The sequence below is a fragment of the Echeneis naucrates genome, chromosome 17 (genome assembly GCF_900963305.1).
Source record: "Echeneis naucrates chromosome 17, fEcheNa1.1, whole genome shotgun sequence".
Classification (NCBI taxonomy): Eukaryota; Metazoa; Chordata; class Actinopteri; order Carangiformes; family Echeneidae; genus Echeneis; species Echeneis naucrates.
The window spans coordinates 1,191,576-1,303,382 of record NC_042527.1 but is presented as its reverse complement, the minus strand read 5'-3'; the positions used below and the strand labels follow the sequence as shown (position 1 = coordinate 1,303,382).

General features: G+C 40.3%; 8 protein-coding genes across 14 annotated transcripts; 4 read left to right on the top strand and 4 right to left on the bottom strand.

Moving 5' to 3' along the window:
• Nucleotides 1-7,559: 7,559 nt before the first annotated feature.
• Nucleotides 7,560-12,094, top strand: fitm1l (fat storage inducing transmembrane protein 1, like). The gene is made up of 3 exons (XM_029525399.1): nucleotides 7,560-7,783; nucleotides 8,010-8,241; nucleotides 10,109-12,094. Exons 2-3 carry the CDS (start codon nucleotides 8,063-8,065, stop codon nucleotides 10,788-10,790), a joined length of 861 nt encoding a protein of 286 aa, XP_029381259.1. The 5' UTR covers nucleotides 7,560-7,783; nucleotides 8,010-8,062; the 3' UTR covers nucleotides 10,791-12,094.
• On the bottom strand, nucleotides 11,581-18,679 carry trnau1apb (tRNA selenocysteine 1 associated protein 1b). 2 transcript variants are annotated; one of them, XM_029525397.1, is made up of 9 exons: nucleotides 18,520-18,679; nucleotides 17,677-17,774; nucleotides 16,800-16,899; nucleotides 15,896-15,948; nucleotides 15,123-15,251; nucleotides 14,520-14,636; nucleotides 13,582-13,906; nucleotides 12,981-13,026; nucleotides 11,581-12,652 (listed from the first exon to the last, which is right to left on the bottom strand). In XM_029525397.1, exons 1-9 carry the CDS (start codon nucleotides 18,553-18,555, stop codon nucleotides 12,516-12,518), a joined length of 1,041 nt encoding a protein of 346 aa, XP_029381257.1. In that variant the 5' UTR covers nucleotides 18,556-18,679; the 3' UTR covers nucleotides 11,581-12,515. The 2 variants fall into 2 exon arrangements, with proteins under 2 accessions (XP_029381257.1, XP_029381258.1); XM_029525398.1 differs by having other exon boundaries at nucleotides 12,981-13,023.
• A 3,194-nt stretch (nucleotides 18,680-21,873) lies between these two features.
• On the bottom strand, nucleotides 21,874-40,701 carry LOC115057492 (potassium voltage-gated channel subfamily H member 7-like). Its single transcript, XM_029524642.1, is given in 18 exon segments — nucleotides 21,874-22,154; nucleotides 23,160-23,259; nucleotides 24,263-24,438; nucleotides 24,546-24,710; nucleotides 25,181-25,272; nucleotides 26,043-26,241; nucleotides 27,645-27,886; nucleotides 28,060-28,214; nucleotides 28,401-28,514; nucleotides 30,762-30,900; nucleotides 31,217-31,389; nucleotides 32,908-32,962; nucleotides 33,592-33,619; nucleotides 34,282-34,457; nucleotides 35,147-35,363; nucleotides 35,667-35,831; nucleotides 39,391-39,621; nucleotides 40,626-40,701. Coding segments are annotated over 18 exon segments (2,784 nt in total).
• A 3,397-nt stretch (nucleotides 40,702-44,098) lies between these two features.
• pdca (phosducin a) lies at nucleotides 44,099-46,219 on the top strand. Its single transcript, XM_029525489.1, has 5 exons — nucleotides 44,099-44,141; nucleotides 44,431-44,567; nucleotides 44,761-44,980; nucleotides 45,530-45,642; nucleotides 46,031-46,219. The coding sequence occupies exons 1-5, from the start codon at nucleotides 44,099-44,101 to the stop codon at nucleotides 46,217-46,219; spliced, it is 702 nt and encodes a 233-aa protein (XP_029381349.1).
• Nucleotides 46,220-48,436: 2,217 nt separating this feature from the next.
• LOC115057243 (kinesin-associated protein 3-like) lies at nucleotides 48,437-60,188 on the top strand. 2 transcript variants are annotated; one of them, XM_029524188.1, is made up of 20 exons: nucleotides 48,437-48,574; nucleotides 50,032-50,163; nucleotides 50,711-50,868; nucleotides 50,990-51,051; nucleotides 51,890-52,031; nucleotides 52,221-52,320; nucleotides 52,414-52,538; nucleotides 52,972-53,070; nucleotides 53,342-53,520; nucleotides 54,003-54,165; nucleotides 54,259-54,359; nucleotides 54,488-54,596; nucleotides 54,973-55,085; nucleotides 55,209-55,374; nucleotides 55,678-55,803; nucleotides 56,168-56,266; nucleotides 56,378-56,463; nucleotides 56,562-56,718; nucleotides 57,213-57,297; nucleotides 58,326-60,188. In XM_029524188.1, the coding sequence occupies exons 1-20, from the start codon at nucleotides 48,546-48,548 to the stop codon at nucleotides 58,423-58,425; spliced, it is 2,331 nt and encodes a 776-aa protein (XP_029380048.1). In that variant the 5' UTR covers nucleotides 48,437-48,545; the 3' UTR covers nucleotides 58,426-60,188. The 2 variants fall into 2 exon arrangements, with proteins under 2 accessions (XP_029380048.1, XP_029380047.1); XM_029524187.1 differs by having other exon boundaries at nucleotides 54,970-55,085.
• Nucleotides 59,639-81,435, bottom strand: LOC115057242 (protein Niban-like). The gene is made up of 14 exons (XM_029524186.1): nucleotides 81,246-81,435; nucleotides 73,984-74,114; nucleotides 73,703-73,840; nucleotides 73,279-73,396; nucleotides 71,551-71,712; nucleotides 68,143-68,258; nucleotides 67,945-68,049; nucleotides 64,023-64,185; nucleotides 63,686-63,867; nucleotides 63,401-63,547; nucleotides 63,139-63,249; nucleotides 62,223-62,330; nucleotides 62,022-62,133; nucleotides 59,639-61,683 (listed from the first exon to the last, which is right to left on the bottom strand). Exons 1-14 carry the CDS (start codon nucleotides 81,298-81,300, stop codon nucleotides 60,608-60,610), a joined length of 2,724 nt encoding a protein of 907 aa, XP_029380046.1. The 5' UTR covers nucleotides 81,301-81,435; the 3' UTR covers nucleotides 59,639-60,607.
• A 1,004-nt stretch (nucleotides 81,436-82,439) lies between these two features.
• On the top strand, nucleotides 82,440-92,723 carry olfml2bb (olfactomedin-like 2Bb). Its single transcript, XM_029525088.1, has 9 exons — nucleotides 82,440-82,712; nucleotides 83,610-83,882; nucleotides 83,993-84,100; nucleotides 86,481-86,627; nucleotides 86,761-86,980; nucleotides 87,087-87,506; nucleotides 87,626-87,802; nucleotides 88,619-88,815; nucleotides 90,547-92,723. The coding sequence occupies exons 1-9, from the start codon at nucleotides 82,452-82,454 to the stop codon at nucleotides 90,934-90,936; spliced, it is 2,193 nt and encodes a 730-aa protein (XP_029380948.1). The 5' UTR covers nucleotides 82,440-82,451; the 3' UTR covers nucleotides 90,937-92,723.
• A 13,176-nt stretch (nucleotides 92,724-105,899) lies between these two features.
• On the bottom strand, nucleotides 105,900-110,234 carry dusp12 (dual specificity phosphatase 12). Of its 5 annotated transcripts, none has more exons than XM_029525010.1 (8): nucleotides 110,101-110,234; nucleotides 109,172-109,470; nucleotides 108,482-108,591; nucleotides 108,145-108,263; nucleotides 107,922-108,009; nucleotides 107,607-107,698; nucleotides 107,115-107,194; nucleotides 105,900-106,362 (listed from the first exon to the last, which is right to left on the bottom strand). In XM_029525010.1, the coding sequence occupies exons 2-8, from the start codon at nucleotides 109,466-109,468 to the stop codon at nucleotides 106,219-106,221; spliced, it is 930 nt and encodes a 309-aa protein (XP_029380870.1). In that variant the 5' UTR covers nucleotides 109,469-109,470; nucleotides 110,101-110,234; the 3' UTR covers nucleotides 105,900-106,218. The 5 variants fall into 5 exon arrangements, with proteins under 5 accessions (XP_029380870.1, XP_029380871.1, XP_029380872.1 ...); XM_029525011.1 differs by having other exon boundaries at nucleotides 107,115-107,191; XM_029525012.1 differs by having other exon boundaries at nucleotides 108,482-108,595; nucleotides 109,206-109,470.
• Nucleotides 110,235-111,807: the final 1,573 nt, after the last annotated feature.

The window sequence follows — 111,807 nt, the reverse complement described above, 5'->3', positions numbered from 1 at the left end:
CAAATCAAATTTATTCATATAATGCAAAATCATAACATCATGGCAAGTATCAAGTTATATCAAGGCACTTTACACATAGAGCAGGTCTAGACCAAATCTGTATGGAGTTGTTAAAGAGACCCAACAAATCCCTCCAAAAGTAAGCACTTGTTGACAGTGGCAAGGAAAAACTTCATTTCGGAGGCAGAAACCTCAGGCAGAACCAGCTTGTGGGGGTGGGGCATCTACCTCAACCAATTGGGTTAAAAGTGAGAGAGCATGAAGGAGACGAAAGAGTTTGGGTGTTGAATGCAATCAAAATATACTGATGTAAGTAGTGATTGAGGCTTGGTAACAGTAAGGACCTGATCTACTAAAGGTTTGCTCATATAAAAATGTGTGTAAACTTGATGTCACTCGCAAAAAAACGTGCAAGCTGATCTACTAAGGGTGCGCACTGAGGACTGCGTCTTTGAAGTGAGCAAAATGACACGCGCTGTCCATTTATCACCTTGGCCTTAATCAATATGGAATATAGGGCCTTTCTGCCCAGGTGAGCAAAATACTGGGAGGAGAAAATGCAGACAAGAAATATTAGCACACGCACTACAATTACCTTAAAGTAATTGCGGGAATTATGATTACGTCTGGGTTAGTGTTAGGGTTAAGGGTTAGGCTGGTGAAAATCATCCCGGCTTTACACATAATGGCTGCTGTCAATGTCGCCAGGAGGAGAAACAGGAACAATGAACGCAGTCGCAGAGAACAGATTTTTCTCGTTTGCGTCAGTATATTTGGGATGACAGAAGAAAACATTATTCAGACATATCACTGAGCTTGTGTGCTGCCACTCATGAAACATGCAGGTGACTCCAGAGGAGTCATAACTAACGTTGTGACAAAATAGTAGAGTAAAAGAGTATGGTGATGGCAGGCTGTTGGGTGAGTAGTTTCTATATACTCTGCACTATATCATTGAACAAAATTAAACCTTGTATTTTCATATGTTTCAGAGGTGACAGTGCATATCCCCTCCATCCCTTCCTCCTGACTCTGATACTCAACCCTACCGCTCCAGGAGAGAATGGATACAATGTGGCCCACATACGCACACAGAACATAATGGAGCGCACGTTTGGGGTGCTGAAAAGCCGGTTCAGATGTTTATTTGCCTCTTCTACAAGCACTTCCAATTCAGCTGAATCAACTTTCAATTTGAGCTTTCGCTCTTCCTCCATACTCGCCATGATGGAAAAGGTGGCAGCATGCAAACTCTGCTGTTTGCACCTGTGGTCACTTTGGCGATTTCTCGAAGTAGATCACCCGCAAAACGCACGTAAACCAAGCGTGCAAAATCTTAACAGTATTACCAGGACAATTTAGCGCCCCTTATCTAGGATCTTAGTAGGTCAGGCCCTAAATGTGCATAAGAAAATAGAAAATAGCTTTTTAGCAGGAGAAGTTACAATGAGAGTTGCTTAGTAGTGTCTAATGATAACTATTAGTAACTCTTGCAGCAGCAGGTACTGAGCAGGAACATTTAGGAATAATGAATCAGCACCCATAGGATGGAGACAGGACAAAAACACAGACTACAGAAAGAGACAAAGTTAGTGAGTTGTAGTCCAATGGAGAAATGAAAAAAGACATACACCAGTTTTCCTGCATCCGCTTGAGAAAGGATGTTTTTGCTCTTCACAAAATTCCATAGATGAAAGAAGGCAGTCCTGCAGACTTATTTTATGTGAGGGATGAATGATATGTCCTGGTCACAAATGACTCCAAAATTCCTAACAGTGGAACTTTTTGAGGAGAGGTTTAATAAGTGCACTCTTGAAAGGCTGTGGTATATAACCAAGAGATAAGGTAACATCAAGAGGGTCAATTAATTTTAAGTATTATTTCAGAAAGAGAGGTGTTGGAAGGAAGAAAGTCAAGTGGAAAAAACAAAACAAAAGCAAAAGACAAAAAAAATAAAGAATCAGAGACAACCACAACAAACCAGGTGCCTGTTAGGAAGGATACCTGTGCTCAGAGAAGTACGTAAAAATTTGAAATCTGCACAGGAGACTCCTCCTTGAGAGCCACAACTGAAAGAGTTCATATTCTTTGTTCTTCCGTTTGCGACCCTTCTGGGTAGTCCAGCCATCCTTTGCAGACAGGCAGATCTGCCTTCGCAAGGTACATAAAAATGTATCTTTTCTTGAGGAGACGTTGCATACTGTGACTCATTGGGATGACTGATTTGGAGGAAATGGCACACTCAATATGCTGTGACTCAAATTCAAAGGATTGCATAATAATTCTCCCAACTGTGAAACCGAGACTTCCAAAATGTAATGGGAGGGATTTGCAAGAAAATGTCTATTTCACAAAGCGGACACTAGAGACTGTCATCAGAGAGAAGAACAAGAAAGGTGAAAAAAAATAAAACTGTCAAAATCACAGTAAAAAAGAGAACATTGAAAATGCTGCACAACCCGCTCAAGTTCTTCCAATGCCTGCTTCCAAGATTCAAAACGTCTCTTTAACATAAAACAGCAGCACACCTAGTAAAGAGAGCTAAAGAGGAGCATGACCGATCATGAATATTTAATTAATGTAGATTTTTCAGAGAATTACAGCTTCAGCTCTGACATCCAAGTTGTGCACTTTGCATCAAAGCAGCAGCAGGGGAACACTGCACATGGAGGTTCTTCATTTAACATGTGTGTGTTTGCACAATCTGCCCATCAAAGGAAAAAGGCTTTGCAGCCATATGGACCCATCTATCCCTGATACTTACCTGGTCAAGGCTTCCTATACCGATGTGAATGTGGTGCACATTCAGTGTGGGCTCCAGTCAGGCACCTGGGACTTCTTAGAGTCAAGCCCCAGCAAGGGGGCTCCAGAAGGACTGCTGACAGGTTTGTTAGCCAGGGAAAAACTTTCCAAATACTGAGCTGCTAGGTGGACTGGTGGATGCATAGACCTCAGTAAACCTTTTCTACATCAGTAAGGATAACACATTCACCAAGTTGTAACTGTTAGCCTGGGACAAACCAACTACTGTGATGAGAGCTGCCTTTGCTCCACAAGAGAGACCCTGGAGTGGGACAACATCTAAACCTTTACCTCTGAGGTTCAGGCAACAGCACTCACACAGGAGGAAAGCAGTCAGAATGAGTCTGAAATTCCTTGGCAAACTCAGACATCATCGGCCAGTGGTGAACCCTGAAATATGATGATGACATTATTCAAGATGTGAATGTGAATTCATGTCAAGGTAAAATATATGCACTGGGTTGGAGTCAACTGCTTTTTCTGGCCAGCATGGGATGATGCTCTGTGGTATCTGCATGAGGTTGTCATTAGAATGATTCCTCCTCCAACTTTTGTGACATACGGCCTAAAATCTCAGACATGTGAACATAAGACATCATTCCAACAACAATAAAGTGAACAACATACTAACATACTCCCTTAGACTGTTGGTGTGAGGTTGTTTCTGCACATTTAAAAACAGCCAGAGTTGACCAAAGTGCCTTACAAGCATAAAAGAGACTAACACAATACAGAAACATAGGACAAACACACTAGGCAAAAACAACAACAAAAAAAAATTTGGAGTCAAGACATCAAAGATCTACTCATGTAGAAAGCCAAAGAAAAAAGTTATGTCTTTTGTTGAGTTTTGAAAGATTCAATGGTCTGAGCAGTTCTCATATGCATAGGTTAACTATTCCAAAGGTTAGGAACAGCCACAGAATAAGCTCAGTCACCTCTATTTTTTAGTAGTTTTAGATCAAGGGATATCCAGCAACATCTGAGTGGATGACCTCAAAACTCTGACAGGTGTGTGGGTGTGCAAAGGCTCACATAAATAAGGAGGTGCTGTGCCTTTTAAAACCTCAAAAACAGACAATAACATATTAAAATCAATCCTGAAGCCAGTGAGAACAAGACTGGAGTGATGCAAAGCTAAGCTTGGAAAAATAATGAATTTAGCAAATTAAAAAGATATATTATATATTTCTCAAAAAAGATAACAGATTTCCTCACTTTTTGGTTGGCATGAAAACTAGCTTCTATTGGAACTGTTCAGGTCGGTCCTCACCGACAATAAATTGGACTAGCCGCACCTCCAACTCACTACGTCTCATCTCCATATCTATCAACAAACTACATTTATGACGCGTAGCATTATTTACCACCATTAATAACCCAAAGAGCCTGATTCATCCCACGGCAGTTAATGGAGATTTTTTTCACAATTTAGTTGTAAGTCATTTTGTTTTGTTTTTATAAATCAGTCAAAACCAAGGCAACATGACGGCATAACAGTTAGCGCTGTTAAGAAGAAGATGTTCGCAGGTTCGGTTCCAAGCCTGGGGCCTTTCTGTGCGGGTTTGCATGTTCTCCCCGTGCTCCCCATGCTTGTTTGTCTCTGTCTGTGTGTTGGCCCTGTGACAGGCAGGTGATCTGTCCAGGGTGTACCCTGCCTCACCCAGTGTGAGCTGCGATTGGCTCCAGCACCCTCGCGACCATTAAATGGATAAGCAGTAGAAGATGAGTGAGTGAGAGCCAAAACCATATTTGGACGAGAAGGTGGAACTGAGGAGGATCAGTCTGTAATTCTCACACAGCCACGCCTAAATGCATACATTTTTCTTTATAGTCTATTTTTCTCTAAATGGTACCATCATTTAAACTCATCAGGAAAACACTTACTGAGCTAATACATCAAGTGAAGAGTAGGGCCATTTTCCCATAGACTTCAATGTTTTCTGCCTTCTTTTCACAGCCAGTGGAGTCACCCCCTGATGGTCTTAAATAGAACAGAGGTTCTTCAATATTGGCTTAATTTTTCTGTCCCAGTGTATGTATATGTGCGTGTCCATTTTTACAGTCTATCTGCTAAACACACTGATACAGAAGAAGGTCTGAGGCATTTCAGTGAGGAGTTTCATAATCTCCCTGTTAGGTCCCTCTAGGTACCCCAGCCTCCTCATTCAGGCCAGGGACATGACTCTGAGTCCACTGTAGATGTAAATATGAATGTGCATGGTGCATCACTGCATGCATTACTATTATGATGTACTGAAAATTTGAAACTGGAGACTGTGACCGTCAACTCATTATGGAAGCATTCACTGATCTGATCATTCAAGTTAGAAGTGGAGATATTTTCACCAATTCAGTCAGACTTCTTTCTGCAAGCAGTATAGCCACCTCCTGATGGCCATTAGGTAAAAGAAGGTTTAAGGCTCTTCAGTTATGTCCTGTCTATGGTTTCTAGCAAGTTCTCTGCTGATGGTTTCTGCTGAGCTATGTGATGAACAATAAAAAAACTCAGAAAGCAGCCACAGTGACCGCAATAAAGGATCATCATTCCTTCCAAATGTACGTCAGCTTATCAGTGTTGACAGTCTGTATTTGGCCGTAGCATGTTTTTCTATTTGCTGTGTTGTTACTGGCTTTTCTGTGGACAGCTGACACCAGAAGCTTTATGTTTCCATGCTGTCCATCCATTTCCATTTCCATTTACTTTGCTGTAAATGACAAATGTGAGCTCTGTCCTGACTTCTGACTTCTCCAAACTCATTATAGTTTCTGTTCCTTTGTTGAATCTACCTCTCTCTCTCTCTCTCTCATTTTCTAACGCTTATCTGTAAGGGTCACGGTGGTGCTGGAACCAATCCCAGTCAACGTTCCTGTTCCAGGTACACCCTGGCAGGTCACCAGTTCATGACAGGGCCAAAACATAGAGACATATAACCACTCACACTCACCCTCATGCCTAAGGGCAATTTAGAGTCTCCAATCCATGTGTGTCTAAATCTTTGGACATATCGGTGTGGATTGGAAAACATTTTCCCAGTGTAGGTGCTAACTGCTATGCGATGCATACCTGTGAACTCACTGCAGTTCATTCCCAGGAGTTGTTGGCTGCTTTCAAACCCTGAAATCTATCTTCCCTCTGCTGCCTACAGATGTCAACAGAACCATAACTGATTCGTGACTGTCATTCAGCAAAATTTTGAAGCACCCTTACTACTCTTACTCTTTTATGTTGAATTAATAATCATGACTTTAAGATTTATCTCACAACTGTTATCAGTGGAACTGTTTTTGTGCTACGGTAGAAGTTTAGCTGGAGGAATGGGCTATGGAAAAGGTATGTAACAATAAAAGATCAGCACTAGCTGCCTGTCATCTGGGTGGAAGTCAAGATGATGTACAGGGTCACATGTTTTGAAACTATGTCACTTTTGTGTATATTTATACCAGTATAACCAGTGTACCAGAGTTACCAGTGTAACTCCTATCCAGCACCTGCAGAGGTCAGCAGCTGAGCAGAAGTGTAACTGTGGTAGCATATAAAACAGTATGCAGCTGTCTGCATGTGTTGAGACTGCGGATATTTACAGTATACAGACAGTCAAGAGTCAGTGTTGCATGGAGCTGTAGGAATGTCCCCTGTCTTCTGACTGCCACAGGGAGGAGACAAAGGTGCAAGTTTAACATTTGTTTCATTGAATATTATTCATGTTATAATAGCCAATATATAGATATGATATACAATTTCTCTCTCTCAATATGTATATATATATATATATATATATATATCTTCTCTCTCTCCTTCACAGCTGATCAGTGTTTCATTCAGTGGTCTGTCAGCTGTTTGTCTATCCCAAGTCTCTGGGATCAATCCTATATTTTTCTGATCTCAGAGTGAGGAGAACTTGGTCTGACTTTATTGTAGTGACAGATTAAAGACAGAGAGAGACTGACAATAAGAGTAGTGCATTAGTGCATTATATTATATTATATATGAGCTGAATTGTTGTTCAGATAAAATTAGAAACTTCAATAGTCTATTTTTGTTTCTTATATTTGAGTTACTATCCCCTTTTACAGTCAACAAAGGCTTTATTAAGTGACAGATATAATTAGCTGAGGTTGTTCTGATTCTGAAATTGTGGAGGCTTGGTGGCAAACAGAAAAGGCTCTTTAAGGATGGTATCTGAGGAACAGAGGGAGGGATGGGACAGTAACTGTATGTATGTCCCCATTCATTGATTGACAGAGACAGACTGGAGACAGCTGAGCGTTAGCCCATATTCAGTAGAAAGGTTAGAGCTATTAATACACATGAACAGGCATAAAAACACACAGTGTGACTCACTGCAGCAACTGTCACACTTTAATTCGTGACTTTTCTGTAATGTCAGCACTGTCCTAGCTCAGCCTCTGTTTCTGACAGAAATTCAGATGAGTTCCACGGCCTGTAATGTAACATGAACACATATACGTGCATATACAGCAAGGAATCAATGTCATTGATTCAACCTTCAGTCAGCTCAGTAGAAGAAATGTGACAGCTTCAAGGTTCAGGAGACATTTGACAGGACGAGAACATAAATAGTATTTGTGTGTGTGTGTGTGTGTGTGTGTGTGTGTGTGTGTGTGAGTGTGTTTCAGAGGAGGGTGTCAATGCAGAGCAGAGAAGCTATAGTTACTGCAGGATAGTTTGAATTCCTGAAGTTTGGCCTGAGAGGCAATAGAGAGGTGACCAATGATCACTGCTGCACCAAAGAAGAAGAGCTTGCAGCTGAACTCCTGCAGCATTGATGATACCAGCAGACACTGGAAATTCAGAGTCAGCACAAGATGCTGCAGGACTGGAGAATTTCATGGTTGGAATTTACAGAGTGCAGATTTTGAGTGTGCAGAAGGTGGGATTCCAGCTGTCATTTCATTCATGCTGCTCAGAAAAGGCCTGCAGCTGTGACACACTGCGGGACCTGGATTAACCTTCTCCGTAAGTCTGCAGTAATGGATCCATTCCTTAGTCTTTGAGGTTTCGATTGGTTTGCAGAGATTGATTTAAATACCACGCTGGATTAGTCCAGTCTGCAACAGTAGCAGTTGTCATAGTGCTGGTGTTTAAGTGCATTCTAGTCGGGATTTGCAGCATTGTCACATGAAAGAGCGCACACTGTTTGGTCTGAGGTGGATAATCTACACAAACACATTTCTGCCCTCAGAGCCAGCGGCGGAGGATTTCCCATCCAGCTCAGAGTTTCCTTTGGCAGTCGAGATGTTCCTCAACACGGTGCTGGTGGTCCTGACGGACCTAGCGGCCCAGCTCCTGGGTAACACTGTGTTCCGGCAGCACTTCCACCTGCTGCTGTCTGCGGTGGTGCTCTTCAGTCCAGCACTGAGCTTTGGGGTCTCCCAGCACAGCATCTTCGCCAGGAAGAGCCACTTTCTCTACAGGTAAGACTGCTTCCTGTTTACATGCTGTTCAATGGTCCACTTTGGTCAAATGGCATTGTTATGTCTGATCTCTGTGTCCACGTCTTATTTCTGTTGTGCTAATTGTACCTTAAATCTGTAATATACACTAATACCATATTTTTAGTATGTGCTGTGCACTGATCTTCATAAAGGAGAGGGCTGGAGCCCTCAACTTCAGGCAAGGGTGAGGAACAGCCTGAACAGGTCACAGTCCATCCATCACATACCAACAACCACTCACATTCATATTTACACCTACAGGGGATTCAGAGTCATGTCCCTGGCCTGAAGGAGGAGGCTGGGGTACCTAGAGTGAACTAACACAACTAACTCCTCACAGAAATGCCTCAGATCTTCTTCTGCATGGTGACAATAATGTCAGTGACGGACATTACTCAAGTTGGTTTTTGATCCTTTTCACTGAAAAAGTGAAAACTGAACTTCTGAATATAAATGAATAGGAGTGAGGAACAGTGACACATTGGATAATCAGTACGATGCTGAGAGTATTGTTGTGTCTAGCAGATAAACTCTGAAAACTGCTGGAGAGACTTAAACCTTCATCCTATGTAATGACCATCAGGGGGTGACTAATGGCTGTAAAAAGAAGTCAGTCTCAGGGAAACTGTCTCTCCTTTTTTCTTGATTTATTAGCTCAGTAGACATTTTCCTAATGTTCAAGTTTCAAGTGTGCAATAGCAAATTATGTAAATTTTTTTCAGTTATGGTGCCCTTCAGGGCAAACTAGGCCATAAAGCAGGGGATAGATTAGGGGGCATGGCCACTGTGTGATTGACAGAAAGAATCAGGAAAGAGTCCAGAGTGAGTCAGATCCAGCCCTCAAACAGACCTTCTCCTCTTATTTTTTTTCTTCTGGTTTCAATGAACCAAGATGGCGGATGGCCTTCAAAAGACCACCTCACAAACTGAGTAATTTTACAGTGAGTTGCTGCTTTAGTTCACCAGCTGCTCTCTGCGTCTGTCAGCTGTTTGGTCCTGAACAGACACTGATCAGAGGGTTTGTTAAAGTGCTACCTGCTACTGCCAGTCAACCAAAAGACAACTCAAAGTGCTTCATGTCAAAATAGATTAGGAAACAAAAAAGAACAGTGCATAGAAAAAAATAGATTCATAATTTATCATCATAACTTCTTTGCAAGTCAGCTGCAACTTTTAGCAACAATTAATGAGCTAAATGATGCTAAAGAGAATAATGACTGACCTTTTCATCTCAGAAAACATTTTAATAAAGTCGAAAACTGATTTGCTCACTGCTGATCATTAATTCACTGAGTACCCTCATATAGATTTATTATATGTCTGGGTTATTAAATAGCCTGTAAACAGTTTGCAATGCCATAACAAATTAGATAAAGAGGGCAGCAGGGACCTGTTGATTTTCAACATTTCTCTGTACTGTTCTGCCTCCCATCTCATTAGTGACTTTCTTTTTGCTTTGTCCATCATCAGCATCAGTCACTGTCTGCTCCATCAGATATTTGTTAAATCACTAATTCTGAGGCCTTGGTTCTGTTGATGACCTTGAATTGTTGTTCTCAGGCATTCCTCATGATAACTGGGGTTTGCTGTCATGTTGTTCTCCACAGCAGACAATAAGATAGAGCTTTTTTCTGGTTGTTATCTTCTTTGGAACTAACATTCCAGCTACATTCCAGACTTGGGTAATAAAGCATGGTCAGTACAGTAAGGATTGAATTCGATTCTCTATGTATCTATGTATAAAGAAACTTTGGGCTCATTTGTCAGTTTATGTGTCTGTGATGCTTCACTCCAGCATTAAAAATTAAATTTCTCTCTCATTACCTTCTCAATCTTCCTCCTCCAGGATCTTCCTCCGCTCTGGCTGGGGCTGGACCTGCATCTTTGTTGGTTCCTTTGTTTTCCTGCTCTCATTCTCCATCCGGCGTTCCTTCATGCTCTCCATCCGTCACTTGTCCAGGCTCGGGGTAGCAGGTGGACTGTGGCTCACTTTCTGTAAACTACTGGACCAACTAGAGAATGCCACAGGAAGCTGCTACGAATCTTTGATCAATGACTCTGGGGATGCCAGTGGCCAACTGCTGCTGGTGTTACGAGAAGGAGAGAGCAAGTCTGAGTGCCTTAAAGCTGGGATGCTCTGGAGAGGATATGAAGTGTCAGAGGACGTCTTTCTCCTCTGTCTGTGCTGCCTGCTATTGGCTGAGGAGATGGCCGTGTTTGGGCCTTATCTTAGTCTGGGAGGGATCTCAGATGCTCCTCTGAGGATCCTCTTCCTGTTCTGTGTTCTGCTGCTCACGCTTTGGATCTTTCTTCTCTTCTGTCTCTTAGCTTACTTCCCTCAGTTCCCCACCCAGCTCCTGGGGGGTGCCCTGGGCTGCCTGAGCTGGAGGGGATTGTATCAGGGTTGGTTTCGCCTGGGGCCCAGCTGGTACTGTCCCGGGAGGCCTGGGGTGGGACTGCTCAACAGCAAGATCAGCAGCACCAAAGCTGCAGATGCTCAACTGAACCACCATGATCAGTATAATTAAGTGAAGCTGAACATCAGTGACACAAAGAAAGATTATCTTATTAGATCAGCCTCTGGCTGAGCATCCTGCCCCATCATCCTAAACATCCAACTGGACTACAAGTGTGCTGCAACAAACCAGAGCTGCATTTGTCAGCCTTTAGAGTCAGACTGGAAATCTTCTATCATATTCTGCTGAGCCAGAATATATGGTTTTCTGCACTGCAGAGAAAAACTGAGCCCCTAAAATTCTCTAGTGGAAATCTGATATCTGTAGTTTCCTCCTCGTCCTGTTATGTAACCAGAGTAAATTTCTAAATCAAAGTCCATTAACAAAAGAGCTTAGTAGTGTGGCTGACTGAGGTGCTTCTTTATTGTCTTTCTTTGGATAAAAACTTCACATGTTCCAGTTGAAAAGCTTTCAGGGCCTATTTGCCGTCATGCTGAGACCCTGCATTCCTGTTGAGAGGAAACGAAGCCAGAAAGGAAAGTAGTTGTGGACATAATGTAGGTGTGCGTATAGTAGTGTGTATGATGGTGTTTCAGTATCTATCTACAATTAAATGGTTGCAGAACTGCTGTTTTGTGAAGGTCTACAGAGTTGGTGGTTTGGTGTGTCCTGACATGCAGTGTGACTGTGGGACCTATTTTGCACAGGTCTCTGTCTTTCTAAGCTTTATTCTCGCACTCCGATTAAACAAAAGTTGTTCTCTGGATGAACGGACCGTAGCAGTTTAGACCTCACAATGTGAAGCTACAGTTTCTATTAAAACAATTCAATCCATCTCGAAGGAAAGAAGACAGAAGACAAATTTCATCCTAAATGTTTTTCTTGATAGAAGTTTCCAGAAAGAAAACATAAAAAGCATTAGCCACCACACAGCAGGGATGAAAAGCTGCCGCATCTGCAAAAACCAATCTGCTGTCTGCCTCAGAATCATTCACTTTACAGAGTTTGTACCATTCGTCTATTATACAGAAATAAAACAAAACAACAATGAATTACAGAGCTGGCTGACTGTTGTTGGGCAAATCAATATCACCATCTTTCGAGATAATGTCCATGAAATCTTTCAGGGGAAAAAAAACAAACAAACAAACAGGGAAAGTCCTTCATTAAAATGAAACTGAAAAGACTGATATCTTGTTACACATTAAAAAAGTCTCTCTTAAAGTACATGAGGAAGAACAAAGGCAATTTTTTATTTTTGTCATGAGATGACAAGCTTTTACTAAGAAATTGGCCATATTCAAAGAGCAAAGTTAGTTTTTGCTGGTGTCCAGTTTGACATGGATAAATGACAGTGGGGTTGGTTTTTCTGTGACATCATCAATCGAGAGAAAAGACACAGCAATCAGATGTGTGTTTCTGAATTCATTCAGTTTGCTGCGCTAGACTGAATGTGCCAGTCCACATCAGATAAATTAATGTCAGCACGTCCTCCCCAACATGTAGCTCTGGTGTATGTGGGGGGTTCATACTTAACAGTATGGACCATACAATGACTTCACCCATCACTGATCAGCGTTCTGTACATTACCAACATGGTAAACATTAAAATCAAGTGAATCTTTATATGCACTTAAGTATTTGAAGAGGTACGAGTACTGTCAGCCTTCAGTCAGACTTAGATAAAGAACTGAAGTGGTCTTTAAAAGGCATCAACTTAGATTTAAAACATTAAGGGAGTACACAATCATTTAAAAAAAATAATCAAGTATTCAGGGGGCAAACAAAAAAAAGTTATCAAGGAAGGGAAGGGATGGGCGAATCGACAGTGTTCAGAGTTTCCCAATGGCAGTTCATCATGGCGTCATAGAGTTCCTCGCTTCGCTGCATGAAGTCTTTGTTCCACTGTTCCACATCACATTCAGGGATGGGCTCTGAAAAACCCAGAGACACAAATTTGAACAACATCTAAAAGCATGTGCTAGGGAAAACTTGACAACAAATATACTGACCAATGGAAGACCAAACTGAATTCAGTTTATATTTATATTTATATAAATTTATATTTATGAGCTATTCATTATAACTGCTATCAAAAAGCCGAACCAGGTATTTGATATTCTGACAAGAATTCTGCCTAAAATGTAAATTTTGAAGCTGTTCCAAAATAAGTCAGTTCAGGGGTCAGCTGCACATTTAAGTGACATAGGAAGGGCTCCTCTTGTGACTAACCAGCATACAAACTTATTGAGATGCTCTTACCTTCTACATTTTCTTCCTCTATGTCTTCAGTCTCCTCATGACTCTGCTGGAGACATGAGAACATTAGACACCGATGTGCAAAAATCATGCTACAAGTTCATGAAGACATAATTGCTTTTATTGCTCAGCAAACTAATGGAAATTCACATTATACCAGTTTGGAATTTTATAATCATCAACAACGACAAAAATGAGTGTGGATGAGAGTAAAGGGACCAGTAGATGATAACTATTGGCTTTCCAGACAGCCATTGTCTTTAAATAGAAACCATGCCAGAGAAGAGGAGGGCAGATATGCATGGATTTATAACCAGAAAATCTGCTGTTTGGTTTCCTAATCTTTGTGTAAACATAAACACAGCATGTGATATTATCCAGTAAAAAAAAAAAATCATTGTTTAGAGCTAGCTCTGACTGTTTAGCCTGCTTTAGCACAAAGGAAATGATCAGATGTCCATTACAATCACTACTTATTAGCACTTAGCAGAGGAAAGCTCTTTTTACCGAGTATACATGAAACTGATATTGATCTTCAGCTATTCACACAACAGACAAGCAATTCCCCCAAAGTGTGTCGTGGCTACAGATGGATTTCCCTCACCTCGACAGCTCCTGTCATGTCAGTGGTCATGGGGGGCATCCCCATGGGTGGAGGGGGCATCATGTGGCCGGGTGGGGGGTATCCATAGGGCCCATAGTTATAGTTGTAGCCACTGTTGTAGCCACTGTTGTAGCCAGTGCTGTTGTAGCCAGTGCTGTTGTAGCCAGTGCTGTTGTAACCACCATACTGGTCATAGCTCCCCCACTGAGAGTAGTATCCTCCCTGGCCACCACTGTTTTGGCTGCCATAGTAACTGGACTGAGACTGGTTGTAGTTACTATGGTAATTCTGGCCTTGGCCACCATGATAGCTGCTCATCTTTTGGCTGAGAAAATAAATAGAACAAAATGTGACATTAAATTGAGAAGTTTGTTACTCAAGTATTATGCATATAAATGTCATGTTAGGAAATGACATTGACAAGTCCCTCAGGTTTGAGTCATGGTCCAGTTTTATATACAGTCTATGGTTGTCAGGCACCTGAGCGTGCAATGTTGTAATAATTGTATTTATACGAAGAAGGGTGTCCACATGAAACTACAAGAGGGAAATCAAATATTTATAATATTTATTATAAATATTTATATAACCCTAACCCTAACACCAAATCATAACAAAATTACATTAAGGCACTTTACAAATAGAGCAGGTCTAGACCAAACTCTTTATAAAATTATTTAAAGAGACCCAACAGATCCCCCCATGAACAAGCACTTGGTGACAGCAGCAAGGAAAAACTTATGTTAAGAGGCAGAAACCTCGGGCAGAACCAGGCTCAGGGGTCTACAGGTCTACATTAAAGTTAGCGACCACAGATTCATTGTTATATATCACTGGGCATATTTTGCTCAGTGGTTTCCACATCTACACATTCATGTTCTAAATTTGGAGTTATTGACATTTTGGATGAAGATGTGCATTTGCTGCTAGTGTGTCACCTCTTTGCGACAGCTATGCTGAGTCTGAGGGGCTTTCCACCAAGCATGGTCCCCTGGCACTCCTCGATTGCCTTCTTCTGCTCTGTCTCCTCCCCAAACTTGACAAAGCCGTAGCCTCTGCAAGTCAAACAGCTCTTACACCCCCACTCCAAACCAGCACACGCTACATACTTGGCATTACATAGCCACTTATGATGAGAAGAGAATATAATGGGTATTATTATGGTAGAACTGAAACTTGTTGTTTTACTTTTAACATGAAGTAGCATCACTTGAATTGTGAGTTGCTCTTGCTTAGCCTATATGGGGAAAACAATAGTTTTAGCATAAGACGGAAAGAAAACATGTCTTCAGCCTTTTTTTGAAAATAGATTAAGATGAAATTGATGGTCAACGTCCACAGCACTGCCATCTAGCCCATCATGATACTATCAAAACTAATAAATATTTTATATTACAGCAGATTTATCTGAAAAATTTTCAAACTGACTGTCATACACAACCCAAAGGACAATACACAAACAGTTCAATGAATCATCTGATGTCTCACAGTTCATTTCTCAGGCAACATTGCTATCAGTCCACCTCAGTAAGCGGACTTACCTGGAATATCCATATTGGTCAGTGACAACTTTAGCTCCTTTGCAGGACGGGTACTTCTTGAAAACTTGGTGCAGCTGGAAGTCATCTACCTCAGAGGCCAAGTCGCCTACAAACACTGAAAATTCAGGCCTGAGAGAAAGTAAAATATCAATCAAATATTGCATATTAAGAATTGAAGGCACATATGGCTTTCTATTAATTAGAAGTATTATTTTTTTGCTACCCCCATAGCAAACAAGGCAGACTCCCTGGCTAATGTTTCAAAGTGTGGGTCTATGAATGTTTTGTGGTGAGCTCGAGACAACCTAACCCAATCTACAGATGAGCCAATCTATAGAGGAAAGTAGCAGATCTCTAAAGTGAACTAAACTTTTACCTGTCTCTAAAGCATGATGATTTCCCCCAAAACCTTCACTATCCTTTTCAATGTATATGTTTCTAAAGATGCAGGTCACAATCAGGAACTTTCTAACACAAATTAAGTAATAATTTTCAATATTTTTAATATGTTGGAATCTGCAGGGCACAGTGTTGAAACATGAAAGACTCCACACTTGTAAAGAATGACCCCCCCAACTGACACTAAAAGCTTGTGACATATGTGACTGATGTCATCATTTATTTTCACCTGTTCACATCACACATTTTGAGGGTTGCCTTTTAAGATCAAACACAATAATGTTCATTGCAATAAAAACTTAATAGAAGAAACTTAGGTTCATGAAAACAATCCTGCTTCTTTTAAGAGAAGTTGAGCATAAATCCTGTCTTACCCTGCCTCTGGTCGCTTGCCGTAGGTCGCATAGTTTAGCTTAAACTTCCGGGGCTGCACATGGGGAGAGAGAACACACACGCACGCACTAAGCCAACCTTGAACACCAGAGATGTGTACTATAGCACTGATATTGCTGAAAATAGAGAGTGGCGTTATTAATGGTTGTTATTTGGGTTTACATACCTCCACCACCCAGACCAGCCTTTAGCCCATTCCTCAGTTAGTTCCTACCAGAGACTCTATTCACCAGCTTCAAACAAAGTACATTCATGTACAAGCAGCCACTTAGCCACCTTCAGCAGCAGGTAAAGGCCAGTGGACAGGGGAGTCCAGTAGCTTGGCCAGCTCACAGGACTAACAGCATTTCAAATTCAGTGGCAAGCAACTACAGCCTACAACGTCACTGTTCAAAAAATTTCAAGCTGGCATGATTTCCTTGTATTTCCCATCACCCTGATATCAACTTGTCACAGGAGCTTACACAGACTAGTTTCACTCATCATCTGTAACTGGTAGCTTTGCTTTTGTTGTTTAATGGTAAGTTTGAACTGACTGGGAAAGCAAAATAGTGGTAGCAAAAGCAATGCAAATAGCAAATTAAATAGATTTGGTTAGTTTACCCAATTATTACAAGTTACACAATTTTAGCATTTTATCAATCAAATCCTGTTGTGTTTCAGTTGTAACAAAGGAGGACCAAGACTAGTTGAGCTCCACTATCCACAGTCAAATCAACAATTGAATACTGCTTGATAACATCAGTTTATCACTGGAAAAAAAGGAAGGCGGCATTAAATCGTCAATTATATTAATATATATATTATAATATATATAATGATATAATGCAGTAAAGATTGAAAGGTAAATAAAGAAGTATTTTGAGATTAAACTATAGAACTTACAGGGTTTGATCCAGGAACCAGTTTTCCATTGAGCCTTTGAACACAGCGGTCAACGCTTGCTTCATCTGCCAGCTCAACGAAGCAATACCCTGCAGAACCACTGCACAGAGTAGAGACGCACATACTGATAAAGGGTATTCCACACAGACATTGCAATAAGAATTTCATTGACATTAGTGCTGACTGATAAATATTTTTTTCACTGTAATCCTGACTTGACCATGTACAAGAAATATGTGGAAAGGACTGACTAGAATCTAAAGATTTTGTATTTGTCATTTCTTTTAACCTAATTGCTTGAGAAAAAAAACTTCATAACCACATAATTTTGTGCTGGTGATTCGGTTGCAGCTTCTCCTTTATGAAACACAGATAGATTTGCTGTCCGCTCCAGTAAAATGCTCTTTTTCACTACAGCTGGCAACAACAAGTTTTAAGCACATAAAAAAACCTACATTTTAAACTCCTCACCACATTCACTATGGTTTGTTTTGGTGATCAGCTGTATTCCGTGAATAGAACTTTTTTACAGTTTCCTAATGTTGCACAGCTGTAAGTAACAATATAAAAGGTGCACATGAATAAATAATAACGTCTGGGCTTTTATTTAGACCTGGAGGAGGCCAGAAACCTCAGAGGAAACACTGACAGACAAAGAGATCATTGGGTTTCTGAGCCTTAATGGTTAAGACTGAGTTATGTGCTTGAAAAACCAAAAAACCAAACATAGTGCTCACACTGCACCAAACTTTCCTGTTTCCCAAGGAACAGGGAACTCTCCATAGGAAAAACCAAGCAACGCAACTGTCTATGTAATGCTATTCTCCAAACACCTAACAGCGGTTGGTGTCCAGATGAGGTGCTCTGTATAACCTACCCTGTTATCCTGTGAGTGATGATCTTGACTCCGAATGGAGATTCTCCCATAGCACTAAAGGCCTGCTTGATGAAGTTTTCATCCATGTATGGGTCCAACTAAACACAAGCACAGTAACGTTACTCACTCACACACTGAATACAGGCTGAATCCAAATTTTAATAGTAGCACAGGAGCATGTATTCAGCTTAAAGATGTAAAATCTGTAAGAAACAACTGGAAAGTTCTGACATTTATACTGTGGATATTTCGTTTTCACTTCTAAGCTACATAGCCAAAATTATGGTAAAATGTTTGGAAGACAATTGAGTTTTTCGGATGTGTCACCGATTTAAGTAGTAGAGCTATGTTATATTATTCATAGATGGTTTAATGTATTACTTCACCAATAAGTAACGTGCGTTATTCAGGAACTCTGTTATTTTCGTGCCGTTGATTCAATCTAAACACACCTTCGAGACATTACCAACACTGGACCAAAGCACGTTTATGAAATATTTACTTGACGCCAGTTGGTACAGCTTACTGTAGTCCCATCTGGTGCACTCGCGCACAGCAAGTTCATCTGAAGTTGGGTGGTTAATGCTCGCAACAAGAGGAAGAGCTATGTGGCGACATTTCAAAAGAAAAAAAAGTGTTTTAGTAGCAAACTTGACTACTAGATTTACTACTGAGTGTTGTTGAACAGTGTCAAAGCAGGATATACAGGTGCAATCCCCGAGGAGAGAACTGAATGTAACCTGAACACACTATGGTTGCGCAGCCCGGCTTTGTGTCACACGGCTAACGACTAGCATGCGCAGCTAGGCTAACGTTTCCACCCAGGAAGAAAGTCCAACGTACATCACCCATCCACAGGCTGGTCTGTCTGTTAAACATCTTGAACGGTGGGGACGGAGCAGGGTAGTTTGTTGGCGTCTGCTGGTCTTAAAAATTTAAGAAATTCTGTAGCATTAAAAGTTTACGTCTCGTTGACGCCAGACACATCGATTCGCAGTATTTCTTCCGTATCAAGCAAATGCTTAACTTCCGGTTCCTGCATCATTTCCTGCCTAGCACGGTGTGACTTGAGAGAGCACAGAGAGGCGCAGCACCATCCTGTGACTTCAGTGTGAACATCTTATTTTCCACATTTAACTGGCAGGGTTGGTAGCCTTAGTTGAAAGATAAGTTCTGCCCTGGTGACGGTCTCACTCATATTTAGGGAATGCCCACTTACATGTGTGGTCTCTCTTGCCAACTCGTGTTGAGTCACATCATGAAGAACTGAAATGTCTAAAATGGGCAAAGCTGCTCTTTCATTCCATCACTATGTACCCTGTCTTTGACTCGGCTCCTCTTTTGGGACACCTTCACCTACCTGGACTCCCATCTCTCCCATCAGTTTCTACCAGCACCACCTGCTTCCCTTCCCCTGTCCATCCTTCCAGATCTTCTCAGTGCTTTATTCCCCCCTATATTCACTGAGGTGTAGCACTGCCCTCCCTGCCTCACAAAGTCATTTCACTCAAAGAGCCACAAACTAGCTTCCAGGGAGGGCTGGTGATGGTCACATACACGCACTAAAATAATATTTAGCTGCAAGACTGTACTTGCATCTATCTCATACAATGTTGACACCCTGTGGTGTTAAACTATGACGACAAAAGCAGACCAAAAAAGAAAGATCATTTCTGCACCATCAACATGCTTAGAACATTTCAGTCAACTTGATTTGAAATTAAATATTGCTGCCCATGTTTGTTGTGTAATCATGCAAAAGTCGTCAAATCTCCTTGAAGAAGAGACTGCAATGTGATCAATGTACAACATGACTCCAGATTTTCTCCTTACTTGATCTCCCCTCATTCTTCCAGCCAACTGTGATTTCCACTGATTTGTTGTCAACCCTGAGGTACCTCATGGTACTGCAGAAAATTACATTGACCTTTTGGCACAATATGCAGTCTTACCTGTTAAAAGGTTGATGCCGGAATAAGACCAGCACCAGGTCTACCTGCATATGTGCAGCTTCTCCTCTGTGATTTCACAGGAAGCAGAACAGCAGCAGTTCTAGTTCTGATATTTTGTTCTCAGAGAGTTCTATCATACATAACACACTTCTGTATACCCAGGTCCACAACACTGACTCCCAATAGTACAACAGCCCTAAAAACAGGCAGCTTCACAAAGTTCCATCGTAATTTTCTTGTCTTTATTGTTTGTGTACACCGTATATATGCTATTTAACAAAATCCATGATTCCATCACATTCCATCATTTATTGAGTGAAAGATTGAAATAACTCCAAGACCAATGCAGCAGTTGTTCTTGGTTAGCCAAGTAATTAAAAAATAGTGATAAACATGTAAATGAGTCCAGTTTTACGATTTTGTAAACATGAGAAAGAAATTAACAGAGGATTGAAACTGGTCTTAGCCATAATATGATGGGATGGGGTGTGGGGGAAATGTTGACGGAGAGAAATGACCTGGAGTATCTATCAGCCATGATAAGAGCTGTTCAAATTATCTAAATGATAGGAAAAGGGACATCAGTCTTTCCAAGCTATTTAATTTCTGTTATAGGAAACACTGGAGCTTTTCACTGCTTGTGTATTCTTGCCAATTTTTTTAATAAATAGTCACTTTTTCTGTTCAGAAGTCTGATGTTTTTGTTTTGTTTTTTTTATATTGAAATCCCCATGGAAGTTCAGACTTATTTTTATTTAATGTGCTACTCAAAGGACTACAGTAACTATGAGACAGAGGGCTGACGTCTGAGGGTACTGTAGGATAGTTGGGGATCACAAACAGTAACTAACAAGTGTGAAGAGATGCGGCATGAATTAGAGGGGGCGAGGCAGTGCGATGGAGGACAGAGGAATTACAACTAAGGGAAGTGGAATCTGAATATTCTTGCAGGACCTGATCTTGATTTGCATTCTGCAGTTGGGGCTTGCTGGTTGGTGACCTGTCTGTAGGGATGGCAGGGCTTGCACAGCCATATGGGGAGGTCATAGTGGGGGACATGATGGGGCTGGAGCTTGTGTTAGGTGTTGAGGTTAGAGTGCTATGGGAAGGTGGTATTACTAGCATCTGTCCCTGCAGCAGCTGCAAGATGGTCCCAATGTGTACTGACATGTAAGACTCCAACCTGGAAGAAAATAAACACTTCCAAAGTGAGACACATGGCTGTGTTAGAGTTCAGTGTAACACCAACTGTTCACTATCTAGTTTGTTCTACAGCCAGGCTGCTGTATTACTTTTAAGCTTCAATTAAATGTTCATGACCACACCAGAAGCAGAACACAAATATTGCTGTATATTATCCTCATACAGCATTTACCTCAAGTTTAATGTATAGAAATAATTGTTACTGTAATGAATCTTTCCTCTGCTGTGTCATTTTGCAACTGTAAAGGTACTACAAAAAAATCTTTACAGATTCATAAGGTTGTCACTTCCATGAAAGGCATTTTAGTTGCAGCCATTAAATTGATTCAAACTGTCTGCAATTTATAATCGAAAACCTTTATAAATGTTAAAATGATCCAGACTTTCTATATTGTGAGGATCAAATACAACTTTGACATAGTGTATTTAAAAAAAAAAAAAAAAAAAAACTTTTTTTGCGATGAAGAATGATCTGCACGTCAGTGTAACCTCCACTGTGTATGCAATGATATAGTGTTTGGATATCCTCCATACAGCGGACGTCCAAGGTCTTACAGATAATGTAATGTAGAAAGAAAGAACAAACTGAGAAGATATGGTTCAACATCTATTGGGGTCAGAGTCATGTGATAGTAATTACTTAAGAACATGCAATAGTGCAGATTTTAATTTCTAATAGCCTTTTGAGTAGAATAGTATGGCAGCAAAAACGCCATCAGGGAGCCAGAGGATTACGCTGTTATATGTAACATTTGGGCTTCAGCACAGTCCTCCAGCCAACCATTAAAGCCGAGAAGCCTTGCTGCCATATTAGCTCACCTGTAAACTCTGCACAGCCATGTCTTGCAGTTAGCACACTATTTTCTCACCAAATTTTTAACTTTACAATTTGAAGAGTGCCAAAACGTTAGCACATTTCAATTCTGATTTTCCTAGCAGTGCTATAGATATTGATCTAACCTTTCTTTAAGCCGCTACAATCATACTTCTGATATTGTGATCATTTGACTTGATGTCTGACATTGATGTGAAATTATCACTGCTACTGAGAAAGAGTGTGAGAGAAGTAACCCACCTGGTGATCTGTCTGCAGTGCCTCCAGCCTTTTCTCCAATGCCACCTCCTGCCTCCGAGACAGGCTGGCAGTCATAGGAGGAGAACAGAAAGGAGGAAGGCTGGAGGGACAGTGGGAGGAGGCCAGGTAAGGAAGCTGAGGAGGTGGTGAAGCGTCACTGTTAGGACAGGGCACCTCCTGGCAGTTGTATTTGTCTTGACTCCCGGAGCCACAGAATGTAAAGATGTTAGACGCTCCTGAAAACAGGTCTGGCCCAAAAACAGATGAAAAATGAGACATGAGCTAAGCAGTGCTGCCTCATTTAATCTCTATGTGCTCTATCTTTACACCTGCCTGTTACAGGGCTCCTCTTGAGAATTAATGATGACTGAGTAGGGCTGGTCATGTCTGGATCCTCCTCTACATCCTCACGGGAGAACACATGGCCATATCTACAGGAGAAGTTCAGGTTCACTTTGTAAAGAGGAACAGTAGTCTGCACATGTTGTATATAAACTAGAGAAATTGGACAATTTGTTTTTATATTGCACACAGCATTTAGTTAATATAATTCTTGGTACTTCATATATTTATTTGATCTGATTTATTTTAAAACTTTTTATTATCTTATCTTATGGGTCTGGAAAGAACTCATTAAAGTGGTATTGTTATCTTACAGTGCATCTTTAAGATTGTCCCAGTTATTGTATCTTCTCCAACTGTCTTCAGCTTTTTGACTCTTTTGCTGACCCTAACCCTTAAAGGAAGTTTTTCCTTGCTACTGTTGCCAAGTGCTTGCTCATTGGGGGATCTGTTGGGTCTCTTTAAATACATTTATAAAGAGTTTGGTCTAGACCTGCTCTATATGTAAAGTGCCTTGATGTAACTTTGTTATGATTTGGCGCTATACAAATAAATCTGATTTGATTTGATTTGATGGTGTCACCTTACAAATACACACAAGAGCCCCATGAAATCACAACTTGAAGACATTTAAAGAATCTGAGAAAATTGAGCACAGTGAATCTTCACACACCTTTTGCCTTTAGAACAGTGGTAAATCTCCCAGGCTGTCTCAACAATCTTGAAGGACTTGCACATCATTTGTGTCTCAGTGTCTTATGTCTCTATGCAATCCTGACTGACTACCTGATGTTAAGGTGAGGGCTGCAGGACTTGTTTTTGAGTTTCAGATTGTTTTCAATTGATAGAATGATTTCCATCCGTGCATCTGTGCAGGACCTGTTAGCTCTTTTGTCTTTATCAAGTGTTACCTGTGTGGGTGGAAGAGAGTCTGACTTTCGTCTTTGGTCTGATCCATTCTTTGCCATTAGAGTCTTCACCATTCAGAAGATCCATGATGTCCGAATTCACCTAAAGACAGACAAACGAATAGGGAAAAAAATGAATGCACAGTAAGTTACTGTTGATACAGGAAGAGTTCAACATGTTTGTGAAAAAAATCTATGTAATAATTCCTTTAATGGTATTTTAAAGAGTTGTTTTTATATAAAATATCTTTAAATACATTCTGACAGTAAGGTGAAAGTTACTTTTGTCTTTACATGATTTTAAACTTAATTTTATGTTGAGAAATCTAAAAATCGGGATATCACCAGACTATGAATCATATTACTTCTCTGAAATTGTGTCATGACTGTTGTTTCTGAAGATTTTTTTTTTTTTTTTGTTCTTTCCAGATTTTCCTGGATGTTCTTACAGCTATTCCCTTTCAGGCTGCCACAGCAAAACAGCTTCCCGTGACTTACATGATTGATTTGGCTACAGTTTTACACCGGATGTCTTTCCTGACGCAGCCCTCCCCGTTTATCAATGACAAGTGGGCGCCTTGTGGCTTGGACTCCTCATCAGAGAATCGAACCCTGCTCTCCCACATAGAAAGTGGGTAAACTCACCATTCTAACAAGGCTGTTTCTGAGCAAACAAAAATTATAAACAATTTATATATATATATGCGTCCTATATATATGCGACTATCTAGACTATTTAGATAAACATTTTATCCATTTGAATGTGCATATTTTAATCAATCAAGTAGGCAGGAGAAGTGGGGGTTACTTTACTTATTTTCAATATTTCTATATTCTCTTCTGTCTTCTCTTGTGACTGGAAATTATGTATTTACCAGCTAATACATCCTTCTTATATTTTTCCTCAGAATGATCTGAAATTTTCCCTACTTGTTAGACTTTCACAATTTAATTTTTTTCAAATTTTTGTTGAAATTCCTCCGAGACATAACACATGACATAAAATGTGACTGTGAGAAGCGATGTGATGACATCTCCATGGAGTCTTTGCAGAATAAATGGCAAGAACAGCTGAGGTTATTTGAGACCAAAGAAAGGCTCCACACAGTATCGGCATGTTGTCCCAAATAAAGTGAGTTGAGTGGGTGTACATAAGTTACCTCCAGTATATCCTTTCTGTGTATCTTGTGCAGATCACAGTAGGTCAGAGCTCTAACATCAGCCATAGACTTTCCTGGCAGAGCATGAAAATCGATGGGTTCTCCAAATATATAATTTTTACCTGGAGGGAAAAACAAAGAAATCTTGGCAGTTGTAAGACAAGCAATCCTGATTCTTGGGACTTTAGATGCTCATACTACCACATACCTGAATCATATGAGAACCTACCCAGTATAGCCACCACCATGTCCCCTTTGAGGATCTCTATTGACCCTCTAGTGACAAAGTACAGGTCTGATATCAGGTCTCCAGCATGAACAAGGGTGTCACCTGGAGGGGCATGCGTGGTCTTAAACTTCATGGCAAGGGCCCTCAGACAGCCCTTAGTGGATCCTAGACACCATAACAAATGCAATATGTTGACCAAATGCCACAGTAGGCATGTTTTCTGTACCTGAAGAAGGTGTCTAATACCATATAATATATAACATGAAACAGTCTATAGACCAAGATGTGACAAACGACAGCTCCATTTTTGGTTATATTACCGACCTATCTGGCCAAACTGTCCTGGGTGTATTCTGCCCTGACTTGACCCTGACGGAGAAGCAGTATAGATAGTAGATGGACTATATTATAGAGGTACAGCAGAAACAAATTCATACTTCATACATAGGTGCATACATTTTTTGTCTTTTTTAATGGCTGTCAAACAACTGTTGTGGAAAAAAAAAACTGTTGGTTGTGTAGTATAGAGAACAACTACCCCAATCTATATTCAGTAATTGCAATGTTTACTTTTCTTCACTGTAAATGTGTGAAATCCAATCAGTTTTAAAGCATTCTTATAGTAATAGTTTTACCTTTAAAAGCCTTACAGTTCTGCAGTAGTGACCTGTTGAGATGGAGACAAATATCTGCCTGGAGACACTGTGGAAAACCCTTTAAAACCGGGTGGAATGTTTTTAGGAAGGCAGACACACAGAGAGAGGATGCAATAGGGTTATTATCTTAGCTACAAGTAAGAGATAAATGGATTTGCTGTAAACACGATCCCTGATTAAAAAACTTATGGGTGTGTTGTCAACGTTGTATGGAATCAAAATAAAGTCTTAGACCTGCTGACCTGCGGCCAACAAACACTGTAAAAAAGTGTTAGTTGCTTTAACCATTTGCAATTTGCAAATGGTTAACAGAGCACTTGAATACAGTGAGCATCTCATAGAAACTAGCTGGTAAATGCATTTTAAGTAACACTGGCCACGTTTAAGTGTCAAATCTGCTGCTTGTTATAGCCAACAATAGACTTAATGAAATTCAGTTCATTTCATTTGTCCAGGTGCAGATGACATTTATCTAAATTCCCTTTACAGGGTGATGCTGAGACCTTCCTTTATGACAAAAAGAAACCAAGCAGATCCCCCAATGAGCAAGCACTTGGAGTCACTGGGGACGGTGAGTAAAAACTCCTTTTTATTATGACATTGTTCAACCACACAAATGGAATTGAGACTGCATATGGCTTGATTTATTGATCAGTTGGCCAAGATTCATTGAGCTCACAGGCCACTGATTTCTGACCAATACAGTCGGCTGCTTCTTTAGCTGCTGCTGCAATGTTGGGTGTTAGCACGAAGAAAAGGATTATTCACCTCTTGGAAAAATTGGAAATGAAGTTTTCTGTAACTTGGTTTCAGCAAGGGGACTCAGTCTCCCAAACTCACAGCATTCATATCTATCCCATTTGTGTAGGACCATGCATGTTGGAAGTATTCCTCGAGCCGCTGCTTCAGTGGGTTGGGGATCTGGTGGAAACGGATGAACTCTCGAACCTTCATCATCTGGGCATGGTAGCGAGCTGTGCCAGAGTAAAGCCGCTGGATAATGGCAGACACATTTCCAAAAATACTGGCATACATCAAAGCTGGTGAAGATGCAGACTTTAAGTCATTTACATTTTAAATAGCTGATCAAACAAAAGAATAGTCATAGAAATGGAGTAAATAGGTTTGTAAATAACATAACAAGGAAGGTAAGGTTAGGTTAGCATTTGGAATAAAGCCACTCTTCTAGCCGGCTTGCTTTCCAAGAAATCAACCTAACATTACGTCCTCCCTCAGTTTGCACTGAATAACATGCTAAGTTTGCTAAGTCACTTTCTATTTGATTAGTTTCTACTAGCTGTTTTTCAATCTGTACAAGCCCAGATTGAATTCACATTTCCCTGGAAAGTATCCATCCATGTGGCTTGTGTAAGTGCTCTCTGCTCACTTTTTCTTTGCTCAACAAAACCCAGCCTTTATGCCACTGTCATCACCACCAACAGTGGTTCCTATTGAAACAGTCATGCTTTAGAAATATCTGGGCTTCTTATCAAAGCATCTGAACTAAAGTTTCCTTTAAGGATCAGATATAAAACTAAGTAAATTAAGGCAGAATAATAAATCCAGCTTCCCAATGCAATGTAGACAGACACTTTATTTTATCAGATTATCAGGTCATTTGTACAGACATGCTTCAGCTCCAACTCTTTAACCGCATGATGTTATCAGTCACTTTGCTCTTCATCATCCAGGATCATTATTGGTGATATTCTTCATGCTCATTCCATCCCATATAAACAGATTGGATGGTCATCTCTGAGAGGCCAAATATGCATGTTTATTTACATGTTTCACCTACATGTCAGTGTGAACAACTGGACCACTTTAGACCAGGACTAATGAGGCCTCATGTCTAACCTGTTCATGCTGAGCTATTTGCACCTTCCATCTGGACTCACTGCACTTTAAAAACAAATTTTCTTGGCAGCACGGTTGTTTGACTGTTGGCCTACATGACACTTTGTCTGATCCTGACTGAGGTTGCACTATGACCAGGGGGCCTATTCTGTATGTTATTCCCCCCTCTCTCTCCCTACTTCCTGTTGGCATCTCTGCCATTTTACTGTCAGAATAAAGGCATAAAACCTCCAAAAATAATAATAATATAAAAAAATCAATTCTTAATCTGTGAACTTCTTTCCTTCACCTCTCTGAACTGATCATTGTCTTTAGTGCCTCTATTAATCATATTTCATGTTGTTCATTCATTCATTCAAGTATTTAGATTTCTATGTTATTTTTGGCATTTTCAATCTACTTTATGTCAATGTAAATTAATCCTTAACCCTCTAAGATTTTTCTAATATGTATTTATAATTTGTTAAAGACAATATTATTAATCAGTTACTTAACTATGCCACCTGTGACACATGGTTGTTTCCTTTGACCAACCTAATGTTAGTCAAATACACAAACAGCCAGACAGGTTGGGGATTGAACTTACCGCCAATAAGCATGACACAGATGGAGAAGATCTTCTCAGAGTTGGTGTTTGGAGAGACATTCCCAAAGCCCACGCTGGTCAGACTGCTGAAGGTGAAATACAGAGCAGTGATGTATTTATCTCTAGTGGAGGGGCCCGACTCCACGATGGATTCATTGTATGGCTTCCCCAGCTGAATGCCCAGAGTGTCCAGCCAGCCAATTCCAGCTGAGGCTGAGCGCTCAACATAACCTATGGCGTACCTGTGGTGAGAAGACAAGCATCCTGCACTGAAAACAACGCAAATTTCCATCACAGAGAACAGAAAAAAATCTACAGTCATTTAATATGTAGTTGTAAACTTTAGGCCAACTAAGGGTACAACTGTTTTCTGTTGCTCAAGAGTAATACTGCAGGTTAAAGCAGAGTAATGCACCAGATGCAGGCCAGCCAGTGGGCGATGAGGGCAAAGGTGCACATGAGGAGGAAGAGGACAGCGGCTCCATACTCTGAGTAACGGTCCAGCTTCTGGGCTACACGGACCAATTGCAGTACCCGAGCTGTCTTCAGTAAACCAATCAGTGTGGTGGTCTTTGAGGAGGAAAAATGGGAGTGACAGTGAAATATCCATGTGACTGAAATAATGGAGCAAAACTGAACCAATTATTAAGAAGGTATGGAAAAAAATAAGGACTTTCTACTATAGCTCTCGTTCTCAGACTCCTGACAGTGTCGTCTCCCTCTTACTCTGCCGCTACCCCCATACCTCTCCCTCACCACCTACTCTCCTGAGCGGTAGATGAGGAGATCGAAAGGAATGGCCGCCACCATGTCAATGAGAAACCAGCCTTTGAAGGTGTGGACAGCAATCCGAGAAGACTAGCTCACCACCTCAGGAGGCAAAACACAAGCAATATCATCAGCGACTCCAAATCCCACAGATTTGTCAATATACAATGGATGTATTAAACTGAGCAAAAGTTTTTTACGTTGTTGTATTTACAGGGAAACTAAGGTTTTAATGATCTCTTTAACCATCCAAACTAAGCCAAAGTTCATACAACAGCCCCTGGTAAACGTCATCAATAAGAAACATCTTCAAACTGTTTTGTTTTTTTTTCTCATTTTAGGATTTTCAAAGTAAAGTTATAGCTAATTTCATAATCAGTGCAGAAGCGAGTACTCTAGAAGTTTTCTAGAAGGTTTTCATTCAGTTGAGTTAAGTGTCCTACATCTGAATTAATGAATTTAGCTCTCCGCTCTGGGTCTGTTCCATCTTCATTTAAACATGCTGTGGTGCAGTCAATCAGAAAAAAGAAAAACTTGCAATCAGTTCTTGCCAATATCAGATCAATCTCAAAACTCCCTTTATGTCCAAGGTACTGGATAAAATAGTTTAGTTCAATTTTAAAATTTTTTGGTCATATTAAAATGTGAAAAGTTTCAATCTGCCTCCAAACCTTGCCATATGCAGAATCTGCTGTATTTAACCATTTTCTGTTACATATTGTGGAAACTGTGCTATTTTAGTTCTCCTGGGTCTGACAGAATCATTCCAAACCGCAGATCATCATATTCTTATACCTAGATTAAAGAAATGTGTAGGCTTTAAACATACTTCCCTGAAATGGTTATTGTCAAATTTGGGCCCCTTACTTTTATCATATACACTAACCCAGGGGTCAATCTTTAGGAAGCATAACACTCTCTTCCCCTGTTTTGCTGATACTATACTGGTGTGCTTACCCTTAAAAATAAGTAGTAAGGAGTCTTTATTTAACTGCAAAGTAGACATAAAAACCTCAACTTTCTCGGCTTAAATGAAAGCAAAATAGAGCTGATTACGTGTGGATGCCCTGATCAGGTTCAGGATATGGCTGGATATGGCCCCTTGCATCTTAAAAGGGTTCCCAGTCTAAAAGAACATGGCGTGTTTTGAATAGGTCTTTTAAATGAAGAAAGTTCAACAGTTCAATTCTGTTGATAAAACCAAATATTTTAAGCTGAGAGTCCTGGTTAAGGTCAAGCCGTACTTATGTCAGCAAGACCTTGAGAGAGTGAGCCATGTTTGAGCAGCTCACATTTAGTCTATTGTAATTCTCTTTAGGTGGTTATAGAACGGTCAGCTCTAAACTGTGTCCAAGTAGTCCAAAATGCAGCTTTAACCTCTTACCTGGTACAAAGAAGCATGAACAAAACTCCCATACACTGTACTCTTCAGTGGCTTCCTTAGAGGTGAGCGAGCCTTTGGAGTCGCTCCTCTAAATCTGTAGAATGCACTAACTTTAAATATACACACTGCTTGGAACCTTGAAACCTTCAAATTTTGAAAGGTGAAAACTTAGCTCCTCTCAGTGGTGTTTAACTGAGCAAATACCCCCCAATTTACTGCTTACTGTTTCTATTTAGGTCTGTTTTAGTAACTTTTTTTTAACCCCCTAGATGTAATGACTTGTCCTCTATTGTGTGTATGTTAGTGTGCCCCTTCCTCAGTTATTTTGATAATCAAGTTCTGTCTTGTTTCAGATCAGCTTACTCCCTTTTCCCTCATGTTTCCCACTCCTGGGATAGCAGTAATGTGCCTCACCTGTCTGTCTGATCACCTCCCCCTGTATATATATCCCTCCCTTCATCCTTTTGTCTTTTCCAGATCATTGTAGCATGCCATACGTTCCAGCACTCTTTGTTGTGTTCTTGGTTTTGTCTTTTGCCTCCTCCCTTTGTGCTTCTGCTCTGTGGACTGATTTTTATGTACCAACCCACTGCTGCCATGTTGAACTCTGCCTTTGTCTCATCCCTTTTGGTTGCGTTGATTGAGATTTGGATGGACTATTCATGCACCAAACCCAGATAGTCAGTTGAACTGATCCCTGTGTCTGAGAGTCGCGCTTTCAGCTCCTTTACCAAAGCCTGCGGAGAGCTAAAAAAGAATCAAAATCTTGGGTCGTGTGTGTATAAAACAATAAATCATCGATCAATCCCATTCAGACCTGGTATTAACATCTGCGTCAGGTGATCTGATCAAGGGGGGACAGCTTAAAGTTCAGGAGTGAACACATTCAGGATACAAGATGGATGTGTTCTGATAAGTAAGTGGAGCTGTTGGTGACTCAGTCATTCACAATCACATCATTTCACCTCATCATTACAGTTAACATATGTCGTCCTGAAGTTGATAATTATATCAACAATGAACATGATGTCCACTATGAGATCCACCACGGTGAGGGGGGAACAGGAGTAACCACACGTCTGCATGGCAGCTTCCTCCTGGTCACTAAAGGAAATTACACCAACGTACATTCATGAGAACATGTAATTTCCTCTAAATGATTTAGACTGCAAGATTAATGTATATAAGATAGAGTCATTTGATGATTGAGCCATGATCAAATTAATCTGCAAAGTTGATGAGTTGCATGTTGTCAGGAAAATTCAGATTCCAAATTCCAGGATGGCATAAGAGGAAAGGTCAGGAATTCACCAAAACCATCACTTATTGTTGCTGATTTTAGCAGAGTAAACCAATAATCCTCACAATTATACCTCATGTGGGTCAGGTAACCATCACTGCTGTGAGAGCTTCCACCTACCTCAGGAGAAATGTTGCAGAATAAGGGGTGAAAATGGCAGTATAAATCACCAAGAGGAGGATAACCCAGTCCCACACAGCTTTGAAAGGACTGTAGTGAAGGATGGTCCACTTCTGGATCCTTGGAGTCTGCAGCTTATACTCTGGTAACACATCAGCTCCGAGAGACAGAACCTACAGGGGAGAGATCTGTCTGTCCTTTCATTCTAATCAGCGTTAACAGATGTGTGATGTGAAAATGCAGCCCGACAAACAAATGGCAACATGCAGTGTGTTTGTAAACAGCTGTTCCAAAAAAAAATCCCCACAAATGCTAGCGCTTCTTGTCATATTCTCCAAACAGGATAGATGATCTTCAAACTATCAGTCATTATACACGGGGAAAATGAACACCACACTTTTAGGTTTGGGAAACAGAAATATGTTTATGATAGCTGCAAGCCATCTTCAAAAACCGGATTAAACATACCTTGCCAATTAGGGCAGATTTTTAATGATGAAGAGTAAATGCATGACCCCCTGGTTAATAGCTACAGGCTGTTTTAAATGTTCATTGTTAACACATGGACCAAAAAAAGGGGAAGGGCATAACATTAAAATGAAATAAATAAATAAATAAATAAATACTCAGTGTAACTATGATTCTGTTTATGTGTAATATACATAGTTTTTTATTATAATGTGTTGATTGTTAATATACTTCACTTTTTTGTTGTTTTGCAAAGTTTTGATATTTGAATATTGTGCTCAATAAGAAAAGATTTAAAAATGTATGAAAATGTATGACTCCTTAGCAGGATGATGAACAACATCCCCTTGTGATGTTGATGGCAACCTCTGGCTAACACATTGCTCTCAAATACATAGGTAGGTTTCAATCTTTTGTTGGTCATGTTTATGCCAAATCTCAATGTGTGTCCATCTCACACACATCTGGCACAATGTCTTACACTATCTAACACAAAAAAAACTTTTCAGTGTTCCCCTTCTAGTTTGTTAACTCAGAGTTCATGCCTCATTTCAGGAGTATCCTTCCAGAATAGCTGTGTAACCCTAACCCTTGATGCTGTGGGCAAGACTGATTATTCATCCAGCTCCAACTGACAATTTCCAATCTGCTTTGGGCCTTCTTCATGCCATCACATAAAGGCGTGATAGTGATAGCAACTGTATTGCAATGGAAATGTATCACATCGTACAAGCAGCGGACACAATGCCCTCTTTTTATTATGTGCCCATAGCAGATAATAAAATGACTCCTAGGACAAAATCTGACAAATATATTCTAAACAGTTAACTACATGTTAAATCATGTAATGTAGTTCTCACAGCTGGATTCTCCTCTCACCATCATTTGGCTTATTAGGTGAGCAGATGAGGAGCTGGTCCATGAGGTTTGACAGGATGTGCAGGATGATTAATGAATGCAGGACCATACCTTAAACAGCAATCCATGAACATTAAGCAAACCGCCTCACCACACCACATCTAAAATATCAACAACCCAATCACATCTTCCATCAATGTTCTCCAGTAATTCATTCAAATGTAAGTCACAGAGAAAGTGGAAAGTGTTGTTCCTGTACTTGTTCCTGCTAATTTAACTCAGACTGAATGAAAAAAAAAAACAGAAATGGATGGACGGATGAACTGCTAGTTTAGGAAAGAAACATTAAAAACATCTTCACTCACCTGGGTGACCTTCTCAGTGACATGGTGCGTTCTGTCAATCAGTTTACTAGGAGGCCTGATTTCACCTGGAGGTAATGTCACAAAGGCTTCCTTCATGTCCAGTGAACTCTGGGCAACTAGCTGCAGGTGCACAAACCAAACATACACACTTTCATACATACAAAGATTGGGCAATGATTCAATTTCAAGTTTGTTTTTTTATGAATTTGTTTTAAGCTTCATTCAATAATAAAAATGTGATGGTGGAACTGCACAGGCCAAAGAAAACAGCTCAAAAGAAACAAGCCCCCAAAAAATTGTCAAACAATCAAGTTTGCTAAATTTAAGGTTTTGGTCTTTGATGTAATGATACTAAAGTAACCATTAGAAATGTGATATAATTGCATGTAGTCGAGAAGACTGTCACAAAACAGTAATTCACATATTTATGTCGCTGTCATTTGATGCATTGGTGGTTCACTCTTTGTTCACTCACATGTTGGAACTTCTAGGTCTTGTTTCTGCATGAGTTGTACACTGACTGTTGTGTGTGTGTGTGTGTTACCTGGCTGTTGGTTCGGAAACACAAATCATTATCTGGCATTCCAACTGGCACACTGGACTTTCTAAAGGTTAATATACCTGCTAAAGGACAAATTAGCAGAGAACATCATCTCATACACTTCAAAGTAATGGAACAGCTACAAGACAGTTTTCTGACTTGTTGAGCATCCTTAAATTTAATTGTGTTGGTAAAAGATCAGATTTAAATAGGTTTTAATAACAAAATACACAAACAACACAAAGCAGTAGAATTATCCAGACAAGGTAGTGGGATTAGGGCACAGAATGGTTTCCCAGACTGACAGGGCAAAGTGCACACCCAGAGACATTTGATTACAGTTTGTATAATTTTCAGAGCTTGCAGTTGCTATAGTTGCCTCACTATTTCTTCTTCCTGCTTCACGCTGTAATTTAGCAAGAGAGGATTTGGTCCTCCGCTGATTGTAAAAGGTACAAGGTCAAAGGTTTTTCATCCCGTCATTTTCCTTTCTTATAGATGCTATGCTTATTGAGACAGCATAGATTCTTAAGTTTAGCATTTTCAGAGTATATTAATGGAGCAGTTATGTCTTTGGGACAGGCAGGGCTCTACAATTGTTCCATTTCAGAAAATGATAAGACAGTCCAGGGCAGGGGTTATCTGGTTAATGATTTTGACCCAAAATAATTTGGTAATTGTTCTTTTTGGCAAATCTAAAATTCTGCTGTACTTTGAGGAAGGAAAGTTGGATGTAGGTTTGGATGGGTCTGTTGCAGTGTCCCTTGGATTGATTGGGGCACTTTATGATTTTCAGAGGTTATAAATAAAATATGCTGAATTGAAATGCTCACCAGTACAGCTGTGTCTCAACTGCAGTCTCTTTTCCCAATAACTGTGTCCCTTCTTTAAGTCATCCACTGAAGAGGAATGCTTTAAAGTGGCACAGCCATCACCAAAACTGCTGAAAGAAAGTTTGACATGCAGAGGAGTGTCACCTTCGTCCGGGCCTCTTCTGTTCGCCTCCATCCTACAGACAGCACGCACAATTTTACGCACAGTGATACTGCCCACAGAGCAGTGTCACTGTTTTTCAAGCACCTATTATTGTTGGACCACCCTATGTTTGATTTCCTTTTCCTCTTCTCATACAAACCATGTATATCCCACCAAAACACACCTATATTTAAGAAGAAAATGCTTCAGAATCCATTAAAGGAGGGAATAAAATAAAAATTAAAAAAAATGGTACTGTAGTGATGTTAGATCACAAAACTGAACTTTTTGAAGTTGAATTATTATTATTAATATTATGTATATCACCTAATTCTGTTGTCTGTGAGTCTATCTTTCTCAAAAAGTGAAGAAATGTGATGGGAATAATTTTAAACTTAATAATTATCTTGTATTTTTTGATAGTGTGAGAACAGAGAAGCAAATTATTATTCCTTCATAGGTGAAGGTATTATTAGTTTCATTATAGTTTATTTTATGGTATATTCCTTGTAATAATTACAATAGTATTATCTGAAAGAGGAAATGAAAATACCTTGGTGGGGCATGTGAGGAGGTGAGGGGCAGGGCCACAGATGGGGGGCTGAGGTTGGAGCTGTTGGCAGATCTGCATGAAGTCCCCAACCTCTTCTCCCTCCTGTTCTTGTAGCCATCAGAGAACTATCAGCATCCCCTCCTTCTCTTCTCTCTCTGTCTCGATCAGACCTTTCCTTTGGCACCACCAGGTCTTCCAACTCTCCTTCTCCTCTTGTTTGTTCCTCCTCCTCCTCTTCTTTGTCCGAGAGCAGCAGTCCAGTTCCCATCTCCTCCAGATGTTGTCTCTCGTGGAGGGAAAACAATTTGTCCAGGGCCAGAGACTCATGACCGAGGGGAAGGAAATCAGCATGAGGGGATGCCAGCTCTGTGTCACCTGATGGGACTCCTGAGCCAGGGCACAGGGAGTGAAGAAAAAGCTGCAGATGCTGTGGCCAAGCTGGGTGGAGAACAAGAATAAGACTAAGTCTAACTGAAGAAACTGGGACAAAACAGCCTTTGATACTTTGCACTGATGGCAGCACAAAGCACAGGAGTTAGTAGTTTTTACTGCTAAATGCATTTTGCCAAAGATACTAATATTCTGTTCATTTCATTATCCTAGTGTATTAATGTGTAGTGTAATGCTGATTGTCAGGCTCCATACCTCATTGTTTACCAACTGATAGCTGAGGGTGCTAATGAAACATACCCATGTTGGTCCAGGGGATACGCAGCACACTACTGAGTTCTCTGTCTGCTGAGCTGCTAGCTGGTCTGGGATCAGTGGGAAGCTCAACGTTAAGAATAAACATGATGACCAGGCCATCTTCATTCTTTACTGGGACCACATCTATTTCACAGTTGAAACACACTCCTGAAATGACAATGAGACACAGAAAAGAGAACAACAGAGGAAGGAATTAATTTCCCTTGTGATATATCACATAATACTGTAATGTAAATGTCATTCTGGAGATTTCCTTGAGATTATACACAGTGTCCATGCAGTGTAGTGCTACTCATTGGTTGAAGCCTCCTGTTTGTAATTGTTGTCATTTTGGTTTTGTGGAACCAGAGGAAGGTGGAGCTGATGAGGACTGAGGGCTGGAGTTGACCTGCTCTGTACTCTATCCTGACTGTGTGGCACAGTCGGTCATCACATAGTAGCTACACCTAATACAGCTTATGTTTTGTGGCCTCTTCTCCTCTAAATGGGACCATTATATCACAAAAATAATCAGAATTTTAAACTGAAGAAAACTAGTGACTGAGAACATAAACTCACAAGGAATTACTATACTTACTTCATATTTAACCTTTTGATGTCTTGCTCAACCGTTTGGTAGAGACCTATACTTTAAAAACTTAAAAAAAAAATATTTTAGTGTTATTATTGCCCCAAGGCAATAAAAAATGCAAAAAAATTATTTTTCCATTGCTTTTTTCTTTGTGAGGACATTAAAGGGTTAGTCTTATCTCATCAAAATTCCTAACAATGTATTAGTCTTAAAAACCACATGCCAGTCTGCTTCCTTACCTAAATCTGCAACTAATGTTATTTGGGTAATCACTGATTCAAACCTAAACTTATTGTTTAACTTAAATGTTTACATATTTTGCAGCGAAAAATTGGCCATGCCCATAATATTGACTCACTAGCGAAATAAGCCTCTTACTTTTGGCAGCTCAGTGCTTTCACTGTCATGGTGCATTGTTAACACAGCACATGACAGTGAAGGAGAGAGGATAGCAAACTGGATCATGGGATCATTAATTTGACACAGTGACCAGTTCAAGAACAGTTCAAGAACACAGAGAACACCTGTCACTCATGACAGAGGCACTTAGACTTTGCCTGAATTTAATTGAGTGTGGCCTTTGGACCTTAAGAATTTCAAATGTACATACAGAAAAGTTGTGATTGATTCAGTTCACTCTATTGCAGCCATGAAGTCCATAGAAACAAGATAAAAGGTGAAAGAGAACCATTTGATCCAATGCAGTACCTGCCAGGATAGTAGAGAGTGAAATCTAGGATAAAAATATCACAATCAGTAGCATCGGAGCATAGTAACACATAGTAACACACACTGCCCTGTTAAATATCAATGAGTACAACTCCACTCTTCAGGGGTGGATATAGCACAATACTTGAAAAATCCTACAACCGAAACTTGTATTGAGACAAACAATTTGCTTCATGAGCCATTTTATTCAGACAATACTTTAACCAATCTTTCCACTCAACAGCTGCGTCGATTAAATCTTCTAAATCAATATCTAAGGACTCTAGACTCTTACACCTTTGCCTTTATTTGGCAGTTTAGTCAAGGGAGATGAGAAAAGCGAAGTCAGAGAGAAGAGCAATGGCATGCAGGAAATAAATACACTGCCTGGGGACACAGGCTCAGAGAGGTAGAGGTGTGTCCTCAGCATCTAGCCATCAGGTTGTCTCAAAAAAGCTTTGTATTTGTTATTTTTGTTGTTTGTTATTATTGTTAAAGATTGTTCAATTGTCTGAATAGTCATCACTAGTACATAACACTAGTGAGTATAACAGATCAAATACTCCTTGATTATTTTTTTCTCTCTGCACTAAATTTACACTATAGCCACATTCACAAAATAAGGCTGCTATCATTAACCACGCTAATGCAAACTTTAATGCTTTTCTATTTTAAGTATACCACCATAAATAAACATGATATTTTGTGCAAATGTCTTAGAATTAGATGTTTTTCTTCATAATTAATCAACACTCTAAACTGGAGTCAAAAGCAGCTTTCGAGTTACTTAGTAATCCATTTAATATTCAAAAAGGTCAGTACAGCTCATGATTTAGTCACAATATCACTTCATTGTTTGGGGGTTATCATATTGGAAACAGGCCGAATAATTTTGTGCTTGTGTGTATGTGGGGGTGTGATAATTTTAGTGTGGAGGGCAGAGTGAAAGTCAATGTCATTCTTTAGAGACAATGAGGAAATGGAATCATACTTTTCATGAGAGCATAAGCACCATATCAGCTAAGAGATGATAAAATAAAGGATTAGAGATTAACAGAAAGAGCTGAAACATTTTTCAATCCTCTCTCTCCCTCTCGCACTTTCTCTCTCACACACACACTCTCTCACTTCATCTGTCCATCTTTTTCTCTGACATTGAACTGCTAACTCCCTTCTCCTCTATTATTTTTTTCCTCTTAAGTTTTATATTTACATAAAATATAAATTAGGTGTCAGATGACATATTCTTCTGTTTTTCATAGTTCCTTACAAGTGAAAATTTAAGTCAGAACAGCAAAACCTTAAAGTAGCAGGTCCTCTGTAACTCTGCAATTGTTCAGTGAGATGATATTAAGGACAATAAAATGTCAGGTTTAAAAAATAAGACTTTTTAGAAAATACATAGAGTGTTCAGAAGTCATTTTCATCATGCCTAAATATTTAGTTTTCACTGGAGAAACTGTGATCTAGTCATCACCCCCGTAACTGCTTTGGCTGTGTGGATTTGCTACGATGTATTTTAGAAAAACATGTTGATAACAAAACAAATTTCAAAACTGGCAAGAGTTTTACTGCAGATATATAAAAACATCTGTGTTGCAAGCTTTCATGTTTTTCCATTGTGATTCATCCACCAATAATTGATATGCTAAGTTTTGTTAATGTCTTTGAATTAGAGGTTCTTCCCCAGAATCCTCATAATTGGTATATAATCGAAAACAAAACCTGGAGTCTGTGCGTGGTCGCTCTCTCTATAGTCCACCAGGATTATATGCTACACTATACCCTCGGGTGATGATTACCACTATCCCTCCATCATCTATAACACTTATCCCTCAGGGTCCCAGGGGGCTGGAGCCAATCCCAGCTGACTTTGTGCGTACAGGGAACATTCTGGAGAGGTTGCCCTTCTATCACAAAGCTGACATATGGATACAATACAGCCACTCGCATTCAGTTCAACCACTAATAAATCTAAACGTACATGTTCACTAATGGACTGTGGGGGCAAGCTTGAGAGCCTGAAGGGACACTGAGAGAGAGTACAAATCCCACACAGAACTGCCACTGCACCATGGTTTCTCAGTGGCGTTATCACAGTGGAAAAAGCTTGCAGGCAGGACTCTTTGTTCAGTTGGCCAGCTACCAAACTTAATTCAGTTAGAGTGAGACGTGACACGATGTCGCAGAGTACGTCATGTAATCTAGATATTTTGCTTTGTGGTGCTTAGTGTCATTTGTATGTGACACATCCTGACACCTTTAACTGTAGTTTGATTGTCTTAGCTGAATCTGAATAGGTCACACAGGTAGTGGTCATAGCAGAAATCATAGCGCTTCGGTGGTCCACGTGTTTTATTTTAGTTTAGCTGAATGGTCTTTTGTCTGAACAAGAGTCTGTGTCAGTCAGAACCAACAGAATCATACCATCTTTAGTGTAGAGGGAAATCTCCACCTTTCTCTCTTCTACTCCCAGTCGAGCCTTAGCCATCTGGGCAACCGCCGGCCTCCGGGTGTGGGGTCTGTAGAGAAAACTGCAGGTGCAGGGTTTCTGCATCACCTCTGCCCGGGTATAACCACACATCCCACAGAAGGCGTCATTGCAGAAGATAATGGCACAGTTCTCAACCTGTGCATTGGCAATGATAAACTTTCGATCTGTGGGGGAGGACGAAAAAAACAAAACAAAAATGAGGGATGAGGAGAACCCCCCCCTCCCATTCTGCAACATTAGAAAAAGGTTAGAATGTCCCAAAACCTAAAAATATCGCAAATTTACACACAACACAAACCATAAACTTACAAAGCACGCACACATACAGATCCAGTTATCATCACATGTATGTAGTTTTCCAAATCAAACAGGGCTTTTATGAATAACAATATATTTCAAAACTGTCGAATTAAATTGTGACATCAGGCTCTTTTTCAAGAAGATAACGAATGCACTGTGATCACCGGTGGATGGTGCTATTATTGATCACTATAATATATACTATCATGGGTCATATTTCAGAGGGCAAGCGTTTTTGAGTTCAGAAGCATCATTGCTATAAAACACGTGGTTCAGTCCTGAATGTGCGTTATGAAATCTCTACAGGTGTTTTGGTCACAACAATGACAAAACATGACATTGGGTGATGCCATTTGAGGAATTTTTAACAGGAGCTAAATTCACGGCCCGGAGGTCTCCTCTGTGCACAGAAAAACAAATGTAATTCCCTGTCAGGTTCAAAGAAGAAGGAATAAATATTAGTGCTCACTTAAAACCAAAGGTAGTAAAATCTACAAATGAAACCCAAAATCTTCTGTGATATCAGTTTCAGCAGGGATTAAAAGCCATAAGGAGATTTCTAAATAGCTACAGGTTAGACTGTTGTCATGATGATGACGGCATCTCTGATATACTTAAACATTAAAGGATTAGGGTTACAGAGTGGTCCGAGTGGTCCCGGTGGTCCTCTGCTTTACCCGAGTACTGATAACGTTTAACATTACTCTTAACTTCTTTTTAATATTTCAACATTTATTTAAGTACTTTTTGTATGTAAAAATTCCTGTTTGGTAAAACAAGAATTTATTTATTTCTGTATTTTTAGCAGTTCCCATGAATTGTGCAATTAATTCCTATAGATAAGTATGGATACTGCTGAGGTACTTACTCTGTCCCTCGAACTTGCGTATTATAGTGTCCAGGAAAGTGTTCTGAGGGGCCACATGGCCTCGTCTCACTGGCATGGCTCGATCCGGTCCTCTGGTTCTAACTGGTTAAAGTTGGTGCTCTTCTAATTTGTCCTTTAATTTGGTGAAGTTGTTACACAAATCACAGTGCTGGAGTTTATTTAGTTTGTCTGCCCTGAGTATGTGCTGAGACTTCTCTGTATCCTCTCCTCCCATCATGCCTGCTGCTCTCTCCTCTCTGTCACAGACCCATCCACATATGACTACAGCTATTAAAGCAATGACGAGCAATGAGCTTCTGCTATAACAGAGGTCTTTATTGGTGCCATAGTTATCTAATATAGACTGTATCTAACAGTGGATATGGCTGTTAACTGAAATCAGTGCTGATGAGAGATTTAAGCCTGCATTCTATATAATGACCATCTGGGAGTGACCCCACAGGTTGTAAACAAAAAAAGTAAAGTCTATGGGAAATGACCCTTATTCTGACTTGATTTATTAGCTCAGTAAACATTTTCCTAATGGGCGTATGGTGTCAGTCTCAAATTTCAAGTCTATAATAGATAATGATAATGTTAATTTTTTGAATAATGGTGCTTTAAAGAGAAAAATAGGCCATGAAGCAAAGTTTAAATTGGGGGTGTGGTTACTGTGTGACTGACAGACTGTATAGAGCACAAACAGGTCAGATCCAGCACTCAGTCCTACTCTCCTCATTCTTCCCCTCCAATAAGGTTTTTACTAGTTTAAAAAAAAAAAAAAAAAAAGATGGCAATGACCAAATTGCAAAGAGGAGGCAGTAAGAAAAGCAGCTCATAAACCAATGAGTGGCATTACACTGCGTGGACACTGTGTATACACTCACAGCAGAGTAATCTCGATAATTGCATTTACATTACAGTATTATGTGATATGTCATCACAAGGGAAATGAATTCCTGTCTGTTGTTCTCACTCCTAAACAAAGAAAGGAAATACCTGTGTTTTATTCGGTTAACAATATGTAAGAATGGAATTCATACTGTGGGTTAACAATACATATATTCTCAATGAAGAGTTGACTTACTTAGTCACAAAGTGACATCTACTGGATACATTTATAACAGCCTGACTGCTTTAAAGATAACTACTCTTTTGCAGCACTTCCTACACTCTACCTCATATTCAGTTTCATGCAGCACCCATTCGTTGGTTTTAAAGACACCTCACTGTACAGTCAGTGTTAGTCACCTGTATTCAGATTACCTTTCCACAGAGAATATGGCCTTTGCTCCAATTTCAAAACAAATAAATATTTTACTTCTTTGTTTCATCTACATTTAAATCATCAAAATATACATTATTAGAGTAATCAAAGTACCTAGTCTCTATAGCCAATTACAAAATAAGTCACTTAATGAAAGATTCTTGCAGTTGGTAAAGATGGAGTTTTAACTGAAATGAGTTGCTGTGTAGTTTGTTCATTTCATTCCATCGATTAATAAAATCTAGTAAAGTCTGGTTCTTACTGGACATGTATAAACAGAGAAGGCTGCAGAATAAGCGGAAGTAAAGACATGTTTTTGTACTTGGGTATTATAACCCTAACCCTGGGTATTATAACTAATCACATTATGGTGACAGTGATGGTGAGGATGACAGTAAAGATAAAGCTGACAACCTCATTCCCCTCCCCAACCTTTTCTAATCTTGTGTTTCCCTCTTACCTCTGGGATGTCACTGTGCATCCAACACTGCCCAACAACTGTCCAGTCAGACAGAAGACAACAGTAACGCAACAGACAAGGCTTGAAGAAGATAAATAAGGTAAATAACCAGCCAAATTCAGAGTTTCCAGCTAACAGATCTCATCCAAGACAAAGTGGTGACCATTTCTAGATTTCTCTTTTAGGTAGGTACCATTCAGAGGTGTGTAGTTTGTCTTCTATCATGTTGTTACTTTTATTTCTTATTCTTCTTCTTCATTCAAAGTGAATTGTGACGCTTTATTTATATCAACTGTTTTTGGAGAACGATGTCTTTATTAATACTTCAGTCAAACAGTCATGGTCACTTTTTCTGCAGTAAATTCACATTTTACATAGATGTGTATTTTTTGCAGAAGCGCTTTCTTCTGTCTGCAATTTACAGACATTTATATTTACTGACATCCATTTCTTTAGTCAAATCCTTTGTTGATATCATGTTAATCAGTGAATTTACTGTTTATACTGTATGCTTTTTGTATTCAATTGCATTCAAGGATTACATTCTACTCTTAACTGTAAATAATTTAATTGCACAAATTAATGCATGATGCATATCAATGCAATAACAGGAAGGAATTAGCTGCCTGTGACTGACGTAGTGTTGATTAGGACAGCTCAGCTGTATCAGCATAACAGCCCTGAATACTGCATCTATCTGTGCACCCAGCACAAATTTCTTCAGTCTGGTCACTGATGCCCAGCGGCACCAGTGTCTGTCCTCTGATTTAAAATTGAATTGAATTAATCAATACCAAATTGTGAACTCTGACAAAAGAAAAAGAAAAGTTTTTGTGTTGAAAGGAGCGCAACTATGATGATTTAACATCATCATAGCTATAATAACGCTGTAATAAAAAACGCTGCTATAATAATGATGTGTTAGTTATTTTGTTAGTGATCTGTGAAAAGTGAAATCACGGAGAAACATTTTAATTAAACTCTTTTTCAAAAAAATTTGTCTATCACCACAGGATTCCTAAGTGGCAAATTCAATGCACATCACACACATGCATACACTCACAATATTCAGGGCATGTGTGCATGTCAGACTGCTTGTAATCTCCATGTAAGATGATAAGTAAACGTCAGCATGGCTCACAGTAAGTGGCTATGACAGCTGCAGGGAGCCTACCATATGTGCACTCACAAAATGCTGCAAGTAGTAGTGTTTAGATGTTTCATACTGTTTGCACTAAGAGAAGAGTCAGAAATAATCAGTTCCACTTTACTTCTGTCGTCCATCCACCCTGGAACAGGATTTCCAATTGATCTGAGGCAAGCCCAGTCCAGGAATGCATTCCTGACTATATTTTAATTTGTTTGGAGGTTTTTGTTTGTTTTGTTTGGTGTGAAACTTAGTAACTGTGTAACTGGTGAGCATTATCCAGATCTAACAGATCAAACGTAAATGACACTACATTAGGATTTGGTCTTGATCCATTTTTGTTTTCCACAGTTATATAGAATGAAAAATAAATGATACATGTACCATGCAGCTGAAATGAATTGAGATCAAATGCACAATTGTACTGCAGACAGGAATCTAGTCTGCCCAATCTCAGCACACACTGCAAGAAAGAAGAAACATCCAGAGAAGGACTTAAGATGGATTTTATACATGGATTTCACCAACTGTCCCATGAATTTGCCATGTCAGATTTCTCGTCAGTTTTTGTGTTCTATGTACTGCAGACTACTTATAAGATGTCTGGCCAAGAGGAAGAGGACTTACCTGCCAATCACACAGGTCAGAGACATTTATTGTAGAAATTAGTCTGATTCTTTCAGATATTTTTGTATTTGTATATCTATACAGCAGAATTTTGACACAAAAACAATGGCTGTTGTGAGGAGAATATTTTTGAGACCAGCGGGCATTCAATGGTCTTTCTACCTGCAGTGCTGTTTCAAATACAACTTTCCCTATATCTTGATGGGTTATTGAATTCATTCATCTTCAATGGCTTATTTGTTTCCGGGTCACGGGGATCTTAAAGGGTTAATGTATTTGTGGTTATTTCCATGTGTGCATACAGGTCCAAAGGGTGTGATCAATGACTGGAGAAGGTTTAAGTTGGACAGCGTGGATCAGACTGTCCCTCAAAACAAAAGACAGCTGCTGAGGCAGATGTCCAGTCCCCGGGACGATGACAAAGAGAGACTCAACAGGAAGGTGGATTGAAACACTCATAGTGTAAAACTCAAAAATACGCAACCATAAATGTCCAGATATGTGCACCAAAAAAAAAAAAAAAAATAGCACAGCTTACTGTGGGTTCGACAAAAACATAAATATATCTCACACACATTTAGAGCACCTACTGTATCTTGGAGTGTAAGCACTAACAGGTTTCAAATATCTCTAGATGAACGTTCAGGAGTATGAACTGATCCAAGATGAGGATGAGCGTTGCCTGAAACGCTACAGGAAACAGTGTATGCAGGAAATGCACGAGCGGCTAAGCTTCGGCCCGAGGTTTGAAGCCGTGCACGAGCTTGAAAGTGGAGAAGCCTTCCTGGAAGTCATAGAGAAGGAGCATCGGCTGACCCTCGTGGTGGTGCACATCTACCAACATGGTGTTAAAGGTTAAGTTTGTTTATATGTGTTTTGGTTCAATAACTACTACAACTACAGTGAAGTCTTATTCATCGGGTAGGTGCTGTAATATATGCACATATACCCATGGGATGGTTCACTGCAGTGCTGTTTTCCTTGGACAACTTACCCATCCATTCAATATGCATACCACCTATTCTTGGGTGTTGTGTAGGGGCTGGGGGGGGTGTGGTATAGCCTTCACAGTTCACCCGTCCATCAGAGGGCCAAAATACAGAGACAAACAACCAGTCAGGGCAAATTTTAGATTCACCAGTGAGCCTGCATGTCTTTGGAAGAGGTTAGAGAAAGTGCCACACAGGGCTACCATGCAAACGCAAAAAGAAAGCCCCCCCATGTTTGGGGCATTAAACCCAGAACCTTTTTGTTGAGAGATGACAGTCCTAATCACTTCACTGGACAAGCAGTGTGTGCATGGGAGGGATGCATGAATGTGAGTATAAATGTACAAGTAGTTTAATGGCACTACAAAGACAGCCCATTATTCATGTATTCATGTGTTATTTGTCTATCATCAGGCTGTGACCAGCTGAACTCATGTCTGGACTGTCTGGCCTCTGAGTACTCCAGTGTTAAATTTTGTCGAATTGATGCTGTGGCAACAGGTGCTGCTGAGCGTTTTTCCTCTGAGGTAAGTCAACTGTTCCAACCAGCACTGGGTTTGATTAAGGTCATATTGTTAATCACATCACTGATTAATAATCAATCATCATCATCAAAAAGCTGTAATTGAACACAAACCCCAAAGTTTCTCTAGTAGATCATCAGTGTGTGGGGGAAAAGAACTGCATGTTTAGAGAAGAGTACGCTTGTGAATGTGCTTGTGTCTAGTGTAAAGATCTTTGGGTGATTTACCATTTGTTAACGTAATCATAATTTAATCAATTGTGTCACAGGGTTATAAATGAAGCATTGTGGTCCTATGGAGATGTTACTAGACATTAATATCAAAAGATATTAATGTCACAAGTCAGGGCCCCTATGAAATGATCGAAATCTTGATTCCTTTATCCCTCCAGGTCCTTCCTACCCTGCTGGTGTACAAGGCAGGTGAGTTACTGGGCAACTTCCTGGCTGTTACCAAACATTTCCATGAAGACTTCTTTGCAACTGATGTGGAGGCGTTTCTCAACGAATACAGTCTCTTGCCAGAGAAGGACTTCACAGGATGTGCTGATGATGTGGATGAGGGAGGGGATGTAGAATAGAGAGATAGAAAGAGAAGGATGATAACTGAGAAAAAGGCGTTACATGCAGAAAAAGAGGGGCAAAAGGGGAAAAGAAAGAGAAAGAAATTAATTAGTCAAGACACTGGGACATTGCTTCATTCAGGCCACTCACATATGCAAGTAAAGAAAGTATACTGCATGGCAAACAGGCTAACACACAATTGCAAACATACTGAACATGGACTGTAGCAGCAGTTAGTTGTGAATCACATTGTGGTTTGCAATAGTTCTATAATTAAACATGACTTGACTAAAGTGCTTCCTTTGTCAGCTTGTGTTACAGCTACACAATTAATAGGTCTTTATCAAATATTTTGTGAATGGCATTGTGGTTTTAGAGAAGGCTCCAGCCTACAAATCATATCATTAAAGGCTGCTTTATACTTGTATGAACAATTTTTTTGGGACAAGACCTACCTTAATTTTTCTATTCCAGTGAAACAGAAACAGAAAATTATTATCAAGTAAAACTATGAGTCATAATAGTGGATGTAGCTCTAGTCTAGAATACCTAAAACCCCCCAAAATACCTTCCTGATCTTGTGATGACATCAATAATGATATTTTTGCCTTTTCAGTTCACTCAAACATGGTCATTAACTGCTACTTCTCCATGAATTTGTGATGAACTTCCAGCAAAACCTGTCCTAGTCTAAAGTCCCCCACAGCGCCTGGGGGACAAGACTTAGTTTTACTCCTATCTACTCCCATCAGGCCTACATGCCACAAAGCCTGAAAGCTGCATAAGGATGCATTCATTGTGGAAATGAAACTCAGATCACAAACCTTGATCAGATATGAGTGCCCACTGAAAAACTGCAGAAAAGCATTTTTTACTTTTTACTCAGATCACTGAAACCTGTAAGATTAAGTGAAAGATAAGGGAAAGGGATTATTAGAAAGTCTTATAAAGCAGAGCCAAGACAGTGATTAAGACCAATGAGTATAACACTATAGGCTAAGTCCTCTTTCATGCAGGGAAAATCTACAATGAAAGTTTAAGTGTCATCTAACATCAACCGAAACCTCACTTTATTACCAACCCTAAACCTGCTGAACCTGAATTCAACCGTCTCCAAATCTGAGAATCAAATGTTTACACAGGAACATAATTCAGGGATGGTCCAGTTGGACTCCTGAGATAAGCAACCGCAGCTTGGATGTTGGTCGGCCAATAAATTCTCCCCGGCAGCTGGTGCTTCACTCTGCTGCACAGGTCTTACACTGTAGATTTTTAGATGGCCTAGTGTCAAAGTTAACCATGGTTAAGATTATGGCTACAGTGTAAGGCAAAGTAGTGTAAACTAATACAGTACTGGTACCCAGCAGATGACAAAATGAGGCTGTGTTCATGGCAGAATCCTGGGGAATAGCTCAGTTAGAGGAAGGACAGCAAATGGGTCAGAGATTGACTGATTTCACACTAATCCTACCTGAAAGTGTAGAAGACCAAGTGCAGTTGAAGATGAACCAGAGCCTAGCTGATCCGTATTCCAGAGCAGGATGTGGTGATAAGGCAATAATAAGTCTGCAGCTCATTGCCATACAGCAAAACAAAGAAGAAGAAGAAAAAGAAAGACTGACTCATCCCATAATCATCAGGATCTGGTGTTCAAAGTAATGGAAATACACTCAAATGTTGTAAGAGAAGGCACTGAGGTCGTATTCATTTGGGTCCCTGCACACACATTTTTGGAAATGAAAGAATGGAAACTGGCTAAGCAAGCTTTTAAAAAAGATACAATAGACAACACAATAAAACTTTCTAAATCAGAGGGAAAGAATATTATATAGAAGAAAATCAATATTGAGTGGCAGCATTACTGGGATCAGGAAACAAAAGGTAGACATAGAGTGGGTATTGAGAGACAGAGGAGGAAATAGAAGACAAACAGTAACAATGAGTAGAATCAGAATCAGCTTATATAAATATAAAAGTATTATTGAGTGTGGTGAGAGAGGGCAAGGCCAGATATATTTATCTGGATTTCTCAATAGAGCAGGATTGATCAGAATTTAAATAACAGAGATGAATTAGTTAGAGAAGGAAAATCTAATCTAATCTAATCTAATCTAGATCCAGTAGGTGACAGTAATGCGACTAAGAGGATGTCAACTCCCTGAAAACCTCGAAGAAGAAGAAGAAGAAGAAGAAGAAGAAACGAACGACTCCATGTTTGTAGTTTCATGTTAACAGTGGTGCAAACGAGCCTTACGGATTTAGCTGGTCGTGATTTAGGAGATTCTTTACATGTGATTGATTTTTTTAATTCATTCCTACACGGACACGTTGAATCTGAGGAAGATGCAGGATGACGCACGCTACCTGAAACGGTGAGACAACTCTAATGTGACGGTAATGTTCATGTAGTTCTATTTGTGTGTGGCGGGGGGGAGGTTAGCCTTGGCTAGCTAATGTTAACCTGCCTGTACATCCTGCACGTCAACATTGGTCAAACAGTTATTATAAGAAGTACTTGGATGAGACCAAAACCTTTTGGTTGTAGAGTATGCTTCAACCCCGGATCCCTCGCGTGGAGAGACGCTCCCACCAATTAACGCCTGAGCTTCTATCAATTTCATATTAATGTCTTGCCAACCAGGAAACCTGTAAGAAACGAAGACAATTAAAAACCTTTCGGGAAACACCGCGATCCAGCAGTCAAATCGGCTTATATGTGAGCCAGCAGTTTGGGAAAAAGCTCACTTTCCCAACCGGTGCGGCCGCTGCTTCGGCTAAAGAAACGAGAGGAGCTTGAGTTAAAAAAAATAAGTGAAAGGAATCATCCCGTTAGTTTGGTGAATTAAACACCATGCCGAATTCACCACAATACGAAAAAAATTATGAGCAAATTTTCTATAAACAGTCCACATTTCCCCCGGTAAAAACTGTAGAATTAAATTGTCTTTACTGTTCCTCAGTGGTGGTGGGTGGGATAAAGCTAACCTGGCTAACAGGACACCGGGAAACAGTAACTGATAAATGCTTCTTAATTACCCATTTTATGATGGTTTTTTCTATATATATTCTGATCAGTTTACAGTGTGAGCTGAGGTACTCTGGTTTTAATAACCGCCGGCCTTCAGCAGAAACGTTTGCCCGCTGAGCCATGTCTCTGTCTGGGCGTGTCTCTGCTCACTTATTGTTTGGATGGATGGATGGACGGACGCATATATATATATATATATATATATATATATATATATTGCAATATCTTGCAATAGGTGAGGATGCCAATAGGCATGCCAATAGAGGATGTTCCAGATCTACTGCTGTCGAGCAAGTTTGTGCTGTCATTAAAGATTAGCGGTCCAAATTTCAACCTGTCAACTGCACACACATAAACACATGAATAAATAAAGTGCACATCTGTAGTCATGAAAAATCCACAGACCGGAGTCTTTTTTGTGTTCCTGAGATCCTGAACAAATAAGCTGTATGCATAATGGATGAATGGGTTTTACTGTGAGAGCCTGAGTCACAGCTGTGCAGTATGCATCCTGTGTAATCAACAAGTGAAAATGCTACTGAAATCAAATACATTTGTTGATCAAATAAAGGTGAGCGATCCTTTTTTTTTTTTGTATTTAAACAAAGGTTTTCTTTCAAATCATGACTAATGGGAACAAAGGTCTTGTTGTCTTTTATATTGTTGTTCAGTGTATGACGTGGGCACTGATCTGTTCACATTACTGGGTCATTATACTGTATTTGTATCTAGCATTAGGTTAGTTAGACTTATGGAAAAAAGAGTGAATCTTTGAACTAAACTGTTTATTGTCATCCAAAGCAAAGTGACTGCAGGCAGTCTAGATGTTCACCCCACTGAGAAGGCCCTTGTGGTCCACTATGAAGTGGAAGCATCTATACTGGGAGAGGGTGGCGGTCACATGCTGGGTGAACGTAAGGAAGGACAAAAGATGTGAGTGTGCTCTTTTTCATGTTGTTCCATCTCTTCCTCTGAAATTCTCATACATTTGAAACTGAACTGAGTTAGATTTTTATCCCCTTTTTCCTTTTTCTCATTAATTTTATTCATGTTTGTGTTTGCTCAAGTAGAATCACTTCTAATCAGTGACCCCTGAGTCACCATTGTGTTACTCCTATTCATCTACTTATTAGTATGTTTTGTGGTTGTTATGCTAACACAGTAAGAAATCATGTCAAATCAACTGACTACACTAATATGTTTCTAACTGATCTTAAAACCCCTTGTGCTGTTTATAGAGGACTTGTTTTTCATGGTGTGGCACCATATCTATATGAATATAGATAATTGTTGTGTTTGCAGTAAAGTATATATTTTTTTTTCTACTCCAATTTGTACTGTTTAAACAAATCAAGTGTTTTATTAGTTAGAGATTACTTCTAGGTTTGATTTATATTTACATATGGTCTTTGATATAATTTCTCTGCATTCTTTTTAAACCCCTCTCCATTCTCTTTGTCCTCTCTGTTTCGCCCACCAGCATACGTGTAAAAAGTCTTTCTCCGAGTACAGATGTAGCAGCTTTGGCCCAGAAAGTGGTCGAGGAGTGTAAGCTCATACCTCCTTCCCGTTTGCCCCAGGTGGAGCAGCTTCTTTACTACTTGCAAAATAGGAAATCTTCCCCAGTGGAGGGTAAAGGTAAATTGGGTTATCAGGAAAACATGCTTACTGTATAATGTAAGCACACCCAAATTTGTACAATATATCCTTTAATAAATGAGTCTAAGCTTTTTGTGTCTTTGTGCTTTTGTGTCCACAGTGGAGAAGAAAGAGAAGAGAACAGCGAAACCCAGAGAGCTGACACCATTTGAAGGAATGGAGGTAAAAGATTCTATCACTGCTTCCTTCTGATGCTACTAAGTTCATGTTTCTTGTTACTTAATAGCAATTTATTTTGACCTCAGTTCTCAGGGTCTGAAAATGTTCTGCAGCTATTTAACTCCTGTAAAAAGCTTTTATTTGTATAATTGTATAATAATTGTATAATTTTCTGAATGCTAATTCAGGTTTGTCTCCAGACACTTTTTGATTGATGTAAGATACTGTGCTATGATTATTACTTTTTTAACATAATTTAACTGCCTGGGAATGCAAATCACTGTTAGAGTGCATGCTCTGGCCCCGGGTTCAAACCCAAGCAACAACGCAAACCAGTGGTAGGCATTTGCTGGTCCCAAGCCCGAATAAATGGGGAGGGTTACAGAATATTTTTTAGATTCATTACACATAAGTATTTTATTTATTTATTTTATTTTATTTTGTGTTTTTCATATTGATGATTACGATTTACAGCTCTTGGCTCATTTCTGTCATGGCCTATTATATAAAACATTTTTGATCATGTTGGCTCGGTCAAAGACAGGGTTTTCATCGGCAGAGGAAGTGGCCTGACTTCATGCTGCTGTGCTGCCTTATTTATTTATTTATTTGTTTATTGATTGATTGATTGATTGTGCAGATTAATTGTTGTCATGACTTACACTAGGTTTTACCCAGAGCCACAGTGTCATAGAGCAATCTATTCATTTCTATTTCTTCTAATTGGCGTTCTGGCTGATGACACGCTGAAACCACAAAGCTGCATGCTGCATTTTCTTACAGTAATGGTGTCCAGTTCCTTGTTATTGTTCAGTAACAGTGTGTGTATGTGCCTGTGCAGTTGGATGAGGAAGCCAGTATAACCAGAGTAGATGAGTATGTGGAGCTGCTGTATGAAGGTGTCCCAGAGAAGATCAGAGGCTCTGCTCTCATTCTGCAGCTCGCCCGCAACCCTGACAACTTGGAGGAGCTGCTTCACAATGGTGAGGTCATTAACCCTCATATCTTGTGTTTCAGCCAATCAAACTTTGTTAAGACGCTTATCAGTAGATTTTTCTCTTGATGAAAATCTGTTTATGTGTAAGCTTTGTATTTTTACACATCGCTGGTGTCTCAACATGCTTCATCCAAACTCATCGAAAATTGCTCTGTCTGTGTGTACATGCATGCAGAGGCAGCTCTTGGTGCTCTGGCCAGAGTACTGAGGGAGGACTGGAAACAGAGTGTAGAGCTGGCTACCATCATCATATACATCTTCTTCTGTTTCTCAAGGTAAGACAGACAGACACACACACACGCAAGTACACACACCCCTCTGTTTGTTTGAATTTACTGCAGTTCTTACTGACTCCTTATTTGTTCCAGTTTCTCCCAGTTCCATGGAGTTGTGAGTCATTATAAAATAGGTGCATTGTGTATGAGTGTGGTGGAACACGAGCTGAAAAGACATGATGTGTGGTGCGAAGAGCTACGCAAGAAAAATAAGGCTTATATCCTTTTTTTCTATTGTCATCCACCTTACCCACTATTTATTTCAATGTGAAATTTAAATTTCATGTCACACATAAAAATATGACAAAGATGTGTGTGACATTTCAATACATTTTTATATGTATACATTATTTCAAGGCCCTTCAATGAAGGTATTTTATAATAGAACGAACCCAGTTCAGAGACCAGTAAAAGCTGCATATACTGTTAATTTCTTAATTATAACAATGAAAGTAGTAATAGAAATGAAGTAATACCTATGGTTAACTATGTAACATATATTCTTAATTGTGAATAATACCCATAGGTAACCATGTTATCAATGATGTTAATGATAATACTAATACTGAGTGTTGTCTGCTCTCAACATGTAATTTGCACATTGACTTGTTTTGAGTTTTTTGCAATATTCCTTAACACTTGTTTGTGTACGTGAGTCAGCACCAGAGAATGGCTCCCTAAGGAGAGACCAAGACAAAGCTTTGAGGAAATACCAAGGCCTCCGGGCTAAACAAGAACAGCTGCTCAGAGGTAGGCTTGCCTGTCACACTCTGATCAGGCCACACAGTTAGTCAAAATATAATGCAAATCACAGTATGAAGTGTAATATCCAAATCAAAAGAACATGGTCACTGTTAATAGCATAATTTGTAAGACTACAGATTGTTCATTCTAGACTCAAAGTAACATATTTGTTTGGAGAAAAATTTTAGACGCTGCATGAAATAATATTTATCAAATTGTCTCAAGATTCCTGTTGCATCTTCTTTTCCTCATTTCTTTCCCTCTCTCTTTCTCTCAGTGTCTCTTTACCTCCTATTGAACCTTGCTGAGGACACAAGGACAGAGCTGAAGATGAGGAACAAAAATATTGTTAGTCTCCTGGTCAAAGTCCTGGACCGGGATGATGAGGAGCTTCTGGTCCTGGTGGTCTCATTTCTCAAAAAACTCTCCATCTTCTTGGAGAACAAGAATGACATGGTGAGTAGATGAACAGAACTCATCCTGGTCAAAGATAGGGTGATAGGTGACATGCAGCAGAACCCTCCAACCACCTCACGGCTGAAGTGTGATTGAGTTAGTTTCATTCATAGTTTGGTGCTTGTGCTACCTGATTCCATTTGGTTTATCTGTCAGTTTTTCATTGCCTTATAGTCTCATTCAAGCCACCAGCCAACAGAAATGCATGGATGCACCATATGTTCCTAGTTCATTCATTCATTCATGTTCTACTGCTCCGTTTCCGGTTCGCTCGTGGTGCTGTAACCAATCCCAGCTCACATTGGGTGAGGGTTGGTTACACCCTGGACAGGTCGCCAGTCCATCGCAGGGCCAACATACAGAGACAGACAGAAACCACTATGCCACCATGCCGCTGTTCCTTGATGTAATTGTAACCCCACAAATGTCATGTCACAGGCTCCTCAAACAATCATATGTATGACTCTGTGTGCAATTTGTAGGCTGAAGTGGACACAATAGAACAACTTGCTCACCTGGTTCCCTGTGAACATGAGGATCTGTTGAACCTGACTCTGCGTCTGCTGCTCAATCTCTCCTTTGACTCTGGACTCAGAGCCAAGATGGTTGAAGTTGGACTGTTGCCTAAATTGGCTGGCTTGTTGGGTAAATATATGCACTTACACAACTGCCAACATAGCCTTTTATTTAACGTTATCAATCTACAATGGCCACAAAACTATTGTTGTTGTCATGCAGGTGATGAAAACAACCGTCAGGTGGTCATGCGCATCCTGTACCACATCAGCATTGACGACCGATTCAAGGGCATGTTCGTTTACACTGACTGTATACCCCAGGTAGATCGACAGCCTCTGTGGAGCATCTCAAACAAACCAACAGGATGTGAACTGTTCACACTGACTTTGCCAGTTGAAAAAATGTTTAATGTGTGTGTGCGTATGTGTATGTGCGTGCGTGTGCATAGCTCATGCAAATGCTATTCGAGTGCAGTGAGGAGGAAATAGAAGCTGAGCTCATCTCCATTTGCATCAACCTGGCTGCAAATAAGAGGAATGCACAACTTGTGTGTGAAGGTATTTTCTATCTTTAATGACTTTATGACTGTTTTTACTTCTTTCTTTTTTTTTCCTTTTTTCCTGTTATTAGGTAATTTGAGGACACTGTAGTAGGTGTGAGTATGAGTGGGCGGTGGTTGCTGTGTGTTAGACTTGTGACCTGTATGGTTGGACCCCACCCTCACCCACCAATAAGCAGTACATATAATTGATTATTAATGTTTGTTCCAGTACAAAGCAAACATTTGACATAACAAGTGGGATGACCTCAGATGGGTTAGGGTTAGGGTAACCCATTGGCAGCTGACATGAGTTAGACATTGGTCCACTTTATGAAATCTTGCATACATTCTTGATTAAACCACAATATGCTGATGACTGTTTGTCTCAGTAGGAAAGGGTTTGAAGAAGCTTATGAAGAAAGCTCTGAAGACAAAGGACTGCCTACTGATGAAGATGATCAGAAACATCTCACAGCACGATGGCCCAACCAAACCTCTGTTTATAGTAAGTTACAGATAAAAACAGTCCATGATTCAGTTTCCCAAAAGTATTAGTTTCACTGTCAGTTAGTTAAAGTATCAGTAGAAAAGGCTTTAGTTTCAATGGAGGGTTTTAATCTGGGGTCAGGACTATGTTGGTGACCTGGCAGCAGAGATCCGGGCAGAGGAAGAGGAGGAGTGGGTTCTGGAGTGTCTGGGCACTCTGGCCAACCTCACCATCCCTGACCTGGACTGGGAGTTGGTGCTGAAGGAGTACAACCTGGTACCTTACCTCAAAGACAGACTCAAACCAGGTACCTTGTAACACAGAGTGACAAGAGTTTGTCCGCAACTTTGTTTTGATGATTTGTCATGTGAACAGAACAGAATACACCCACGCAGCTTTCATCACTGTTCATGTACTGTGACTTTTAATTGCATGGACCTAAGAAACATAAAACAACTTAACAACTTAACAATAATTTAGGTTAGAGGTTTTGACTACTTTGTCCCTGAAAAACGCATAAACCAATTTGGCCTTACTTGTTTCTATGAAAACTGCCCTTATCACCCATATTTACAGAAGGCTTCCCTCCCTGATTTTGTCTGTGTTTCAGGCTTAGCAGAAGATGACCTTATTCTGGAGGTGGTGATAATGATAGGAACAGTTTCCATGGATGACGCCTGTGCTGCCATGTTGGCTAAATCTGGCATTATTCCCGCCCTCATTGAGCTACTAAATGGTAAAACACCTGACACAAGCACCAGAGCACTCTCTTCTGCGAAGGTTGGGAGGTGACTTATGATAAATACCTTATAATAACCCATGGACTATATATATGTACACGCACAAACGCCTTGTAAATAATGTTTTATATACAAGTTGCTTTATTACCTCATTAAGTTTATAGTTTATTATACAACACAAATGGGTTAGGGTAAACGAATGTCACCTGCTGTAAAAGTCTCTATTATAATATTCTAATGAATTTTACCTGTTGGTGGTTTTAGGTTCACAGCGACCCGTGGAGGTTCTTGTGTTAAATCTGAAACCACTGTAAGACCAATACTTTAACTTTCTTTCAATCTGGTCTTGTTCTAACGCAGCTCAACAGGAGGATGATGAATTTGTGTGTCAGATTGTCTATGTCTTCTATCAAATGGTTTTCCACCAAGCCACACGAGATGTCATCATCAAAGACACCCGTATCCTTCCCACAGTACACTCAGTTTACCTGAAACCTGATGAATGAGAACTGTGAAATTGGTCTTCCACCTCCCAAAATTTCTATTGTTTTTCCTTAACCTCTTTTCAAGAGGCCCCCGCCTACCTGATAGATCTGATGCATGACAAGAATACTGAGATCAGAAAAGTGTGTGACAACACCTTGGATATTATTGCTGTAAGTGATGAACACTGGTGACACAAGCACAGGTTAGAGTGACTTGGACAAGATGTCTGTGGGTTGTTTTCTTATTTACATGTTTCTTCATCTTCCAGGAATATGATGAGGAGTGGGGTAGGAAGATTCAGTCAGAGAAGTTTCGTTTCCACAACAACCAGTGGTTGGAGATGGTCGAGAGTCGTCAGGCTGATGAGTCCGAAACATATCTCTATGAAAATGACAATGACAGGACTGATCTATTCTACAGTGCAGGTACCGTACACAGAAAACCCTTGGGCTTTATCTGTTTTCCTAAATAGGACAATCATTTAAAAAATTAATGTTGTATTGAAGACTTAAACATAAACTCATCAGAAAAATGTTTACTGAGCTAACAAATCAGGTGAGAAGTAGAGACATTTGAGGCTACATCAGCCAAGTGACCAATTCTGGACAGTGGACAGTAATATTTTTAAAGTAGATCACATATGTATAAAGGAAAGAGACACACTTTAGTTTTTTGTTGCTGTTGGTTTTTTTTTTTACTCATTTATTACCAGAACAGAAGCTGTAGGTTTGTCACTGAGGGTCTTTTACACTCATGAGACCACTGAAATGAAGCAGCAATGTTGATATAATGTAGTTCAGCTGGTCACTGAGTGGTGAAGGAAGGACCTGTATTTTATACAGTTTAGGAAAGAAACTATTTGTGGAGGCATACATGAGCTTGTCATGAAACAGTCCTCTGTGTATTTGTGTGTGTTTAGATGGAATAACACCAGCAGATGGCTCAGTCAGCCCTGATTTCTTCAGCGACCTGCAGGCTCAAAATGGAGACTCACACATTACAGGGTGAGTGAATATCCTTCACAAATATGATGCTGTTGACACTTGGATCAACTGTCTCTTGACATTTGCCTTGAGTGACATTTGATTGGGTCTTGCTTCCACAATGAAAGAGAGAGGGAGAGATGTGTGAGTAGCCATGAAGTGTATGCATCCTCTGGCCAGCTTTACGCTTAAACAATAGAACATTACCAGTTCAGGACAGACAGTCTGACGTCAGCAGAGGACAAGGTATTTCACTCTGCCCCAGGACAAATTTGACTTCACACTGCTAGATTATATTGGCCACATGTGGTCCAGACAACTTCTGGAGGTGGTCAGAGCAACCAGATTTCAAATACATCCTGAGTGTGTCTCGGGCCCATTCTCACTGGTAGAGCTGTCCACTTGTGATCAGAGTAAAAGACATTGATTATGTAGTTATCTTTGCATTTTAAAACAACAGTGCAAAATTGTTCCTATGCACACAAGGCACACATATGCAGACTCCAGTGGAAGATGACACTTGGGTCATTGATGGGGGAACAAGCTGAAGGTTATCCCTCTCTAGCTTCAAGAAACTCATCTCTCTTAAAACCCTGACATGTTTAACTGGCACCTACAAAGCACTTATTACAGTGCTATACCTCTTACTGATTAATTGAGCGCAGGGTCCATCCTGAACAGGACACCAGGGTAACACTGATACTAATCACTGGCACTCACACTCATGCCTACAAGCAATTTAGAGTCACCAGTAAACTGAAATCTGCATGTTCCTGGCCTGTTGGAGGAAGCTGGAGAACGTGGAGGGAACTCACACCAACAAAGAGAACACGCAAACTCAGCTGTGGTAGTGCTGCATTTATTTCTGCACTCTTCCCCTCCCTCTCTTCCTGCTGTTGGAATCAGTGTCTGTCAATGTCTGACTCTGTCTATGGATCCATTCAGTATTATGCTGTTTGATTGGGTTTGGAAACTAATATTTTTCCTGTTCAATCACAATCTCACAATAATTGTCAGTCCGGATAAATTTTGCTGGCTTTGTTTTCCAGAGATGATAATGTCTTCGACCAGACCAGCTCATCACCTGGACGCCCAACCACAGCGTACGGCTTCAGACCTGATGAACAGCCTTTGTATCAGTACTCATAGACTCATAAACACACACTTCAGGACTTCCTGTAATCTTAGGTTGAATCCCAAAACCCCCTTTGGCCAGACCCCTTAACCCTACCTCTTAGTCCTTCCACTTAGCCCAACCCCTACAATTTGCATCTACCTGAGAGGTGTATGCAGTCCCATTTAATTTTTGCATCGACGGCTGGTCATAGTGAGGAATTTCAGATGCTGACTTGTTGGTGAGGGGTAGATAAAAATTTCCAGAATGCTTTGCAAACTGAAGAGATTACCCAAGCAAACAATACTAATGTAATCTAAATAATACATTTATCTTGGCAAATAACCATGAAAGAATTGTAAAACTGTAGGAACTGCAATTGTCATATTTATAATCTTATGAGACAGCCGTAACAGCTAGCTAGTATGGCTGTTCTGTTTAATAGCTCTAAAGTACCACTGATGAGCTGATGAATGCACAAGCAATGAGTAGAATCTCTTCTGATGTCGCCCTTGCCCAAAATTCAGTGTTACCGGTAAATGGCTGTTGTGGTGAAAGTAATGTATTCAGTGGCGTAATGAAGGGTGTCCCAGTTCCTGGGGAAAAATTTCAACCCCTTGACCTTGAGGATTGATGCTAAGGGCCAGAGGGTGTTATTGGGATTGGGCCTCAGACTCATTCCACACCCACACTCTGCATGTCTATGGCCTCATCTTTAGATTGACTCGCATCGGTAAAATTACCTATTTCACTCATTCGTTCACCATTAGGTTCAACAAATAAGTAGTGAAGTCTTCCATACTGTGCAAAGATTTCTATGTTTGCTTCCTTATGGGTCAACAAATAAATGGGGAATGTGAACAGATTTAATACTTCTAAATATATATCTTCAGATATGTTTTTTTTTTTTTTTTCATGTTTTATTTTTTGTTTTTTTTCTTTTTATGTAATGACCAGTATTTTTGCCTCCCTAAATTCACTGACACTGTTTTCTTTCATTCTATTGTTAAATGCTTTCACATCAACCCTTCTGAATTTCCATCAGTTTGAAACCTTTAAAGGTTACTCATCAATTAATACACACTACAATGTAAATATATATATTTTTTTTTCTACACTGTGAATCGGTCGCAGTGTCGCTACTGATCCTGACAACATAGGTGCTTTCATAGTGGGCCAAACCGCCATGAATGCATATATGTATGTGTGTGGAATTATGGAATTATTTTCATCTTAAATCATTGAACTGAAACTTTGTTATTTCAGCATTGCAGCTGCAGAACAGGGCAATGAGTTTATTCACATGATGTGTTTACTGTACATATTTATTATGAGCAGTGACAGCAGGAATTATGGACCACAGGAAATAAATGTCAGTATTATTATGTTTCATGTTGATTGCTGTCGCAAGTCCTGGAGTTCCTGTTTTCACTGTGTGACTATTACCTGTACATTTCTTGATTTTACTCATTGGTTTATTTACTCATGTTCTTGTCAACAAGCCCTGTGGCTGTAATGATGACAACTGGATGCTATCAATGACGCCTGGTTCAGGGTCCAAATCAAGCTACATTGAACCTGAAACTGACTTTCAGCCATTAACTTTCCATGTTCATGGCTGGATGTTAATTTGTTACATGATTATGTTAACTTATTGTTAATCTTTTTTTTTTTTTTCCCCCTTCGTCTATCGTTGATTTTATTGATACGTTGTGGGACACTGTAAACAAGCAAATATGGGACTTTCTCCATCTCTCTGTCTTTCATCTTCAGATTCTTTAATAAAAGTATGACATGTGACTGTTAATATCTGCGTTCATTACATCCTCAGCATCGTGGGAACCCAGTAAAGTTTTCTTCTATGCAAATGCAGTTTTATTTATGTTCATATTTTAAATTCATTGAATGAACTTTTTAGCATATCCGACTCTTTATATATTAGTTTTCTATGGTTCATTGACAGTATAATATCTTTATTGAGTCGATTAGGGAGAAAAAAGGAAGTATAACATGCCATTGAAAAATGCTAATCACAGATAAAAAAAAAATTATAATAATTCATAGTTATTAAATACTTTTTTATCCAGTAGTAACAAAGTAACAATGTGATGCATGGGTCCAACTTTGACTTTGTCCCTTCCTGCCTGACCAATGTATTTGTTCCATTCAATATGGTCCTGACTGAGGATATCTCCAGTTGTCGTGGCAATATGAGTGTTAAAGTGTATCGCTGCTGTTGGAGCTGACAACTGTCTCCACTTCAATGATCTCTGTCACCAGATCTCTGATGATGTTCACACTGTCAAATGGCAGCTCAGAACTGTCTTGGGATTCCTGTGGCTCAGGCTTTTGAAGAGGCACTTCTTCTTCCTTATGCTCCTCTTCTCCTTTTCTTGCATCATCTCCAATCTCCTCTGCTTTCTCCTCATCTTCATTTTGTCTCTCAAGCCTGTTCCCTTTCTCTTCATTCTCTCCTGCCTCTTTCTGTTGCTCCTCTTTCGCCTTCTCCACCTCCCAGTTGTCTTTAAGGCTTCCTACCAGGTAGACAGCTCTGTCAGTACTCTGCTGTGTTCTCTGCGGTACAGAAACTGCTGCCTCGTTGAGTAGCGTAAGGCTGATTATGACTGGACTGTCTGTCAATGGGTGTGATGGTGACGCACAGGAGGGCGGGTTGGAATGAATGTCTGCTGGTATTTGAACTGGGGCTGCAGAGTTTTCAAGCATGGCAGATTGATCCCCTTGCGCAGGTTCTGTGACAAAAGCTGTGAATGGCGACGAGGACAAAGCAGATGCTGCAGGCTCGGGAGAGTCAGGGGATGGATTCATGGATTCTGGGACAGTAGTCGTGTCAGTTATTTCAGCTTCATTTGCAGCAGCTTTATTAGAGTCAGAAGTGGCTAAGCTGTGAAGTTCAACTGTTGCTGACTGTGCTGTCGGGGTTGTGTCACAGATTTCCTCAACATCAGAATCATCCTGTCTTGCAGATTCATCAAATTCTTGCGTGATGATAATCAGAGGAGAAAGAAGCACAGGGGCGGTTGGAGTGGTACTTGGATCAGTCTGGAGTTCTGGGTCACTTTGACACTGAGCTGCAACTGTCAGATCTCCCTCCTCTGGGACAGGAGCAGTTTCGTGACCGGGCCCAGCCGAAGAGGAGTCTCGAGCCTGGATGGCCGGGCTGTCTGGTACAGAGTGAGGAGGTGTCTGACCCAACAGACTGTACTGACTAATAGCCAAATCTGAAATGTCCAGTAAGAGATTGTTGCTCTTCTGACTTGCAGCATCCTGGACCACTAAGGAGAAGGAGAAGAGGTAAAAATGAGCTCTGGAAAGCCGGAAAAGATCTAATGTGTGTTATGGTTAGTCAGTAATTAAGGTGAGAAGTTCCTTGGAAACCAGTGCCATGTGCACAGCACTGTGTAATGAATATTTTTCATACAAATATACACATTTAACCAGATTTTTCCTTTGATTCCTCTGATTAGATTCCTTTGATTAGAATCATATTTTGAACCTGAATTCTAAGCTAAATGTTTATGAATTGATATAAATTCTATACATTTCTATTCAATAATGAATACATATATGTACTCTGGGATTTATGGGGGGGATGTGTTTGTGTTTGTTTTACCTGTTTCTATCTCCTTACTGAGGATGTCTCTGAGCACATCATCAAAGACATTATGAACAAGGATGAAGCTGCTGTAGTCAGAGAAGATGTATTGCTCAAACTGTTGCAGCTCCTGGACAGACAAAACGCACTGAATGTTTGGCAGTGGCACAATACTGACATGAGACAGGGAAGTAGACAGGAGCAGGACATTTGACCTACATTTTGCCTCTTGCTTTCCATCCTTCTGGTGAGACCCGGCAGCGTGATCTCCAGCAGAGCTTCCTGATAGAGCCTCCTCTGGACAAGCCTGCTGTCATAGTCCAGCTGCTACTCACAGACAATTTCAGATCATAACATCATCACTTTTCCCCATTTATTATATTTCTTTATTATTATTATTATTATTATTATTTGAAGCACTATATTAAAACAATGCCAATTCCAATACTATGAAATGAGAGAAAAGAGCCCTGTGTTGTTACATGTATGTGTTATTAAAACTTAGCAATGAGGGCAAATTTCAACAATTATGTACAGCCAATAATATAATAATATTTAGAATTATAATTAAACATATGGACCAGGTATCAGCCCTCTATCATCAGTTGGTTTGAAGCCTTTGGTTTCATTTGGCCATCAGTATCTTGTTTTGTTTAGTTAGTTTTTTTTTTAAACCATCATCATTAGAAAAAATAAATTGAAGAAGGTGGATGACTTGCTTTGTATTCAGTTATGAATGTGTGGCACAGTCTGTCAATCACACAGCTGTCACACTGTGATACATATTCTACTTTATGGTCTTTAAAATTTTAAACATAAACTGGGACCACAAAACTCATTAACTCCTTACATTTACTGAGCTAATAAATCAAGTGCCAAGTAGGGACATTTTCCAATAGACCTCAATCTTTTTACAATAATTGGAATTGCCTCCTGATGGACATTGAAAATAATGAAGGTTTAAGAGTCATCAGCATTGCCTTCACTTTTCAGACAGACAGTCTGAAAATTGAATTTCCCTCTGGGATCAATAAGATAACTATCTACCTACCTACCTATCTACCTGTGTCTGGTCTGTAGTTAGCACATTTAAAAACCCATTTTATCCCTAATTCTTTCCTAACTTCTTGTTTACCTTCAGAACTCTTTCTTTTGCACGCTCCATCTTGACAGGAATTTGAGATGGCTCTAGTTTAACTGATGACTGGAGGAACAGCTCCAAGGTGTAAACAGCACTGTCCAACAGCTGGAAGACACACCACAAGCATCACAACCTCTATCACACGGCTGCGTTGCGGAACTGTCTCAGGTGTAATTATTGTTAAACATTTGGCTGACATCCATGATGTTGGCAGAGTGCTGATGCCCATGACTGAAAGTCCAGCACTAGTTCCTACCTGCTCCATCTCCAGATGTGCAGAGTGAACCAGTCTGTCAACGCTGTTCAATCCAAACCTCTCTTTTAGGTTTACAAGTATCTCTGCCTGGTTGGTCACCTGTGTGTAACAGTGATCCAGACTGATGGAGCGCAGAGTGAGCAAGGCCTGGGGAGCACACACAGACACACACAAACACAATAACCATGATTCCAACTATGCATGTCTGTATTCATGCAATTTAAGTTAACTTTCTTAAAAAATAAAATCTCTTGGTAAACACCTTACACATATGTACTCTGTCACCTTTTTTGTCTCCTCTGAGCATCCTGTTGTGGCTTTGAAGGCTGAGTCCATCTGTGTGTGCAGTGTTTGTCGCATTCCCTGAATCCCTGCACTTATGTTTTCTGTCAATACTTCAAGGATGGATGACATGTAGGGAGCAATGGCCTCACTGTACACCTTCTCTGCTTCTTCACATATACACGCTGGAACATACGCATGCACAATCCCATGTTCACTTCAAATTAGATTTTATACAAGCTACTGGCTGACTCTTACAGTAAACATAGTTTGAAAGGTTTAAATTCATTCCTTTGTAGCTACTTGGAGAGTTCAGGGTCTAAAGCTCAGTGGGCTTTACCTCTGACTTTCTGCTCCAGGAAGCAGTGAGATGACATTATCTGGTCCAGGTTGGATCTGATGAGCGCCTGATTGGCTGAAGCTGTCTGACGACACTTCTCCCTTAAAGCCTCTAGATTTGCAGTCAGCAGGTCCAGGACCAACATGTAGGTTGCCTGCACCGTCTGAACACAGAATAACAGCATGACATACACTGGGTCAAATAAAGTCTGTTGCTCTCAGTGTGTCACACTCAGGCTTGTATGGAAAATGTGTGTTAAGGTTTGATGAATATGACAACCAACAGGGTTTTACTTTAACCATGCAATACTTTTAGCCTAATATCCTAAAATGCAATGCCTCACATTTGAGACAGAAGTGACAGTTATGTAACACCTGTCAGTGATGACACACAATGGCAATGACTGACGCATCTAAAATCTCATCTTACTGAGAAATAATGGGAATTTTAAGAATAAAGTTTGATCTCTGTAGCATTGCGCTGATTCATTTTAGCCACTGGGGGGCCACAGTGTAACCAGCTGAACAACATTGCCTGCCCACTGCAGTTACATGTCAGTTAACCTGTAACCCTGTCTTCAGTGGACAGTGTTGTATATCAAATGCCATTCTTTAATAAGGATGCAGCCTTTTCCTTTAGCAGTTAAGGCTGATCAACATGTCAAAGAGTGTTTATACTTTTTTCTTCTTTTTTTTTTTATGAATTTTCACTTTGCATATTGGCTTAACTGAATGGAAACACTTGAAATTTGTGAGAAAAAAAACATAACATTGCATAATCCTATCAGAGTTTTCTGAGTTTATATCAGAGTTAGTACTTAGTACAGATAAAATCATTATTCTGGGAGATTTCAATATACATGTTGATGTAGAAAGCGACAGCCTTAGTTCTGGGGTTCTTTCCCTACTAGACCCGATTGGCTTTTCCCAGCATGTGAATGAACCCACTCACTTCTACAATCATATCCTTGACCTTGTTCTAACATATTGCATTGAAATTGACAAGCTAACAGTTCTTCCCCAAATCCGTGCCTTGAAGCAGACATCAAGGAAATTAGAAAGAAACTGGCGTTCCAGTAAGTCAGAAGAGTCTCACAGAGCCTGGAAAGACAGCCTAAAAATATATAAAAAAGCTCTCTGCAGTGCTAGAAGTTCATATTACTCAGCACTCATAGAAGAAAACAAGAACAACCCCAGGTTTCTCTTCAGCACTGTAGCCAGGCTGACAGAGAGCCATAGCTCAGTTGAACCAGTGATCCCCTTAGCTCTAAGCAGTAATGATTTTATTAGTTTTTTTTCAGACAAAATTCTCATGATCAGAGAAAGAATTTATCAGCTCTTGCCTACGTTAGATAAAAATCTGAAAAAGCTGAATCAGCTGCGACGCCTCTTTTACATCTGGAATCATTCTCACCTCTAAATCTCTCAGAGCTAGCTTCTATAGTTTCATCATCCAGACCGTCAACCTGTCTATTAGACCCAGTACCAACTAGCCTCTTTAAAGAGATCTTTTATGTAATTGAGCCGTTTATTCTAGATTTGGTTAATCTGCCTTTATTTCTGGGTTATGTACCTCAGGCACTTAAGACTGCGGTCATCAAACCCCAGCTTAAAAAGCCTAATCTTGATCCAGATGTTTTGGCAAACTATAGACCCACATCGAACCTTCCATTTATTTCTAAAATCATTGAGAAAGCTGTAGCAAAACTACACGAGCATCTGGATGGGAACAGTTTGTTTGAAGAGTTTCAGTCAGGATTTAGAGCCCATCATAGCACAGAAACAGTGCTGGTTAAAGTCTCCAATGACATTCTAATGGCCTCAGACAATGGATCAGCCTCCATACTTCTCCTTCTAGATCTTAGTGCTGCATTCGACACCATAGATCATAATATTTTACTACAGAGACTGCAACATGAAATTGGAATTAAAGGAACTGCACTAAGGTGGTTCAAATCCTACTTATCAGATAGACATCAGTTTGTTCATGTAAACAACAGCTCCTCCTCATGTACTGTAGTCAGTCATGGAGTCCCGCAGGGTTCGGTACTTGGACCAATCCTCTTTACGCTTTATCTGCTTCCTCTAGGCAACATTATCAGGAAACACAGCATCAATTTCCACTGCTACGCAGACGATACTCAGCTGTACCTATCAATGAAGCCAAATGAAGTCAGTCAGATAGTCAGACTGCAGGCATGTCTTGAAGACATAAAAGTCTGGATGACCCAAAATTTTTTACTTCTCAACTCTGACAAAACAGAAGTCACTGTAAGAAACCTTGGAGTAATTTTTGACCAGGACATGTCCTTTGTCCTTCACATAAAACAAGTTAGTCGGGCAGCTTTCTTCCACCTGAGAAACATTTGGAAAATCAGAAACATCCTTTCTCAGGATGATGCAGAAAAACTAGTCCATGCATTTGTAACTTCTAGGCTGGACTACTGTAACTCATTACTATCTGGATGTCCAAACAAATCTCTAAAAGGCCTTCAGTTAATTCAGAACGCTGCTGCACGAATATTAACAGGAACTAGGAAAAGAGATCACATCTCTCCCGTGTTAGCTGCTCTTCATTGGCTGCCAGTAAAATATAGAGTAGAATTCAAAATCCTTCTTTTAACGTATAAAGCTCTTAATGGCCAAGCTCCATCATATCTCAGAGAGCTCATAGTTCCTTACTGTCCTAGCAGGCCACTCCGCTCTCTAGATGGAGGTTTACTTGTGGTTCCTAGAGTCTCCAAGAGTAAATCTGGAGGCAGATCGTTCAGTTATCAGGCTCCTCTCCTATGGAAGTATCGGTCCGTGGGGCGGACTCTTTAGTCATTTTCAAGACCAGGCTTAAAACTTTCCTGTATGACAGAGCGTACAGTTAAAAAGTCCTCTACTCTTTAGGTATGCTGCTATAGGCCTAGGCTGCTGGGGGAAGGACTGAGCTTCTCTCTCTCTCTCTCTCTCTCTCTCTCTCTCTCTCTCTCTCTCTCTCTCTCTCTGTGTCTCTGTCTCTCTCTCTCTCCCTGTCACCCTCTCTCCCCCTCTCCCTCTTTCTCTCTCCCTCCCTCTCGTTCACTCTCCCTTCCTCCCCCCTTGCATGCTCTGATAAGAACCATCCTTCTTAAAAAACACAGTTTCACCCAGTTCTAAGCATTTATACTGCATTTACTAACCATGTTCTGCCAAAGTCTCTGTCTCTCCCAGTTCCTCTCCTCTCTCTCCCTGTCCTCATCCTGCAGGTGGTGACTCATCTCCATCCCATGTTCCTGCAACACCTGCTGGTCCCATATTTCATGAATTCTGTACTACAGCTCAACTCCATGAACTTCATGCAGCAACCCAACCGGTCGAGGCAGATGACCGCCCCCCCTGAGCCTGGTTCTGCTCGAGGTTTCTGCCTCTTAAAGGAAGTTTTTCTTTGCCACTGTCGCCAAGTGCTTGCTCATCGGGGGATCTGTTGGGTCTCTTTAAATAAATTTATAAAGAGTTTGGTCTAGACCTGCTCTATATGTCAAGTGCCTTGATGTAACTTTGTTATGATTTGGCACTATACAAATAAATCTGATTTGATTTGATTTGATTTGATTTGATCTGTCCTATAACAGTAAGAGATGGAAACCTTTTCCTTTGGAGATTTACTTTAAGTGTGGTCACATTTCCACAAATTTTGGATTGACACTGAGATTGGCATTAGGATGGGGGCTGTTCCCTACCTGAAAATTGGTCGTAAAAGCCTTGGCTGAGACCTAGACCACTTCTGGAGACTGATTATCACTTTGCAGATTGATCTAAATTGTTTCACGAAACGGAATCAGTATATCATGAGGTGCTGCCTGCTGACTGCGAGGACAGTCAGATGGCCCATCAACAGAAAAAACAACAAACTGTTGTGTGATTGATAGTTTGTCAGCATCAGAGCTGCAGCTCACCGTAAACCACTGTCGTATCCTTTCAGACTTCTTGCCCTTTACTCTGGACTGAAGCTGACTCTGTAACCATGGTAACACTTCATTCATCACCTGTGAGGCCAGCACCTAGGCATGCAAACACACAATAAGTATACAAATCACCGAAAACAGATATGATGCTCAAGTGCCTGTGTGTGGGGGGGGGGTTTGTTTGCTGACTTCCTCCTCAGTGCCCAGCAGAATTTCCCAGGTGTTATAGCTTCCTTTGTCCTGTTGGTAGATTTGGAGGGCTCGGACGTACGCCTGGTTCTCATAGGAAAACTCACACCAAGGGTCTGCAGGAATTGAGAAGTTGTTTTATGATTCTGGAGGAGGAGTGTGCTTAAATCATATTCAGGTTTTTCTGTATATTCTGTGAAATTCAGATATGAATACATTATCTTTATTTTTTACAACACGAGTGACAAGACTGGACCTCTGGGGTCTGCAGGGGAGCATTTAGGTTGGATCAGAAATCACTACCTCACTTCTTCCTAATCACTAAATGCTGGGATCATCAATAAACCAGCCAACATAAAAAATCAACCTCACTCGTACAGCCGTTCACACACACACACATTCAGCTAGTGTGAAAAATTGTGTCTTTCAATCTAAAAGTTAAGAGTGGATTACAGTGATTATAGTGGGTTAATAAATGAAAATGTCATATTGCTAATCTAGGTTGTCTCTCAGTACAATCGCTGCTTACCTCATGCAACACAAATGAATAAAGATGACTGAAGAAACGAAAGCATACATCTCATAAAGGCCCTGCAGCTAATGTGGTAGATTTGGCTAACCTTTGTTTATATGAAAAATATTGCCCTTAGTTACAACTTTAAGAAATCCTCTCTTTAGAAAAATTAAATGTGATATTTCTTTTTTATTATTATTTCAGGCCTTACTTGGAAATCTTATCAGATAAAAGAAAATATATTTCCTGCAGGGGTGTTGTGTGGACACCAGAGGGAGCCTTCATCACTTCATTAGATAAGTTATTTTCAAGGAAATAATGGAAGTATAATGAGAATATAATATATATTAAAAAAAAATTATATATGAATAGAATTAATAAGCTCAACCCTGTTTGGCAGCACGCTTCCTCAGAGGGAAAACTGTTGCTGCTGGCCAGCAGTCTCATTTCCTGTTAATCTGGTGCCTGTGTAGATATGGCATACCATGTCGCAACCTTGTCACTTAAGGGGTTGTTATGGGTTTGTATTCATGCTAACCACACAGGAAGTCAACAGACATTAATACTTTTATTGGTTGTCAGAGCAACTGCCGAAACAAGTGACACAGTAAAATCCAACTGACAAGAGCGTGCTATTAGAAAAGGCAAAGTATAAATGCATATATGAATCAGTGTTGGCAGAATGATGGTTCTTACTTAAATATAATTGTAGACAGTGGAGTAGACAGACATGGAGCTAGCTTTAAAAAAAAGAAATTTAGAAATGAACTATTTTTTTATTTAAAAAATACATTTTATGGCAGCATTTAAAATACTCTGATATTTCAGTTATTACTAGATCATCATCTCACTTCTTTTACATGTCAGGACTGTTTCGTTGTTGATAAATCTATTACAGAACTTTCAGTAGATTTTCATACAAATTTGTCACTATTTTTGAACCATGTTCTTAAGAAACAAAAACACCACATTAATTAATTATTTAATTAATTAGTTGATTTGCACAGTACTTTACCTGGTCTATGTCAGTGAGAGGAGAAGATCTGCTGATAAATGTCAGGTCAATATTAAAATGGCCAATGACTCCATGACCTCTTGCCTAAAACTAAAACTCTGGAGGTGAGAAACTGGTCTCCTGGGCATGGGAAAGATTTTTGATTTTATGTCTTTTTTCCACGTCTCATGTCTACAAAGTCCTTGTTAAATCCAAACCTTACTAAGTGATAAAACTTATACAACATGAACACATTTTCCCCTCAAATGCGAATAAGGCTGTATTAGCTCACCTTGGTAATTGACATGTTTCACCACTGATACTGCTGACTTTAATGCACTAATTACTGATCTAAATTTAATATTTATAGATTATTTATGTCTCATGAATTCACACATCTTTTTTGTTCCTTTCTTTCTAATCTCACTTCTTTCAAGCAGTTGTTTTTCTGTTCCAGCCAATCACAAAGCTACATTCGAATGAGCTGCAGTTTTCATATCCATGCATAACCAGGAAAAATATAACAGACTCCAGCTGCAGCATTCTCTGGAGAATAGAATCACACATCATACTCAGACATCAGTCTTGCTGTAAGAATTAAAATTAAACTATATGCACTCACCAGCACCATCAGGTACTCTCGGCTAGTACAGAGCTGAACCATCTTTTGCTTCCAGAGCTTGCTTAATTCTTTTCTGGCATATATTCAACACAGTGCTGGAAACATTCCCCAAAAATCTGACTCCATATTGGATAATTGCAGAACAGGAGATTGACATCACTGATGTGAAATCGCTTTCCTTTCCCATTCTGATGCTCATTTTGAACTGGCCCATCACTGCATGCTTAAAATGTAGTAGTTCGAGTAGTATAGCTGCTGACATGTGATTGGCTGATTAGGTATTTGTGTTAATGAGCAGTTGAGTGTGATCATGATATCTGACTGTAATCTTCCAAACAGTATGTCATCTGGCTCACACCCCTAACAGGAAAATGGAGTCCCCCAGCTGAAGAACTTGTTTATAAATAAGTTCACACGGCCCATACAGAGCTGTCTGAAAAGCCAAAATGGATCTCAGTTGCTGACAGCTCATTTTGTTATGATTGTAATCGTAACTCCTTTGAGAAGGTTGAATGGTACAAAACTAGAGTCAGATTATGTGTTAAAGGAAAGATATGCAATGTAACTACACCCCAAGAAACTGTGTATAAAATGTCTAAAAAATTTTCCTTTAGGTTGCAGTCTGAATAAGCTAGTGACTTTAGAGGTTATTTTCAGGGTTTTGATTGGTTGTTTTAAACAAATTGATTGTTTTTTTATTTTTCTGGGCTTCATGCTGCTAAACCTGTAACACTTTGAGCTTCCATTTATTATTTTCAAGACTTCCATTACTCAGTTTTAATGAAGATGTCATCATTTCACAACTTGACCATCTGTGAGTAGAGACCGCAAGAAGGAAAAACAAGCATGTGTCGTTATGAGTTTTGGTTTCTTTACTTCTTGTTTCACCTTCCATCACATTCTAAAATGTAGGATAATTATAGCATAAAGTCAGTGATATCACTGAGTAATTGTGAAATCCTTGAGTGCATTGAATAGAGCAATTAAACATATTCCCCTGCCTTTGCAAAGACATTTGAGAAGGTCTTTGACATAGAAACATGAGTCTGGAGCCAATCTTCTCTCTATCTTGGGATGGAAATAAAACAATAATGGAACTGTTCCTTTAGGACTCCAGGTACTTGCTCTTGTGGATAAGGATTAGGGTTTTTTTGTTTGTTTGCCTGTTTTCTTTGTTAGTTTGTTTTTTTCATGTGGTAGTATGGGCTTTTCGTTGACTATGAGGTATATATATGATATATATTCATTATTTTTGCAATGTGCGCGTAGGTGTTTTACCAAGATTGCGGTGTCTAATGCAGGTCCTGAGGGCAGACAGGAAGTGACCACGTTCCTCTTCCTGTTGGAACAGGAAGCAAGTATGGCCTGTGTACGGCAGATGCAAATACACAGCAAACTCATCTGGAGATGGCACCACTGAAGAAGAATCATCCTTCACACCTGAACATAAATAAAAAAGACATGCACAGACCGTTACAGACGTGGGTTTACTGTGAACCATGATCTAGTTTATTAAGTCAATATTAACTGCTGACAGCAGCTGTTGGCTTGTAGAAACCTACCTACAGCTACCTACACATCAAAAAAACAAAAAGACAACAAGGGTTATTTGTCCTCCAGTTCCCTGAAGAAACTATTTGATAAAGAAAAAAATGATTATGGTAAAAGAAAAAAGCAGGGACTTCCCTGGTGTCACAGCCACAGCTATCTCAATGACTTTGCACAGTTAAGTAAAAAGCTTTGCATTAATGTTGGGGAAACTGCTACTGAAAATCACAAAATTAGTCTTTAGATACAACGGGACCATGAAGTTGAATACGAAGGTGACCACGTCTGTTGGGACTAGAAGCACATGGTGATTGAGAACAAGAGTCTTGGGTTTCGGGGACAGTTCTGTATCAACCTAAAACTCCTGTTTTCCTTAATATAATTTAAAACCTGGGGCCTTTTGCACAAAACAGCTTTCCTACTGAAGTATGACACTTCTCTCTCTATATATATATAATATATATATAATATCTCCTTAGCTGAGGACGTTACTTAAAATTTTTGTTGTGAAGGTTTTAAAACTTTGTCTAACAATGTTATGAGTTGGATTGTAGAAGGAAATGGCATCTGAAAAGAAAGTTCAGGTCAGTGGAAAAGAAGTTGGAAATGTCTGATGCGGCACAGAGTTGATCTAGTCAAGTTTGGACACTTTTGCTGCAGCTAGTTTTGTTGATTTGGGTCTGGATTACGTAAACTCAAGGCTAGTTTGGGCCTTGTCAAAAAAAAGACAAGGCCCAGAGCTTGATAAGAACTGAAAGTACATGTCGATTTCCCCTGGTCCTGAAGATGCCGACACATCTTGGGGGCACATATTGAAATAAAGGACTGACTCATAACACCACACCCGAGTCAGGTATATGTTGAACCTACTGGTCAATCTGAGAACCCTCAAACAAGGCTCATGAGACAGTTAAGGCTGGGTATTGTCAAAATATTTTCATATTAATACCGATGCTGATACTTTGACTAGATATTGATTATTAAAAATACAGTTCAATACAAACATGATCAATTCTAAAAAAAAAAAAAAAAAAAAACTAGAATACACATTATAGGTTTTCTCCTTAGATATGGCTGGTATTGCCTGGTCTATAAAAGCATGGAGTTTTGATTCCCAACCCCAGAGATGACAGGTGTGGAATTTCAGTTTGTGTAAAAATTCATATGAAAAAATTGTCTAAAATCATTCACATTGATGACATGACTGGGTGATATACACTATTGCTACATACGATAGGAATAACTTAATACTACCCTTGGGTGTACTCTAAATTGCTCATAGGTCTGAGAGTGAGTGTGAGTCTCTGTCTGTCTCTGTGTGTTGGCCCTGTGATGGACTGGTGACCTGTCCAAGGTGACCCTGCCCTCCCTCAAATATAGATATATATAGATATACATTTTTTATCCCAGGCTGGGAAATTGCTAAGTGAGCTGGGATTGGTGGTAGCAGAATGATACCATTGAGGATTCCAGCACATTTTTTTTCCAGGTGTGCTCGGGACTCCTCCTCTTCAGTCAGGACAACCCCTCCAGCTGGCTGAAGAACCAATTTAGCGACATATCCACGATTGAAAGTCTACAGATGGAAACACAGACATGAGTGGTGCTAAATCTAAATATCTGTAGGCCATTAAAGGCCTTTTAAGGTCACATATTCAACCTATTGCCATTAAAATTGAAGCTTCCAGTTTGGAATTCATTGATTGCCCATTTGGAATTATTATTATAAAGACATAGTCAATAGCATTTAATTTTCATTCATTTGTTTTTAAAGCAAATTCAATTAGAACAAACTAAATGATGCACCAAGAGAGAAAACATTCAGCATGTCAACATCAGCAACAGACACAGTCAGGATTCAGCTCTGCTGCGACATAATTACCTCCTTATTTTCATGTATCTCCACTGTGTAGTCTCTTCTCAGGACAGCATACCTTTCTCTGCATTTCTTCCCCTGCTCATCCCAGCAGGAGAACTTAACACTGCCCTGGTACAGCACCTCCTCTGGACCGTACTGAGGCTGATCACACACACACACACACACACACACATTGGAACTATTAGAAACAATTGCACTACATTTCCAGCAGCATCAAAAATGAATATGCCCCTGGAATAAACCAGTGTTGATGGATTAAGCTGATTGGCATGTTCAGCTCCTACCCTGTGTGTGAGCAACAGGCCCCTCCCCTCTTTCTTAGGCTCCACCTCCTGGTGTATATGTCCAAGGTAGGCTGAAGAATACTGCTGACGGTACAGCTCACTGAAGCTGTGGAATATGCTGTCAACAAGTCCTGGACACACACAAAAACACAACCATTTTAATCAAGACCATTTAAATGTATCCAAAAGTAAATCTATCGACATGAATTAACATTATTATTATTTCAGCAAAAGCAAAAGCATTATGGGATCAAATCAAATCAGATTTATTTATATAGCACCAAATCATAACAAATTTACATCAAATCAAATCAAATCAGATTTATTTGTATAGCGCCAAATCATAACAAAGTTACATCAAGGCACTTTACATATAGAGCAGGTCTAGACCAAACTCTTTATAAATTTATTTAAAGAGACCCAACAGATCCCCCGATGAGCAAGCACTTGGCAACAGTGGCAAGGAAAAACTTCCTTTAAGAGGCAGAAACCTCGAGCAGAACCAGGCTCAGGGGGGGCGGCCATCTGCCTCGACCGGTTGGGTTGAGAGAGAGAGAGAGAGAGAGACAGGCAGGCAGGCATTGGAGGGGGGGGGGTGTAGGCAGGAACATGTTGTTGCATGAAGTTCATGGAGTTGAGCTGTAATACAGAATTCATGCTATATGGGACCAGCAGGTGTTGCAGGAACATGGGATGGAGATGAGTCACCACCTGCAGGATGAGGACAGGGAGAGAGAGGAGAGGAACTGGGAGAGACAGAGGCTTTGGCAGAACATGGTTAATAAATGCAGTATAAATGCTTAGAACTGGGTGAAACTGTTTTGTTTTTTTTTTTTTGTTTTGTTTTTTTTTTTTTAAGAAGGATGGTTTTTATCAGCGCATGCAAGGAGGGAGTTAGAGAGAAAGAGGGAGAGAGGGTGACAGGGAGAGACAGAGAGCGAGAGAGAGAGAGAGAGAGAGAGAGAGAAGCTCAGTCCTTCCCCCAGCAGCCTAGGCCTATAGCAGCATACCTAAAGAGTAGAGGACTTTTTAACTGTACGCTCTGTCATACAGGAAAGTTTTAAGCCTGGTCTTGAAAGTTACTAAAGAGTCCGCCCCCCGGACCGATGCTGGGAGTTGGTTCCATAGAAGAGGAGCCTGATAACTGAACGATCTGCCTCCAGATTTACTCTTGGAGACTCTAGGAACCACAAGTAAACCTCCATCTAGAGAGCGGAGTGGCCTGCTAGGACAGTAAGGAACTATGAGCTCTCTGAGATACGATGGAGCTTGGCCATTAAGAGCTTTATACGTTAAAAGAAGGATTTTGAATTCTACTCTATATTTTACTGGCAGCCAATGAAGAGCAGCTAACACGGGAGAGATGTGATCTCTTTTCCTAGTTCCTGTTAATATTCGTGCAGCAGCGTTCTGAATTAACTGAAGGCCTTTTAGAGATTTGTTTGGACATGCAGATAGTAATGAGTTATAGTAGTCCAGCCTAGAAGTTACAAATGCATGGACTAGTTTTTCTGCATCATCCTGAGAGAGGATGTTTCTGATTTTCTTAATGTTTCTCAGGTGGAAGAAAGCTGCCCGACTAACTTGTTTTATGTGAGGGACAAAGGACATGTCCTGGTCAAAAATTACTCCAAGGTTTCTTACAGTGGAGCTGGAAGCCAAAGTAATGCCGTCCAGACTGGTGAGATGATTAGATAGTATTTTTCTGAGGTGCTTAGGACCGAGTACAATAACTTCTGTTTTGTCAGAGTTGAGAAGTAAAACATTTCCAGTCATCCAGACTTTTATGTCTTCAAGACATGCCTGCAGTCTGACTATCTGAGTGACTTCATTTGGCTTCATTGATAGGTACAGCTGAGTATCGTCTGCGTAGCAGTGGAAATTGATGCTGTGTTTCCTGATAATGTTGCCTAGAGGAAGCAGATAAAGCGTAAAGAGGATTGGTCCAAGTACCGAACCCTGCGGGACTCCATGACTGACTACAGTACATGAGGAGGAGCTGTTGTTTACATGAACAAACTGATGTCTATCTGATAAGTAGGATTTGAACCACTTTAGTGCAGTTCCTTTAATTCCAATTTCATGTTACAGTCTCTGTAGTACAATATTATGATCTATGGTGTCGAATGCAGCAATAAGATCTAGAAGGAGAAGTATGGAGGCTGATCCATTGTCTGAGGCCATTAGAATGTCATTGGAGACTTTAACCAGTGCTGTTTCTGTGCTATGATGGGCTCTAAATCCTGACTGAAACTCTTCAAACAAACTGTTCCCATCCAGATGCTCGTGTAGTTGTTTTGCTACAGCTTTCTCAATGATTTTAGAAATAAATTGAAGGTTCGATATGGGTCTATAGTTTGCCAAAACATCTGGATCAAGATTAGGCTTTTTAAGCTGGGGTTTGATGACCGCAGTCTTAAGTGCCTTAGGTACATAACCCAGAAATAAAGTCAGATTAACCAAATCTAGAATAAACGGCTCAATTACATAAAAGATCTCTTTAAAGAGGCTAGTTGGTACTGGGTCTAATAGACAGGTTGACGGTCTGGATGATGAAACTATAGAAGCTAGCTCTGAGAGATTTAGAGGTGAGAATGATTCCAGATGTAAAGGAGGCGCCGCAGCTGATTCAGCAGTTGCCGTCTTCAGAAGGGGATTTTTATCTAACGTAGGCAAGAGCTGATAAATTCTTTCTCTGATCATGAGAATTTTGTTTGAAAAAAAACTAATAAAATCATTACTGCTTAGAGCTAAGGGGATCACTGGTTCAACTGAGCTATGGCTCTCTGTCAGCCTGGCTACAGTGCTGAAGAGAAACCTGGGGTTGTTCTTGTTTTCTTCTATGAGTGCTGAGTAATATGAACTTCTAGCACTGCGGAGAGCTTTTTTATACGTTTTTAGGCTGTCTTTCCAGGCTCTGTGAGACTCTTCTGACTTACTGGAACGCCAGTTTCTTTCTAATTTCCTTGATGTCTGCTTCAAGGTACGGATTTGGTAACTATACCAGGGAGCCATCCTCCTCAGATTGAATACTTTCTTTTTGAGAGGGGCAGCATTATCAAGATTCGAACGCATTGTGGCCATAGTGCTAGTCACAAGGTCATCAACCTGCGTATGGGAGAAATCCTCATTTAAATTTAGATTTAGATATGGCATTGTTGGGAATGATGACCAAATTTTCTCTTTAAATTTAGCCATAGCAGCTTCAGATAAACATCTTCTATAGCTGAATTTATTCCTCAATGCTGTGGAGCCCATTAAAGTAAACTCAAATGTAATAAGGTAATGGTCAGACAGGAGAGAATTTTGGGGAAGAGTTGTTAGCTTGTCAATTTCAATGCCATAAGTTAGAACAAGATCAAGGATATGATTGTAAAAGTGAGTGGGTTCATTCACATGCTGGGAAAAGCCAATTGAGTCTAGTAGGGAAAAAACCCAGAACTAAGGCTGTCGCTTTCTACATCAACATGTATATTGAAATCTCCCAGAATAATGATTTTATCTGTACTAAGTACTAACTCTGATATAAACTCAGAAAACTCTGATAGGAATTCTGAGTACGGACCAGGTGGACGGTATACTGTAACTAACAGAACTGGTTTTTCACCTTTCCAGTCCGAGTGGGAGAGACTAAGAGTGAGGCTTTCAAAAGACCTGCAGCCAGATTTTGGTCTGGGGTTGATTAATAGGCCTGACTGAAATATTGCAGCCACCCCACCTCCTCGACCTGTGGTACAGGGATATGAAAGTTAACATGGGGGGGTGTAGCTTCATTAATGCTAACATACTGATCCTGCTGCAGCCACGTTTCAGTTATACAAAATAAATCAATATGATGATCAGCTATGAGATCGTTAACTAGTAGAGATTTTGATGATAATGATCGAATGTTCAACAGTCCACATTTGATCGCAGTGTTATTTGAGACTAAGTTTGTGGCTGTTTTAATTACAATTAGGTTTTTGTTTTTAGCTCCTCTTTTGTTTAATTTGAGTTTATTAACTTTTCTAAATTTAGGTCGTCGGGGGACAGACACAGTTTCTATAGACCTAAACATAGACATAGGCTCTATTCTATTCTCGGCAGGTGACCGCTCTGACTGAGGCGCAGAGGAGCGTGTTAAACTGCGGCTCTGCCTCCTGGTCTCAACCCGGGATTGTCAGGGTTTTGGATTTCTAATAAAATCGGCCATATTTCTAGAAATGAGAGCGGCCCCGTCCACGGTGGGATGGACACCATCTCTCCTAATTAGACCAGGTCTCCCCCAGAAAGACCTCCAGTTATCTATGTAGCCCACGTTGTTTTCGGGACACCACCTCGACAGCCAGCGGTTAAATGACGACATGCGGCTGTACATGTCATCACTGGTCCGATTGGGGAGGGGGCCGGAGAAAACTACAGTGTCCGACATCGTTTTAGCAAAAGTACACACCGATTCCACATTAATTTTTGTGACTTCCGACTGGCGAAGTCGGGTGTCGTTACTGCCGACGTGAATAACAATATTAGCATATTTACGTTTACCCTTAGCCAGCAGTTTCAGATAAGACTGGATGTCGCCTGCTTTGGCCCCCGGGATACACTTCATTATGGCCGCCGGTGTCGCTAACTTCACGTTCCTCAGAATAGAATCACCAATCACTAGAGTCGGCTTTTCAGCGGGTGTGTCGCTGAGAGGGGAGAACCTGTTGGAAACGTGAACTGGTCGATGGTGAACCGGGGGCTGCTGCCTACGACTATGCCTCTTGTCTCGGACAGTCACCCAGCCGCCCTGACTAGATCCCGGCTGCTCGGGAGCCACTGGGGGGGAGGAAACTATCTTAGCTGGCGTATGAGCTCGTCTAGGTTGGTCCGCACCGGATACAGAGGGGGGGCTAACTACACTAGCATAAGTTGGGCTAGCTAAAGTGCGGAGCCGGGATTCTAACTCATTAATCTTCGCCTCCATTTCTACCATCATCCTACATCTATGACAAGAGGAGCTATCATAAAAGGAGGCAGAAGAATAACTACACATGAGGCACACAGAACAGGAGAGGAGAGGAGGAGGAGAAGGAGGAACAGAGAGTGGAGACAGAGAGCTAGAGGACATTGCTAATCGGGTAGTTTGATTAGCGGAGAAGCAGAAACGGTTATAACCTTTGGAGAAAGGGGAGATATTGACTTCTAAAACCTAGTGTTGGTGTGAAAATAATTTTCTGCCTGATTACTTGAGTGAATTAGGAAATAATAGAAGAACAGTGGAAACAACACAAGCACAATAGAGAGCACAACCGCCAGTGACCGGAAGTGACGCAACACGCTTACCGCACACGCTGACGTCAGACATCACTGACTGCTCTTCAATTGCTCAGGAGTGAATTTGTTCATCAGGCACTTTACATATAGAGCATGGGTATGGGATGAAATCTACAACAATGTCCAATGCCTGCCATTTTTGGGACTCCAGATGGACAATGTTGATTAAATTCAGTCCTGATAAATGTATTATCCAGGTGTTGGATTCTTCAACAATGGAACTTACTCTGTCTCACTGTAACTGAAAGACACTTGTTCTTAACTTGAGAAGTTTGAGGGCATTGGCTTTGAAAATGGCATCTATTTGTCAACCAAGGACCAAGGCTTGGCACATCTCACTCTCTCTGTTTGATCTTGTTTTTTCATCATTTAAATATAGGAGGATAATTGATAACTTTTCACTAAAACAAGACATTAGCCAGAAAAAGATGCTCATATCCAAAATGAAATTACCTAATACCTAAGTGTTTGGGTGTGTATATTTTTTGTTTATTTATTTTTTATGGCAATTATTTGTGGATTTAATAATTGTGGATTGCAATTAGATATCATATCTAGCCTGGATGATATAATGTGAGAGACATTTGACTCAGTCTGGCTCATGTGAGTATAGTAGTGACCTGACACACTGATTCCATAATGAGCCCTCCAATCTCACAACAAGAATCAATGTTGTGATTATGGTGAGTGTATAAGTCCATAACTACATTACTCCTGTATAATAACACTCCTGTTTATCATGTCATTCAATGTGTCTGAATTTGTCAAACTAGAATGAGTTTCTATTAGAAGATCACAGAGACACATGATAACATATTTAATGATCTCATGTAATGTACATTATGACTTGTTTGTGGTTGTTGATGGCAAAGTTAATGTGTGTTGTTATAATAACAGCAGTCACTTAATTCTGTACGTTGGCAGCAGGACATAGAAAATTATTTTCCGCTTCTCTAATGATGTATTTGAATCAATGGATCAGTCTTAATCGGTTGTCTATCATTTGTTTACAGCACATAGCCATTATCATGATACTCTGTCATCTGACTTCCATCTTACATACACACAAAGGGAGATTAGGCAACCCATAATAATGTAATAGTTGGAAATAGCTGTAATTACATTCTAGTTTGCAATGGAGCTTAGTGACAGGATGTGACTGTGCTGATAACATGTATGGGAATGCACACAGAACTGAGAACACAGCACATCATTCCTGCTTTGTTACTTTTGCTCCAAAGTAAAACGTTCATTTCATGTTTAAATTTTAATTCCTGACAATGTCAAAGGTTTTTATGATACTGAAAAATAAAATATGCTTTTTTCATCCAATTTAGAAGGAACTGAGCGAACACCTAAGTCATCCCGATAAATAAGGCCTATATCATATAATTGCATTGTCCTCAGTTATATTTCTTGTGTACTCCTTTACTGAAAGCTAAATGATAATGACCACATCTCCTTTCATTAAGCAGTTCTTTGCAGTAGAAATGTTGGCACATACACAACCCCCAGCTGTCGTTAGCCTCCAAAGTGAATGTAGATTTGAATAAGCTCAGTGTCTGCACTTGATCAGAAAGGGCTTGGATAGTTATCCAGTACAAAGTGTAAGAAAAAATGTGGCCTTGAAGAACAGAAACTTCATACAAAGTAGAGGAGGAACCAAACTAAACATCAAAACAGCAACACTTCTGGCATGAGAGAAATTCAGAATCAAAATATTCTTGAACTATGTTGGGGAAATTATAAGGATAAATTGAAGGGGAAACAGCTACCTGGCTTCTACCAGCCAATGCACTGCCTTCCACTTATGACTAATCTATGTTTGACGCTGTTGCTGTTTTTCTGTGTGGTTCTGTTAACCCACTTTTCCCTCTGCAAAAAAACTCGCATTCAAATAGAGCTGAGATACTAAGGCCTTGTGAACAGTTTGAACCAAGAAAAAAGAAGTCTCTCAGTTTTACCTTTAACATGGTTGATTTTGGCCTCATCCAACAAGCCAGAAGAAGATGCTCCCATACTGTCAGTGAACCCCTTCTCCTCAGATGTCTGCAGAAAAGCTTAGGGCAGGTATTTGGATTTGTGAACACAGGAAACCTAAATGAAAACTGAATGAGTTGCTGTCATGTGTCAGGAGGTTTATGCTCAGCTCATTTCCTCTGTTCTCTGCACGTTAGAGTGTGGCGAGCTGCTGCTGTCTCACAAACTGCAACATCACACACAAGCAGCACCACATCACCATCTGCTGGTGGAAAATCAGATGCAGTGGTGCCTTAAACCTGCTTTGTCAGGATCTCCCAACTATATACATGCTGAGGTGAAATGAATGCCGAACAGGAGACCAGGGACTGTTGCAACACTAGGCTAAATGTAACTATCAGTGTGACCAATCAGTAAAGAGCTGATGAAAAGTTGTTGTTCCTAAGATCATTCCTCAAGCTATGTTATAGTGAGGCAGGGAGGTTTATCTTGCTGAAAGAGGCCACAACCATCATGGAATACTGTTTCCATTGAGGACCTGGATTTGCTCTCAACAATGTTTAGGTCTGTGCAACGTGTCAAATTAACATCCACGTGAATGAAAGATCCAAGCTTTTCCAGCAGAACACTGTCCAAAGGATCACACTGTCTCCATCAGCTTGTCTTTTTCCCATAAAACATCTTGGTGTCATACCTTCCCCAGGCACCAATGCAACAATTAACTTTTTCAGCTGTTTGAACCATAGTTCTGTTGGATCAGGACACACGAGGCAGCTTTCACTCCCCTAAACCATCAATGAGCCATGGTTGTGGGCAACCCTGTGGATCACTGTACTCCATGAATGCCGCACAGAGCTGCAGTGTTGGAGATGCTCTGTCACTCCTTTCATGAGTTCAGGTCAAAACCTCCATGCCTGTCCATTCCAGATGGGCTATTCAGTGGGGGATCCCAGTTGATCCCCTGGCACTGCCCACTCCACGAGTCGGACCGCATCTGGAAATCGCAGTGAAACAAACGTGCCTGGGTGGGCCGGTCCGGAGGCGGATCCAGTGGGAAGTCATTCAATGATCACGTTTGGGGCCAATGCACTTTTGTTTTCAGGCGTTTTGAATGCCAATGAAGCATTAGTGTAGAGACTGGAGACCCAGACCAGATCAGCCCCTGAGGACGCTGATCCGCTGCAGGAGACATGTCGCACATGGCCGCACTGCTGCTCTTATGTTGGACTGTAAACGGATTTGCAGGTCTGAAGGCGGACGGGGACTCGGACTCCCCTCCACAGAAGATGCCGGTGACCGAGGTGGCGGCGCCAGCTGAACCGGACCAGGATGCGCCCTCTGCGGCTGAGAGGCGGCGAGACGCTTCTGAATGGGGAGCGGAGAGACTCCAGCAGCCCCTGGCCGAGCCTCTGGAGGACGAACTGGACAACCAGGAGAACATCATTAGTCAGGTCAGTGGGTGAAATGTGCATAAAAAAAAACTCTTCTGTTCCATTGTCAAAGTCCAGGTTGAATGACACTAAAGTTTCACAGAGTTAAAAGAAGTCAGTCCTGGACATCAACACACTACAACACGCTGAGTTTTTTTTATTATTATTTTTATTCTAAAATGGCAAGAAAATTCCTCTCTTACTGTCAGGATTTTCCTCCATGTGTTGTAACAACGGACATAGTTGAAATGGAGTCCTATATGAGCCATGCTTGATAAAAAATTAATAAAATAAATAAATTAAAAAAAGGGGGACGGGGTGGAACCATCGACCTCATGATGAATGGCCAGTGTTAATTTCCCCCATTCCATCTCAAGTCTTTTGTGTCAGTTCATGTCCCAGTGGTTAGTCTGTGCAAAGGATTCCACCCACTTCACAACGCAAAAACCACACAGGAATATAAAAAGAGCTTTTTTCTGGACACATGCCGCAGGAGTTACTTTTACTTTTACGTTTACATTTAAACACAACCTAAACCCCCACAGTTTGTCAGTTGAGCGTAAATGACCGAGTAAATCAGAACCAGACTTGTGCTTGTGTGTGTGTGATTGAGAGAGAGAGTACCATGGTAACAGTTTGCATCCCTTTGGTGGTTGATTGTGTAATATCCCTTAAACTGTCGGCTCTCCAAACCAAAATGTGCCTGTTTGTAAATGTCAAGCTGTATTCATCTCACCACTGCTGCAACTACAAGTCAGCACAGCTTCACTCCAGCTCCTTATTCTCATTCATGTGACAGAACATCAAATATATAGAGGAAATCTAAGTTTTGGCTGTTGGTTATGTAAAGATTCTCTCTAACTAGGTTAAAATGTCAAAGATGCAGAGAGGACTATAAAAGCTGTCACTCTCTTTCAGTTGCTGGACGATTACGACAAAGTAAAGACTGTGTCATCAGGGTCTGACTGTGTTTGTCGCTGCATTGTTCAGCCAATCAAACGCTCGGACTGCAGCCGTAGCCATGATACCGATGCTCCAACACCGTCCCAAGAATTTTACACCGTGGAGACAGTTACCAAGGGAACAGATTGTAAGAAGTGTGAGTGCATGGCTCCACCTTCAGCTGTAAACCCTTATGAAGGAGAGTACAGGTTTAAAAAACTACAGGAGGCCAGCAAGGATGACATCAAGGTAGAAAGATGCAGACTCATCTCTGTCAGCTAGTATTGGCTGAATTGGAATGCTATTTAGAAACGTTTTGTTTTTTGTCATGAATCTCTCTCATGAGTCTCTCTGTTAAGCTGGCGACAATCATGGACTTGTTGGAGGGCTCTTTGTATGGAGTGGACTTATTAAAGCTACACTCTGTCACCACCAAACTGCTGGCAAGGATGGACAACATGGAAAAAGTGAGGATGCTTGCAGACAGACAGACACACACACACACAGCATGCAATATCTGTCAAGGCTGCAGCCTGGATATATGGGTGCCATGCTGCTTTCTGTTTTCATGCTATTAGCAATTTTTGACTGCTTGCATGTGAATAAATTAGATGCATGCACAGATTTAGTTTGTTTTGCTTTTCACATATTATGTATTTCAATAGAGTCCAGTTCACTGTGCGGTGTTAGAAAATAACAACCTGATATAGTTTCTTATAAACAAACTCATGATGACAGAGTACTTCCTCATTATTCATCCCATAAACTATTGGTTTACTGTTAATATGATGGTGAAACCTCCCACCCAGTTTTTTGCTTCATTAATGTTGTGGTATCCCTGATGGACTCATGCTTGTGTTTCCCTTTGCATAATGTGCAGGGTGACACATTTTATTTCACATTATAAATCAGGTCAGAGATGTGTGCTCAATCAAATTAGAAACACAAGAATTATAATGTAACAGAATCCATCACAACTGAATTACCACAGTAGATTCAGAGTGAGAATAAAATTACATAAATTAAAATATCTGCCAAAATAACAGCATAATGATGTTTTTTGCATATTACACGGCCCTATTGTATGTGATATAATATAAATATTTCTATTTCAGACTTAAAATTCCAAAAAGATATTTAGAATAGTCTACTCATAGTCTGCTCTCTATAATTACGTGCAGATGGCGTATGTTTAACATTCTCATAGTTTGATGTGGCTTGGATTGGACTGCACTTTTAGAGGGAAATTGAAACTGAATGCAACATACATGGAGCGGCATCTCTGCAGTAAATACATAATCCCTGTGGAATAGATTCAGTTCGGAAACTGTTCATATGTTCACTTTTCAAATCAGGAAATCCTGAGGCAGAAATTCACAAAACAGCGCTGAATTTTAAAATTTTTTTATGTGTCATGGATTCCACACGATTCTTTCTTTTGAGACTTGGCTCCGTGCTGAAATGACAGCATCACATTTCTGTAGATTTGTGAGATGCAGAGTCATGCTGTCAAGCTGCTTTTCTACCAAATCCCAACTGCTGCTGATCACTGGATGTTTACAGTTTGAGTTCAAGCTAGAGACTTGTCCAACGTCAACAATCATGATGGAGTCAGAGTCATTGAGGACATATTTTTCTCCACTCTGATATTGAAAGTGAACTTTGTTTTAAGGTCCTGACAGGTAGGTTATTATACACTGAAATGTTGCCATGTGATGGCGAACATAAGATATACCATTAGTAATCCCCCATAGAGGAAATTTCATTTTGAGACAGCAGCGCAAGTTGGAAGGTGCAGTTTGCATGTTCTCCCTGTGCCTGTGTGAGTTTCCTCCCACCGTCCAAAGACATGCATGTTTGGGTTAATTTGTGACTCTAAATTGTCCGCAGATCTGAGTATGAGTGGTCGTCTGTGGTGGTTTGGTCTCTGTCTCTGTGTGTTTGCTCTGTGATGGACTGGCGACCTGTCCAGGGTGTATCCCACTGTCACCCATTGTGAACTGGCATTGGCTCCAGCACCCCCAAGACCCAGAAATGGATAAGGCCTAGAAGATGAATGAATGAATGAAGAAAAAATAGAAATAGTATGCACAGTAAAAATAACGATACCATTCCTAATGAAGTGCTTAGTGAGTTGGCTTTTATAACGGAATGAAAATAGGCTGGCTAGTGTCTCATACCTAATGTGGTGGCATCAGTTCCTTCAACATTGTCATCATCCATCCATCAGCTTCATGCTTCCAGTCAGGAGGATTACAAACAGCTGTTTGTTCAGTTTGATATCGGAAAACAACTTCTACCTGTTTGTGACGCTCAATCAAATCAGTTTTACTTTGTATCAAGAATTTTTTGTTTATTAGTAAGAACTATGTTTTGTCAATTGTTAAAATTTTGACACTTTGAGGCAGAATAATAATGTTGACCATTTCCCCTCCTCTGCCGTCCATTGCAGGAGGACCAGGTGAAGTGGTAATAGTGAGGCTTTGTCTTTGTGGTGACACTTGTTGGCAAATGTCTTCCATCCAATTCATAAAAATAAAATTTAAACTGCATAAACAACTTAAACATTTTGGCAAGATCTTGTGTGAGACTTTTTAAATCTTATGTCCGCCCTCGCTCACTTAAGATCCTCAACTATTTTAAACAAGTTTACAGTAGATCATTGTAGATAATGGCTCTGAACATGTTTTCAGGTATATTACTCCCAGAGTTCATTTTGGTTTACAGCATGGAAGTGTATGACATTACTAAAATAGAATTCTGTTCAAATTTCACTGCAAATTTGCATTAAAAGTTGGAGTGTAAGTTTAATGCTTGTCTTCATGTCATCCTGTCTGTGCACCCCAGGCTTTCATCAGTATTTATAGTGAGAAACAACATGTGAAGGAAAGAGCTAAAGACAAGGAAAAAGAGAAGAAGACCCAGCAGAAAAAAAAGAAAGCAAATGATATGCCGAATTTGGGACAGAAAGGCCATTCCTACAATAATAAGCAGGTATTCACAATTTGGCAATGTGTGTCATTCAGTTTAGAAGCAAAGACAGACTGTATCATCTTTTCTGGTTTCCAAATGAAATGAAAAGCCTGCACTATATAAACTGGACATAATGTTGCTTTTACCATTGCAGAAGAATTATGAAGGTCATGGGAAGAGGAACCAACAGCAAGATGGTCTGGAACAACAGCAGCCAACCAAGAATAAGACTGGAACTCAAAAGTCAGTGAAAGACAAAACAGAGCCACGGCAGCCTGTCAAAGACAAGAGCAGTGTGGTTATCAGGGGTGTGACCTATTACAAGGCAGAAGAAGAGAGCTTTAAGGAAGATGAACGCGGGAACGGAAAGAACAGTAAGGCTGATGTACTGTCATATATGATACGATACTTTGATCTACTTTGAATGCTTTGTGGGAACAGCTGTTACAATTACTCTTGTCTGCTTTCCTTCTCTTACAGCTACTCTAACTGAAAAGGCCTCTGTGGATTTACTGATTTCTCACCTGCTCCCACTGACTAGGACTTCCCCAAAACAGAACCCAGGACCTGCACTTACCGCTCGCACAGATAAAGAGTCCTTGGTCCCAGAGTTTACTCCTGGGCCAACCCAACAACCATCAGATTGCTCCACTACCACAAAAGCAGCACCCACAACTATAGATTCAACAACTAAAATGACCACAACAACCAAACTAATAACTACTTCCCTACAAACTGCAACTCTGAGAGCCCAGCCCACCACACCAGCTGCTCACCACAGCACTTCAGTTCCAGACACAACTGAAACATCTCCCACAGCAGCACCAGGGCAAGCACCTAAAAGTCGACTCAGCTGGACAGAAAGTCCTGCTGACCAACCAAAGACCACCAAAAAGCCTGGTAGATATACATATAGGACAGTCAGTGTCCTACTGCGTGCAACACTCAGTGCGTGTTGTAGGACAAACACTACTCGTGGTTTACATTCATTCCATCGCTTTATGCATGTGTTCTCACAGGGGTGTGTAAGGACACAGTTGCCAGCCTTTCTGATCCGGTCCAGCACAACTCCTACGGCCTCACTGAGGGAGCTTGGATGAAAGATGCACGTGGTCATGGCAATGTCATCTACCTTACAAGTGGTCACTATGGCAACAACCTCCTTGAGTTTCGGGATATGGACACCTTCAAATCAGGTTTAAGAGATGTGTGTGTGTTAGTGTGTGTGTAGAAGGAAATTGAACTCACAGCCTATTTAGGGCAACCCAGAAAGCCATGTCCAGTATCAAGAGTAGAACCTCTCTCACCTCTCTCTGACCTGATCACTGGATGTTGTTCACAAAGCATTTGATGCACTGCCAGTCGCTTGGCATGGGTGCACACACGGACTTGGGTGTTTTGCTATTCTGGCAATGTGAAGGGCATCAAACGGAAGTATTGCTATGAAGCTAACAAAGGCACATGCATTACACTTTGTACCAGGTGCAAGTCATACTCATGACCTTTTATTAGAGCTGTTAGGCCCCTGCAGAGTGAACAAATATGTGCAGTTTGTGTATTTTGTATTGAGGCAAATTAAGCTTCATAAGTATGTCAACACTTCAGTTTTGGACACCAGTGGCAACTGGAAATTACCTGTTAAATAGGAAAATTAAACAGCTGCATATTTATGCATGAATCCAAAAATGAGAGGGAAGGAAGGAAAAGGTTTTCAATCATTGTCATTTGTTTAAAAAACCTTATTGGGCTGATTTTAGAATAAGCATATATATATATATATATATATATATATAAATATAAAACCCAGATGCAGCTGTGCCAATGTATAGTCTTTCCATATTCCACCACTGCACCAATCCCTCGTCACTTGTTTGTCAATCTGTTATTTTAGTTATTAAATAGACGATAATGCATTAACACAAGGTCTCGTGTTTATGAAGGTCATATTGTGTGTTGTGAGTCGGACCAGCTGCATACTAACTCTCTCTGCGTTCTGTGCTCCTCATGGCCAGGTCAGGTTAGTAATACCTACAAGCTGCCCTACAGTTTCACTGGGACGGGCCATGTGGTGTTTAACGGGGCTTTCTACTACAACCGTGCATTCAGCAGGGACGTCATCAAGTACGACCTGAGACACAGATATGTAGCTGCCTGGACCACGCTGCATGACGCTATACTGGAGGAGCAGGCTCAAAGAACACAAACTGAAGTAAGACTCCTGGTTTACATAGCAGTTATACTCAAACAAAAGGGCCATCCCATAACACATAAAACATAAATTATTTACATTTGACAGTTACAATATTCATTCAACATCTCGCTCCAGCTATCTCTCGCTCTGGTTCTTGACTCTTACTTCACTCTCCTCTAAGGACCATTACTTTCATTCATAGCATCCAGCCATCTCCCCACCATGGGTCCAAAGTCTTCAGCTGTACTATCCCTGGACTCTGGAAGTCACTCCATCTACACATCTGGAACATTTTTCCCTTCCAATTTTCCAATCCTATCACACCTCTGCAACTTTTCACATTTAGTTGAGCCCATTTTTGTTCATTCACATTTATTGTGTGCTATTATGTGCTATTATATTTTACCCTGTGTTATAAGGTGTCCTACTAAAACAAAATTGATTATCATTATTATTATTATTAGCATTATTAATATGATAGAAATGGCATTAGTATGTCCGTCTGTGGTGCAAACATCTGCTACGTGTCTGAGCCAAAGTCAAACTATGGCAAGGTTAATTCATATTTTCAACACAGTCCTGAAGTACATGATTCACTTTGGAGGTGGTTTGCTCATCTTGTATAAAAGCTAGGCTGACTGTCCAACAGCCATTAAAACAAAAAACATCTCAAAAGCCCAATCACGTTTTAGTTTTTGTTGTCTTTCTTCATCAGTACAGCTACAGAAATCTTATTTTACGATATCAGTTGATAAACTAAACTAAAATCCATTTATCTGCACAGCCCCTCTGGCAAGTGTTTGTGGCTACAGCACAGGCTGCCAGATCATCCGAACAATACAAACCTGAGTGACCAGGCATTCCTTTATAATGCAGTAATAAGATGCTTTAACAGAGTGTAATATGGTGAGGCACTGAAGCTAAAACCAGCTTCACCATATTTGGTTCTGGCCATAGAATGAAATGGATGTACACTCCAGAGCTGTAAAGTGGAGACAATGCTGTAGAGCCCTAAACCCTTATTCTCTTTTATGGTCATTAGGGGGTATCTCCATTGTCTGTAAAATGAAGGCAGGTTGCATTGAAGTCTATGTGAAAATGGCCCTACTTCACATATGATTTATTAGCTCAGCAAATGTTTTCTTAAAAAGTTTCTGGTCTATGTCTTTAGTTTCAAGTCTTCAATGAAACATGATGTTATTTTTTTAAATAATGATTCTATTTAGAAGAAAATAAACCATAAAAAAACAGGGTATGTATTTGGGTGTGGCAATGTGTGAATGACTGTGCCACACAATCAAGATAGAGTACAAAGCAGATCAGAACCACCTTTTCCTCCTAATATAGTTTCAACTAGATGATGACAAAAATGAGGAATTCAAAAGAGCAGCCAAGAAACTGCTTAGCCTGTTTTTCCTCATTCTGTATCCAGTTATTTTTGTTTTCTCTCAGCTTTTGCACTGTGCATCTATGGGGGCATTGGTAGGAGAGAAAATAAATCTTGATGTTCTCTATCTGATGTTGTGGAACTGAGATGGAGGAGAAACATTATAGCTGTTTGGTTTCCATCTTAGAAATAATCATGCTAACCTTTTCTTTTGTTCAATTAAGTTATACTAATTAAATCTGGACTCAAGCTCTCTTAAACAAAAGTATAAATTTACCATGCTGAGGTCGTAGTCTGCATATATTAATGTTAAATGTGACCATATTTCTCTAAGTTATGATAATGTCTTTGTTTGGGATCAGGTAGAGTTTGCTGTTGATGAGTCTGGCTTGTGGTTGCTCTACCCTGCTGTGGACACTGAGGGCTTTCACCAGGAAGTAATCCTGCTCACCCATCTGCGCTCCCGTGACCTGATGCCTGTGCGGAGTTTTCGCACGGGTCTCCGGCGTGGTCACTTTGGAAACAGTTTCCTGGTTTGCGGTGTGCTTTATGGCGTTGACAGCATGGCGCGTCACTACGCGAATGTGACATACGCCTTTGACACACACACACTCACACACACTGTGCCAAGTCTTGCCTTCACAAACATGTATTCGCACACCTCCCAGCTGGCTTACTTCCCACTGGACAAGAAACTCTATGCATGGGACAACGGACATCAGATGACGTATGACGTTATATTCGCTTACTAGCCAATGACGATGGAGGAGTTTGGTAGTCAGAAAGGCAGCATCCAGCTAGAATTCAAATCAAAGCTGAGGACAGACGATATAAAAACAAATATTTGCTCAATGTTTTGCATCTCAGTGACTATGGATCTATTGAACTGAGTGTATTTTAGTAAGAAGCTGAGCTGCTGCTGTGCCACACACGCCAAAGTCAGTATTACACGGCAGGAGCCTTGTGTCTCATGACTTAACATCAAAGTTAGCTATTAAGAGTATTTCCACTGACACTTTTTTGAATTACTGCACATTTTTAGAAGTGGTACTTGAGGTAATTGGGATTATTTGACACAGGGTTGTCATGCCCAGTCAGGGTTTCACCTGCAACAAATTCACATCACTTTATAAAAGCAGCCAGTTATAGTAGACTCTAGCCGTTTTGGATACTTCATTAGCTTTCTTTAGAATATGTTCAGCTCTTTTTCAGAAATGAAGGAACGATTAATAGCTGAAAATGGTTGAAATAGTTGTTGCGTTGTTTCAGTGAGCATCCCTAACACGTCAAATAATCAAATATTATTTCAGCTTTTGAAGAGCACTTAAAGTCTTATTATTGTTAGCTGAAGATGATGCTAAACACATTTAAGACAACTGTCCTAATTTATATTTTTATAAGCTGTGCAATATGTTAAAAATGCATCCATCACAAAACCAAAGTGACGTAAACAAATGAGAAACATCTTTCATGCTTGCGACTTCATGTACAGCTTTCAGTCAAATCCTCTATAATTCATATTTACGGGTGGAACATTTTGGCAGTTTAAGTGATTCAGCTGCTGCTTTAAGCAGATGTTACACTCCTCAACTCATACAAAGCTAAATTGAAGCCAGTATCCATAAATAATCATAAATAAAACACAGCAGAAAAGATACAGAACCAGAAAGTATCCCATCATGTGTCACCTCAGCCGAAAGAGATGAATCCATCAGGGAAGAGGAGGGAGTGGACAACAGCCACACAAATCAACTGTTGAATTATCTGGTGGATATGTTATCTATTCTTATTTCCTAATGTAAACAGTATCAATCAATTATTAATTATCACATGTCAAAACATTGTAGTTATGCTAAAGTAGAGGTTTATTAATAGTCATGTAGTCATGAGATTTTTCATGGCCCTGAGAAAGCTAAAGCAGCACTCACCTCACAGGAGAAGCCCAAAAACTAAAGGACTTAGATTGTCTTGTACCTAATATGTAAACATTTAACATCAGTCTTGTGTTTAGAATAAACGTTTGTTTCCACATAGGTCTGAAATATTACGTAACAAATGGTTTGCAGTTAATTTTGTGATTACAGTAAGAATAGTAATTTTTGCATTTAAGGTGAAGGATGTCAATGTGATTTTTGTTTGCTCGTATTTATAGTTTGGGGGTCATCCTGTGGTACCTCACTGCTTCTTTTGTGTATGTCGTGACACTTTTAACTTCATCAAAAAGTCACAGCTTCTATGATTGACCATTTTTTTTAATTTCAATAATATCTTTCATTCAGAATGAATGAATCTATGTCACACGACATCAGTATAGCACAATTATTGCCAGCATATAACGATGCTGCAATCTCATCTCTGATATGATCATCATCTGTACTGTATTTTTTGTATAATGTCTGTCTGTTTTCACTAACCTTCAGTAAAGAATGGTGATGGTGTTAGTGCTCTAACAACCACTGTTCTGCCACATGAACACATTCTCCTCACAACAAAACTATATCCTTAGACAAGGTTAAATTCAGCTGCCCCTTTGGTTGGTTAGTTTGTAATAAAATGTAAAAAAAAAATTGTATATTTTCCCTTTCTCTTTATTTCTTTCTCCCCTGCCACTCTCGTGTGGACATTATTTGTGGGGTTGATTTAGTTTTCCTGGAAACAGTAAAACCACTGGAAGGATGGCAGGAAAATAAGGCCAAACCTCTGACGGGGAACGCTTAGGACACAATGCAGACCTTCTACATGTTAAAGGGCCTAAAAAGATTCACACAGGGTCAGTTACTGTGAGTGTGATAAAACAGCATCTCAGCAGGTTTACATCCTGGAGTTGTTTGGTTCTGCTCAGTTGTGTTTTTTCTTAATAAGCTCAAAATAATTAGACAGGAACAACATAATTAATACAATTATAACAACATGTTCAAAGTAGGAAAGCATGCAGGGAGTTAACATCTCTACTTCATGGACTGGTTTATGAGCCCCTGCTCAGATTTTGAGCAGGGGAAGTTGTGGGGTTGTGGGCTTGGGAGAACTAACCACCCAGCAGCATTCAGAATAAAGATTCCCATTCACATCAACAGTAAGCTTAAAGAGAGCTATGAATGCATGTGTGTCTCTGCAACTGTTGATGTTTAAACCACTTCATGTACATTTATGAAATAATGAGGACCACACACAAATCCACCAGAAAACTTTCCGCATAACAGATAGGCTTGGAAAAGGACTCTCTTTCACACACACACACACACACACACACACACACACACACACACACACACACACACACACAGTATAATGCCTGGTTTAAAGGAGTGGTATCTGGAAACATATTCCTGACTTCCACTGAGCTAAACATCATTACATCTTTACTTACAAAGAAAGAGAGAAGAAAGTAGTGGAGGTGGCTGTGGAGCTCATGACCTCTGGTTTATAAATACTCTCACCTAAAACTTTGCTTCATAAATATTCTCAGTCAAAGGTCATTTGTTGTGGACATGACAGACAATCCATTAAGGACATCAGTGGAAAGGGGGAGGAAAGAAACATTAAAGAGGGTTGCTGGAAAGAAAAATAGCTATTATTTATATTAGATGTTTTGCTGATACTTACTTTTTCCCTGGTGGCAGGTGTCCTTGTTGTCATTGTCACAAAGTAAATTAGGTTTTTCTAATGGAGTACAAACAGGAGGTTTCAATGTTTTTGATTTTATAACTTGATTTAAGATCTGAGGCAAGCAAAAGCGGTCCAAACTCAAACTGCCATCAGTTATATAAATCCACTGATAACAGCAGAGACGACTGAATGAGGACATTATCCTGGACAACTTGTGCAATGTGAACTTTCTTTGGAAGGGTTAGGGTTAGCATGGGTACCAACGCTCTTGTGCACATGCAAGTACTTAATACAAAGCAAATCAGGATGATCCAAAGTTTAATGTGGTGGTTATAGTCCTAAATTTTTTTTAATAAACTGAATTGTCCATAGGTCTGAGTGTGAGTGTGAGTGGTTGTTGGTCTCTGTCTGTCTCTGTGTGTTGGCCCTGTGATGGACTGGTGACCTGCCCAGGGTGACCCCGCCCTCACCCAGTGTGAGCTGGGATTAGCTCCAGCAACCCCCGTGACCCAGAAACTGATAAACAGTAGAAGATGAATAAGAGAATATTTTGACATGTAGCATCCACCTAAGCCTGGTTAAGACCATGTCTTAAGTCCATGTCTTCATGGAAACAGTACATGGCACTGGCCTTTTTCAGCAGGATAATGTTCCCAGCCTCACTGCAACAATCAACATTCAGGAATGATCTGAAGACAATAACCAGTTGAAGGTGTTGACTTGGCTCAAGATTTCACAGATCTCAATCCAAATCAGCATTTGTGGATCTACTGGGTCTGAACCATGGATGCTATACCAAACAACTTCCAGGCCTTAAAGGGTCTGCTGCTAATGTTTTGGTCTCGATACCACAACTCACCTTCAGAGGTCACAATATTACACAAAATTAGGCATTTGGTCATAATGTTATAGTTAATTGGTGTCTGTTAGCCAGATTGCAGAAAACATATTTGTGTGCTTTAAATCCCTACAATTAAAAGCAACTATTTGACCATCTTTTGAAAGATGGAATGTCAAGGTGAAATTATGGGGTCACAATGGTTTGAATATTATGGTTGCTTCTATGAAATGCAGGGGACTTTGATTTAGTTTCCAACTAATACTTCAGGGCTGGCAGACAGGAAATACAAGAAACCAGAGACTTGAGTGGTGAGAACAGAGCAGAGAGAAGTAAAAAGAGGAGGAACGTGATGGAAAATAATAAAAGAGAGGTAGAGATGAGAGATGGGGGAAGAGAAGGGGGCAGGAGAGCGCTAATGTGTCCCCCAGACAGGAGATTTCCACATCTGGTTAGTTACTCAGGGCACCACAGACAGACGGAAAAAATGAAAGTGAAGCGTAAAGAGAAATCAAATGTTTTTGTGGTTGATACAAAAAGATAAAAGCAAGAATAGCATGTAGAATCATGTAGATTGTTAAGATTTAATGCCATTAACAAAAGATGAAGGTTTCACTGGATGGATGAAAAGCTTCAAATAGTTGAAGGTTAGAGGTTACATTATATTTCAGTCACATGTAATGGAAAATCATTTTGTTTGCCAAGCCTGGAGCAAGAGGCTCAGAATGCAGTATGAAGAAAGACAGGAATAGCTGTTCCTGGAAAGCTGAAAAGGAGTTCTTGCATAAATCTGCAAATATTGCACTTTTGACAGACTCACATGGTTTACTGCCACTGCCAAAAACCTTGTGTTTTCTTTGGAATAATGGCCAAGAGCACAATTAGTGAAAATCACCTTTCCTTTTGAAATGAATCAGACCAGCAGATCTTTCCTCTGTGCTTTTAGAAAAGAAATCCTTTCTAGTGGTCCCAGGAGACCAAAGAGTCACAGGGTGTAGGATTTGAATGTGACTCACAACCTCCATTGGGTTACTCCTTCGCTCTCCTGCTATTGTTCCTGTAACTCTTCATTAGATCAGGTTACAGGACTGCAGGTCATCTTTTGTGCTTCTTAATCACCCGACTTCCTAAAATTAACTTTATCTGGGGGGATTAAGAGGGTGAGATAACAAAGTTTACTGAGCACCATTGTCACATTGCAGTTGATATGACTTTATGCTTGAACCTGCTACAGGTAGATTAGCAGATGGTAAACTGCTGCCATCAGGAGATGAACATGGTCAACAACAATACACAAACCTGAATGCTACATATCAGCTCAGTTTGCCATGTGTGCCCTGCACTTTGTGGCCTCAAAGGAATGAATCATCATGAATCAGCAATCAAGCAATCATGAATCACATGGTGGCCCTGAAAGCTCAACATAATGCAACCAAAAAAAACCCATGCAGAAAACATGTCTTGTTTTGAGCTGACAGAGTAAGAGTAGTGTGCATACACAAAGATTTAATTGTGATATCTAATGTGAATTTGATGTAGCAAAATGTATAAAATATGAAAATACCTTCATGACAGCAAGGGTTAGCAACCAGATTGAAAGATGACTGATTTAAAATTACTCTCTGTTATCATCCTGTCATCCTCTAACTATATTTAACTGTGGCCTCAGTACAAACTCCTTTCTGTAACCACATCTGTGTGGCAACACAGAAGAAATCTACTTTTTTATATATTCCCAGAAATGCCTGACATCTGCATCACTGCTCTTACATTTATTATAGCAATAATTCAGTGTCACGTTTATTAGCAGACAATGCATAGCATTAAGATCACTGACTGAGCATTTCACCTACATGGCACTGTATCTGCAAACAGAACCTTTCAATACTGGCACATACGTATCATGTTTAAAGTATTTAAACTGGGAATTCTCCAATCTTGTTCTTAATTTTATTGCTGCTGTTGACCAGTTTATAAAAAAAAAGCAAAGAGGGGCAAGATACAGTACTTTTAGTAATTTACTAGCCTGCAAAGTCTTTGGTCCTCGAAAGAGTGAATTTGTGTTGTAACTTTAATATCCTAGTTTACCCTTTTATTGCTTTAGCATTTCCTCTGTATGAGTAGGTTTGGTTTTTTTTTTGTTTGTAGATAACTTTAGATAGATTAATGTTTATAGTCTTTGTGTTTTTCCTCCTTACGAGTGATTTTGAGTTTCCATAACCAAATCAAATCAAATCAAATCAGATTTATTTGTATAGCGCCAAATCATAACAAAGTTACATCAAGGCACTTTACATATAGAGCAGGTCTAGACCAAACTCTTTATAAATTTATTTAAAGAGACTCAACAGATCCCCCGATGAGCAAGCACTTGGCAACAGTGGAGCAGAACCAGGCTCAGGGGGGGCGGCCATCTGCCTCGACCGGTTGGGTTGAGAGTGGGTGAGAGAGAGAGAGAGAGAGAGAGAGAGAGAGAAGCATTGGAGGGGGGGGGGTGTAGGCAGGAACATGTTGTTGCATGAAGTTCATGGAGTTGAGCTGTAATACAGAATTCATGCTATATGGGACCAGCAGGTGTTGCAGGAACATGGGATGGAGATGAGTCACCACCTGCAGGATGAGGACAGGGAGAGAGAGGAGAGGAACTGGGAGAGACAGAGACTTTGGCAGAACATGGTTAGTAAATGCAGTATAAATGCATAGAACTGGGTGAAACTGTTTTTTTTATTTTTTTTAAGAAGGATGGTTTTTATCAGCGCATGCAAGGAGGGAGTTAGAGAGAAAGAGGGAGAGGGGGAGAGAGGGAGAGACAGAGAGCGAGAGAGACACAGAGAGAGAGAGAGAGAGAGAGAGAGAAGCTCAGTCCTTCCCCCAGCAGCCTAGGCCTATAGCAGCATACCTAAAGAGTAGAGGACTTTTTAACTGTACGCTCTGTCATACAGGAAAGTTTTAAGCCTGGTCTTGAAAGTTACTAAAGAGTCCGCCCCCCGGACCGATGCTGGGAGTTGGTTCCATAGAAGAGGAGCCTGATAACTGAACGATCTGCCTCCAGATTTACTCTTGGAGACTCTAGGAACCACAAGTAAACCTCCATCTAGAGAGCGGAGTGGCCTGCTAGGACAGTAAGGAACTATGAGCTCTCTGAGATATGATGGAGCTTGGCCATTAAGAGCTTTATATGTTAAAAGAAGGATTTTGAATTCTACTCTATATTTTACTGGCAGCCAATGAAGAGCAGCTAACACGGGAGAGATGTGATCTCTTTTCCTAGTTCCTGTTAATATTCGTGCAGCAGCTGAATTAACTGAAGGCCTTTTAGAGATTTGTTTGGACATCCAGATAGTAATGAGTTACAGTCGTCCAGCCTAGAAGTTACAAATGCATGGACTAGTTTTTCTGCATCATCCTGAGAAAGGATGTTTCTGATTTTCCTAATGTTTCTCAGGTGGAAGAAAGCTGCCCGACTAACTTGTTTTATGTGAGGGACAAAGGACATGTCCTGGTCAAAAATTACTCCAAGGTTTCTTACAGTGGAGCTGGAAGCCAAAGTAATGCCGTCCAGACTGGTGAGATGATTAGATAGTATTTTTCTGAGGTGCTTAGGACCGAGTACAATAACTTCTGTTTTGTCAGAGTTGAGAAGTAAAACATTTCCAGTCATCCAGACTTTTATGTCTTCAAGACATGCCTGCAGTCTGACTATCTGACTGACTTCATTTGGCTTCATTGATAGGTACAGCTGAGTATCGTCTGCGTAGCAGTGGAAATTGATGCTGTGTTTCCTGATAATGTTGCCTAGAGGAAGCAGATAAAGCGTAAAGAGGATTGGTCCAAGTGCCGAACCCTGCGGGACTCCATGACTAACTACAGTACATGAGGAGGAGCTGTTGTTTACATGAACAAACTGATGTCTATCTGATAAGTAGGATTTGAACCACCTTAGTGCAGTTCCTTTAATTCCAATTTCATGTTCCAGTCTCTGTAGTAAAATATTATGATCTATGGTGTCGAATGCAGTACTAAGATCTAGAAGGAGAAGTATGGAGGCTGATCCATTGTCTGAGGCCATTAGAATGTCATTGGAGACTTTAACCAGCACTGTTTCTGTGCTATGATGGGCTCTAAATCCTGACTGAAACTCTTCAAACAAACTGTTCCCATCCAGATGCTCGTGTAGTTGTTTTGCTACAGCTTTCTCAGTGATTTTAGAAATAAATGGAAGGTTCGATATGGGTCGATAGTTTGCCAAAACATCTGGATCAAGATTAGGCTTTTTAAGCTGGGGTTTGATGACCGCAGTCTTAAGTGCCTGAGGTACATAACCCAGGAATAAAGTCAGATTAACCAAATCTAGAATGAACGGCTCAATTAAATAAAAGATCTCTTTAAAGAGGCCAGTTGGTACTGGGTCTAATAGACAGGTTGACGGTCTGGATGATGAAACTATAGAAGCTAGCTCTGAGATTCAGAGGTGAGAATGATTCCAGATGTAAAAGAGGCGTCGCAGCTGATTCAGCAGTTGCCGTCTTCAGAAGGGGATTTTTATCTAACGTAGGCAAGAGCTGATAAATTCTTTCTCTGATCGTGAGAATTTTGTCTGAAAAAAAAACTAATAAAATCATCACTGCTTAGAGCTAAGGGGATCACTGGTTCAACTGAGCTATGGCTCTCTGTCAGCCTGGCTACAGTGCTGAAGAGAAACCTGGGGTTGTTCTTGTTTTCTTCTATGAGTGCTGAGTAATATGAACTTCTAGCACTGCAGAGAGCTTTTTCATATGTTTTTAGGCTGTCTTTCCAGGCTCTGTGAGACTCTTCTGACTTACTGGAATGCCAGTTTCTTTCTAATTTCCTTGATGTCTGCTTCAAGGTACGGATTTGGTAACTATACCAGGGAGCCAGTCTCCTCAGATTGAATACTTTCTTTTTGAGAGGGGCGGCATTATCAAGATTCGAACGCATTGTGGCCATACTGCTAGTCACAAGGTCATCAACCTGCGTATGGGAGAAATCCTCATTTAAATTTAGATTTAGATATGGCATTGTTGGGAATGATGACCAAATGTTCTCTTTAAATTTAGCCACAGCTGCTTCAGATAAACATCTTCTATAGCTGAATTTATTCCTCAATGCTGTGGAGCCCATTAAAGTAAACTCAAATGTAATAAGGTAATGGTCAGACAGGAGAGAATTTTGGGGAAGAATTGTTAGCTTGTCAATTTCAATGCCATAAGTTAGAACAAGATCAAGGATATGATTGTAAAAGTGAGTGGGTTCATTCACATGCTGGGAAAAGCCAATTGAGTCTAGTAGGGAAAGAAACCCAGAACTAAGGCTGTCGCTTTCTACATCAACATGTATATTGAAATCTCCCAGTATAATGATTTTATCTGTCCTGAGTACTAACTCTGATATAAACTCAGAAAACTCTGATAGGAATTCTGAGTATGGACCAGGTGGACGGTATACTGTAACTAACAGAACTGGTTTTTCACCTTTCCAGTCCGAGTGGGAAAGACTAAGAGTGAGGCTTTCAAAAGACCTGCAGCCAGATTTTGGTCTGGGGTTGATTAATAGGCCTGACTGAAATATTGCAGCCACCCCACCTCCTCGACCTGTGGTACAGGGATATGAAAGTTAACATGGGGGGGTGTAGCTTCATTAATGCTAACATACTCATCCTGCTGCAGCCACGTTTCAGTTATACAAAATAAATCAATATGATGATCAGCTATGAGATCGTTAACTAGTAGAGATTTTGATGATAATGATCGAATGTTCAACAGTCCACATTTGATCGCAGTGTTATTTGAGACTGACTTTGTGGCTGTTTTAATTTCAGTTAGGTTTTTGTTTTTAGCTCCTCTTTTGTTTAATTTGAGTTTATTAACTTTTCTAAATTTAGGTGGTCGGGGGACAGACACAGTTTCTATAGACCTAAACATAGACAGAGACTCTATTCTATTCTCGGCAGGTGACCGCTCTGACTGAGGCGCAGAGGAGCGTGTTAAACTGCGGCTCTGCCTCCTGGTCTCAACCCGGGATTGTCAGGGTTTTGGATTTCTAATAAAATCGGCCATATTTCTAGAAATGAGAGCGGCCCCGTCCACGGTGGGATGGACACCATCTCTCCTAATTAGACCAGGTCTCCCCCAGAAAGACTTCCAGTTATCTATGTAGCCCACGTTGTTTTCGGGACACCACCTCGACAGCCAGCGGTTAAATGACGACATGCGGCTGTACATGTCATCACTGGTCCGATTGGGGAGGGGGCCGGAGAAAACTACAGTGTCCGACATCGTTTTAGCAAAAGTACACACCGATTCCACATTAATTTTTGTGACTTCCGACTGGCGAAGTCGGGTGTCGTTACTGCCGACGTGAATAACAATATTAGCATATTTACGTTTACCCTTAGCCAGCAGTTTCAGATAAGACTGGATGTCGCCTGCTTTGGCCCCCGGGATACACTTCATTATGGCCGCCGGTGTCACTAACTTCACATTCCTCAGAATAGAATCACCAATCACTAGAGTCGGCTTTTCAGCGGGTGTGTCGCTGAGAGGGGAGAACCTGTTGGAAACGTGAACTGGTCGATGGTGAACCGGGGGCTGCTGCCTACGACTATGCCTCTTGTCTCGGACAGTCACCCAGCCGCCCTGACTAGATCCCGGCTGCTCGGGAGCCACTGGGGGGGAGGAAACTATCTTAGCTGCCGTATGAGCTCGTCTAGGTTGGTCCGCACCGGATACAGAGGGGGGGCTAACTACACTAGCATAAGTTGGGCTAGCTAAAGTGCGGAGCCGGGATTCTAACTCATTAATCTTCGCCTCCATTTCTACCATCATCCTACATCTATGACAAGAGGAGCTATCATAAAAGGAGGCAGAAGAATAACTACACATGAGGCACAGAGAACAGGAGAGGAGAGGAGGAGGAGAAGGAGGAACAGAGAGTGGAGACAGAGAGCTAGAGGACATTGCTAATCGGGTAGTTTGATTAGCGGAGGAGCAGAACCGGTTATAACCTTTGGAGAAAGGGGAGATATTGACTTCTAAAACCTAGTGTTGGTGTGAAAATAATTTTCTGCCTGATTACTCGAGTGAATTAGGAAATAATAGCAGAAGAACAGTGGAAACAACACAGAGATGACAAAGCACAATAGAGAGCACAAGGAAGTTTTTCTTTGCCACTGTCACCAAGTGCTTGCTCATCGGGGGATCTGTTGGGTCTCTTTAAATAAATTTATAAAGAGTTTGGTCTAGACCTGCTCTATATGTAAAGTACCTTGATGTAACTTTGTTATGATTTGGCGCTATACAAATAAATCTGATTTGATTTGATCCGCCAGTGACCGGAAATGACGCAACACGCTTACCGCTTACGTCACATCAAATTACCTTTGATCCTCCGCTTAGCAGCGTGACAGTTTTTGTTTGGACTAGTCAGGGTTTTTCTCCTTACGGAGTATTTTCTGTTTTCCCCGTTTGGCCCCTTTAGTGTAGCCTTATCCTCCTTCGGGAGTGATTGTTGTTTTGAAATGTTAATGTTTGATAGCACTGTTTGTTTCCTCACTCAGTTCTGAGATCATTGCTCACACAAATAAAGATCTGTGCCTCACTACCTCTGCATCTGAGTCCTTTCTGGGTCCCGGCCTGACAGTACCATGTACACTTATCTCATTATCTTTATTCCGAAGGGTTTTAGCTGAGGCAACTGAGAATGAAGAGATGTCAAAAAGATATACAGATCAGGTCTTGCTAACCTTGCAGATAATCTTTTTTTGGGAAGGAAGGACAAAATCAGGAGTTTTATCGACCAGAACAAGTGACTTGCTTTCATGGTTGATCCCCACAGTTTTAAATTGCTTTTTCATTCAAAGGAATCACTGTTTTTATTATATCTAACACGCATTGGCCAATATTTGAACATCTTCAAAATACTTCACAAAGTCTGGTTTACAAACATGAATCTCAGGAAAACAGTTCACCTCACATGCAAAGGTCTTTCTCACCAACAAAATACATTATAAGCTTGATTCATAGGACGGGACTACAACAGAGTGCATTTTATCTTTAAAGTTTGATTGGATCTAATTCAGCATTTATTTATAGAATAAGATCTATAGTTTAGTCAATTTATCGAACATAATGAATGATTGTAAATTGTATAGTATAACAAGAATTAATCAGTAATGCAGTAATTTGGTTGAATTTTATTTTTTCTACATCTTTGTGTAGCCATTTTAAGTACTTTATGTAATATTTTCACTCCCAGCATGTTGGAAAGAATCATTTTGAATGTTTGTTCCAACCCTGGCAGGGCTCTGGAGAAATATCTCCGCATTCATGGCATCCAGCATGGACAGCTGGGCTCATGGAGGGTGGTCATAAACTTTCCACCTCTATGGAGAGAAAGCTCAGCTATGGGGTTGAAGAAGGGAGAGTATGGAGGCAAGAGAAGGACAGACATCCTGGGACATGCAGCAAAGCAGTCAGTGACTGTAGCAGAGGAATGCCACGCTACATAATCGTTTCTTGCCGCTTGACCTATCTCCCCTAATGACACGAGTCTCCATCTCCATTTTAATCTAAAATGGGTTTTCAGCTACAGACTGCACTCAGTTGCATTTGAGGCTATTACTGTTTCATTTTATATATATTTTTTTGTATTTCATTTGAATTTCTAGAGATTTCAATTATCTGCAGCTGAAAGGCAACATTTCCCCCTCATCTTTTTGTTTCGGTTTTTCTTTTCAACTGTTTTGTACAGTTGTGTTAGGAAGTCAAAATGTGCCGGCATATGATGTTTTGACAGTTGTGGAGTTTTTGGTGGTCAGTCAATGCATTTTTGTGTGAAAGAAATGAAAAGTGATTAATAGTTTGCACCACATGAGCCCCGGTCCTTCTCCATGGCAAACTTAGCCTTAAATCTGGCGTGAAGACAAAAGTGCCACTCAGGTTTCCTGTAATCTCTCATCTAATAAACACAGAGGTGGCAATGACAGTGAGCACCAGCCACTCCCTGGATGAAACCACATCTATCTGCAGAGAACACTTAAAGATTGTCTCAGAGAGACATGAGTCACAGATTTGTATTGACATTGTCAGTAACGTGTTTATTATTAGTAGCTCAAAGGGTCAGTTTCATATTGACAGAGTGTGATTATGGCTTAGATCAACTGACTTCAGAAAGGTGATTCATTCTTCCTGTGCACAAAGCACTTCAGCTCTTCAGTATCTTAAGCCAACCTGTCATTCAAAGAATTGTTTTGTAAATCCTGAATTTTATCAAAATATATAGAGGAAGACCATCACCTGCTCAGCTCCGTTCTCCATTCTGAGATTCGGTATCTTTGTGAAACTAGCCCAAGTTCACTGAATAATTCCTCCCATCTCATTAATTGGGCAAACCTTATAAACTAATTTAGATGTAGTTCAAAGTAAATCTACAAACTTCCTGTTTAAGAGCATATTTCATTGTAGGCACCTTGGCACAGTATCCAGCATTTCAAGCTTGCACAGCTGGCTGATTCATTACTAAGATGGGACATCTTATATAAATAGAGGATTTTACAATCAGTCCTTGATTTTTCATACTCATGACCCCTGCTGCTCAGTAAATGGGACTATTATCATGCTGGAAGAGACCACTCCTATTGGGATTAGGTTTCTTTGAAGGATGAAAGTCACCACTCAGAACATCTTTGTATTGCTTTGCTGTGACCCTCCTTCTAAGGGGACAAGTGGATCCAAACCAGTGAAACGTCCCCACAGCAGATCAGATCCACCAGATCCTCCTCACTGTGGCCAAACATTCAACTTCGCTGTTCTCGTGGTCCACACCACACACAACCTCGCCCAATTTTGAGAACACAGTGAAGGATGACTCAACTGAGCAACTACAATGGTTTCTGCACCACTGAACTCCCGAATGTGTATTTATGTTTGGATTGAGGGTTCGTGCTTTACAAGCCTGTTATAATATCCCGCTCTAATTGGCCGACTGGTTTTGCTAACAGTTTGATCCCGTTCAGCATTGCTCTTATTCACACTTTTCCCTCCATATTGTACCAATGAGCATTAGAGTCATCCAATGTGAGCTGCATACCACTATCACTGACCAGTACTGACATCTTTCCCACAGATTCTGGAAGTCCCATCGGTGAGCCAGTGAATGCTGGGTCACTTCTTCCTTCAGTCCCACGACTTTGTTATTGTTAAAGTGGCCATTCAAATAGGGGAGACCACTGAGCTGGACTTCAACAGGTGATGAGTCCTTCAAGTTGTCTTTCAAGCCCCCACACACCCATAGTGGTGAATACAGCTGGAGTGGCAGTCCTCTGCGATCAATTCCTACTGCTGGTACTTTGGAGAGAAATGGAAAACCCCCACTCCCACCACCACCACCTCATTCCTTTTCCCGTCTTTCATTTTCACACATTACCACTTCACTTTATTTAACCCCTTTTCAACCTCTTTTACAAAACGCTCTCTTTTCACTGGTGATTTGGCTCCTGACCCTCTGTCTGCACTAAATTTCCAGTGCAGACTCCAGTTTTCCAGGCAGTTGTGGGACTGGACAGTTACAGTCCAGAACTGATAGAACAACCTCACTGACATCACACACTGTACCTCTCCAAAGCTTCTGTACATCTATCATAGCCAAACTGCCCTGAGGGTCTGTGTGGAGCTGGACCAGCACATGAAATGAATGGGATCTCTAATGGTTTTACACACTTATAACTGTACAGAGCTGAAATGACACTCCATTTCACAGATGCACTAAAACTCTCTACTGGCATCCAGAATGACAAAAAAATAATGATGAATCCATAAACTAATGGCAATATTCATAAATTTGTTTATCTGTCAGTCAACTATCTACATAGGGTTAAGCTTTTCTTCGAACAGCTATTTTATCATGGTGCCAACACTGTGAATTCAATGGATAGACAACTGTCATATTTACATACTGATGTGATTTCTCATCTGTTCCTTCCACCATGCTTCTCTGTTAATAATACTAGAAACCTGGTCTCTTTCCCATTAAAAATCTTCCCCTGGATTGGCAGCAGATCTGCCTCTTTGATTCAAAGCCTCTCTGCAATGGCTGTTTCCATCTGAGCTGCCACCTTGTGGAGCCCATGTGTTATTAGAGAGTAGACTTCAAAACAGACAATTTCTAAATGTATTAACTGAAGCAACAGAAATATCAGTAGATTTTGAGGATTAGGTCACTCAGTAACATAGACAAATAGGTTTGATTTGTCCTTTGATATTTACAAATTTTTAATAAAATATGTTTATAATACAAGACAGTCAGATGTGAAACTCTCAATCAAACTGATTACAGGAAATTGCTGTCCATGGAAATAAACTGGTGGATAAAAATTCACCTTTTCTCTTCAACTTGATAAATTCTTTAAACATTGATCATTTTCCTGGATTACAGATTATTATGCGTTTAACTGTATATGCTTGCAAAGACACAGATTTGATTGTGCGTGTGTGTGACAGAGATGGTTTATGAGCTGACACTGTCGCTTTTTTTCCCTCTCTCTAGGGCTGTCAGAGGGTTAAAAGTTGAAGTTTTATTTCCAATTGAGCAGTTGTCGGATCTCATCCACTCTGTTCCGATGCAGCTGAAAGGCTGGAGTGACCCAGCGACCACATGAACACTGGTCCCCACACCAGTTGAAAGAGCCCAGCTTAGAACTGCACTTAGGACACAGCAGCTACTCACAAACACAGGAAGAAGGGGAGAGAGGTCACATACTGTAACAGAAACAATATGTCCAGTGTACTAACAGAAACATGATGCTAGACCAGTACTTCAGCAGATCACTGCCTCACAAGCCCTCTGAGGATATTTTAGATGTTCACGACATAAAATGACTGTTCAGCGTCAGGGCAACGATTGGGCCTTTAGTTGTGACATTGAAGGTTAGGATCGTGTGCATGTGTATTTGTATGGCTACCTTTGTGAAGACTGGCTTTAATTTTAAAACCTGGGTGAGGACTGTGGGGGAATTTTCTCTTTTCCACCTGATGAGTAACTGACTCAGATCATATGTAACTTTGAGGCCTACGTCTCAATGCCACAGCTGTTGCACTAAATGTAACAAGCTTTCAGGCACTTGGACGGCTCCTCCAGAGACAGCTGTGGTTTTCTGCCAATACTACTGGAGCCAAGGTTGATAAATGCAGATACTGCATCATCAGCAACAAGTGGCTCAGTGTGCCCAGAATTAGAAGTTGGGCAGATAAAATCATGCTTCCTTGTTTGTGGTTAATGGAGCAATAATGTAGTCACACATCCTCTTCGGACCTCTTGTGGGACCACATGTGGGAAGCACAAACTAATTTATGCATGACTTCAAGGAATTGAGACTACAGGTAGGATTAGATTTGGGTAAGAATTGGTTCAAGGGCTCTGAGGTGTGAGATGCCAAGGAGTCAGTGAGGTATGGGTGCCTGTGTGCATTACCTGTCCATCCATCACTCCAAGCAGAGATTGCTCCATCCACTGCACAGGCTCAATAAAGTACGATGTACACTGGACATCTCCTGGATAACAACACCTTTTCTAGTATTCTAGATATTCTGATGAAGTTTAGGCTCATTAAAGTATTTAATGATATTTTTATTAATGTTGTAACACACATATACACATATATGTATGTATATGTTTGAAGAATGCAATACAAAGACTGAGTATTCAATTGATTTATTTAAGAATAAATAAATTCCAAATCAATTGAATTTAAGAAATTCACAAATCACACAATGCATCATGTCTGTGTAAAGATGTGACTCTGACTTCCTTGAATGTGTCACAGACATAACCGTTGCAAGCTTTCTGTTTTTTTAAGGACATCAACATGTTACTGTCCCTTTCATTCATGTTGTATCTCTGCCTTTGTACTTTAGGTGTACACTGGTATATGCTGGTGTATGCTGGTGTATACTGACTTCTTACCAGTGAGGTTGCTGGACTTCTTGTGACCAAAGGCTGATGCGCCGTCTCCTACTTGGTGAGTTAGAATACTGGAGCCACGGAATAGAGCTCGTCTGTAAATTAAGTGAAATTAAGGAGTCAGGAGCTGTATTTCCCTAAATGTTGGATTAGTCCTTTAAACAAAGTAATAATAAACATAACAGGAGCAGCAGGTATTGAAATAATTGTGCTATTTTTAATTGTAAAACAAAAGATGATTGGCTTCAGCATTCAGAGAAAAAATTCAGACACTTAACACTTGCCCATTCTAACCCTATAAACTTCTGCAGCTGTCACCTGCATTTCCGGCAACGATAAGATACTTCACTGGAGCTTGACTTGGCAGGGTCAGCAGCAAACAGTTCCCTGGGAACCTGCTGCAACTCTAGTCACAAACATGCGCACGCACACAAACACACAAATGCATAGAAAGTTTTTCAAAAATGAAAATCAGAACTCAACAATTGGGAAATTGAATTCTTAGTCTATTGTGTGTGTGTGTGTGTGTGTCTGTGTTTACCAGGGTACTTCTCAGTGATCTTGGTCAGCCTGTATTGTTTATAGAAAGGACTGGATGTGTCCACTTCACAATTCATGGCCTCATACAGATGCAACTGCTCTTCAAAACCACTGTTGACCCTGAAACACATCATGTATGATCTGTTCCATATGCAATAATGGTCATTTATTACATGATGACCATGAAATAAACTGTTCTCCATCTATGGTTTTCTCTCACACATGCTTAAGTCAACCCCAACAACCATTAACTGTTACATACATCTAATACAATTAATAAGTGACAAATTCAAGTGAAATAGTGCTTACACCTTTAACACACACACAGAGGAACTTACTGCACATCTTGTTTGACATTCTTCAGTCTCTGGTAAGCCTCACTGAAGCCCAGCTGGTGTCTCTTCATTAGATAAGCAGTCACAATGGTGGCACTGCGACTTCGACCAGCCTGACTGAGACACACAAACATTTCTGTTTTTTCCTTTTTCGGGCTTTCCCTTCTTGGGGTCACGTCACCAAAGCCAGTCAGCTCTGTGACTTGCACAATTGAATGGGCTACTTTTTTTTATGCCAGATGCCCTTTCTGTCACACCTGGCTTCAGTTTAAGTGACTAAGCATCGTCTTTAGTCACAGTAGTAAATGATTGGGTGGAAATACATTAGGCAGGACGAAAATGTGCACTAATGCAACGGTGATATGACTTTTGATAAAGTAAAAAAAATAATAGCTTAAATGTCCGTATACAGTTCCTATGTGTTCCTTAACCATTGACAACTTCATGGTAATGGTAATCAGCAAACTGACACCAGTTGATGTTAGAGTAGCTGGTAGCTGGCTGAAAATTTATCTGACTGGCCAAATGTGAATGTGTAGTCTCTGTGTGTTTCTGGTTGATTTGGCTCATGCACTGTGTATTAAAAATACCGTTAGTTTTTTTTTTTTTTCCCCCTCCATCTTTTGCGATGTCTTTATTGTATATATCCATATTCTGATGACAATGGTACTAGTAACTTGACTAAAGAATAACCTTCAGGGCAAACCTGTTGACCTCTGACTCGTACCAGTGAACAATTGCAGCCTGGCCTCTTTCCATGGCCCTCTGAATGAACAGGAAGCAATCATCCATGTGACTCAAGAGATCAGAGGTCACCTCATCATAAACTTGAATCCATTTCCTGTGAAAACCAGCATCAGCAGGAATTTGAGGCGCAGGGTCTACAGAGTCCACAGACAGGATATGAGTGACAGCAGCATTGGTCAGCGCCTGGCTGTCATTGAGATCGGCTGCAGTGCCAATATAGAGGCCTGGATCCACCAGGAGCATGACTGCAGAGACAGATAGACAGGAATCTCTTCTCACACAACCAAGACATGACCCCAAGGAATTCAATCCAATTCTAAAAACGTTCTGCAATTCCACAGAGTTGTGTCTTTAAAAGCACGCGTGTATTTTGTCGACAATAGAATAATAAACCTCCTACCAAACTAGTGTTATTCAAATAATACTTTTCTCTGTATTTATTCTTTTTTCTAATATACACATTGCGTTTTTAAAACTTGTTTTGCTTTATAAATGAACAGGTCCGTGTGTCAACACAGGACAAAAAGAAAACACTGAGAATATCTTCAGAGTTCATTTATTTTCGATTGATAAAGATGCTGCATTTAGTGTGCTCAGATTTTCTTTCCTTTGCAGATTTATGCGCATCTTCAATCATTAACAAAAATAGTGTATAATGTATTATTCATTCATTCAATGTGAGAGGTTCGCTGTAAAAGTGGACGGCTATAGTATCCCCTCCGAAATCTGCTTTACCATCGGGTTTTTCTAAATGCAAAAGATGCTATTAATACATTAAATTGGAAATGAAGAAGAATAAGGATAGATGTCTGATTTATGCTTTGTCCTGGCTATGTAACAGTTCAGTTTGCCCCTGTATACATTAGTTTACTTACCTAGTTAGCGTAGCTCAGTTTAGCTTAGCTTATTTTGTCTTCGCTTCGTTGAAATCGGCTCTTCCGGTCTACGCGAAGGGAAACGGAGTACAACAAAAATTAACCAAATTTCGACCAATAAAGTCAACAAAATCACGTTGGTGTTTGGTCCGTCTTTAAAAATGTCCGACTGTAAACACTTATGGCGAGAAATGTTCCCCCCAAGATCCCTCCTCCGCGGTCAAGCAGTGACGTCACTAATTCACACTGCAAACACGCTGCCGACGGATGAACAGCTTGAAAAGGTCCAGTGCAATCTGCAGCACACAGGAACTGATCTGTTGGTATCGTTATAAAGGAAACAATGATATAGACAGATTTTTTATTTTGGTAGAAACTACAATGAGAGCTATATACGCACGCCAGTAGCTCTGCAGAGTCCGCTCATTGTTTATATGGATTCTTTAATATATTGCCATACAAGAGTGAAAACACAGTAATATGCAAATAGAAGTCAACACAAGTAATATTGGAACCAAAAATATTTAATTTTATGCATAAATCAGTTGCTGTTGTGAATGCAATATTATACAACACATAAGAAAAAACAAAACAAAGTACACCAGTCATCACATATGGTGGTAGAGCAACCAAAAAAAAAAAAAAAAACCCATACATTTATGAAAAAGTGAGTGTGCGTGTTGATGGGGGGAGAGCTAGTTGGGTGTGTATTCAGGGTCCATCTCTCCTTCGGGCTGGGTTTGGCCACAATACCTCATCCACATCACATGCTATGTTTTCTCGTATCGTATACTTTCCAGTGCCAAGCTGAGAAGAAATCTTCAATCGGGTTAAGAAATGGTGAATATAGAGGCAGGTTAATAACAGAAAAATTGGGATGGTTGATGAACCAATTTTGGACCAGCTGGGAGCGATGAAAACTGACATTATCCCATATAACTACCGGCTGAACACTGAGGTGCTCAATGTAAAACACTATGTTGAATGGAATCAATGACTTTTCTGTTCAGTATTACACTTACTACAGACAGTACATACATAAATGTTTTGAAAAATATTTTACAAATTGTTTTTATACTCAGAACACACAAATACCCAATAACAAATATATTTCATTTTCCCCACAAAAACAATGTACACAGTTTACCTCCCAACCAACACAAAGTTGCACATACAGTGGTCTACATAGAAAACAGCAGACTCGTTTATTTACTTTACACAGTTACAGTAAAAACAAACAGAAAAACTATGCTGCATCCACATCACAAGCTATGTTTTCCTTGGCCAATCCAGCCATGAAAAGTATCAACTGCTGTATCTCCACATGCATCTTCCATAGCTTGGAGAAGGGGTGTACAGTTTGTGGATTTCAGGACAGTAGTCCTCCTCGTATTTGTTCTCCTCTGAGAGGCTTTTCAGGACACTCAGTTAACACAGAGGCCCTCACCAACAGCACCCCTTACCTAAAGGCACTGTCAGTGGCTCTCAGGCCGGGACCTGAGCGTCCCCCAGAGTCTCAGGATGTTCAGCTCTCCCCTGTGGGCAGCTTTTGAGAAGAAATAACATGGTTTTGAATGTAAAGTTTAATTTTGCAGGCGACTTGAGGGGTTTTGCCCATTGTGTATGTGTGTATTTTTTGATATGTGTGTAGAGTTTTGAGAATATGAGGCATGCTTTCAGAAAGTGTGTGTAGACAACTGTAATATG

What these genes read in the sequence shown, in the direction of transcription:
- fitm1l (XM_029525399.1), top strand. Translation starts at nt 8,063, where the DNA reads ATGTTCCTCAACACGGTGCTGGTGGTCCTGACGGACCTAGCGGCCCAG. An exon ending in AAGAGCCACTTTCTCTACAG is followed by an intron (nt 8,242 to 10,108) that starts GTAAGACTGCTT and finishes TTCCTCCTCCAG; the next exon opens with GATCTTCCTCCGCTCTGGCT.
- trnau1apb (XM_029525397.1), bottom strand. Translation starts at nt 18,555, where the DNA reads ATGTTTAACAGACAGACCAGCCTGTGGATGGGTGAT. An exon ending in CCAGCCTGTGGATGGGTGAT is followed by an intron (nt 17,775 to 18,519) that starts GTACGTTGGACT and finishes GCTTGTGTTTAG; the next exon opens with TTGGACCCATACATGGATGA. An exon ending in ATCACTCACAGGATAACAGG is followed by an intron (nt 16,900 to 17,676) that starts GTAGGTTATACA and finishes TACTCTGTGCAG; the next exon opens with TGGTTCTGCAGGGTATTGCT.
- pdca (XM_029525489.1), top strand. Translation starts at nt 44,099, where the DNA reads ATGTCTGGCCAAGAGGAAGAGGACTTACCTGCCAATCACACAG. An exon ending in AAGAGAGACTCAACAGGAAG is followed by an intron (nt 44,568 to 44,760) that starts GTGGATTGAAAC and finishes AAATATCTCTAG; the next exon opens with ATGAACGTTCAGGAGTATGA. An exon ending in CTACCAACATGGTGTTAAAG is followed by an intron (nt 44,981 to 45,529) that starts GTTAAGTTTGTT and finishes GTCTATCATCAG; the next exon opens with GCTGTGACCAGCTGAACTCA.
- LOC115057243 (XM_029524187.1), top strand. Translation starts at nt 48,546, where the DNA reads ATGCAGGATGACGCACGCTACCTGAAACG. An exon ending in GACGCACGCTACCTGAAACG is followed by an intron (nt 48,575 to 50,031) that starts GTGAGACAACTC and finishes TGTCATCCAAAG; the next exon opens with CAAAGTGACTGCAGGCAGTC. An exon ending in TAAATTGGCTGGCTTGTTGG is followed by an intron (nt 54,166 to 54,258) that starts GTAAATATATGC and finishes GTTGTCATGCAG; the next exon opens with GTGATGAAAACAACCGTCAG.
- LOC115057242 (XM_029524186.1), bottom strand. Translation starts at nt 81,300, where the DNA reads ATGGGAGCATCTTCTTCTGGCTTGTTGGATGAGGCCAAAATCAACCAT. An exon ending in CAAAATCAACCATGTTAAAG is followed by an intron (nt 74,115 to 81,245) that starts GTAAAACTGAGA and finishes GTGTGTGTCCAG; the next exon opens with GACTTGTTGACAGCATATTC. An exon ending in CAGTAAGGAGATAGAAACAG is followed by an intron (nt 61,684 to 62,021) that starts GTAAAACAAACA and finishes CCTTCTCCTTAG; the next exon opens with TGGTCCAGGATGCTGCAAGT.
- olfml2bb (XM_029525088.1), top strand. Translation starts at nt 82,452, where the DNA reads ATGTCGCACATGGCCGCACTGCTGCTCTTATGTTGGACTGTAAACGGA. An exon ending in AGGAGAACATCATTAGTCAG is followed by an intron (nt 82,713 to 83,609) that starts GTCAGTGGGTGA and finishes ACTCTCTTTCAG; the next exon opens with TTGCTGGACGATTACGACAA. An exon ending in ACGCGGGAACGGAAAGAACA is followed by an intron (nt 86,981 to 87,086) that starts GTAAGGCTGATG and finishes CTTCTCTTACAG; the next exon opens with CTACTCTAACTGAAAAGGCC.
- dusp12 (XM_029525010.1), bottom strand. Translation starts at nt 109,468, where the DNA reads ATGCTCCTGGTGGATCCAGGCCTCTATATTGGCACTGCAGCCGATCTC. An exon ending in AATGTCAAACAAGATGTGCA is followed by an intron (nt 108,264 to 108,481) that starts GTAAGTTCCTCT and finishes GATGTGTTTCAG; the next exon opens with GGTCAACAGTGGTTTTGAAG. An exon ending in TTGGAGTGATGGATGGACAG is followed by an intron (nt 106,363 to 107,114) that starts GTAATGCACACA and finishes GTTTGTGAGTAG; the next exon opens with CTGCTGTGTCCTAAGTGCAG.